This window comes from Bombina bombina, chromosome 3, assembly GCF_027579735.1.
Source record: "Bombina bombina isolate aBomBom1 chromosome 3, aBomBom1.pri, whole genome shotgun sequence".
Lineage (NCBI taxonomy): Eukaryota > Metazoa > Chordata > Amphibia > Anura > Bombinatoridae > Bombina > Bombina bombina.
In genome coordinates this window covers 941,244,953-941,389,131 of record NC_069501.1, presented here as the reverse complement: position 1 = coordinate 941,389,131, position 144,179 = coordinate 941,244,953, and the positions used below count along the sequence as shown (strand labels likewise).

At 37.5% G+C, this 144,179-nt stretch overlaps 2 protein-coding genes across 3 annotated transcripts in view; one reads left to right on the top strand and one right to left on the bottom strand.

Annotated features, from left to right (window-relative positions):
• Positions 1 to 10,946, top strand: part of SUGT1 (SGT1 homolog, MIS12 kinetochore complex assembly cochaperone) — a 696,093-nt gene extending 685,147 nt beyond the window's left edge. For both annotated transcript variants that reach the window (XM_053707955.1, XM_053707954.1), the window contains exon 14: positions 10,472 to 10,946. In XM_053707955.1, coding sequence (XP_053563930.1) covers positions 10,472 to 10,573 — 102 coding nt within the window. In that variant the 3' untranslated portion in view covers positions 10,574 to 10,946. The remainder of the gene's footprint in view (positions 1 to 10,471) is intronic.
• Positions 10,947 to 56,526: 45,580 nt separating this feature from the next.
• On the bottom strand, positions 56,527 to 122,787 carry CNMD (chondromodulin). Its single transcript, XM_053707953.1, is given in 8 exon segments — positions 56,527 to 57,097; positions 57,099 to 57,161; positions 80,221 to 80,417; positions 86,310 to 86,463; positions 97,751 to 97,864; positions 115,381 to 115,521; positions 120,490 to 120,630; positions 122,627 to 122,787. Coding segments are annotated over 8 exon segments (1,038 nt in total). The 5' UTR covers positions 122,699 to 122,787; the 3' UTR covers positions 56,527 to 56,941.
• Between the last annotated feature and the right edge of the window lie 21,392 nt (positions 122,788 to 144,179).

Below are 144,179 nucleotides of genomic sequence, written 5' to 3'. Positions count from 1 at the left end.
ACTTAGCCAGACTAACGTTACAATTGAAATAGATGATAACTAGATGGATAGCAGCAGTTCTAATATCTTATGTATTAATAATAAAAAACCTTAGTAGATAGTAGAAAAAGTTGTAACCATACAATTCCTTCATTAAAGATATATTGAAAAACTTAGTGCATCCAAAAGTGTAGATAAAGAATGTATGAAAGTTCCATGAAAAAAGTATAAAGTGTTTTTTAAAAAAAAAAAAAAACAAAAAAAAAAAAACACCAAATACAGCAATGAATCCGGACTTGGTATATAGCTAATGAATCAACAAATGAAATCAAATGTATTCATTCAGGATCATCCTGTCTTTATTTAAGTGTATACCACACCAAATCCATATTCATTACAGTAACACAAATTAAGCAAGATTGGAAATAATCTATTTCCAATAGTTAATTAAGTCGAACTCAGAGTTCAAACCTGAGGGGACTCTGGTGCCCAGTCTAAATATCCAGAACATCTCCCTCTTGCCCAGTAATTTATCTCTGTCCCCTCCCCTAGGGGGGGTAGCCACCCTTTCAATAGCCTGCCAGCGAAAAGTGGTCAAAGTCTTATTGTGCCTTTTAGCAAAGTGCTGGACAAGAGGGGTTGTTGCTGTGCCTGAACTGATCGTGGATAAATGGTTCCTAATTCTCGTGTTGGCATCATTTGAGGTTAATCCTACATACTGTACAGAACACTCTATACATGTTATTAGATAAATAACATAAGTAGTGGTACAGTTGAGGCATGTATCAATCTTAAATGTTTCTCCTGTACTAGTCGAATGGAAGCTGTCAGAAAATATTGCGTATTCACAAGGTCTGCATTTACGTTTACCACACTTATATAGCCCTTTGTGTTGTATCCAAGAGCTCTCAGACTTTCTATTAGATTTTGGTAAACAAGAAGGGGACAGAATGTTACCCAAAGTTCTACATTTCCTATATGAACATTTTAGGCCTCTGTCCACACACTCTACTAGACCATCGTCTGCTGCCAACATTTTAAAGTGTTTTTTCACTATTTTACAGATATCTCTGTATTGGGCGCTGTACTCAGTGACAAAATAAGACTCTCTCTTTTTCACTGGGTTGATGTTATCTGTTCTCTTTCTTGTATTGAGCAATTTCTTCCTATCTATCCTGGCTACCTGCCCCTGTGCTTTATCCAGGATAGTATCTGCATAGCCTCTCTCTTTGAGTCTTTTTCTCAACTCCTCACTTTGCATGCTAAAAGCTCCATCCTCCGTACAATTTCTCCTTAACCTTATAAATTGACCCTTAGCCACTGAAAAGGGTACATGTGGAGGATGGCAACTCCTAGCATGCAAAAGTGTGTTGCGTGTTATTGGCTTGCGATATGTGTCACATACTATGCGCCCAGTTCCAGTACCAGTCAAAGTTAAGTCTAAGAAGCAAATGCTCTCTTTGTGATGTTCGAAGGTAAAATTCAAACCCACATCATTATTATTGATCACGGAAATGAAATTGTTCAACTCATCTTCCGTACCCTTCCATATAAGAAGCAGGTCATCTATGTATCTCCTGTAAAACACAATCTGATCTTTAAATGCATTCTTATCCCCAAAGATGTGGGACAGCTCCCACCAACCCATATATAGGTTGGCGAAAGATGGTGCAAACTTGGCACCCATTGCTGTCCCACACCTCTGGAGATAGAATAGTCCTTCAAACTTGAAGTAATTGTGTGTCAGGAGATACATAGTGACTCTTCGTACGTAATCCTTTAATTCATCAGAATTCATCTAATTTGTCCATGAGCACTTCTAACATGGAGGGTACAGAAAATTTAAACTTTTACTCACTTATGCCAGTGACTGATAGAGAATGTATGGATTTGGACAGAATTTTTTCCACGAATATTATGGATTACAACTTGAGTTGCTTGTTTGATGAAATGGAGAAACTGCTCATTAAGGAAATGAAATTGCAATATGATATTTGGACTTTTGAAAGATACCTGAAATTAAATATGATACCAAGAGGACTTAGGCTCAATAAATTTCCAACCTTTGAAGTTCAAGATGAGGAATTTATTGAAGCCTGGAATAGCATTCTCACTGAGTGTTCTGTTCGATTAATGTTACATTTGATATCATATAAAGTTAAATTGTTAACAACAGTAAGAGAGGAAATTGGGGTACTGCAAATTGAAATGAACAGCAGGAAAAATGAAATAGATTTCCCTAAGTTTGATAATATTTTGAAAACATCTCTTACTGAGATTAAAACTTCTGTCTTGAATTTAAAGCACACAAAATATGTGAGAGATAAAACAGATTTTGACAACAAGAATGTTTATGTTTGGAACAAGACAGATAGAACAAACACAAGGAGATCGCAGAATAGGGGTAGATCCAGGAGTAGGAATAGGAGTAGCAATAGACACAATAGGTCTCCAAGTAATACACTTACACCTGTACCCCATTCTGAAAGTAAAAAGAATTCAGAAGTACTAAAACAACAAGAAGAAAGTAATCAGGGTCAGAGCACACAGATTGGTATCTTAAAGCCCAGTATACAACATAGTGTTAATTTTCAGACTCCAGACTCACAAGTAGTTATATACAATGATGATCAGGGAGCAAGACAGAAGGAGATAGTGCCACAAGCAGCAGCTAGTAGCAAAGGCTCTAAATATGTGATGAGTCAACATGTTAAACAATCTGGTCAGGCAAACCAAGATAAAGCAGAATTTGATAAGGTTTTTCACATAGCATCAGAAAAAACAGGTATAGGTCACGAACAAATAAGGTACCCAGTAAGAGGGAACAGGACCAACACGAAATACAAATAAACAATGTAATAAATCTTTCATCTAGAATACTCACGAAAGAACATCTTAATGTGCTGAGCCTGGGTCTCAACTTTGCACCTACTAATATGTTTAATGTTTTTGAGACTATGTTAGATCTAAATAAATTGATAAGGAACTTAACTTTACAGAAATTTTTTAGGGAATCACCACTGGAGGAGGAAACTAGGGTTGGAGTTGAGATACCTGAAGTATGTGAAGTTAACTGTACCTCTTTTAAGGATGCTTGTGACATTACCACCCTTAATGCTCTGTCTATTGAAGGTCATATCGATCAGGACCAGCATTCTGTAAATGAGTTCAGTGGGTTTAAACCCTCATCTGATTTTTACCCTATACATTATAGGGGTACAATACTAGAGACCTTTTACAGAAGGGTGGAAAATGATCTTTTGAGTCTAAAAGAAACGGCTGTTTCTAATGATAACCTATCACGCAATGCAAAAAGGGCATTAAATGAATTGAAAAAAATAGATGATATTACAATACGCAAGGCAGATAAGGGTGGTTCAATAGTCGTTCTCGACAGGACTGATTATGTTAAAGAGGCCTTACGCCAATTACAGAATACTGACAGTTATGTTCCATTACCAGGTGACCCTACACAGATGTACCAAGCTACTCTAAAGACCATTTTGGATGATGGTTTGGAAGATGGGCACATTAATGAATCCACGAGGGATTATCTATATGTAACATGTCCCGTTGTGCCCATCTTCCATCATCTTCCCAAGGTGCACAAGAGTATTGATGACGTTAAAGGCCGCCCGATTGTGAGCGGTATAGGTTCTGTATCAGAACATTTATCAGAGTGGTTGGATTCTATTTTGAATCCATTAGTTCTCAGACTACAAAGTTATTTGAGAGACACTAAACACGTCATTAACCTCTTAGAAAGAGAAAAATGGGTGGAGGGAGAGTACAGTTGGGTGACAATTGATGTCGCATCACTGTACTCTTCCATACCACATGAGAGAGGGCTTGAAGCTATAACATATTTTCTGCACAATTTTACCAATTTTTCTGATGAATTAAAGGATTACGTACGAAGAGTCACTATGTATCTCCTGACACACAATTACTTCAAGTTTGAAGGACTATTCTATCTCCAGAGGTGTGGGACAGCAATGGGTGCCAAGTTTGCACCATCTTTCGCCAACCTATATATGGGTTGGTGGGAGCTGTCCCACATCTTTGGGGATAAGAATGCATTTAAAGATCAGATTGTGTTTTACAGGAGATACATAGATGACCTGCTTCTTATATGGAAGGGTACGGAAGATGAGTTGAACAATTTCATTTCCGTGATCAATAATAATGATGTGGGTTTGAATTTTACCTTCGAACATCACAAAGAGAGCATTTGCTTCTTAGACTTAACTTTGACTGGTACTGGAACTGGGCGCATAGTATGTGACACATATCGCAAGCCAATAACACGCAACACACTTTTGCATGCTAGGAGTTGCCATCCTCCACATGTACCCTTTTCAGTGGCTAAGGGTCAATTTATAAGGTTAAGGAGAAATTGTACGGAGGATGGAGCTTTTAGCATGCAAAGTGAGGAGTTGAGAAAAAGACTCAAAGAGAGAGGCTATGCAGATACTATCCTGGATAAAGCACAGGGGCAGGTAGCCAGGATAGATAGGAAGAAATTGCTCAATACAAGAAAGAGAACAGATAACATCAACCCAGTGAAAAAGAAAGAGAACAGATAACATCAACCCAGTGAAAAAGAGAGAGTCTTATTTTGTCACTGAGTACAGCGCCCAATACAGAGATATCTGTAAAATAGTGAAAAAACACTTTAAAATGTTGGCAGCAGACGATGGTCTAGTAGAGTGTGTGGACAGAGGCCTAAAATGTTCATATAGGAAATGTAGAACTTTGGGTAACATTCTGTCCCCTTCTTGTTTACCAAAATCTAATAGAAAGTCTGAGAGCTCTTGGATACAACACAAAGGGCTATATAAGTGTGGTAAACGTAAATGCAGACCTTGTGAATACGCAATATTTTCTGACAGCTTCCATTCGACTAGTACAGGAGAAACATTTAAGATTGATACATGCCTCAACTGTACCACTACTTATGTTATTTATCTAATAACATGTATAGAGTGTTCTGTACAGTATGTAGGATTAACCTCAAATGATGCCAACACGAGAATTAGGAACCATTTATCCACGATCAGTTCAGGCACAGCAACAACCCCTCTTGTCCAGCACTTTGCTAAAAGGCACAATAAGACTTTGACCACTTTTCGCTGGCAGGCTATTGAAAGGGTGGCTACCCCCCCTAGGGGAGGGGACAGAGATAAATTACTGGGCAAGAGGGAGATGTTCTGGATATTTAGACTGGGCACCAGAGTCCCCTCAGGTTTGAACTCTGAGTTCGACTTAATTAACTATTGGAAATAGATTATTTCCAATCTTGCTTAATTTGTGTTACTGTAATGAATATGGATTTGGTGTGGTATACACTTAAATAAAGACAGGATGATCCTGAATGAATACATTTGATTTCATTTGTTGATTCATTAGCTATATACCAAGTCCGGATTCATTGCTGTATTTGGTGTTTTTTTTTTTTTTTTTAAAAAACACTTTATACTTTTTTCATGGAACTTTCATACATTCTTTATCTACACTTTTGGATGCACTAAGTTTTTCAATATATATTTAATGAAGGAATTGTATGGTTACAACTTTTTCTACTATCTACTAAGGTTTTTTATTATTAATACATAAGATATTAGAACTGCTGCTATCCATCTAGTTATCATCTATTTCAATTGTAACGTTAGTCTGGCTAAGTGTTTAAGTTTGAATTTATATCAAATATAATAGACGTAATTTTGTTAGAATTATGTTCCTCCAGTTAAGAGTTCGATCCTATTATATTCAATCAAGATTGTATTGTAAGTTATAAATAAATAATAGGGAGGAGTGACAATTTCAACATGATTTTATTGTAACCAATGAGAATTTAGAGAAGGGTACTAAAGGTCTAACACAGGTGTGCCCATTAGCTATGATTACGGCTGTGTGCCGAAACATGTCAGCTATTTGTTCTCATGTTTGATTTTTTGTTCTTTGTTCTATTTTTACGCTGATACCCCCATGTTTTAATGAGTGTGACTACACTTGAATAAAGTTTATGTTTTTACCGCTATTTTGCTCTTTTTGCTGAAAACTTTGGGCTTGTGGATTTGGATTTAAAGATCCTAAACAAATTCCTAAGAGTTCCATTGTTCAAAATGGAAACTATTCGGACCATCTTACCTATGATCCAAGAGGGTCAGTACATGACCACAGTGGATTTGAAGGATGCCTACCAATTCACAAGGATCATTACCGGTATCTAAGGTTTGCCTTCCTAAACAGGCATTATCAGTTTGTAGCTCTTCCCTTCGGGTTAGCTACAGCTCCAAGAATCTTTACAAAGGTTCTGGGCTCTCTTCTGGCGGTACTAAGACCGCGAGGAATAGCGGTAGCTCCGTACCTAGACGACATTCTGATACAAGCGTCAAGTTTCCAAACTGCCAAGTCTCATACAGAGTTAGTTCTGGCATTTCTAAGGTCGCATGGGTGGAAGGTGAACGTAGAAAAGAGTTCTCTATTGCCACTCACAAGAGTTCCCTTCTTAGGGACTCTTATAGATTCTGTAGAAATGAAAATTTACCTGACAGAGGACAGGTTATCAAAACTTCTAAATGCTTGCCGTGTCCTTCATTCCATTCAACACCCGTCAGTGGCTCAATGCATGGAGGTAATCGGCTTAATGGTAGCGGCAATGGACATAGTACCTTTTGCACGCCTGCATCTCAGACCGCTGCAATTGTGCATGCTAAGTCAGTGGAATGGGGATTACTCAGATTTGTCCCCTATGCTAAATCTGGATCAAGAGACCAGAGATTCTCTTCTATGGTGGCTTTCTCGGCCACATCTGTCCAGGGGGATGCCCTTCAGCAGGCCAGATTGGACGATTGTAACTACAGACGCCAGCCTGCTAGGTCGGGGCGCTGTCTGGAATTCCCTGAAGGCTCAGGGATCATGGACTCAGGAGGAGAGACTCCTTCCAATAAACATTCTGGAATTAAGAGCAGTTTTCAATGCTCTTCTGGCTTGGCCTCAGTTAGCAACTCTGAGGTTCATCAGGTTTCAGTCGGACAACATCACGACTGTGGCTTACATCAACCATCAGGGAGGGACAAGGAGTTCCCTAGCGATGATGGAAGTCTCAAAGATAATTCGCTGGGCAGAGTCTCACTCTTGCCACCTGTCAGCGATCCACATCCCAGGCGTGGAGAACTGGGAGGCGGATTTCCTAAGTCGCCAGACTTTTCATCCGGGGGAGTGGGAACTTCATCCGGAGGTGTTTGCCCAACTGCTTCATCATTGGGGCAAACCAGATCTGGATCTCATGGCGTCTCACCAGGACGCCAAGCTTCCTTGTTACGGATCCAGGTCCAGGGACCCGGGAGCGGTGCTGATAGATGCTCTGACAGCACCTTGGGTCTTCAACATGGCTTATGTGTTTCCACCCTTCCCGATGCTTCCTCGATTGATTGCCAGGATAAAACAAGAGAGAGCATCGATCATTCTAATAGCGCCTGCGTGGCCACGCAGGACCTGGTATGCAGATCTAGTGGACATGTCATCCTGTCCACCATGGTCTCTGCCTCTGAGACAGGACCTTCTGATTCAGGGTCCTTTCAAACATCCAAATCTAATTTCTCTGAGGCTGACTGCATGGAGATTGAACGCTTGATTCTATCAAAGCGGGGATTCTCGGAGTCAGTGATTGATACCTTAATACAGGCTAGGAAACCTGTTACCAGGAAAATGTACCATAAAATATGGCGTAAATACTTATATTGGTGCGAATCCAAGAGTTACTCATGGAGTAAGGTTAGGATTCCGAGGATATTGTCTTTTCTACAAGAAGGTTTAGAAAAGGGCTTATCTGCTAGTTCGTTAAAGGGACAGATCTCAGCTCTGTCTATCCTTTTACACAAACGTCTGTCAGAAGTTCCAGACATTCAGGCTTTTTGTCAGGCTTTGGCTAGGATTAAGCCTGTGTTTAAGACTGTTGCTCCGCCGTGGAGCTTAAACTTAGTTCTTAACGTTTTGCAAGGTGTTCCGTTTGAACCCCTTCATTCCATTGATATCAAGCTGTTATCTTGGAAAGTTCTGTTTTTAATGGCTATTTCCTCGGCTCGAAGAGTCTCTGAGTTATCGGCCTTACATTGTGATTCTCCTTATCTGATTTTTCATTCAGACAAGGTAGTTCTGCGTACTAAACCTGGGTTCTTACCTAAGGTAGTCACTAACAAGAATATCAATCAAGAAATTGTTGTTCCATCATTGTGCCCTAACCCTTCTTCAAAGAAGGAACGACTTCTGCACAATCTGGACGTCGTCCGTGCCCTGAAATTTTATTTGCAGGCAACCAAGGATTTTCGTCAAACTTCTTCCAGTTTGTCGTTTATTCTGGACAGAGGAGAGGTCAAAAAGCTTCGGCTACCTCTCTCTCTTTTTGGCTTCGTAGCATAATACGTTTAGCCTATGAGACTGCTGGACAGCAGCCTCCTGAAAGGATTACAGCTCATTCTACTAGAACTGTGGCTTCCACTTGGGCCTTTAAGAATGAGGCCTCTGTTGAACAGATTTGCAAGGCTGCAACTTGGTCTTCACTTCACACTTTTTCAAAATTTTACAAATTTGACACTTTTGCTTCTTCGGAGGCTGTTTTTGGGAGAAAAGTTCTACAGGCAGTGGTTCCTTCCGTGTAAAGATCCTGCCTGTCCCTCCCGTCATCCGTGTACTTTTAGCTTTATGTATTTGGTATCCCATAAGTAATGGATGACCCGTGGACTGACTACACTTAACAGGAGAAAACATAATTTATGCTTACCTGATAAATTCCTTTCTCCTGTAGTGTAGTCAGTCCACGGCCCGCCCTGTTTTTACGGCAGGTCTAAATTTTAAATTAAACTCCAGTCACCACTGCACCCTATAGTTTCTCCTTTCTCGTTTGGTTTCGGTCGAATGACTGGGTATGACGTAGAGGGGAGGAGCTATATAGCAGCTCTGCTTGGGTGATCCTCTTGCACTTCCTGTTAGGGAGGAGATATAATCCCATAAGTAATGGATGACCCGTGGACTGACTACACTACAGGAGAAAGGCACTTATCAGGTAAGCATAAATTATGTTTTTCTCAGCTTGTGTTAATTTTCAGTTTGGTCCTTCTCCTCCTGGAGTTTTTTAATATGAAAGTTTTAAGTCTGATGATTTACAGCCACAGACAGGATTCCTTTTGCTCAGTTTCTCATGAGGCCTCTTCAGCTTTGTATGCTAAATTATGTCTTTTTTTGTTCTTTGCGGATCAATCATTAGCCCATTGTTCTGGGGGCATCCTTTGTCTATTTTTTAACAGATTACTGCCTTTTCTACCAGATCAGTTGTTGCTTCATAGGCCAAGGCCTATGTTGTTGGTTTTGGTAGGCAAGTACTTCAGGCAGCTGTTCTCGGTTATTTATATTTTTGTTTATATTATTTTATATGTAAAAAAACATCATCCAATCTATTTGGAATAGTATAAGTCTGGTCCCGCCCAGATCACTCATGTACTCCATAGCTTGGGTATTAGTTTCCAGCCGTATTGGATCATGGACTCTCACCACTTTTTATGAAAGAAAATATCATTTATTCTTACCTAATAAATTAATTTCTTTCATGGTTGTGAGAGTCCACAAGCCCCAGCCCATTAATTCTATTTTTTTTTTCTGGCAGCAGTTCAAGTATGCACCTCCTTTTTTTTTTCTTTTTTTTTTCTTTTTTTTTTTTTTTTCTTTTTTTTTCCTTCTTCCTTTTTTTATTGCTCTTGTTTTCTTGTCCTACATTCTTCTTTTCTGGCTTGGCTATTCTTCAGAATAGTTTCCAGTAAGGTGGATGGGGTTTTAAGGGCTCTGAGTGTTTGGGATCTTTGCTTCCTCCTAGTAGCCAGTAGTGTAATTCCCAGGAATAATGGATTGTGGACTCTTACTACCCTGAATCTATCAGGTAAGCATAAATTATAATTTTTGCTACACTTAAAGTTTGGATAGGGATAGGAGCTTGAATTCATTGTCAGTGTGTTGTCGCTTCTTTAGAATAAAAAGAATTTGGGTTAATTTAAAATGTAATATTTTATGGTTACATATTTTATTCGTTATTTTCTGCATACATTTTAAGGTTATAATTTCAGTTATAATGCATAATATAGTTTTAGTTTTGGGAAGGTGAATTGATGCTTAATTTAGCACTATAAACTGTTTTTGAAATATTTGGGAAATAATTACTACCAAATAAATACATAGATCTTTGTGTTGGGTATGTATGCAAACTAAAGGCATTTTCTAAAAGTGCTTGGTCAGCTTAAAAAAACAAGGTATGAATAAAGCATTGAAACTGATTTTTAAATGTACAAATAGATAAAAAAAATGGCTTTAGCTCATAGTTGTGTAATGGCTAGTAGAGAAGGGGTTTAGAAACATGAAAAAGTACAGTATTTCTGTAACCATATGGAATGTGATGAATTCACTGTATATGGCAAATAGTTAATAATATTTTATTTTATAGATGGAGTCTGGAGGTACAGTTCTGAGCACCAACTGGACCGATGTGGGCAAAAGGAAAGTGGACGTTAATCCTCCAGATGACATGGAATGGAAAAAATTCTAATTTTCAATGTGGAGTGTGAACAAATTTGCATTTAACAGTATATTGCACAACTGGCGTACATGTCCATTAAGCCATTGTGTGCTTTCAGATCTTTCCTCCTCTCAAAAAAATTACATAAAATTCTGCGTTCACTGCTTCAATTAAATGTTTCAAAAGAATTTATAAGTATACCATATCCATTATTCCTGACCGGTGGGAAGGGATCAAGGAGGGAGCATGTACACTGATTCCTAATGCATATTGGGCTGAGTACTTTATTGGTTGTAGGAGCAGTAACATTATTAAATACAGACTGTGTGTTGTAAATCTTTCTTAATGACCACCTCTTTGCCCTTTTAATGAATTGCAAAATATAAACATACTTTTTCAATAACATAGTGTTTTTATTGTGTTCAGTTTATGATAATGTGAATATTTCATCTTGAAGTCTAGTGTCGGTTTACATATTAGTTGTTTGTCATTTCAACATTAGCAGTGTGGATTTATGTCATATTTGATTTGCATAATATGCTAGAAACACAGACGGTTGATTGACATTACTGGAAATAAGCAGTTGAACTATAAGCATTGCAGATTGCTTATCATTCATGTGTATTTCAGAAGCTAAATTTAGTAGATTAGACAGGTAAAGAGAATAATTCCCATAGTCAAACTCTCCAGTTTAAAAACCTAATCTTTATATATCATTACAAAAAAATCCATATAAAATACATTTTAATATCTGCTCAGTATTATAGTATTATAAAAGCAAGTAATTTGAGAGTAAATATTTGTAACTTGAAAAAGTATACTATCATGAACCATTACTAATATCAACCAGTTTAGCATTTCTTTAGCTTACAACAAAATTATCTGCAATCTTAAAGGCACTAAATAAATATAAAGCAGATGGATAAATAATACTTCCCTGATGAAGCAGTCTCCAAATTATGTTCACATCACAAGGATTACACAATGCAGTTGGGTAGCATAACCAAAAAAGGGTGTATATAATGACAACGTTGCACTAATTTACGGCTACAATTATTGGACTAAACATTTCAACATACCATTTTACGGCATGACAATGAGTATTAAAAATAAGGGATTACATCTTCTGAGATCTATAGAACTACTGTTCAGAACCATTTGACGGTATGTTTACACTATTTTGTGGTGGAAGATTCCAAATTACTACAGCTGCTTTTTTGTTCCTCCCTTGGTTTTGGTTTAACTGCCCTTAATATTTGTACTGTACATAGAAGAGATACCGTACAAATTCTTTTAACATGTTTTATAAAAGCATGTAAATGTGGGCCATTAAGAGATAAAGCAAATCAATGTACAATGTATGTATTATGTAGGTATTGGAGCATAGACACAGCCCAGATGGGTATGTCAGCAAAATGAGCATTTACACTTGAAAAAGATAGGTGAAGACATGTACACCAGGGGTTGATTAGGATCTTAACTCAATTTAAAGTTATTAGTGGGACCAAACATTATTTACAGAATATTTATTTGTGGAGCTCAAGAATCAAATGTGAAAGTCCTAATATATACACATTACAGAGAAGTAGTGCTTTCCTAATACAGACTCTACACCTAACCAACTTATTTATTAAAAACAGAATAAACAAGAGTGCAAAAGATTGATGCAAAGAAAGAAAATATTTAGTGCTAGTGAAACCCTTAGCTTCATGTACAATGAATACCTTTGTAGACAGCCAATAGTTAATCTGATATTGCTTGTAGTTGTAATAGAATATTATATATATAGTGGATTGGGTATCTTACAAATGCCAGTGCATTACAATCCAATTGGGATAGGGCCATTAAAGATTAAAATAAACATTATTGGAGGGCTGATCCGGAAAGGGCTGAGCGTGTGTACGAGCTCAGCTTCGCGCTCTAGGTTGAGTGAAGCAATACCTCCCATAACACTGTGTTCTTGGCCACAAGGAACCGCTGGCCTGAATTCCCTGGTGCTGCTGTGCCGCGTTACGGATTTGTCAAAGGCAACTATTGCTTAGTGGCTAAAGCACTCCAATCCTATGTGCAGACGCCTAATTACCAAAAATCAACTTCATTACCTATGACTGGCTACCCGCCCCCCACCCCCCCGATAAACTGGCTAGAGTACATCTGGAGCATACATTCCACAACCTATGAGGAGCTGAAGGTACCAAGCCGATACACGTGAAACACGGTAAAAAGTCCTGTTTATTTTTTATTGAGGATTGTAAGAAAAATGACAAATACAAAGAATCATGTCAAAAATGACAAAGTGACCATCAGTAAATACAACGAAGAACATTAATGGTATTTCACAATCCAGCGACACAATTGACAGAGAAAAAATATCATTACAGTAGGCCAGTTAATTAATTGGCTAGATGGAATCCTCATTATAAAATTTTATATAGTTATATATGTTGCCATAAGCAAGATCCTCTCGGATCAAATGAACTATAAGGAAAATTCGGTAGCTACTAATGGGACCCACAGTATATTAAATATAACATAAGTTCGGCTCTTACTAGAAAATCTCATACGAGGATGACAAAAATAAAGAATATACAAACAATAGTATGTAACCTCTATTCTAGGATAGTAATCTAGATATCTGAGAGCTTTGGACACTTGATGGGTCTACAGACTTTTTATATACGAAATATGTATTTGGAGAAATATTTAAGAAAAAGAAAATGAGAAGGGGGGATATTTAGCGGGTAATCACCGCTACGTTTTTAAAGGGGTATTAATATAAGGAAGAGGGGGATCTAGCAATTAACTATAATAAATTATAGGAGCTATAATAACATACATACAACCAAAGTTATATATACCTCCAGACTATTGAGAGGGGGGAATAAGGCCGCACGGCACAGGTCATCCTCAGATGGAAGCAATGCATATGTAGGGAGCAGAGCATATACTTATAGTTTAACATAGATGGCCACATACATATGGCCATAGGCATACCAGCAGAGCTATACAAGTATGAGTATTGCCGACCATAAAAACTTAATGTAAACGTGAGCGGCTGCAGATCTACAGCGGAGTATCTCTTATAATTTAACACAAAAGTATGGTCCACAACCTCCACTTATACATCTATTGGCCACAGGCACCTAAGGATAAGGTTTTAGGATTGAGAGGAATCTACGCTTTATGCAGGCATGGGATAGTTTGCAAGATTAATATATATTAATGTGCGAATTATGGTAGTTTAGGGAGGGGAAATACCCTAAATGGATCTTGGTATAGATTATTAATTACCAATAAGATATGGAATTTGAAATAGAAAACAAATGTAAATTTTAACAGTTAAGAAACTTAAAAATAAAATAAATGTCCTCTTCCCCCCAGGCAACTTCTACTCTTTTGCAGATGGCACCACTTTTATTATTCATCGGTACAGCTCCGCTTTTTTGGATTGAAGATTGGATAGGGCATAATATAACACAACAAACATCTACAGAACTAGAATAAGTATTTTGCCCAAGCGACTGTATAATTATTGGAACAGGGAGGCATACTCTTATATCTAACTGTAGAGTGAATATACAACTTACAAACACCTGACTAACTAGATGCCATTAATAAATGGAGAGCTGTTAAGGCAAAGCATATTAAGTTTCATATATATGTAATTAATAGACCAAGGTAAAAAACAATGTTGCTGTTTGTGATAGAACCCAGGTAAGAAGGTTTCTCTATGAGCAAAGTATATGTCGTCCTTTATTGCAGTCTGCCAGTGTTGTTGTAATTCAGAGAGTTACCATCTCCCTACTAAGGACTGCAAAAGTTTGGACAGAGATGGGATCAACCCGACTCGCATGCGGGTGACACCAGTCCCACCGCTAACAAAAGGAGGGCTCAGTAGGGAGGATGAGAAGAAAGAGTGCAGTTGAGAGTGTTTCCCTGAGGAAGTCTTAGCCGTCAGGAATAAGGACCAAATTTGAGTAGAAGAGTTCAGGATTGCTCCTGCCCCAGCTAACAAAAGGCTCACAAGAGGATATGGATCCCTGGATGTCACCAGAACTGTGGATAATCTATGATGCAACGGGTGTTCGGCCGCATCCACCCACGCAAGTAACTGCTTCTCTTCAGTTATACTCCCAATTACTAGGTTAGTAGTATCAACAAAGCTTCCTCCTCCCCGACACTGAATATTACCTTCTAATAACTTCACAGGCGGTGCAGCACATAGAGCAGGGGCCGATAATATAGGCTCAAGCACGTTTGGAAGTGGTTGTAGGCAGGTATGATGGCAGTCGGAGCCCATTACGGTCGCCATTTGCAAATCTATAGCCGGCTGTTTGCATGGGCATGCTTTCGCAACTAAGATCATTTGTGCAAAATTAGTGTCCATTTCTCTTGCAAGGTGTATCCAGTCCACGGATTCATCCTTTACTTGTGGGATAGTCTCCTTCCCTACAGGAAGTGGCAAAGAGAGCACACAGCAGAGCTGTCCATATAGCTCCCCCTCTAGCTCCACCCCCCAGTCATTCTCTTTGCCGGCTCTAAGCACTAGGGTCTCTCTCGGGAGGGTAAAGTGAATGTGGTGTTAGAATTGTAGTTTTTATTATCTTCAATCAAAAGTTTGTTATTTTAAATGGTACCGGTTTGTACTATTTACTCTCTAGCAGAAAAGTGATGAAGATTTCTGCTGAGAGGAAAATGATTTTAGCATGTTGTAACTAAAATCCACTGCTGTTCCCACACAGGACTGAGGAGTACCAGAAAACTTCAGTTGGGGGGAACAGTTTGCAGGGTGAACTGCAATAAGGTATGTTCAGTCATTTATTTCTAGACAAGACTGAGATAATGCTAGAAGAGACTGACAATATCCCCATGAGGGGAGGGTAAGCTATGTTCACAGACTTAGTAAGGAATTGAATGCTTACATAATAGGGCTAATTATGCTGGTTGACACTTATTCAGGGCAATCGATTGTTTAGCTAAGGAAAATATCGTTTGCAAGACACTTTGGAAGCCCTTTTGGGTTCTTTCTGGGGTTATTACCCACATGGCTTTTTTTATTCACTTAGGAGTGATTTCTTAGGCCTCACAGCTCCGGAATAGAGTGGGAGGAGCCTAATTTTGCGCCTCAGATGCGCAGTTAGAATAGCAGAGAAGTTCATGCTGCTTCACATGGAGGGTCCTGCTGCTGTTTGAAGGCCTTAAATAAGCTATATTCCCCCAAATCTGATCCCTAAGGGCAGGTAGGGCCACAGCAAGGCTGTGGCAAGGTGCTGTAGTAATTTTAACCGGGTGTTGGCTTTAGGCTGCTCCGGTTTGGGCATTAAGGGGTTAATCGTTTTGCAACTTGTAGTGCAATCTTATTAAGGCTTTAGGTACATACTGTGAAAATTTCAAAAGGATTGCTGCATTTTTCACTGTTTTGTAAAATTGTGTGCTCTTTTTATCTCTTAAAGGCACAGTAACGTTTTTTTTCAAATTGTGTTTTTTATTTGATTAAAGTGATTTCCAAGCCTGCTTGTGTATACTACTAGTCTGTTAAACATGTCTGACACTAAGGAAAATCCTTGTTCAATGTGTTTAGAAGCCATGGTGGAACCCCCTCTCAGAATATGTCTATACACTTTAAAGATCATATTGGTGCACTTAAGAATGTGGCCCAAGATGATTCTCAGACGGAAGGTAACGAGGGTAGCCCGTCTGCCTATCCCCAAGTGTCACAACCAGTTACGCCCGCGCAAGCGACGCCTAGTACCTCTAGTGCGTCTAACCCTTTTACATTACAAGACTTAGCGGCAGTCATGGATAATTCTCTTACAGCCTTCTTATCTAAACTGCCTGTGTTACCTGCAAAGCGAGATAGCTCCGTTTTAAGAACAGATTATGAGCATTCTGACGCTTTGGTAGCCGTATCCGATATACCCTCACAAAGCTCTGAAGTGGGAGCGAGGGATTTGATGTCTGAGGGAGAAGTCTCTGATTCAGGAAGGGTTCCTCCTCAGACAGATTCAGATACATTGGCTTTTAAATTTAAACTAGAACACCTCCGTGTTTTGCTTAGGGAGGTATTAGCTACTCTGGATGACTGCGACCCTTTGGTGATCCCAGAGAAATTGTGTAAAATGGACAAGTACCTAGAGGTCCCTGTTTACACGGATGCGTTTCCGGTCCCTAAGAGGATTGCGGATATCGTTACTAGGGAGTGGGATAGACCAGGTGTTCCCTTTGTTCCCCTCCTGTTTTTAAGAAAATGTTCCCCATATCTGACCCTGTGCAGGACTCGTGGCAGACGGTCCCTAAGGTGGAGGGGGCTGTTTCTTCACTTGCTAAACGCACAACCATACCAATTGAAGACAGTTGTGCTTTTAAAGACCCTATGGATAAGAAGTTAGAGGGTTTACTTAAGAAAATTTTTGTTCAGCAAGGTTTTCTTCTCCAGCCTATTGCTTGCATTATTCCTGTAACTACTGCAGCCGCTTTCTGGTTTGAGGCGCTGGAAGACTCGCTCCAGACGGAGGCCTCATATGAGGAAATTATGGATAGTATTAAGGCTCTAAAGCTAGCTAATTCTTTTATCACTGACGCCGCTTTCCAAATAGCTAAGTTAGCGGCAAAAAATTCAGGTTTCGCCATTTTGTCGCGCAGGGCGCTATGGCTAAAGTCCTGGCCGGCCGATGTATCATCTAAATCCAAGCTTTTGAACATCCCTTTCAAAGAAAAGACCCTCTTAACGGGCCTGAATTGAAAGAGATTATTTCAGAAATCACCGGGGGAAAAGGCCATGCTCTCCCTCAGGACAAGTCCTTTAAGACAAAGAACAAAGCTAATTTTCGTTCCTTTCGTAATTTCAGGAACGGCCTAGCTTCATCCTCTCCGGCTGCAAAGCAAGAGGGTAACGCTTCACAGCCCAAGGCAACCTGGAAACCTTACCAGGGCTGGAATAAGGGTAAACAGGCCAAAAAGCCTGCAGCTGCCACCAAGACAGCATGAAGGGGTAGCCCCCGATCCAGGACCGGATCTAGTAGGGGGCAGACTCTCTTCGCTCAGGCCTGGGCAAGAGATGTACACGATCCTTGGGCGTTGGATATTGTATCCCAGGGATATCTTCTAGAATTCAAGGGTTCTCCTCCAAGGGGGAGGTTCCACATTTCTCGTCTGTCTACAGGGGGGGGTGAGAAATACTGATGGTGAAAGGCTTCCGCCATACTTATCCAGTCGTCTTGTAAAACGGTTCGTTGGCTGCAATCTTCACCAGACACATATTAATCAATGCAGCTTTGCTTCACAAATCCAAACCTGCAGGAAAGGATTCTGGAAAAAGAGTGGATAGTTAGCATGCCACCTGTGTAAGGCCTAGAGCTGATGTCTTGTAGTTAAAGCTTTAATTGCCATCCAAGGCTCTGACTAAATACAAATGTTTGCAAGTTTCATCATATGGATATATCAGTCAGGACAAAACAACGTTTTTGTAGTGGAGCTTCTGCCACATTTGTAAATGACTACAATATTGCTGCTTGATTAAAGAAACTGTTGCTCTTTGAAACTTGACCTGATTACACTGTGCCCCCATAACCCTGTTAAAGGGTAGGAGCTTCCTATTGATTGTTGGATTGATACACCATTTGTATAACTGTAGGGAATTAAGGTAGCCCTGCATGGGTTAAAACATTTACTGTTTACACATTGAATATAGTTCTTAAAGGGATACCCACATTTTTTCTTTGATGATTCAGATAGAGCATTCCTATTATCAATTTTTCTTCATTCTCTTTAGTGTCCCTTTAAGAAACTGGGACAATATACCTATCAGATCCCTCTCTTCCATAACCCTGTATAGGGTAGGAGCTCTGTGAATTCTGTGGATCACAATATAACGCTGGATAGGAGTATCAGCAATTTGCCTTGCCCCTGAAAAATGTTATGTGGTATTCTTTTATACATGTAAGGGCACTCTATCGACATATCCGGCAGTTAACCAATGTTAAGCAGTACTACCATCATATCCAAAAGCACATGTGCCTAAAACTTAGTTTTATGCAGGCTAGCGTTAATTGTTTACTGGATACATTGCTTACTTGCCTAGTCTCTGAGGTGGATTAATTGCTGTCTACTATTAAAGGCAATTATACATGTCTGGCTAGAGATTGTACCCCCTTATTAAAGGGACGCTCCCAGGACCCTGTTACAGGGTTGGTGCATTTTCCTTGCTGGTTACTTAAGCGGATTTGTATGAACACTCTGTTAACGTCACACTGTTCTCAGAAACTTGCGGTGGGATATAGGAAGGCTGCTTTAAGAATATTGTCTGCCGTTTTTCTTTTGCAACAATATGGCATCAAAATTGCTTCAATACTCAAAATCCTGACATAAGGTAGACCAGCACCAAACTCCTACTGGTCACTGTGTACCCTGCCTATAAGATCTTGAGGTGGACTATTAGATTCTGTTATAGTCTGTAACCACTATCACCTATACATGCCCTACCAAAGATCCTATTTTTGCTTTTAAAAGTATGCTCTCAAGAACCTTCTATAGGGTAAAGGAATAGTGCTAAAACCTTTCTGGTTTATACTGGAATTATGAATCTACTGTGGGACACCAGAAAGCAGCTATAAGGCATTTTACCTGTCTACGGTTTTGATATATTCTATTAATCTGTTCTCCTCTCAATAAAGAGACTATGCATAAAGCTATACTACTAATCTTTCTCTGCTAGAACTTTATTCGGAAGATTACTCAATAAGCGGACAAAAAAAAAAAGAGAGAAAAGAAAAAAGGGGGAGGGGAAGGAGGAATAAAGAGAGAAAGAGAATAAAAAAAAAAAAACCTCTCAGGACTGCTTCAATCTGTTACAACTGAGTGACATTTGGTACTCTGTATATTACAGAGGGCTAACTCACTAGACAAATATCATAAGCTTGTAGGTTAAGCAGAAGGTTGTTTTTTCTTGCTGTGTTTTAGTTTTTTTCTCTACTTTTATTAGCAAAGGTATCGCTGATTTATGGCTTAATTATTGTTGCTGCTTTTTGTTTACACATTGTGGACAACTGGCCTTAAACACAGTCTTAAGGCTGTGACACACTGCAAGCGATGCGGCGCGAGGCGATGCAGCTGCTTCGCACCTCGTCGCATCGCTTCTGAAGTTCAATTATTTCATCTCTGACTGCTCATCTACGCGACCTGACGCAGCAGAGTGCTCAGTGATGAAAAGGCAGGACACACTGAGCGCGCACAGCTGCATCTACACGCTGCGCACCGCTCCGCTTGCAGTGTGTCACAGCCTTTATGGTTCACCCTGTTTTATTATCTTGACTCTTCTGAGTACTTACACGTACATTACACTCCTTTTTTGTGTTTTTTTTTTCTTTTCCCCCTTGTATCCACGACTGTATTCAGATTTTAATTTGCCCTACACTCTCCACTTCCTCACTAAATACACATAGGGATATCTCCCAATGGAGAGATTTGTATCACAAGCTAAAAGTAACTCACCAGCCATGACCCCTAAGCACAAAGATAAAAAATACTTAATTCCTCTGCTTAAGTTCCTTTTCAGAACAAACTGAGTGTCCCCCATAAATGTGGGATCTAACTGAAGTGATCTCACAAATAATTACTCCACAACTTGATAATGTCAAACAAAAAATTGAACTTGAAATGAATAACTTGATTAGTGAAGTGAAACAATTTGCCTCTAGGATCAATGAGGTGGAACAAGTTAGCTCAACCCATGATAAGAAATTATCCGCAGCTTTGTTGACACTGGAAGATCTTGAAGATCGCTCCCGGCGGAATAATCTTCGCATCATCGGATTACCGGAAAGTCCAGAATACCAAGATCTTATGCGCTTTGCAATGGAAAAACTACCACAGCTAATTGGAATGCATAATATACACGCCGCTATACAAATAGAAAGAATACACAGAGTAGGCTATATTCGTAACAATGTAAATTGCACCTCTAGATCCAGACCAATAGTCCTGAAATTTTTTAATTACCAAGATAAAATAACTTCACTTGCACATGTAGATGTAGTTTTTATTTTAACCCCTTAATGACCACAGCACTTTTCCATTTTCTGTCCTTTTGGGACCAAGGCTATTTTTACATTTTTGCTGTGTTTGTGTTTAGCTGTAATTTTCCTCTTACTCATTTACTGTACCCACACATATTATATACCGTTTTTCTCGCCACTAAATGGAATTTCTAAAGATACCATTATTTTCATCATATATTATAATTTACTATAAAAAAAATTATAAAATATGAGGAAAAATGGAAAAAAACACACTTTTTCTAACTTTGACCCCCAAAATCTGTTACATATCTACAACCACCAAAAAACACCCATGCTAAATAGTTTCTAAATTTTGTCCTGAGTTTAGAAATACCCAATGTTTACATGTTCTTTGCTTTTTTTGCAAGTTATAGGGCAATAAATACAAGTAGCACTTTGCTATTTCCAAACCAATTTTTTTCAAAATTAGCGCTAGTTACATTGGAACACTGATATCTGTCAGGAATCCCTGAATAGCCATTGACATGTATATATTTTTTTTTAGTAGACATCCCAAAGTATTGATCTAGGCCAATTTTGGTATATTTCATACCATCATTTCACCACCAAATGCGATCACATACAAAAAATTGTTCACTTTTTCACAAATTTTTTCACAAACTTTCGGTTTCTCACTGAAATTATTTACAAACAGCTTGTGCAATTATGGCATAAATTGTTGTAAATTCTTCTCTGGGATCCCCTTTGTTCAGAAATAGCAGACATATATGGCTTTGGCGTTGCTTTTTGGTAATTAGAAGGCCGCTAAATGCCACTGCGCACCACACGTGTATTATGCCCAGCAGTTAAGGGGTTAATTAGGGAGCTTTTAGGGAGCTTGTAGGGTTAATTTTAGCTTTAGTGTAGTGTAGTAGACGACCCCAAATATTGATCTAGGCCCATTTTGGTATATTTCATGCCACGATTTCACCGCCAAATGCGATCAAATTAAAAAAAAACGTTAAATTTTTCACAATTTTAGGTTTCTCACTGAAATCATTTACAAACAGCTTGTGCAATTATGGCACAAATGGTTGTAAATGCTTCTCTGGGATCCCCTTTGTTCAGAAATAGCAGACATATATGACTTCAGCGTTGCTTTCTGGTAATTAGAAGGCCGCTAAATGCTGCTGCGCCTCACACGTGTATTATGGCTAGCAGTGAAGGGGTTAATTAGGGAGTTTGTAGGGAGCTTGCAGGGTTAATTTTAGCTTTAGTGTAGAGATCAGCCTCCCACCTGACACATCCCACCCCCTGATCCCTCCCAAACAGCTCCCTTCCCTCCCCCACCCCACAATTGTCCCCGCCATCTTAAGTACTGGCAGAAAGTCTGCCAGTACTAAAATAAAAAGTTTTTTTAAAAATAATAAAAAATTTTTTTAGCATATTTACATATGCTACTGTGTAGGATCCCCCCCTTAGCCCCCAACCTCCCTGATCCCCCCCAAAACCGCTCTCTAAGCCTCCCCTCTGCCTTAATTGGGACCATCTTGGGTACTGGCAGCTGTCTGCCAGTACCCATTTTGCAAAAAAATATGGTTTTTTTTATTTTTTTTGCCCGGTTTTTCTGTAGTGTAGCTTCCCCCTCCCCACAGACCAACCCCCACCACCTAACTGGTTGTTGTTTTTCTCTGATTTGTTTATTTAATTTTACTGTTTGCTTTCATTTTCCTACAAAAAAATTTCTGTGTGTAGCGGTTCCCACCCGCTCCCTCCCCGTGCACGCACCCGCCCCCACCTTCCCGTGCACGTGCGCGCGTCAGTGTGCGCCCCCTGGCATCCCCGCCCACGATCCCGCCCCCCTCCACATCACGAGGCCCATCGATGGCCGCCACCAACGCCTCCCGATCCGGCTCCCACCCACCAACGAAGTAAGCCACCGATCTCCGGTGCAGAGAGGGCCACAGAGTGGCTCTCTCTGCACCGGATGGCTTAAAAATGTTATTGCAGGATGCCTCCGTATCGAGGCATCACTGCAATAACCGGAAAACAGCTGGAAGCGAGCAGGATCGCTTCCAGCTGCTTTCCACAACGAGGACGTGCAGGGTACGTCCTCAGGTGTTAACTGCCTTTTTTTTTAGGACGTACCCTGCACGTCCTCTGTCGTTAAGGGGTTAATTTCTGTGTTTTTCGCTTTAAATCTCGTTTTTTGTTTCTATATATTATTTGCTGTACATTAAAATAAATGTAGGTTATGATATATATATCTCCCTCCTCTTTCTATTTTTCTTTTTTTTTTGTGCCTCTCCCACTCTCTCTAGTCCCTATCTTGGTATAAATATTTTAATTAGACACAATGGAGTCTCTTAAAATTATATTGTTTAATGTTGGGGGAATCACCTCCCCCATCAAGAGGAAGTCTTTAATAAAATTATTAGGGGAACATAAGCCAGATATTGCCATGATACAAGAGACCCACTTACAAATACAAGAAACTGCCAAATAAAAAGCCAGATGGGTTGGGGAAATAATTGCGGTACCTAGTCACCAAAGGAAGAATGGGGTTGCGCTTTTGATAAATAAACATCTAGTCTATGAAATTCTAGATTGCTTTGTAGACCCAGAAGGTAGATTTCAAATTGTTAATATAAAAATAAATACAGCAGTCATTACTCTTTGTAATATACATGGCCCCAATGCTGTAGATAACAAATTTTGGGATGACTTCGCATTAAAACTAATAAAATACAACAGACAGAAATTAATAATTGGGGGTGACATGAACCTTACATTCACTTTCAGCTTAGATAGAATGGTTAAAAAAAGGTCTCACAGACATGATAGGAAGATTCGAATCCTTAATAGTTTTTATAATATAGTGAGGGTGAAAGATATCTGGCGCATCCAAAATCCAGATCTCAAACTTTTACATGTATATCTAAGACCCACCAACATTTTTCCAGGATCGATATGTTTTTAATTTCTGATGTTCTGCTTGGTATGGATATAAAAACTTAACATTAAAGAAATAGCAATATCAGATCATGCAATTATTTCTTTAGAATTTAAAATTAGAGACCTCCAACCAAGCTTTACTAATACCCTTTTCCCCCTAAAATCTTATATGAATGGAATTTGCACATTTTGGCCTCTAGTTATTAAGGTCTGGCGGACCTGATCCGTTATTAAGGTCCGCCAGACCTCGCTGAATACGGTGAGCAATACGCTCGCCGTATTCAGCATTGCACCAGCAGCTCACAAGAGCTGCTGGTGCAACGCCGCCCCCTGCAGACTTGCGGCCAATAGGCCGCCAGCAGGGGGTGTCAATCTACTCGATCGGGTTGAATTGCGGCGATGTCTGTCCGCCTGCTCAGAGCAGGCGGACAGGTTATGGAGCAGCAGTCTTACGGAGCTTTATAACTAGAGGCCTTTAACTCTACATACATAGATAAAATATAAACATTTTGGAAAGGTTGTTTTGCGGGGAGAAATTAAAGCCTACTTATGTACTCTTAAAAAGAAATGTAAACAGAAATTAAAATGTCTAACAGTGTGGAAAATAGCTACAACGCTTATGTACCTAACCCTAACAGAGAACTCTGGGATATATACATGAACCTTAAAACCCAGAGGGATTTACTATTAATACACAAAACCACCCAGGAAGATTTACGAACAAGATCTTTATATGGAGGTAAAGCTGCTAAATATCTGGCAAGGATCACAAAACATAGAGCAAGTAATTCAATCAGGAAAGGATAGACTCATAACTAACCCTGAGATACAAAAAAGCTTTTTTACTTTCTTCCAAAACTTATATAAAGCTGAGGCTCCAGATGAAACTCAAAAAAGTTTCTGGAATAATTTGAAATTACCCACATTATCACAGGAAATAATCTCTCAGATAAATCTCCCAATTACAAGGGAAGAAATCTTTGAAGGTATTACTTGTGCTAAGTTGAATAAGGCCCCAGGTCCAGATTTTCTTCCTGCTGAATTTTATAGAATATTACAAGATCAAATCACTCCCATATTACATAATCTGTACAACTCATACTATATAACAGGTTCTGTCAGTTTTAAATTCTTTACGACCTTAAACATTACTCTAGTCCTGAAAAAAGACAAGAATCCAGAAGATTCATCGTCATATAGACCCATCTTGCTATTAAATTTCTATTACAAATTACTTCCATAATCGCTAAGAGACTTGCTTCACATCTTGGAGAGACAATTCATACCGATCAAGCTGGCTTCATGTTTGGACGATATCCTGTTTAAAATCGAATCGATTTAAGGCAAAAAATATCTAACGCATCAATATTAACGGTTGACGCAGAAAAAGCCTTCGATTACATAAATTGGGATCACTTGTTTCATACATTGCATACATTTGGATTTACAGGTAATTTCAATTATTTTGTTCACCTAATTTTATAATAATCCTTCATCTGCTATTATTAATGGCTCGGTCACGGAAACCTTTTTATTACATAGAGGTATAAGGCAAGGGTGCCCACTGTCACCTCTTTTCAATATTTCTCTTGTACCTCTGGCTATATTATTATGTCAACACCTAGATGGTATATGTATAGCCAACCAGAATATTATTCTTTCATTATATGCAGACGACTTGCTCTTTTTTTGGGGTAATTTGGAAGTAGACCTTGGTAAATTAATATACGATATTAAACTGTTCGGATCATTTTCTGGGTATAAAATTAATTTAGAAAAATCTCAGTTACTTTGGTTGGGAAAAAGCCCTAATCATTATATCCTTCATCCATTCAAAGAAGTACACCAAATTAAATACTTGGGGATAAATTTATCAAGGAACCCAAATTATTGGTATACGTTAAACTTTCCCCTATTCTTTATACATTGTAGGAAGAAGTTACTTGATTGGAAGAATTTACCCATCTTATTCACTGCACGTAGTAACCTGATCACAACAATAATTTTCCCTTTATTACTATATTTGCTTCAAAATATTCCAGTATTTCTACGTAAGACCGATATAAAGCCTTTTAATCAATTATGCACAAATTTCCTATGGAAAGATAAGAAACCACGTATCGCCCTAAGTAAGTTAACACTAGCCAGGGAGGCCTCTGGATTAGCCTTCCCAAATATTACATTTTATAATCTAGCGGTGATATCCAAATTCGCAATCGACTGGCTAACCAAGAAGGATTATGTTACACTTCTACATTGCGAAGCAGATTTAGCTGCCCCATTTGACTTAAAAGCCATCCTACACTGTCCTATAGCTAAATTACCTATTATTGTTTCCTGTCTGTTAACTCTTAAGAACGTAATAGTTGCATGGCAAAAATACTGTAAGGAGGTTAATATTAATCCATACTGTACAGAATTTTTCCCAATCATAGGTAACTCAGAATTTAGTTCAGGTAACACTTATTGTGTCTTTATAAAATGGAAGGACAAAGGTCTAGTACAGGTCAAACAACTTATGGCTGACAATAACATTTGTTCCTTTCATAATATCTCTATTTGCTTTCAATTATCTCAAAAGGATTTTTTTGCTTTCTTACAAATCCGACACTATATTTCTGAACTTAAAATTAAACATAACCCTGATTGGTCCCTTGGTCTGCTTCATAATAAGATCAAGCTAATTCAGAATGGGCTATATTCGATCTCTCATTTTTATAGCTTATTGAATTCTCATTCAGATATATTCCAATGAGAATGGTTACTATTAAAATGGATAAAATATTTCCTGAAATTCAGATACTAGATATTCAGAACAGTTTCAAGCGGATCCTAAAACATTGGGTTCCAACTTCTTGGAAGGAATCTCATCTAAAGTTAATCTACCAAACATATTTTACTCCAGAAAAATTATCTAAATGGTATAAAAGCGCAGTTACCTGTGCAAAATGTAATTCTGAGCATGCAAATATCATACATTGCTTTTGGTCCTGCCCCAAAAATTTTTAATTATGGTTGCAGATGAACTATTGGCTAAACAAAGTACTTTGTGTGGATTTTACTATCTCCTCGCAACACATCTTTTTTCTAACAAGCCACTCCGAGATAGGTCACAATTTTAATTTAGTTAATACAATTATTTTGTTACTTAGGAATTTATTGTTGAAGAATTGGAAATCAATTCATGTGCCCAAACTGGTCATCTTTAAAAAAGTGTTACACAACTTATCTTGGAACAGTATGCCTTACAATATCCAGACAACAAGCTGTTAAATCGTTTCTTTAGCAAATGGCTTATAGTCATTAAATCTCTACTGTGTGACTCCCAAATCCAATTAGTACGTCCTCTCATTAATACAGACTATGTCCTACAGAATATTTATATAGGTCATTTCCTGTTATTTTGGATTCAATAATGCACTACTGGGGTCTATGTATTACAGTTGGGTACTGGGGAGAGGAGAATGGAATGGAGAGATTACATTATATATGCGTATGTATGTGTGTATATATATATATATATATATATATATATATATATATATATATTTTTTTACTTTTTACATTTATTTCTGATACAGATAACAGGAGGTAATCTTTGTTAAAGAGAGGAGGGGTAAGGGAGAAAGGAGTATATGTGAAGTTTTTGCATAACCTACGCGACTTGAATTACGTTTATTATTCCTGGGAAATAACCCTGTAATATTTATGTACTCTGTTAATATGTATTATGATACTATATGCAATAATATTATATTTTGTTTCTATCTATATAATGTTTGTAAGTTAAAGTTAAAACTATAATTAAAAGATATAAAAAAAAAACCATTATGCTTACCTGATAAATTTATTTATTTCATGGTGGCGAAAGTCAACGATCCATTACATATTGGGAGGAGGCAACGTTTCCCAAACCCCAAGAGCCCTATAAAACCCCTCCCACATCACACATACTTTTAGTCTAACGTATAGCCAAGTAGTGAGGTTAAAAAGTAATGAGGGGGGGAAAAGCATGGAAAAAAGATGTGCTTAAAACAAAACCCAAAAATTGTTTCACTAATGTTTTCACTAATAATTTTTTCACTAATTGTTTCACTATTTTTTCACTGTATATTTTTTCACATAAGAACTGAATTCCCTCAATTATTAAACTACCTTTATACAAAGAACATATATTCCAGCTCCCCTTACTTGCATTATTATCTTTTACAAACAGCTGTTTTGAAGGAAAAACTGTATCTTTAGGGTTTGAGCATTAAAATTGTTCTCCAAAATGTTTTATCTTATCATAGGTGCACTCACTCTAAACTGTTTCTTCACTTAAAACAAAACCCCCAAAAAAGGGTGATGGCTCATGGACTCTCACCACCATGAAATAAATTAATTTATCAGGTAAGCATAAATTGTGTTTTCTTTCATATAGGTGGCGAGAGTCCATGATCCTTTACATATGGGAACTAATACCCAAGCTGTGGAATAGACATAACCGTTAAACTGAGACAACTGTCTGAAGGACCTTTTCTACCAAAGGCTACTTTAGAGGAAGCAAAAACATCAAAATGGTAAAATTTTGTAAAGGTATGCAAAGAAAACCAAGTGGCTGCCTCTGGTAAGTAGAACCAGAGGAGGAAACAGATGAGCAGGCTGGAATGTCCAAGGAACTACTAGGGCATCCACTACCTCTGCCTCAGGATCCCTGGACCTCAAAAAGTACCTGGGGAGTTTGTTGTTCAAATGAGAGGCCATCATATCTGTTTCTGGTAGGCCCCAAAGATCCACAATTAGAACACATCCGGATAAGAGACCACTCCCCTGGATGTAGAGACTGACGACTGAGATTGTCTGCCTCCCAATCGTTCACTCCTGTGATGTGAATTGCAGTAATTAGGTAAGAATTGACTTCTGCCCAAGAGAGAATTTAAGAAACCTCTATCAATGCTAGAGAATTTTGAGTTCCCCCTTGATGGTTGACATAAGCTACTGCTGTAATATTGTCTGCCAGGAATTGGAGTTAAGACTCCCTTTTCAACAGAGGCCAAGCCTGAAGGACCCAGAAAAGTGCACATAATTCTAGAATATTGATTGGCAACCTCACCTCCCAAGGATCCCAAACCACCAGTACTTTCTAAGCCCGCCAAACAGCTCCCCAACCTGAAAGACTTGCATCTGTGGTGATCACAGACCAGGCCCCCTGAATTAATAGACTGACATCTGGTTTGTGCTGGAATCTAAGAATATATTTTGAGGTATCTGGGTATGATCCTTGCACCATTGACACAACATACAAAGCTGAAGAGGTCTCAAGTGAAATTAAGCAAATGGAATTGCTTCTGAAGCTGCAATCATGTGACCAAGAACTTCCATACACAGAGCCACAGAAGGGAATGAAAGAGACTGAAGGTTCAGACAGGCTGATGCCAATTTTATTTGTCTTTGCTCTGTTAAAAAAGGGTTCATGGACACTCAATCTATTTGGAAACGTAAAAAGGTAACCTTTGTTTGAGGAATCAAAGAACTCTTTGGTAAATTGATCCTCCAATCATGATTTTGAAGAAACAACAATAGTTGTTTCATGTGAAATTTTGCTAAATGAAAAGATTAAGCTAGTACCAAGATATTGTCTGGTAAGGATATACTGCTGTACACTGATAATGCTTGTCCAGAAAAGCAAACCTCAGAAACTGGTGATGTTCTAAGTGAATCGGAATATGAAGGTAAGCATCCTTTAAACCTATTGTGGACATAAATTGACCTTGTGAAATAAAAGGTAGAATAGTCCTGATAGTCTCCCTTTTGAAAGATGGAATACTTACAAGCTTGTTTAGAGTTTTCAGATCTAAAATTGATCTGAAAGTGTTTACCTTCTTTGGAATAAAATCCCATCCCCTCTTCCTGCAAATGAACTGGAACAATTACTTCCATATTTTCCGGATCTGAGACAGATTGAAGAAAAGCCTGAGCTTTTATGGAATCCTTGGATCATGAGACAAAGGCCTTGTTCTTAAACCAATATCCATGAGAAAGAACATTCTGAAACCAGAGATCTGGGACACACTGAAACCAAACCTCCTAAAAGAGGTTTAATCTGCCCTCCTACCAGAAATACCAGATTGGGGGCTGTACTTTCATGCGGTTTTGGAGACTGGAACAGATTTCTGATTTTGTTCCAATTAGCATTGGGTCTCGAAACTGAACTAGTGAAGCTTTGCTTAGCGGAGGAGTAATTTTTTTGTTCCTTATTCTGATGAAAGGAACAAAAACTATTTGGATCTTTAAATTTGCCTTTTGACTTCTCGTCTTGAGAAAGAAAAGCTCCTTTACCTCCAGAAATAATCAAATCCAAATCAGACACAAATAATTTCTTTCCTTGAAAGGAAAGATATAATAATCTAGATTTAGACACTATATCAGCATTCCAGGATTTAAGCCACATGGCCCTCCTGGTAAGAATAGCTAAAGACATGATTCAGATATTGATTTTCATAATATCAAACACAGCATCACAAATAAAAGAATTTGCACTTTGAAGTAAACTTAATAGATTAGAGCTATCAGGGTCATTAGAAAACGGCTGTACAAGAGTAGATAACCAGTAAGTACAAGCAGCAGCTAAATAAGCAATAGAAATAGCTGGTCTGAGTATATAACCAGTATGAAGGTAGGCCCTTCTTAGAGAGGGTTCTATTTTCCTGTCTAAAGGGTCTTTGAAAGAAGTACTATCTTCCAAAGGAATAGTAGTATGTTTAGATAGGGTGGAAATGGCCCCATCCACTTTGGGAACTGTTTCCCATAACTCTAGATTAGCAGTAGGCAAAGGATATAAGTTTTTAAACCTTGTAGAAGGATGAAAAGACACACCTGGTTTAGACAATTATTTAGCAATCATGTCAGAGACAGTATCAGGTACAGGGAAAATCTCAGGGAGATCAAAAACCATTTTAAATACTAAATTTAAATGATTACAAAGTTTATCATCAGAAGGTTTAGGATCTTCAACCCCAAAGTGACTAAGACCTTTTTTAAAAGAGAACAAACATGTTCGACTTTAAATAAAAAGCAGGAATTATCAGTTTCTACCCGAGATGAGTGATACTAACTCTCAGAGGAAACCTCACCTTTTGCGCTTGTTTGAAGGCAGTAGAGCAGCCAATACCTCAGAAATAGCGGTAGTAATGATTTTTTTCTTTGCTGGAAATAATTCATCAGCATCTTCCTGTAACGAACATATAGTAGGTGCATTAGTACCCTAAGAAACAGCATTAGATTGGTCAGTATGCATTAACAAATCTAAACATGAGCCACTTAAATGAGCTGAAGAAGGCACTTCGGTTGTTTTACAATAAGCACACTTAATATAGAAAGGTGACTCAGTTTCTAGGGTAAATTTAATGACAGATTTGTGCTGCTCCATTACGGCAAGAAGCAAAGCGATGCAATAAGCACTATAAAAAACCCTTAAGAAAGATTTTGAGGAAAGGAAAGCCTATACTCCCTCTAAATAGCTTTACAGAGACATGTAAGCAGTAAATGAGACATGTGCTAAACCGACGTGTGTACATTAACGCGTGGACATGCGCTAACCTGACAAGCTATATACGCACAAGGGCACGCTAACCCGACAAGCTTATTTAGGCATCGGGACCCAGCGTGCGAAAACTAAGCACACCAAATTTTTACGTGCAAAAGCCCAGGGCTATATATACATACATACATATATAGATAAACTTTTAACATTTTAAAAGTGCCCATAACAAAGCTATATGAGTGTCTATATATAGAATTAAAAACATACTTACCCATAGACACTCGTTCACTATCAAGCAAGTAGTAGACAGCCAAACCAGTATTGAAACAAATCAACAGAGGTAATGGAATAGGAGTATAATGTAGATTAGAAAAGGGAGGCAGAAGTCATGTCCCCTGAGACCGATTTACAGAGAGCCTATGAAGGATTTCCCATGAGGTGAAACAATCTTATCATAAACCATACCCCAAATACATCCCTTTGACAAGCACTGTACTCTGAGGGGAATCTGGCTTCCACGTAGACTGAAAACCCCTGTCACTTAAGAACTCATGCACATTTTCATTTTTCAACTACCTCCAACAGAAGCGAAGTAAAGACTAAGGTATATGTGAGCGGTTTTATAGGGCTCTTGGGATTTGGGAAACTTTGCCTCCTCCTAGTGGTAGTAATGTAATCCCATATGTTACAGATCGTAGACTATCACCACCTATATGTAAGAAAATGGTCATGTATAAGAAGGCAGCCTTTAGTGGCGTTCAGCTCTTTATGCAGCTGGATTTCTTCTTGGGGAAGTGCAATGCATTAAGATCTGTAGAAATCTAGATCTTAGTGTGTTGCACTTTCACAAGAAGATATCCAGCTCCGAAAAGAGCTGAACGCAACAAGCGGCCACCACCTTCCGCATTTGGATGCTAACAAAGCATCCAAATGCCCATGCCTTTAAAAAAAAAAAAAAGGAAAGCAGAGGTATATACAAGCTATCCAACAAGATAGGAAAAACTAAATATATGTTAGACATGTGCGTTTTGTTTCGGACAAATTCGGAATTTGGGCAAATTTTGGCCGATTCGGATGCATCCGAATTTCCGAATCGGCACATCCCGAAAAATTCCAAAAATTTATAAATTAGTTTCCGAATTTTTGGATCCATTATTCATATTCAGAAATTTTTATTGTTCCTAAAACGCAGTTACCAGACACTAACTCTAAGTCTAAAGCTATTAGCTCCTAAACCACCATTCCCCGACATCACTGACACTTACTAAACCTATTAACCCCTAAACCGCTGACCCGAAACATTGCCGACACAAACCCCGCCGTTCCCAAACATCACCGCCACTAAATAAAGCTATTAACCCCTAAACCTCACCCCCCCCACATCGCCAACACTATCTAAACCTATTAACCCCGAAACCACTCCCCCCACATCGCCAACATGAACTAAACCTATTAACCCCTAAACCGCACCACCCCCTACATCGCCAACACTAACTAAACCTGTTAACCCCTAAACCGCCAGCCCCCACATCGCAACAACCTAAATTAAACTATATTAACTCCTAAACCTAACATCCCCTAACTTTAACCCTAAACCTAACACCCCCTAACTTTAACATAATTAAAAATAGACCTAAATTAAAGTAACAATTATTAACTAAATAAATAAATAGTATACCTTTTTAAAACTAAATACAAAGTAACTTACCAGTGAAATAAAACTTAAGCTAGTTACAATATAACTTATAGTTATATTGTAGCTAGCTTAGGTTTTATTTTTATTTGACAGGTAAGTTTGTATTTATTTTAACTAGGTAGACTATTTAGTAAATAGTTATTAACTATTTACTAACTAAACTACCTAGTTAAAATAAATACAAACTTACCTGTGAAATAAATGTAAAACCTAAGCTGCCTTACGCTAAAACCTAACATTACAAAATTAAAAAACTACCATTACAAAAAATAAAGAACACTAAAATTACAAAAAATAAAAAATACTATTATTACAAAAAAAAACCGAAATTATCCAAAACAGTAAAAAATATTCCTATTCTAATACCCCGTTTTAAAAAAAACACAAAAAAAAACACCCCAAAATAAAAAATCCCTAATCTATAATAAACTACCACGGGCCCTTAAAAGGGCCTATTGTAGGCCCTTAAAAGGGCATTTTGTAGGGCATTGCCCTAAAGAAATCAGCTCTTTTCCTACAAAAGAAAAACAAACACCTCCTAACAGTATACAAACCCCCACTCCCCAAACCCACATATGCCCACGTATGGGCATTGCCCTTAAAAGGGCATTCAGCTCTTTTGCTGCCCATAAAAAAATAAAAAATGGCTATTCTAAAAAAAAAAACACCCTTTGTAGGGCATTGCCTAAAGAAATCAGCTATTTTTCTAAATAAAAATTCAAAGACCCACTAACATTACAAACCCCCACCCACCCCCCAAACCCACAAAAACTATCTAAGAAAACCTAATCTACCCATTGCCCTGAAAAGGGCATTTGTATGGGCATTGACCTTAAAAGGGCATTCAACTCTTTTACTGCCCTTAAAAGGGCATTCAGCTCTTTTAAGAGTGCTCATTACCCTAATCTAAAAAAAAATCCACCCCAAAACACCTTAAAAAAACCTAACACTAACCCCTCTTTAGGTACTCACAGTTGCTGAAGTCCCGCGTGAGCAATCTTCATCCCGGTAGCTCCATCTTCATATAGGCGGCTCCATCTTCATCTATAGTGGGACCAGCATCTTCTGATTCATCCCTGCGGAGGTGGAGCGGTCGATGCGCGGAGGCGGAGGTCCAGCTTCATCCAGTCGGCTCCATCTTCATCCATCGAAGGACCAGCATTTTCTTCATCCCGACGGAGTTCCATCGATCCGACGTGGAGGTCCTCTTCATGCGATCGTATGCCACACACTGAGGATTGAAATGCAAGGTACCCCTTTTATACTGGGGGTACCATTGCATTCCTATAGGCTGAACATTTTTAATCAGCCAATAGGAATAAGAGCTGCTTAAATCCTATTGGCTGTTCAAATTAGCTGATCACTGTTACCCAAATGTTCTTTGACTTCAATGTTTGATATATCTGTATTGTTTAATAGCACTAAATCCAATATACCTAGTTGGTTCCACTATTAATTGTGACATGAAGTTATTCCTGAGAACATTTAAAAATCTATCTCCCTTAGTTGTATTACTAGTTTCATTGGCCTGAGTTTATGTTGGGGTAGTTAAAATCTCCCATAATTACAGCACTGTTATTATTAGCAGCCTTTCCTATTTGAATTAGTATTTGAGTTTCCTCCATGTCACTAATGTTGGGGGGTTTAAAGCATGTTGCTTGTTATTTTTTTTAGAGTTTTTTTCCCCCACTCCTTATTTCAACCCACAGGGTTGCTACATTATCACCTGTATCATCATAAATATCTTCCCTTATTGTAGGTATAAGGTCAGGTTTAATATACATGGAAATTCATTCACCCCTTTTATTACTACTGTCCCTCCTAAATAAAGTATAACCCATGCTTGGAGGGGCAGACAGTGAGTGCGGAATCGATCTCCTCTGGAGAAGTGGATGATAAAAATTTCCGCACTCAGCTTTTTGCACAACATCTCCATTTTTCTCTCTCACTGTCTCTGAGTTCCACAGCATGCAGCAGTTCTTAGTTTCTTTGTTGCATGCTGGGGTCATCAACTGGAAAGCAGTTTATGGGAGTGCTCAGACTCTATCCCATGAGAAGGGGTCCATATATCAAGAATTTTAATCTGTGGGTGCGGCATTGGGATCTGTTTCAGATTAATCTTTTGGAGTCTTGCTGATCTGCACTCTCCTCTGATTTGGGTAGAGGTTGAGTAATCTGCAAACGGAATGATAGCGCACTTGCAGTCCCCTTTCTCTCCTTCAAGGAATTTGATTCCTTTTCTAAGTGACTTTACAGTGTTTTTTTTCCTTGGAACCAGTGCATTCATTATTCTTTCTCTGTTTTGAAAGGTTTTGTTAGTACTTTTCTTCGACCATGAGAGTAGTGAATATTTTGTTTTCCCCTATGCTGTTTGTTATGTAGACTTCATCAGCACAATGCTAGAGTGTTTTCTTTTAAAATGTTTTATTTTAGGCTACATTTCCTGTTTCTATAAGACTCGAAAGACAGTTTTCTGTTGACTTTATCTTCTTGATTGAAGAGTTTGCTTCACGTAGCTTATTTGGAGGCAAGTCTATTGTCGCCTTTAAGTATTTGTTTTGTATCTTCTTTTTTATGAGCAAGAATAGTTATCAGTAGGGCACAACTGGAAGGTTGCAGCTTGATCCTGTTTGCATACTTTCAAAATTCTTTATCGTTTTGCGGGTGTTTGCCTCAGCAGAGGCATATTTTAGAAGGAAAGTCCTTCAGGCGATGGTTCATGGTAAATGGTTGCCTGTCTTTTCTTCTTTCCCACCCATTTTCCTTTGTGGACTTCACAGCTTGGGTATTAGTTCCACAAGTAAGGACAATCACGACTATAGAAAGAAAACATAATTTATTCTTACCTGATAAATTCCTTTCTTTCTTGATGGTGAAAGTCCACAAACCTGCCCTATTTTCCTGTTGGCGGCAGTTTAGTTGGCACCTCTTTACCTTACTATCTTTCTTACTTCTTCCTCCTATATTTGGCTATATGCTATACTGGGAAGATCATGGAATTAGGATGGATATTTAAGCCTTTGGTGTGGGGTGTCTTTGCCTCCTGCTGGTGGCCAGGCAATGTAATTCCCACAAGTAATGATTTTCGTGGACTATTACCACCAAGAAAGAAAGGAATTTATCAGGTAAGAATAAATTAAGTTTTTGTGCATTGCATTTCTCAATTTAGATCTTAAGAGGGTTGGACATGAAAATTATACTTATAAAATATGTAAATATTATATTACATATAAAATATAAAAAATATATATAAATTATTAAAAATGAATAAATATACCATAAAATATTCGAAATAATCCATAGAATATATTTATATAATTTACAGTATGTTTATTAATAATTTATATTTTTCTTAATATTTTATCTGTAATATTTCAATAAAGTGCCTTAAAGGGCCAGTAAACCTAGCAAATAATGTTATACAATTCTGCACATAGAGAGCCAGGAGCAGCGTTCTGTTTTCTTTGCTAAATATCTATCTAACAATTTGCTTTAGAAACCTAGCACTTAGCTAATGTTATATAATTCTGCACTAGGTTTCCTGGCCCTTTAAGAATTCTTTTTTTTTATTTTTTATTATTTTTATTGATAGAGACATAGAAATCAATACATAGACATGTTAATTTGAGATACATTTTCAGGTCGAACAAGAAATGGTGTACACACATGTGTAGGATACTGCAATACCGATAGTCCATTCTTAACTGTCCATAGAGTGTCTTTATATAATTTCCTTGTCCAATTATGCAAAAGATCTTCCAAGTTCAGTCTTTCACTTGGTAATATAGAATGGAAAAGAAACAATGTTTACATGTCTCTTTGACAATCATGTCTCAATTATATAAAACAATCCTTTTTTTTTTTTAAAGAACCAAACCAACAATAAACCTAAATTTACCTAACTAAATGGTTAACAACCTTTTACACCTGGAGAGAGAAAAAAAAAAAGGGAGGAGGATAAATAAAGAAACTGGAGATGGGAGGAAGGGGGATGGCTAGAAATAACTTCATCTCTGTCCCAGGGCCAGTTAATACGTAGTATTGTCAGTTCAGAAGAGCATTTCCTCTAAGTTCCACCCAATATGGTGGTTCTCTATGGGTTCAGTGAGCGCCATCCATTCACCCCTCAGAATAGCTGGGAGTAGTAACTCATGCTGTCAAAATGGTTGTAATATATGTCGTTGTAGGGAGGGGTTTTGCATAGTCAATAAGGGACTCCATTTTTTTTAGGAAGGGGTTGAGTCTACATTTAGTGTCTAGCTTTGCATCATTCTATTCAATGAAAAGTTGCTTTATTAAAAGATATTTGAATTGTGCTATGGTCGGTACTTTCCTAGAGATCCTTTTACACAGAATGCAGTGTTGTGCCAAGAGAGTACAGAGTGTCAAGATGTGTATTTTTTTTATGTGAGTTATCCCATAGAAATAGATCAATTTTATCTGTGTCTATTGTAATATCTAGATGGAATGTGATTTTAATCCAGTGTTGGTATTGTCCCCAGAATTGTCTGATCAAAGTGCAGGAGTAGAAATAATGTTGGAAGTTTGGGGAGTCTCTGTGACATTTGACACATAGGGGCATATGTTTCAAGCTCCGTATGGCTCGCCAGAAACAGCAGTTATGAAGCAGCGGTCGCAAAGACTGCTGCTCCATAACCTGTCCGCCTGCTCTGAGCAGGCGGACACACATCGCCGGAAATCAACCCGATCGAGTACGATCGTGTTGATTGACACCCCCCTGAGTCTGCAGGGGGCAGCGTTGCACCAGCAGCTCTTGTGAGCTGCTGGTGCAATGCTGAATACGGCGAGCGTATTGCTTGCCATATTCAGCGAAGTCTGTCGGACATGATCCGCACTGTCAGATCAGGTCCGACAGACCATGATAACTAGAGGCCATAGACTGGGATGTTGTGGTTTCCACTTGGCCAGTCTGTTGGGGGTGATGTAGTCTTTATGGAGAATTCTGTATTGTGCTTCTCTTAAAGGTATAGCTAGTGTAGCTGTTTTTGCCTTTTCTAGACTGGATTTTATGTCTTGTATAGAGATTTGTGTTGAGGTTTCTGGCCTAATTTTTTCTAGGATCTCAAAGTGTATGCTTATTTCTTTTTGTTTCAATAGGCTTTTATAGAATTCAGAGTAAGAGAATTGGAATTGTGTGTGTGAGATAGCAAAGGAGGAGGCATTTCAAAAGTCTGGGGTTTCACTCTGAAGGATATTTCTATAGTGCTTCAGTTGTAAATATGCATAGAAATGGTTGTTAGGCAGATTAAATAATCTCTGCAAGTCTTGATAAGTTTTCACCGTGTGTAGTAATGGGTCTAGTGCGTCTCCTACTGTTCTAATGCCAAGGGTCTTCCATATATGGAAAGGTGCAGTCACTCCCCTCCGGGAATTCCTGATTACTCACTTTTGGTATAAATTTAGGCGTGGGATATTTGATGTTTAAGTATTTGAGTATCATACGCCAGGCCCTTAAGCGGTCGTTGTATAATGGATTTTTGCTGATTTGGGATGGGATGCTTTTGAGAGGTTCATAATGTAGGTAGGTAGCCATGAGTGGTGCCAATACTGCCTCCTAGAGTCTTGTATCACAAAAATGGGAAGTGTTTAGCTGCCAATCTGTATCCAGCCTGGCTAGTACTGCCCAATTATATAATTTTAGATTCGGGAGCCCCAACCCCCCCCCTTTCAGGTAGGGAAGTTGCAGCTTAGCGTTTGTGATATGGGTTTTTCCCCCTCCAAATAAAGGTGTTGAGGGCTTTAGACAATGTTGTCAAATCTTTCTTGGTCATGAGGAAGGGCAGGACAAGAAGTGGGTACAGGATCTTAGGTGATATAGACATTTTGACCAGATTAATATGACCAGTCAGGCCCAAGGGGAGGTTCATCCCGCTTAGCAGTTGAGTGGATAAACTTGCGCATTGTCTGGATATATTTAGTTCATAGATTTTGTATGGGTTTTTATGTAGTTGAATATCTAAGTATCTCATTGAGTTCTGTGCCACCACAAAGGGGTAGTCACAGGTTGAATGCTAGTGTCTGTTCAGCCATAGTGTCTCTGACGTGTTAATTTTGTAGCCAGAGAAGCTGCCAAAGTCTTAGATTGTCTGTAGGATGTGAGGGATATGTAAAGCTGGCTTGTCAATAAACAGCAACATGTTGTCTACATATAGGGCTAGGTGAAGGGGAACCCCTTGAATAGTGATGTCTGGGAAGATTTGTCTGAGTTTGGAAGCCAGGGGCTCCAAGGCAATGTCAAAAAGTAAAGGCGATAGTGGGCATCCATGTCGGGTGCGTCTCTGCGAAAGAAAGTCGGGTCAGAATATCTCATTAACTAATAAGCGTGCCATAGGACTAGTATAAATTTTGCAAATTATCTCTAGGAATGGGCCCTGGAAGTTTAAGCAACGCATGGTGTGAAGTAGGTGTGACCATTTCACATGGTCAAAGGCCTTCTCTGCATCTAGAGACAGCAGGAAGACCTCTGATGCCCCATTTGCCCCGCCACTTCTCTCCAATGTCCAGTAATGATTGATGACATGCAAAACCCTACGCAAATTAACGACTGATGTGCGTTTGAAGATGATATTTGGTCAGGGTGCAGGAAGCATGGAAGTATGGTTTTCAGATGCCAAAATTTTCATAAGGATTTTATAGTCGGTATTTAGCAGCGAAATGGAAGTATGACTCTGGTAAGGTATGATCTTTGCCTGATAAGATAGGGATAAGAGTTATATGGGCTGAGGAGAAACTCTGGGAGGGTATGGTGTCATCTTGGAAATGAGTATTATACAGTTTAGCTAGGATGGGAGAGATTTGTGTCTGGAGGATTCAATAAAATTCAGTTGGCAGCCCATTTGGGCCTGCCGCTTTACCTAGTTGTATAGATTTTAAAGTGAAAATTACTTCATTGGTAGAAATAGAATCATTCAGACGAGTCAAATGGTCCTGTGTAAGCTGGGGCAATGCGAGGGAGTGACAGAAAGCAGCTTGTGTTTCTGATGGGCCTAGTAGTTGTGTGTATGATTGTGTGTAATATTGAGCGAAACAGTGTGCCACCCCTGCGGGTGTTGTAAATGTTTTGCCCTGTAGTCTGAGCGCAGACATGTATTTTCGCTGTGCGTAACTTTGTCAGTGATGCTAAGAGTTTGCCCAACCTATTACCAAAACTGTAGTATGTACTTGATGTTTTCAGTAGGCCTGATGTGGCTTGTTGTCTGAGGAAGGCATTAAGTTCCTCCTTAACTGCGATATAAAGTTCAAAGTTTGTGCCTGTTTTTTCTGAGCCTTTTCTGCAATTCAATGTATCTTTGTTGAGTTTTATGTTTGATGTTAGCAACATAAGATATTAAGTCTATTCTAGGAAGGGTTGATTTAGCTTTGGAAAGGCAGGTAAAGTCCTTATCCTCCGGGTGGCGCAATCTCCATATGTTACTCAGGTCTAGGTCTGTATAGAGCCTATTGAATGTTTTCGTTTTGAATCTGGCTTTTTAATTAATTTGTGGGTCTTTGCCAATTTTGTCTTGTAACAAAAGTCTGTTAAGCATGTTTGACGGTGTTAGATTAAAGTCGCTCCCCACTATTAATCCTTTGCCCACATAAGGTATTAGGGCTTTTATCAGTGTGTACCAATAGGTGGGAGACCTATGGTTGGGGGCATAGATGTTACAAAAAGTATAATTAGCTGAGTTTACTACCTTCAACGTCTGTGTGGGTATGTTTAACGGTTATGGTTAATCATTTCCAAAATAAAATAGCTAATCCCCTGCTTGCACTAGTGTGGGAGAGGAATGAGGTCGTTCCCACCTAGTCTCTTTGGGTTTAAGGTGTTCCTCATCCATAAGGTGGGTTTCCTGGAGGAACGCAATATCAGCTCCCACACGCCAAAGGTGTGTGAGAATCGATTTCCGTTTTATGGGGGAGTTGATACCCCCAACATTCCATGTTATTAGTCTAAGAGAGATATCAGGTCAGGGAGGAGCCCTAATCTGGGCAAAGATGGCATAGGGGAGAGAGGAGGAGGAGAAGAGGAGGGGAGAGCCAAAGGAAGGGAAAGAGAGAAAAAAAAAACTGGTTGTGACGAAGAGTCAGATAGTGTGAGGAGATTGCATGCTGCTTTACTGCAGACACAAGAGGTTGATATAAAAATGTCTTCCCCTGATGTGGAATGTACAGCACAGGATTATTGCATACAGGAAATTGTGGCCCTTAAAACAGATCGATTGGATTATATAAAGAACATGAGCAGGGATATTTTAGAGTCTGATAGCTGTCCGGGAACTGGCCCACCCAGGGATCCTCACTCTGCGTCTTTCTGCCACACTGACATGGGATTAAAGAAGAAAGCACCGAATGAGACACATATGGACTTGATCAATCTTTTGGATTTGTATGGGAAAATTTTAATGCAGCTTTTACTTCCTTCTACTGAAGTGTTAATGAGATCTAAAGCCCATGTTATCGCCACGTCTTCTAACTCAGTGATAAGCCTTCTCATCCAAGATGGAGATTTAACATCACGGTCTGTACCATTTATTTTGTTTATAAGATCGTTTTGCTTAGATATGAGAAACGGACTTAACCCTTCAGATACACCCAGAGAAGGTGTGGGTTAGAAGAGGACTTCTTCCTAGCTTTATGTCTCTGAATAACCTCAGAACTTAGGGTGTTTATGGACCTAGACTTTTATTCTACTTTCTGGCAACAGTGTGAAGCTGTCTCCCATTATTTAAGTTTAGTTAGATTATATGCCTACCATACTTTATCCCTAAATTAAGGGCAAAATCACACCATATAGAGGCGAAAGGCTCTTTTCATTTTTATATCATATTACTTTGGCCATTAGGTTTATTTTCAATATATGTTTTTACTTATTTCTGAGTACTTAGGTAGTTGACAAGTAGAATGTACCTATTAGGACAATTATAGGCTATTTTTAGAATTGTCTATGTCATATACTGAGTCTGTTTATTCATGCAGTACGATGACACTTTATTCTACAGGCAGTAGAAGTGTTAGCTCACAGTTTAAACCCTCCTCATGTGCACCCATGTACACTTGTTCAAAGCCATATATTATTTTTATTCTTACTGAAACCAGGGTTCAAGAGTGACCCATGTTGTGTCCTGTCCCTAGATAATACCCCCTTGCTTTAGGTGGTCCAAGAGAAGCCATTTCTCTTCATTTGGAGTAATCCTTATTTTCTCATTTTTTATTTATGTATCCTTTTCTAGGGGCTGCTTCTTTAATCGTTTACAAAAATGAGGTTACCTGATTATATTAATATGTACAATTGCATAACTCTGTAATTTCTGAATGTGATGTCTACAGCATGCTCAACACAAATCCATTTCGTTGTATCTTGTGTTTTTTACCTCAATAAAAATATGTATAAAAACAATAAGAAAAAAAAGAAACATATAAAAACAAAAACACATTCAACATGTAGTTTAACTACAAAGTTTAGTAGGCTCACGTGTGCTTGAACATTCTGGAATCTAGTCCGCAGATCCCCTGGACAGAGATCAACTTCCAGATGGGTGGGGTGAGTCTCCCCAAATCTTTGTGACCGTTTAAAGAGCAAGCACCAAAGGGCAACTTGCAAAGTGGTGAAGAGTAGGCCCAATAGTAATTTATAAGGCCCTAAAGGGGTTTAAGTAATGCAGCTTCTGTGGTAGAGTGGAATCAGCTTGGTGCAGTGCTACTTGTCAGCTTTGTTCATGCAGGCGTGAACACAGCGGGGCAAATTCTTTTCTCTGCTTTGTGACTTCAGCTGAGAAGTCTTGGAAGAGCAGTAGTCAGGTTCCTTCATAGGTTACTTCTTTCCAGGATCTATATGCACGCAGTATTTTGATTTTCTCCTGAAGATAACCTGCCTAGGTCTCATTTTTGCATGTTCCAAGGTTCTTTCTGGGCCCACCCAATGGGCTCTCTCTACATCAATTGGGAGGATGTCTGGAGATATACCCAGTAGTTTAGGGAATGTGAGAGCAGTGAATTCTAGCAGGTCCTTCCCCTGGACTGACTCTGGCACCCCAACAATGCAGAGGTTATTGCGTCTACTCCTATTCTCCAGGTCATCTACATGATCTTGTAGGAGTTGGTTTTGTTTAAGAAGCTGTCTAAGAGAGGATTTTGAGTGTGATTGTCTGTCTTCCACTTCAGATATGCGTGTTTCAGCTGAGTTAAGTCGGGAAGAAAACTGACAAACTTCACTTGTTAAGGTGTCTACTCCAGCCTGTGATGACTCCATCTTGGGGAGGAAAAAGGATTTTAATTCCTGCAATAGTGAATACTGTTCTCCCACATGGTTCAAATCTTTAAAGGAACACGAAAGAGCAATAATAACATAATCTAATGTTCTAGAACATTTATTATTGTACTATTGCTCTAGAGCCGTATAGAGCAGTAATGCAATACTGGTCCTCAGCAGATCACAGCCACTATGCCAATATTCACAGAGTCATTTGTCCATGTAAATTACACCGTTTTACACTACACTATATATACATTATCATACATTTTTAAGCACTCCCTATATATTGTATCATTGGTTACTTAATAGTTCTAGTTATAACACTTCTAAACCACATATATATATATATATATATATATATATATATATATATATATATATATATATGATCCCTGACATATCTACTCTATATATGATCTCACAACACATTTGTGTATAATGATTAGTCTTGCAAGTGGACTAACTTTCACACTCTTAATGGTATTGGTTACAATATGGTTTAGCATTCATACATACATTAATTTATTTTATTTTTTATTGAGGTTTTGCGTAACAAAGATAAAATATAAAATGCCTTTTGATAACAGAAAAAGATACAAACAGAATTGAGCAAAATATTACGATAATTATAAAATACATAGTAGATAGGCTAATGTAACCTCGATTTTGCAATAAAAATAGCATAAATGACTGACCAGTTGAGAGCACACTTTTAGGCCATATGATCTATGAGTATAAAGGATAACTGATGGTCAGATGGGTAGCTCTTCATGAGCTTCAAAATAGAAAAGGAATGAGTATATAATATGGGGGAGGGGAATTTCAGCGGGTAAGCACCGCTATTTAAATGAGGGGAAGGGTGGAGGGGGCGGAGCCATAACCTACATTAATTTTTCGGAACATCCTATTAAATATGGTTTATCTTGTAATACAGTGGTGTTTCACATTAATAATAGTATTTTCTATGTGCTATACATCGATATTAACACTTCAATCTACAATCACTAATAGAGCTTTTCTTTGTGCTTACACTCAGGTATGACTATCTGGTGATAGACATAATGTCATTATTTAGTAACATATATGTGCATCTGGTGACAGATATAGGAGTCATTGAATCTCTTAGCCCCGCAGTGATATTTTGAAACTTTTGTTTGTTAGTGTAGCGTGAGTGTCTCCTGGATACCGATTGTTTACATGCAGAGATGACATATTTGTATATCACACCCCTTCAAAAGTAACCATATTGGTCAATTGGTCTATGACATAGAGGGAGTAGGAGTGTAAGAACGCCAAGGTATTATGCGGCATAAACTGGAAGAGAGATGTTGACACACTGGTTTTTTTTAACTGCTCGAAGTTTGATGCTACAGCTGGATAATTGGATGTTGGCATGATATTGTGATCATGAGTAGTACCGTCAAACACATATGAGTGCGGCAACCACATATATACACTTATTACAAGTCTGACACAGGTGAGATTATTATGTCGACTAAGAGGAAAGGTCAGCAGTGATTGGCCTGTGCACCGAGAGAATGGGGAGGGCTTCAATTTGATAGGTAGCGTTGCCTTATTTAAAGGCAATAGTAATGCTTACGGAACATGCCTGATAAAACAGAGTTTATGCTGAGAAACGCGTTGCATTGTTTTAATCTTTTATATGCTCATATGATATGGTTCTTTATGAGTGATTTTAATTGGTGTATTATGTCATTTTAAATAAATGTACTTCACTTTTTACTATCCTCTGAACCGTTGCTTTTTATGAGCTTATGCTACCAGCTGGAGTCTGAGACCATTGGGGGATCCAGGTTTCCTGCAATACTGGAGTACAGCTAGCTGTGTTACTATAAAACATCCAACCTGTGCCACTTGGCACACTTGGGTGCCTTTCACAAATGTGAGTACTCTGTGGTACTGTTTTGTTCTTATCCTGTGTTTATTGACACACACATGCAGCATCTCTCTTGTTGTATCATTGTTCTCTAGAGTCTTCTCTTCACACGTTCGTGCTAGAAGAGAGTGCAACCATTATCGCTAATAAGAAAATTGTCGTAATATTGGCCTCAAGGATCGGAGTGTTTGTATACAATATTGGACTTTATACTGATATATTTTTTTATATTATATATATATTTTTATTTCTATATATAGTGTATTATTCCCTTTTTTATCCTAGATTGGATTGGATTCTACATTAGCATCTTTTGAGCTGAGTTTGGGCACCCCCTATTGAAATGGTATTACCCATCTTTATTTTGCTTGTGCTGAACTATATGTGTAACGTCTGTAAAGGGGCTAAACATAGTTAAAGTCAGCTCTAGAGCAACATAGAGCAGTAATGCACTACTGGTCCTCAGCAGATCACAGCCACTATGCCAATCAAGGGTGGAATACATGCATAACCACCTTTTTTGGGTTAAAGATACAGGGATAGATTACAAGTGGCACACTTTTTATCATGCCTGCTCAAGTGTAAACGTCACTAGTAGTAAGCTCTTTGCACGTATTAGGTAGCGCACGTATCACAAGTTGAAAGTAAAAGTTTGCGTGTGAGCAACGCATTCTAACTTCAGGACTTCGGATAGGGCAACCGCAATAATACAGTTGCCCCATAGACTTCAATGTAGAGCATAGAAGAAGAAAAAATAACACTTATTGCTTGCGTGCTAACCTGTCAGGCGTTATTAATATTTCACATTCCAATGTTCTTCACATACAGGAATATATTATTTTTATTGTAAATTCATATTTTTTTTATATATATATATATATATATATATATATATATATATATATATATATATATATATATATATATATATATATATGTACCTATACCTGTATATCTATTCCTTTAACTATATAGGTATAGATATCTATTTTATATTAACATTATCAGATATATATAGAAATATGTATTAAATAATAAAAATTAAAAGAATTCTATGTGAAGAAAATAGGCATTTAAAATATGAGAAAGACGCCTCGGGTTTCGCATTTTAGGTCTAACACGGTGTAGTGTTAGAGCACATGAAAACTTAGTTGTCTTGAAAAATTACATATAAAATATTAAAAAAGGCTAAATAATCCATATGATATATTATACAGTATGTATAATCATTTTTATTAATATTTTTTAATATTTATTTGTAATATTTCAATAATGTGCATTGAGGTTAGCAATTCTTTATGTGATCTAATCCAACACTGCGTTACACCTTAATAATGATGATAATGAATAATTAGTAATCTTACATTGCGTTAAATAATAAAAATAAAATATATAAAAAAATAATTATTAAAAATTATTATAGATACTGTAAAAAATAAATTATATATATATATATATATATATATATATATATATATATATATATATATATATATATATATATATATATATATATAACACACAGAGAAAACCCAGCACTCACTTTAAAAGCAAAAATGGAAAGGTTAGTCACCGCATCTGGCCAAATGGGACAAGCTCAGGTAATTTTCCCTATGGTTCTTGCACCCAGACCTGTCTGGGGTTAACTGCTTGTGGCTCTGGGGACAGCACAGCTTCCTGTGAGTGCCAGTGGCACCCAGGGCTGAGCATGTTGCAGGGTCATGGGATGTGTACCCGGTTAGGTATGAGAGTGCAGTTCCCTTCCGTGTTTTGTATATGTCTAGGGTGGTTACATATTCCTGTGCACCCTTCCCTTGTTTTCAGTTTGTTTGGATTTGAAAGCTTGCATTGTGTGGCTGTTTTAGGGTCTCAGGTATTGGAAAGGACCTTGACGTGGTACCTGAGCTTGTCCCATTTGGCCAGATGCGGTGACTAACCTTTCCATTTTTGCTTTTAAATCTTAGCTGAGAGCTTGTAAGTGAGTGCTGGGTTTTCTCTGTGTGTTGTATTAATTTGTTTTGTAATTTTCCCTATGGTTCTTGCACCCAGACCTGTCTGGGGTTAACTGCTTGTGGCTCTGGGGACAGCACAGCTTCCTGTGAGTGCCAGTGGCACCCAGGGCTGAGCATGTTGCAGGGTCATGGGATGTGTACCCGGTCAGGTATGAGAGTGCAGTTCTCTTCCGTGTTTTGTATATGTCTAGGGTGGTTACATATTCCTGTGGACCCTTCCCTTGTTTTCAGTTTGTTTGGATTTGAAAGCTTGCATTGTGTGGCTGTTTTAGGGTCTCAGGTATTGGAAAGGACCTTGACGTGGTACCTGAGCTTGTCCCATTTGGCCAGATGCGGTGACTAACCTTTCCATTTTTGCTTTTAAATCTTAGCTGAGAGCTTGTAAGTGAGTGCTGGGTTTTCTCTGTGTGTTGTATTAATTTGTTTTGTAATTTTCCCTATGGTTCTTGCACCCAGACCTGTCTGGGGTTAACTGCTTGTGGCTCTGGGGACAGCACAGCTTCCTGTGAGTGCCAGTGGCACCCAGGGCTGAGCATGTTGCAGGGTCATGGGATGTGTACCCGGTCAGGTATGAGAGTGCAGTTCCCTTCCGTGTTTTGTATATGTCTAGGGTGTTACATATTCCTGTGCACCCTTCCCTTGTTTTCAGTTTGTTTGGATTTGAAAGCTTGCATTGTGTGGCTGTTTTAGGGTCTCAGGTATTGGAAAGGACCTTGACGTGGTACCTGAGCTTGTCCCATTTGGCCAGATGCGGTGACTAACCTTTCCATTTTTGCTTTTAAATCTTAGCTGAGAGCTTGTAAGTGAGTGCTGGGTTTTCTCTGTGTGTTGTATTAATTTGTTTTGTAATTTTCCCTATGGTTCTTGCACCCAGACCTGTCTGGGGTTAACTGCTTGTGGCTCTGGGGACAGCACAGCTTCCTGTGAGTGCCAGTGGCACCCAGGGCTGAGCATGTTGCAGGGTCATGGGATGTGTACCCGGTCAGGTATGAGAGTGCAGTTCCCTTCCGTGTTTTGTATATATATATATATATATATATATATATATATATATATATTCTGTGGATTGTTTATAATTTTTATAAATGTATTAGTTATAATTAATTTTTACAAATAATGTAAGATTTGTAATTCTTCATTTGCACTAACCTGGTATCAAGTTAGACCTAAAGCGTGAACTCTGATGTGCGTTACCCATATTTTACATTCCTAGGTTGTTCACATAGCAAAAAAATGTATTTGTATAATTAAATATATTTCTTTATATGTGATAATGTTAATATAAAATATATATATCTATACCTATAAATCTATAGGAATAGATATAGGGGGGTAGTTATCAAGCCGTCAACCTCAAATACGCTGGAATTCCACGCGTATTTGTGGCGAGGCTGATTCGCCTTAGTTATCAAAGGCTCGAGACCGGCAAAAGTAGAATTTTGTGACGTAAGCTTCGATCCGCCGGACTCAGTCCGACACAGATCGATTCTTACGTCACTCCAGATGTTCCGCACACAAGTGTGGCACATCTCACTACTTTTGCTAGTTATCAAAAAACTAGCAGGTACGCTCGGCACTTTTACGGCCCAGCGTACCTGGTTTTCAAACCGCCACCCTGGAGGCGGCGGATCCCATAGGAATCAATGGGAGTCTGACCATAGCGAAAGTACAAGTTCGCTGCTGACAGACATCCCATTGATTCCTATGGGAGATGTCTACACCTAACACCCTAACATGTACCCCGAGTCTAAACACCACTAATCTGTCCCCCCTACACCGCCGCAACTAAATAAAGTTATTACCCCCTAAACCGCCGCTCCCGGAGCCCACCGCAAGCTACTCTATACATATTAACCCCTAAACCGCCGCTCCCGGAGCCCACCGCAACTATAATAAATGTATTAACCCCTAAACCCCGCTCCCTGAACCCGCCGCAACCTATATTAAATTATTAACCCCTAATCTGCCCCCCTACACCGTCGCCACCTATAATAAATTTATTAACCCCTATCCTGCCCCCCACTACGCCGCCGCCACTGTAATAAAATTATTAACCCCTAAACCTAAGTCTAACACTAACCCTAACGCCCCCCTAACTTAAATATTAATTAAATAAATCTAAATAATATTTCTATTATTAACTAAATAATCCTATTTAAAACTAAATACTTACCTTTAAAATAAACCCTAATATAGCTACAATATAAATAATAATTATATTGTAGCTATCTTAGGATTTATTTTTATTTTACAGGTACCTTTCAATTTATTTTAACTAGGTACAATAGCTATTAAATAGTTATTAACTATTTAATAGCTTACCTAGCTAAAATAGAAATTTACCTGTAAAATAAATCCTAACCTAAGTTACAATTACACCTAACACTACACTATACTTTAATAAATTATTCCTATTTAAAACTAAATACTTACCTGTAAAATAAACCCTAAGATAGCTACAATGTAAATTATTAATTACATTGTAGCTATCTTAGGGTTTATATTTATTTTACAGGTAACTTTGTATTTATTTTAGCTAGTTAGAATAGTTATTAAATAGTTATTAACTATTTAATAACTACCTAGCTAAAAGAAATACAAAATTACCTGTAAAATAAATCCTAACCTAAGTTACAATTAAACCTAATACTACACTATCATTAAATTAATTAAATAAACTACTACAAATAACTACAATTAAATACAATTACATAAACTAACTAAAGTACAAAAAATAAAAAAAGCTAAGTTACAAAAAATAAAAAAATAAGTTACAAACATTTAAAAATATTACAACAATTTTAAGCTACTTACACCTAATCTAAGCCCCCTAATAAAATAACAAACCCCCCCAAAATAAAAAAATGCCCTACCCTATTCTAAATTAAATAAAGTTCAAAGCTCTTTTACCTTACCAGCCCTTAAAAGGGCCATTTGTGGGGGCATGCCCCAAAAAGTTCAGCTCTTTTGCCTGTAAAAGAAAAATACAACCCCCCCAACATTAAAACCCACCACCCACATACCCCTAATCTAACCCAAACCCCCCTTACAAAAACCTAACACTAATCCCCTGAAGATCATCCTACCTTGAGTCGTCTTCACTCAGCCGAGCAGCGATGGAACAAGGGACATCCGGAGCGGAAGAAGTTAATCCTCCAAGCGGCGCTGAAGAAATCTTCCATCCGATGAAGTCATCATCCAGGCGGCGCTGAAGAAGTCTTCGATCCGGCGATGTCATCTTCCAAGAGGCGCTGAAGAGGTCTTCTATCCGGGCGATGTCATCTTCCAAGCCGGGTCTTGAATCTTCCTCCGCCGACGCGGAACATCCTTCTTCACCGACGGACTACGACGAATGAAGGCTCCTTTAAGGGACGTCATCCAAGATGGCGTCCCCTCAATTCCGATTGGCTGATAGGATTCTATCAGCCAATCGGAATTAAGGTAGGAAAAATCTGATTGGCTGATGGAATCAGCCAATCAGATTCAAGTTCAATCCGATTGGCTGATCCAATCAGCCAATCAGATTGAGCTGCATTCTATTGGCTGATCGAACAGCCAATAGAATGCGAGCTCAATCTGATTGGCTGATTGATCAGCCAATCGGATTTTTTTATTTTGGGGTTGTTATTATTAGGTGTAAGTAGCTTAAAATTGTTGTAATATTTTTAAATGTTTGTAACTTATTTTTTTATTTTTTGTAACTTAGCTTTTTTTATTTTTTGTACTTTAGTTAGTTTATGTAATTGTATTTAATTGTAGTTATTTGTAGGTAGTTTATTTAATTAATTTAATGATAGTGTAGTATTAGGTTTAATTGTAACTTAGGTTAGGATTTATTTTACAGGTAATTTTGTATTTCTTTTAGCTAGGTAGTTATTAAATAGTTAATAACTATTTAATAACTATTCTAACTAGCTAAAATAAATACAAAGTTACCTGTAAAATAAATATAAATCCTAAGATAGCTACAATATAATTAATAATTATATTGTAGCTATCTTAGGGTTTATTTTACAGGTAAGTATTTATTTAGTTTTAAATAGGAATAATTTATTAAAGTATAGTGTAGTAGTTAGGTGTAATTGTAACTTAGGTTAGGATTTATTTTACAGGTAATTTCTCTTTATTTTAGCTAGGTAAGCTATTAAATAGTTAATAACTATTTAATAGCTATTGTACCTAGTTAAAATAAATTGAAAGTGCCTGTAAAATAAAAATAAATCCTAAGATAGCTAATATAATTATTATTTTAGTTTTAAATAGGATTAATTTAGTTAATAATAGAAATATTATTCAGATTTATTTAATTAATATTTAAGTTAGGGGGGCGTTAGTGTTAGACTTTTAGGGGTTAATAATTTTATTACAGTGGCGGCGGCATAGTGGGGGGCAGGATAGGGGTTAATAAATTTATTATAGGTGACGACGGTGTAGGGGGGGCAGGATAGGGGTTAATAGGTTTAATATAGGTTGCGGCGGGTTCAGGGAGCGGCGGTTTAGGGGTTAAACTATTTATTTAGTTGCGGCGAGGTGCGGGATCAGCAGGATAGGGGTTAATAATTTTATTATAGAGGGCGACGGTAAGGGGGGCAGGATAGGGGTTACTAGGTATACTGTAGGTGGCAGCGGTGTCCCGGAGCGGCGGTTTAGGGGTTAATACATTTATCAGAGTTGCGGCAGGGTCTAGGAGCGGCGGTTTAGGGGTTAATACATTTATCAGAGTTGTGGCAGGGTCTAGGAGCGGCGGTTTAGGGGTTAGTAACTTTATTGAGTTGCGGGAGGCTCCGGGGGCGCCGGTATAGGGATAGAACAGTGTAAAGCTGGGAAAAAGCCGAAGAGCAGCGAGATCAGATGAGTGATAACTCTCACAGTTCGCTGCTCATCGCCCCGCTGCTTTTTGACAGCTTTATTTGATAACTTAGGCGTATTTTTTCAGGTCCGCGGCGGCGAAGGTAGGCGAGCTTAGGTGGGCGTATTGGGCCGGCGAAGGCAGGAAAGTAGACGGCTTGATAACTACCCCCCATAGGGTATATGTATATACAGATATATATATATATATATATATATATATATATATATATATATATATATATATATATAAAAATATGTATTTACAATAAAAATTACATTATCCTGTAAGTAATGAATATTGGAATGTGAAATATGTACAGTAAATATATAGTAAAACAAATAAATACAAAATTTGTACACACTCTATATATATATATCTATATATATATCTATATATATATTATATATATATAAAAAACTGTACATTAAATGTAAAATCTTACATACATCAGTGGGACTCTACATAGTTTGGTCTTTAGATTTACCTGATTAGCCCTTATCCTTAATCAAAGTACTAGGGCATATGTAAGTATACAAACAAATAAATGTATGCCCGGCAGTTTATGGCCCCTATATATTTAAGTTATATGTGATACTGTTATTTATTCCAGCATGACTATAGAGGGCGTGTGAATAAAATCTGATGAAAATCAGACATTAGAACAATTGATCAAAGGATGTATAGCCATAGATAGGCTAGCTAACGAAGAGTATATAACACTTAAATATCCACATTACTATGTATATAATACTACATTGTATTTCTCTTTCCCCAATACGGTATCCTAAAATGTAATATGTATTATGTAAATACTTTGTTTTTAATTTATCACACAGTGATTGCCTCCTGACAGGCTGGAGCTTTGAGGCGTCCTGGTTACTACTGACAACAGTGCACGCAGGCGGATTACAGATCGCCGGAAAGATGTGACGTCACTTCCGGGATGCCACCGGCCACGGCGAGGAAGCAATACTGGTATGGTGGAAGGTTTAAAAGTAAGTAACACATTGTTTATTGTTATTAAGCTGTCTGAGGACGGGGGTAACCCCGAAACGTTATGGTAATAAAGGATTTGAATTCTGAAAGACCCAGTGAGTGCTACCTCATTGCAGAGTGTATATATATATTATGTATATATATATATATATACATACATATACACACACACACACACACACATATATTCAGTGCCCTCCACTAAAATTGGCACCCGTGGTAAATATGAGCAAAGAAAGCTGTGAAAAATTGTCTTTATTGTTTAACCTTTTGATCTTTTGTTCAAAGGATACACAACAATAATCTGCTCTCATGGATATCAAACAATTGGAAATACAAAACAGGTTTATCCACAAAAAAACTTTGTTAAATATATGTGTGGCACAATTATTGGCACTATGAATTCATATGAGAAAAATATATTTGAAATATATCCCCAATTATATTTTACATTTTTTAGTAAACTTGGGTGAAGAGGAACAGGAAATTGTTCAAACATGACTTCCTTTTTCACAGGGGTATAAATATGAGGTAACACATAGGCCAAATTCACTCAGTCATTCATCACAATGGCTAAGACCAAGGAATATAGCTGTTATGTGCAGCAAAAGATTGTTAAGCTTCAAAAATTGGAAGTGGCTATAAGAAAATACCAAAAGCATTGAAAATGCCCATTTCCACCAACAGAGCAATAATTAAGACCTTCAGTCAACTTGAAATGTTATGAATCTATATTGTCTCAACGCACTGTGAAGAGGATGGTTCATGTGGCCAAAATATTTCCAAGGATCACAGCTGGAGAATTGCTGAAGTTAGTTGCATCTTGGAGTCAGAAAGTCTCAAAAACTACAATCCGGTGTCACCAACATCACCACAACTTGTTTGCAATGTTTCAAGAAAAAAGCCTCTACTCTCATCCAAAAACAAACTCAAGTGTCTTCAGTTTGCCAGAAACTACTGGAACTTTAAATGGGATCAGGTTCTATGGTCAGATAAAACTAAAATATATATTTTTTTTACATTAAACACCAGAAGTGGGTTTTGTGCAGAGAGGTAGTCATATGGAAAAGTACCTCACGCCCATGGTTAAATATGATAGAGTCTCTAATGTTTTTGGTGCTGTTTTTCTGCCAGAGGACCTAGACATTTTGTTAGGATACATGGCATCATGGATTCTATCAAATATCAACAGAAGCTTACAATGGACCCTGGTTGGATCTTCCAGCAGGACAATGATCCAAAACATACATAAAAATAAATTTACTGACCCCAAAATCAAGTCCTGTAAAGGCCATCCCAGTCCCCTGACTTAAACCCCATAGATAATCTGTGGGATAAACTGAAGAGGAAAGTCCCCCAGAGTCTACCTTGAAATTTGAAGGATCTGGAGAGATTCTGTATGGAGGAATGGTCTCAGATCCCTTTTCTATGTATTCTCCAACCTCATCATTATAGGAGAAGACTCCTGTTATCTTGGCAAAGGGAGGTAGCACAAAGTGTTGGCTAAAAGGGTGCCAACAATTGTGCCACACATATAGTGTGTTGTGTTTGCAATTGTTTGATATCCATGAGAGCAGAGTATTTTGCGTATTGTTTGAACAAAAGATCTAAAGGTTAAACAATAAAAATAATTTTTCACAGCCTTCTTTGCTCATATTTACCAAGGGTGCCAATATTAGTGGAGGGCACTGTATACAATATAGCCCTTTGCAGTCAAACACCTTGTTACATACCATATAGCTTTTAAACCGTATAACTTTTTTATGTTTATATGAATAATTTTTTATCAGATACTGTATATATGAGTAAAACTGTCATTTTCAATGTATTTATTTTGTGTTTAGCGCAACTTTTTTTAACGCACTACCCTTTACGTGAGAGTTTCGCGTAAAGGGTACGCTCGTGTGCAACAGTTAGCACACCACTTGTAATCTTGATCTTTATATGTAATATTTTAATAACGCACCTTAAGATAACTAAGTTTTCATATGCGCTAAACCCAACAACATGTTCGACCTAAATTGCGTGCTAACATTAGCGCACAACTTGCAATCTAGCCCATAGGCAATAACAAAAAGCTCCCTCACTGAAAAATGAAATGCTTTAACTAAACTGAGCATTTTTTTTTTACGTCTCTAATTTATATGCAAATTTTGTAGTTAAGAAGCAATATTTGATATCTTATAAAAAATTTTATATATTTTTTAACTTTTAAATTTAAAAAAACAAAACAAAAAAGATTGCTTTTATTAACATATGAACTAAGCATGTGCATGAACATTAATATTGACAAGCAATGCAAACAGCCAAAAAATGCTGCTTGGAAAGGTAAAAAAAAATGGGTATTTAATATGAATAAGGTATAGAATTTGAAACGTGCTAATCAAATCCTGGTAAAAGCAACAGTTAAAGTGTTTTCTTATTGATTTGAAAATTGGTAGAAAACTGTCTCCATGCAAAGTATAGCAGGTATAAATGTGGTGCAAATACATTTGAAACTTTATCATAAATGTGGTATTATGGGGTTTTAATCAAATGGATTGGGATGTGTTCAAATTTGAAATTCCCACACAAAGTCATTCAATGCACTTTGCAAGAGAATTCTGTGGGCAAGATTACAATTTGCGCGGCAAATCAGTTGCGAAAACACAGTGCGCGTTATGGCTTTTTCGCATTTAGGGTTGCGCAGCTATTACACGTTGCTAAATAAATTATTTTGATCACGCGTTAAGCCGCGTAATGCAAACAGCCAAATTGCGTGCGCATTCACGTATTCACCATAGAAGTCTCAATGGAGAAGACATAAAAAAAAAAATCGTATATGTTGCGCAAACGCCATGAATATTCTCCTCGAAAAGTGTACATGAAGATGCGAATATTTCATATTGCGAAAATGTTTTCACAACTGAAAATGTTCTATTTATTTTTGATATAATAATAATTATTTATCTATATACCTGTATGCTGATGATTTTTTTGACTGATATATCTATTTTTGAAATATGCATTTGAATATATATATATATATGTCTAGATATCTCGAGATCTGTAGGCAAATATCTCTTTTGGACATCCCTATGAGATATTGTTTAATGTGCATAACATTGTAATGTAAAATATTTTCATTATCTCCAAAGTTAAACATATCTCTATAGGTATAAATCCACGTTTCTCTATGTATGTGAATGTATGTCAATGTAAAAATCCCCTTAGTTGGCCTTTTTTTTTCCCCTAACACCTGAGATCTCGTATCTTTGAGCCCTTATAACTTTTGTGTGCAATATTTTATTTTAATCATTTTTATTAGACAGTGTTAATATGAGTGTAACTGTACTTTGTAATTGATTTTGGAAGTGTTTAGGGAAACTTTAATGTTGCACAAAAACTGTTAACTATAGCTCTTAAAACGTGGCAAGTATTGTTGCGTAAAAAGGTGAATCTGCGTACACAATCGCGATTTTTTAAGACTTGTAATACCTGTGCAATGGAAATTGATTGCGAAAAGACATATAGTGCACAGAAAAAATCATAACAGATGTTTCATATATAGGCACATGTCTACATCTAAATGCTACAAGAACTAGTGCTCTTCTTTTGTGTAATAACCCATAAATGCCCAGATATACTGTCATATCCTTAGGAGCTTAATTGTTATCTTTATAGTTAAGTATATCAAGTAGTTAAAAATAATAAATGTTATTTTACATGGTCATCGAAAAAATTGAAATAGGTTCTGTAAAATATTTAACCATACTGTTATTACTCAGGAATATTCTAAACAATAGTATAAAAACAAAAGGTTACCTAATCTTATAACAGTATTTATTCCAATAACAGGGAGCAGCTTCACTTGAGATTTATTTATGTCAAACTATAAAAATGTGGAAAAACTACGGAGATGCTTTCAAATGAAATATTTCTCTAAATAATGTGAGGAACCTATGTCTCACTGTAGGTGAGGTTAATTTTCTATACACTAGTCCAAGAGTTCTCAAATATCAGAGTATTTATATAAAGAATATTGCACATTCAGTACATGTATTGTACACATTGCACTCCACTAATCTGGTATCAATTATTAACTTAGATCTTAATTTACAATAGATGACTTATGAATCACATTTGCATACATTTATTATTTCCCATTCAAAACTGAAAATCCTCCAAGGTTAGCCTTTAATCATTGGCTTATATGTTCATATTGTGTACTCAGCTTTACACAACTCCCAAGATACGAGCAACCCACCAGCTACATGGCATGACGATGCGACATGCTGAGCGACATCCTTGGTAGTTATATGGGCCAAGGGATAGTAGCCGAGGAGGAGGCTCACAGATTCTCTGGCAATGTGTGTAACTTCTTCGGAATTCCAATACAACAAATTCCTTGATGGTCATGCATTGGGTCAAATGTCATACCACCCTTCTCCTTCAGCTGTTAAGATGAAAGAAATAATTCAATAAATATTTTTGCGGCATCTATAACATTACTTTATAGGTTCCCCCATAAGATTTGAACACACTGCACAGTCAAATAACTTTATTACACAGCAAACCAAAATAATATTCTAACAAGCACAGAACAAGTGAAAAAAAATGTCACTAGAAAACTGTGACCACTAATTCCTTGACATTCATACAGAGATTGGATGTCAATTGTATAATATTACTGTGCAGAATGTACTTATTATGTAAGGTATTTTCCTTAGAGAGCTCAGGAGAAATTAGTGTATTATCGTTATGTCAAAATCATAACACCTTACATATTGTTCTCTGTATGGTACAAGTGCTCTCCAATTAAATTGTCAAATAAGCATAAACTCTTAACAATCTGTCCACTTCACAGTCCTACTGACATTCTAAAGACGTTTTCTTTAGGGCATAACATGAAATATTTTGCAGCAATTTTTTAATTCAGTGTATTAGAATTAAAAGTCTACCAGTGATAAAAATGTAATATTGAGTACTGAAATAGGATAACAAATGATGGAAAATAAAAAAGTAACACACGTCAAGACAAGTAGGAAAGAACAGAAAGTACAGTGTTACCCATTTTGTGCTTGGTAAGAACTATTGAAATTAATGTGACATCCCTGATGTATATTATACACCTGTGAAACCCCAATGACTTTTTGTTTGTTTGCTTTTTGGTTTGGTAAAGCCACATAGTTATATGGAGATAGAAAGTTGAACACCAACTTAATTGATATGATCACCAGCTGCCTGATTATTACCTCATTTACTCTCTCTCTCTACTTTTTTTTTTTTTTTTTTTTTTTAAGAAAAAGGAAATTTACTTGTAACCCTTAGCTATAATTATTATAATGTAATCTTCCCCAAGGCCAGAACATGCTATGATCTGAGATGTCATCACATAAAATGCAGCATGTCTGCAGATAGAATGTGACACATTCAGGAACTGTTTTTATTTTATAGCACTGCTCCACATTGGACTGTTCTCTTCAAACAGAGCTGTTGCTCTGGCTGCACTGTGTAAGTTTTCCTTAACACAGTGGATCCAAAGCAAAGTACTGTTTGAAGAGAACAGTCAAATATGGCAGCAGCGCTGAAAGGAGCAGTGCGTGTATTTTTTGACTAGTTCTCAGTGATTTTTCAACCCCGCTTCCTAGCCTTTCCCGGTCTGCAAAACTGTGAGTTCTGAATGTAAGATGGTTTTGTGCTCAATGCACCTTTTCATTACTATATTTCTACCTTTATGACGTTTAGACCAAGAGAAAAGGAAACAAATTTATTCAAAAGACATTTTAAAAAACTTAGCAAAATGTCTTTTTTTGTTCTGCAGCCCAGAGGCAGAACTTTTTTCACTTTCTGCGATGACATTTTTTGTCATTTTTTCTACAGGTCATTTTTAAATGAAATACAATTTTAAATTAGGCAATTATTCTAAAGCACCAGCTCAATTGCAATATACTAACTGGAGAATAAAGCAAATTTAAAAGTTTTATATATTATATTGGTGCAGTTAGAAAAAGGAGCTTTGCAGCCACAGCAAAGAACAGCCTTTTATGGAGCAACGCTGCAAAGCGAAAAGTGTTAAACTGTTCCCTCATTTGTTGTGCCGATTCTTTTCTGCAGACATGCTGCATTTTCTGTGACGACATCTCAGATCACAGCATGTTTTGCCTTGGGGGTCTGCAGCTTATTAGCAATGCATTTTTTTACTTCTGCACCATATTATAATAAACTAAAAATTGCTTTAATATTCAGTTAACGAACATATTGCAGTATTTCAAAATGACCTGCAGAACCAATTTTTCACTAAATAAATCTCATCAGTGGAGAAAAGTTTCTGCCTCTGGAGTAATTCTCCATAACAAATGCAACTATTGTGGTGTTTTAGATTACACTCATTTTGTATTCCATGCATTAAACATGTTTGTCTTCTTTGGTTTCGATATTTTTAAATATATTGTTATCATTATGTTATGGGAAAGTGGAGTGTTTTAGTGAGAGTTCACAAGCCCCTACCTCCCAGGAGTTAACTCGTGGACACTAGGAATGCGACCGAATTTTCCCAAATGTAATTAATTGTTAATAAAAAAATAGATTGTTATTATTACATATGAACTGAGCATGTGCATGAATGTTATATATTCCCGCCGACCTTCGCAGGGCTTCCCCTGTCGAATTATCTAAAAAAATGGGTTAGTACCCTGCTAGAGGTAAGATGTCTCGTATTGAAATGTATGGAGTTTGCTGGAAAGTGGTATCTTTATAGGGCCAAAATAAATCCTACAGCCAATATGATCACATTGTGCTGCTTTCTGCATATAGCATCTTACAATCACCTATATTTTTGTATGCATATATTTTTTCTATAAGGGTATTTTGTCACAAACTTTTCATTTTTTAATTTGCGGCAAAATTATAGTGAGAACTGTTTAGAGTATATGTGCTGGGATTTGAGAGAACATTTCATACACACCCATGGAATGCCCCAGGTTCAGCTCCATTTTATAAAAAACTCTCTCTACATTCAGGTAAGTTAGGGACAATTGTTGACTTCCCAGTGTCTTGCAATAAGAGACCTGGCACTATTAAGACCCAATTAGGAGGAGAGTTAGTCTAAGCTTAAAAAGTGCATTTAGGTATATCATTGAACAATGCAATTAGGGATGTTAATGAAAAGTGACATTTTTACTGCACATGCATCTGACAAACATACCTGGCCTTTTTTATATAAGTATATATATATATATATATATATTTATATATATATATATATATATTAATATATATATATATGTCTTTATGAAACATATCTGATTAGTATTACCCATCTTTGCTAATAGCGTCAGTGTACATTTGTTGAAGTTTAACAGCATTTGTTGAAAGTTAACGTAACAACATCATTCTTTCATTTGTTCACTTGCTATATATGCTGCTAATACTAATATCTAATAAACTACGGTTCCAATCCTAAACTCACCAGATATGTTTTGTAAAAAGATTTACAAATCTTGTAGTCTCACTCTCTCAGACTTCTCCCTTGTGTTTTTTTTCTAAAATCGATCGACCAGCACTGCAGTGGTAGACTATTGCGCCGACACCACGCCACGCCACGCCACTATCCCTTTACCCTTTTGTGCACTAAGAGAGGTGTGAAGTATCTAGCTCTTTCCCGCTCGCACTGACTGGACTCTGTGAGCAGCGTCCTCACGCTGGGCATGGCCCCAACCCTGCTAAACATGGCGCTGCTGGCTTGCGTCAAGGAGGAGTCTGTCCTAACTTCTACTCCTGAGTCCTCCCGAGTTACTCCCCCAGCGTTCCCACTGCAAAATGTGCTGCGGACATTGCAAGGGCCGGTCACGGGACCACTTGCCGACCCTCTCTTTTTGTACATATTATAGTGAGCAATTTATGGTTGTGTGACAAATTAAAAAAAAAATAAAAAGCTATATATATTTTAAGGAGGAATCATCTAATTATGAATAATTTAGATAAATGTAAATTTAGCCTGAGAAACCTCTAATCAGTGACATAAAATACTATTGAAGTTATTTTAAATCTAGTAGTGATTTAAGGAAGGCTAAGTTGCTCATTGCCTTTGGGACTTATAAAAGTGGTAGCAGAAAACTGTAGAGGTAATGACATTTTTTTAAACACTTCTTAATGTGCAGATCTTTGAAATTGTGCTACAATGCATAGGAAGATAGAATGTGTAGTGTACTTACCTTTAAATATTTCAGTAAGTCAGTAAAAAAATATAAATCGCTGAAAGCAAGGTTTTAAGAACTCTTAAAAGGACATTAATCTGTTGGCTACAACTACAATAGCACAGTTTACAACTCACCATGCTATTGTTTTTTCTTCCTGTGCCCTGCAGCTGTCTTTAAAACCTCTCACATATTTTAAAGCTGCACATGTGTCATTTAGTGAGGCTTCAGCATCTTCACACTGGGTGCTGCCATTTGGAGCTTATAGGGACACGAAACCCATATTTTAGATTACAAATATAAAAAAGTTGCCAATTTACTTATATTATTAAATTTGCTTTGTGCTATTGTTATTCTTTGTTGAAGAGATATCTAGATAGGTAGCGAGCACATGTCTGGGGCACTACATAACAGGAAATATTGCTGCCATCTAGTGATCATGCAAATGTATAGCATTGTTGCAAAACTACTGCAATATAGAGCGCTGCAGACACGTGCACACACCTGAATTTACCTTCCTGCCTTTCAAAAAGTATAACAAGAAAACTAAGAAAGTGTTTATACTAGAAGTACATTGGAAGAATTGGTTACCAATCTTATGTTCTATCTGAATCGTGAGTGTAATGTCCCTTTCTTGAATTCTGTGACAGAAGTGGTGCACACTCAGATCAGTGACATTGCTGTCTAGTCTAGTAGGATTATTCCCTGAGTTTTTTTTTTAATATTTGTTATGTACTTTTTAAACTGTGCGGAAAAAACCCCCCTCCTGCAAATATGTAAAGCTTCTACTTTAGCTGGTAACAACACTGATTTGTGAAAACACCACTGCTTTCTATCACAGGATTTAACAATATGTGCATTCCAAGATGGTGGAAACCACTATAAAGATGCAGAGCTTTACCAACTGGCTTCTGTAATGAGCTACCCTAAGAAGAATAGCTTTATATATATATTCTATATATATATATTATATATATATATATATATATATATATAGTATATATATACTCATATATATATATATATATTATACAATATATATATTATATATATATATATAATTATATATATATACTGTATATATTTATATATATATATATATATATATATATACTATATAATATTTATATATATATATTTAAGTATAGCAATGGTGCTCTCTAGTTCAGATATTCTCAAAATTTGGCCTGAGGATAGGTTTGAAAACCAGTGCTATATATTATACAGGGGTATATATATATATATATAATATATATAATATATATATATATATATATATAAAAAATATATTGTATTATGTGTGTTTCTCTACGTCTATATTTAAGTATTCACAATAATGCATGCTGATTATAAAACCTGTGGGAGAGACAACCATTTTAGTTTTAATTTTGAGGGGTTAACAAAAAAAATTATTCAAATACTAATTTGATGCAAATTATTGTTTCAATACTGAGATACGCATTAATTTCAAATGATTGAGATGACCAATTATTTTATAGTCCTTTTCTCATTAACTGTAGCTAGTTTATATGTATATATGTGCTTAGATTAGATATTTTATGAGAAAGGAAATGAAAAAATAGTGTGTGCACATCAAAGAATTCATGATTTAAATTACTGTTTTGAGAACATTTTACACCCTGAAAAGCTTAGGACACATAGCAATCTTTAGAAAAGAGCGGTTATGAAAATTGGTTCCTACGTGGGTTCCATATAAAGTGTGATGATAAGCGCAGAAAAGAATTTCTAGCTATTTTTAACCATAAAAGTAATATAATGGTGCAGCACATAAAATACTGAGATATTTATTACATATAACTCTGCCACACACGCTGTGTTGTTGCCTTCAAACCCCTTAGCAGACAATATCAGATAACTATCACAATACATCAACAAAGAAATCAAAAATACAGCACCAGCTCAACCAACTATTGTTTTGGGTGATGTGATATAAGAACATAAAAATAAGAGACCAAAATACATCTAATATTATCATGGCTTAGCAATATAACTTATAAAAGAATATGGTAAAGTGCTGTTTCAATTAATATTTAAATCATATAAATCATGTAAATCATATTATATATATATATATTTATATATTCATATCTACCAGAAAGAGGTAAATTCTAATAAAAGTTCAACATCCAGATGAAATAAACAGAAGACTGTGGGTTCCATTTAAGAAGTTGTGACTACAGCTTTTGTGCGTCTTCGGCTGTAGGCCCTTGTCTTCCCGATCTTTAGTAAATCTACCCCACAATATAATAATAAAGCTAAAACATTAAGGGCTAGATTACAAGTGAGTCTTTTTTGGAAGCCTTTTTAATTTTACTGATATTACAAGTTGAGCGAAATCACGTTTGCGCTAGTGCAATCGCCATTAACACTTCAATCCTTTCTGCTATCTCAGAGCTATGGTTCAACTGTTTTCCTAAACTAAAATGTTGCAAAAATCACTTAAAAAATACATTACAAAGTACAGTTACACTCATAATAACACCATCTAATAAAAATTATTTTAAAAAATATTGCACAAAAAAGTTATAAGGGCTCAAAGGTATGAGATACATACAGATACATTGCTAAACGGATGTATTTGTGTGTGTGTATATATATATATATATTATATATATATATATATTATATATATATATGGTGTGTGTGTGTGTGTGTGTGTACATATATATTAATGTATTTATATATATATATACTGTATGTATTGACAGACATACAGTAATACTGTATATACACATATAAACCCCCCCCATAAATATATATGTACACATTTTTAGACATGTTTATATAAGTGCATTAGAGCCCTTTGTCATTAAAGGGACAGTCAACACCAAAATTGTTATTGTTTAAAAGGATAAAATAATGCCTTTACTACCCATTCCCTAGCTTTCAACAAACAAAATTGTTATATTAATATACTTTATAACATTTACACCTCTACATCTCTGCCTGTTTCTAAGCCACTACAGACAGCCTTTTATCACATGCTTTTTTTTATTAGCTTTTCACAACGGGAGAGTGTTAGTTCATGTGAGCCATATAGATAACATTGTGCTCATACCCATGGAGTTGTGCACAACACAGCACTTATTGGCTAAAATGCAAGTCAATAAATAAATAGTAATGTGATCAGGGGGCTGTTAGAAGAGGCTTAGATACAAGGTATCACAGAGGTAAAAAAGTGTATTCATATAATTATATTGGTTTTGCAAAACTGGGTAATGGGTAATAATGGGATTATCTATCTTTTAAACAATAACATTTTTAGAGTTGACTGAAAAGATGTAAAAACATATATATGCAATATTCATATTTAATAAAGATTTACACTATGTATTTACTGTAAATATTTCACATTCACTAATGCAAATATGCTGTTGTTTGCACGTTGTTTTTTTTCATCAATTTTTTTCTCTCCATTGACTTCTATGGGCAATGTGAAAATGCGATCGTGTTTGCGCGATCTCAGGTGTTAGTTTTTGTTTCTCCATTGATTTCTATGGGTGGACATACATGCATGTGCACGCGAAAACGCTTTATTCGGGTTACTGCTTGCGCAACATATTAACTTGTAATATGAACACAACCAGGACTAGCATAAGCAGCTTAACTGTAGCCGAGTTTTCCGCTGTATAATATATATCGCACCACTTGTAATCTAGCCCTAAATTAGTATTTGGTATGTCACAAATATCAAAATTTATGCTTACCTGATAAATTTCTTTCTTTCCGGATATAGAGAGTCCACAACATCATTCAATTACTAGTGCGAATATCACTCCTGGCCAGCAGAGGAGGCAAAGAGCACCACAGCAAAGCTGTTAAGTGTCACTCCCCTACCCATAATCCCCAGTCATTCGACTGAAGGGAAATGGAAAAGGAATAACACAAAGGTGTAGAGGTGCCTGAGGTTTAGTAAAAAAATAACAGTCTTAATAAAGGGTGGGGGTCATGGACTCTCCATATCTGGAAATAAATAAATGTATCGGGTAAGCATAAAATATGTTTTCTTTCCTAAGATATGGAGAGTCCACAACGTCATTCAATTACTAGTGGGAACCCAATACCCAAGCTAGAGGACACAAAAATGAACAGGGAGGGAGAACAAGACAGGCAGACCTAAACAGAAGGCACCACCGCTTGAAGAAACCTTTCTCCAAAAGAGGCCTCAGCCGAGGCAAAAGTATCACATTTGGAAAAAGTATGCAGAGAGGACCAAGTTGCAGTCTTGCAAATCTGTTCCACAGAAGCTTCATTTTTGAAAGTCCAAGAAGAGGAGACAGACCTAGTGGAATGAGCTGTAATTCTCTCATAAGCAAAATGAAAACCAGAGGGAAAGAGAAGTCGCAGTAGCCTTTTGACCCTTATGTTTTCCTGAGAAACAAACAGGGCAGAAGACTGGCAAAAATCCTTAGTCGCCTGTAGGTAGAATTTTAGAGCATGTACAACATCCAATTTGTGCAACAGACGTTCTATATGAGAAGAAGGATTGGGACAGAGAGAAGGAACAACAATTTCCTGTTTAATATTTCTATCTGAAATCACTTTAGGAAGAAATCCCAATTTAGTACGAAGAACCGCCCTATCCGCATGAAAGATAAGGTAAGGCGAATCACATTGCAAAGCCAAGAAACAAAACCTTCCAAGATAGCAGCTTAATATCTATGGAATGCATTGGCTCAAACGAAGCCTGCTGCAAAACTTTAAGAACAAGATTAAGGCTCTAAGGAGGAGCAACAGGTTTAAACACAGGCCTGATTCTGACCAGGGCCTCTCAAAAGGATTGAACATCTGGCACATCCGCCAGATGCTTGTGTAACAAAATAGATAATGCAGAAATCTGACCATTCAGAGAACTGACACCTAATTATCATAGACTGATATATTCCATGAAAATGAGCTGCGATATACATTATATAAAATGCCACCAGCCACTTATCTTCCTTAGTTAGTCTCTATCAGATAAAGTCCTTAAAGGTGCAGGGACTCAAGAAGAAAAGGATCTTTAAAAGGAATTAGTCGTGTTTCAAAAGTACTTCCCACTTTTCCTATTTGGTTTTATTCGTCAAGACAGCACCTGTCAATCAGCTGTTCATGAGTGTCCGTGAGATCCGTTGATACTGCGGTTATCTCCTACCTTAGTTTCGTGACCGTGTCACTGAGCTGCTGTGTAGGTCCTTCTATCTCACAATCCCTTACCTCCCAGGAAGAATACGCTGTGTAGCAAGTACTGTTAGTTTGGTTCCGTGTTTCCTGGGTGAATCACATGACTGTGGGTAGCCAATCTCTCCAGGGTTCACTCTACGTCACGTCTAGATTTTCCAGACTGCTTCTCAGTTCTCTGTTTATCCTCGGTTCATATGGTAAAAGTTACTGAAGTGAGCGCTTACTCTGTAACTTAGATCTCCAACACTTCCTTGTAGTCGGAATCCTCTCGTAAGAGGATAATACAGTTTCGTTGTAGAATTGGATCAAACTTATGCAGTGGCGTATTTATGTTTTGTGCTGCCCTTGGCACTCAAAATTCTGCTGCCCCCCCCCCCAAAGTTTTTAGGCCTTTTTTCCACTTAATATTTTTTTGGGTCAGTGTGTAAAATGTTCTTGTTTTGTTTGTTTTTTCATAACAATTCAAAAGAAAATGGGCTAGCAAAACGCATACAGGTGGGTTGAATTGCACGCATCTCATACCATTTTCTCCCTAAGAGAAGGGAGAGTAAAGAAGGGGAAGGGAAAAAGGGGAGGGAAAGGAAAGCAGGAAGGGAGGGAGATAAGACAAAAGTGGTGAGGGAAAGAAAGGAGTGAAAGAAGGGAGCAAGGGAGGGAGTTGAGAGAAAGAAGGGAGGGAGGGAAAGAAGGGAGTGAGTTGAGGGAGGAAGGAACGGGAGAAAGGGAAAGAAGGGAGAGACAAATGGAGGGAAAGAAGAATACACTTTGAATCAATCACTGCCCTTTACATGCAACAACATACACTAATTACCATTATTCAGTAATAAAAACTTTTTAAGTGTCCGTTTACTATTTACTCCATGGGTTCATGAATGCAGAGAAAGCTAGCTATTAGTAGCTAACATACATTAGCACTGAGAGTTTATGATTATACATCACAAGCTGATCTAAACAGTGCAAAGACGCATCCAGTCTGTTAGCTGCTAAGATCTGCAATAAGCACTGTGCTCGCAGACCCACCACAGCTGATAAGGGGAGGCAGCATATCGGCACAAGGTCTTCTCCTCCAGCCTCACCTTGTAAGTATATCCCCGGTTTCTCACCAAGAACTCTTCCACTGCAAAAATGCCGGCAGCTCTAAATGAAGCAACGGTTTTAAAGGAGCACTGCCTGTAAAGAGTGACCTTAATCAGCGCATGTGCCTTTTCTTCTCTGTAAAAGCCTGCACTTTATCACTCACTGTACTGTGTGCTGGCTTTTAGAGAGAGGATAGGACAGATGTGCTGCCCTCCCAAATCTGCTGCCCTAGGCACTGGCCTTGTTGGCCTAGGCCATAATACGCCCCTGAACTTATGGCTTTCTCAAAATGTTTCAGCTCGACAGCCTTTATCAAGATGCCATATTGGATCCAGGTAACTCCTTTTGTAGTGTCTGTTGTCTCTGCCTTTCTATTACAGCATCATCATTTTTAGATGTTAACCCTTAGAGTCTCTGTTCGTTGTTTTCATTCTTTATCTCTTTCATTGGTGGAATACATCAAGAGATTTTACTCCCTCTGTGGTGTATAATATATACCATCTGGTAATATATTTCCTATATTTATAATAGGATATTTATTGTATAATAATAAGGAAAAAATATCTTTTGAAAAAAGAACTTAATACATTGCAAAAACAATTTAACCAGATAAATATACCTGAATCTATTGCAATATCAATCCATATTATGTTAACCCTTGTTATATAACACACTCTATTAGTACACTATTGCTAATTAAATCCTAATATATCGAAAAAAGACATAATAATAGTAGTATAATTGTTAAGAAATTCTCGAACTAAACATATATTTAAGCAGTAAATTAATGCGTCCTTATTTCGCTTCTTGCAAAGATATACAATTATTTTCTCTCTCTGATCACAGATTCAATCTATATAAGCATTGTTACAAACATTAATAAAAGTGTATTATGTGACACTCAGAGTTCATGTGTACGTTCAAAAAACTGTGTCACTGGATAATGTGATTTAGGTCTAATTCACTATTTAGTCCTTTGGGGTGCAGGGTCCAAAGTTTATAAATTAGTTCTGCCTCTTGCCTTAGTAGTCTATTCTCCATATTCCCCCCCCCCCCCCCTGTTATTTTTCACTAATTTTTTTTATACCGCAATAGGTTAAGTCTTTCGGATTTTTATGATGTTTTTCATTAAAATGTCTGTATAATCTGGTGTCTGTTTTGCCTAATTCTATGCATCTGATATGCTCTCTAATTCTGTCGTGGAACATTCAGCTCATTTGCCCTAAATATTGAAGACTACATGAGCATTGTAGTAAGTAAATTACATTTATGTCAGTACATCTTATTGTCTCTTTTATAACATGCTCTTCTTTGTTGCTTTGTGACTTTGCCAACCTTGTTTTCTTACTATGAGTACATGACTTGCAAGTATGACATGGAAAGAAACCTGCTATTTTTTCTCCTAGCAGGCTCCTATCTGTATCTATAATCCCTGGTTTATTTTCACTTGGAGACAAGATATTCTTCTCTATCCATATTTCTCACTTCTTTGATAGTTCTTAGATTGTTTGTCATGATCACCAATATTTCAACAATTATGTCTGATCCTCAACATCTGCCCTTGTGGAATATTTTGTTTCCACCTTCTATGGTGGTTGCTCTAATAGTCTATCTAATTATTGGCGTCAACTTTCTTGAAATAAGTAGCCGTGGTTATTTCATTATTAAGTGAATGTCAATTTTGATGCTAAAGTGCCCGGTTTGTAAAAATTAGATTAAAAACACTTTAATTCATCCAAATTTACATTTCACTCCTGTTGAGAAAACAAACTTATCTTTTAAACATCACAGCAGCTCCAGCTTCCTCCGCCCGTCGCAAAGCCTCTTCCTGGGTCTAAAATGAGCAATCCGGCTTCCTCCAATCTCGGCGTTGAATCAGAAACTGATTCCCCCGGGGGGAAGCAGTGATTGGAGGATGACCTATCCATCATTTCTGACGTAGGAAATGGCTTGCAATGACCGGAGGAAGCTGGAGCTGCTGTGAAGTTTAAAAGGTACGTTTTTTTTCTCAACAGGAGTGAAATGTAAATTTTGATTAATTAAAGTGCCCATGTTTTTAATCGAATTTTTAAAAACCGGGCACTTTAGCATCAAAATTGACATTCACTTTAGTAATGTTGATCTCTATATCCAAAAATGTAATTCTTGTACTACTAAATTCATGAGTAAATTTTAAACCCAAATCATTCGTATTTAGGTCCTCTATAAACAGGCAGAGTAATTCTACAACTCCCCTCCAAATAAAAAACATATCCTATAATATAAAAGGCCAAGTGTGTTTGTCCGAAGCTGTCATACGCAGTAGAGACAGCACAAGGACAAACACACCTGGCCTTACCTAACATGCTGTTTGCGGTGAAAGTGTGCGTGCCCGGGCGGGGGGGGGGGGGGGTCGGATGGGAGAGTGGGCGTGACTGGGCTTGACTGGGCATGACAGGGGTGTGGTCGTGCATGGTGGGGGCGTGGCCGGGCGCGGTCAGCACAAGAGAGAGAGGGGAGAGAAATAGAAAGAGAGGGGGAGAGACAAAAAGAGATAGGAAAGCGCTTAAGAGAGGGGGAAGAGCAGAAGAGAGGGGGGAGAGACAGCAAAAGAGAGGGTAAATAGCAAAAGAGAGGGGAAAGAGCAAAATAGAGGGAAGAGAGAGAAAAAGAGGGGGAGAGAGAGCAATAGAGAGGGGAGAGAGAGAAAAAGAGAGGGGGGGAGAGAGAGCAAAAGAGAGGGGGGGGGAGAGAGCAATAGAGAGGGGGAGAGAGAGCAAAAGAGAGGGATGGAGAGAGAGAGCAAACGAGAGGGGAGAGAGACAGAGCAAAAGAGAGGGGGGGGAGAGAGAGAGCAAAAGAGAGGGGGGAGAGAGAGAGAGCAAAAGAGAGGGATGGAGAGAGAGAGACAGAGCAAAAGAGAGGGGGGAGAGAGCAAAAGAGAGGGGGAGAGAGAGTGTGCAAAAGAGAGGGGGAGAGAGAGCACAAAAGAGAGGGGGAGAGAGAGTGTGCAAAAGAGAGGGGGAGAGAGTGCAAAAGAGAGGGGAAGAGAGAGAGCGCAAAAGAGAGTTGGAGAGAGAGGGCACAAAAGAGAGGGGGAGAGAGAGCGCAAAAGAGAGGGGGAGAAAGAGTGTGCAAAAGAGAGGAGGAGAGAGCGCAAAAGAGAGAGGAAGAGAGAGAGCGCAAAAGAGAGGTGGAGAGAGAGCACGCAAAAGAGAGGGGGAGAGAGAGCGCACAAAAGATGGGGGAGAAAGAGTGCAAAAGAGAGAATGCAAAAGAGAGGGGGGAGAGAGAGTGCAAAAGAGAGGGGGAGAGAGAGCGCAAAAGAGAGAGGGAGAGAGAGCAAAAGAGAGGGGGGAGAGAAAGCAAAAGAGAGGGGGAGAGAGGGAGCAAAAGAGAGGGGGGGAGAGAGCAAAAGAGAGGGGGAGAGAGGGAGCAAAAGAGAGGGGGGAGAGAGCAAAAGAGAGGTGGAGCGAGAGAGAGAGAGGAAGAGAGAGAGCGCAAAAGAGAGGTGGAGAGAGAGCATGCAAAAGAGAGGGGGAGAGAGAGTGCACAAAAGATGGGGAGAGAGAGTGCAAAAGAGAGAACGCAAAAGAGAGGGGGGAGAGAGAGCGTAAAAGAGAGGGGGAGAGAGACCAAAAGAGAGGGGGAGAGAGCACAAAAGAGAGGGGGAGAGAGAGCAAAAGAGAGGGGGGAGAGAGACAGCAAAAGAGAGGGGGGAGAGAGAGAGCAAAAGAGAGGGGGAGAGAGAGAGCAAAAGAGAGGTGGAGCGAGAGAGTGCAAAAGAGAGAGGGAGAGAGCGCAAAAGAGAGGGGGAGAGAGCGCAAAATAGAGGTGGAGAGAGAGCACGCAAAAGAGAGGGGGAGAGAGAGCACACAAAAGATGGGGGGAGAGAGAGTGCAAAAGAGAAAACGCAAAAGAGAGGGGGGAGAGAGAGCGTAAAAGAGAGGGGGAGAGAGACCAAAAGAGAGGGGGAGAGAGCACAAAAGAGAGGGGGAGAGAGAGCAAAAGAGAGGGGGGAGAGAGACAGCAAAAGAGAGGGGGGGAGAGAGAGAGCAAAAGAGAGGGGGAGAGAGAGAGCAAAAGAGAGGTGGAGCGAGAGAGTGCAAAAGAGAGAGGGAGAGAGTGCAAAAGACAGGGGAGAGAGCACAAAAGAGAGGGGGAGAGAGAGCACACAAAAGATGGGGGGAGAGAGAGTGCAAAAGAGAAAACGCAAAAGAGAGGGGGGAGAGAGAGCGCAAAAGAGAGGGGGAGAGAGACCAAAAGAGAGGGGGAGAGAGCACAAAAGAGAGGGGGAGAGAGAGCAAAAGAGAGGGGGGGAGAGAGACAGCAAAAGAGAGGGGGGAGAGAGAGAGCAAAAGAGAGGGGGAGAGAGAGAGCAAAAGAGAGGTGGAGCGAGAGAGTGCAAAAGAGAGAGGGAGAGAGTGCAAAAGACAGGGGGAGAGAGCACAAAAGAGAGGGGGAGAGAGAAAGCAAGGGGTGGGACCGCTGTACTGCAAAAAATGGCCCATGTAAACGGGCTTTAGGACTAGTCATCTATAAAACGCTTATAAAGCATGAGATTCGCACTCCATGAAGATTTCTCAAAAAAAAGTCTTCAAAATAGCCCATTAATAAACGGAGAACTGAGAAGTAGCCTGGAGAATCTAGACGTGGCGTAGGGTGAACCCTGGAGAGATTGGCTACCCACGGTCACAGGATTCACCCAGGAAACACGGAACCAAACTAACAGTACTCGCTATACAGCATATTCTTACCGGGAGGTAAGGGCTTGGGAGATAGAAGGACCTACACAGCAGCTCAGTGACATGATCATGAATCTAAGGTAGGAGATAACCGTAGTATCAAAAGATCTCATGGACACTCATGAACAGCTGAATGACAGGTACTGTCTTTATGAATAAAGCCAAATAGTAAAAGTGGGAAGTACTTTTGAAACACGACTAATTCCTTTTAAAGATCCTTTTGTTCTTGAGACCCTTTTGGTCTTAGTCCCTGCACCTTTAAGGATTTTATCTGATAGAGAATAACTAAGGAAGATAAGTGGCTGGTGGCATTTTATATAACGTATATCACAGCTCATTTTCATGGAATATATCAGTCTATGATAATTAGTTGTTAGTTCTTTTTTATCAGCTGCATAGAGTTTTTATTGTGATACTAGCAGTGTGGATATTAATATTGACTTTGTTATTGCGTGTATTTTACTTTGTTAAGATGAGAGTGTGAATGTGTACACGGGTGTATGAACACATTATTATTAATCATTTGAAATCAGCATATATTACACCCATATTTTTAGTGTTTTCCATATGCATTAACCTTTTAAAATACTTTTTTTCTGTATACACTAATACTGGAACATTATTTGTATATATATCCTATTAGAACAGATTCTGTTTAATAGATGGTGTTTAATTAAAAATAATTTAATATTATTTTCATTATAGTTTGTTTCTTATTATCTCCATAGCCCCTTTCTTTCTTTTCAGCCCTCATTATTAGAGTTATCTATATACTCTTACAAGCAAGGAATGCGCCATCTTTTGCAATAATTTTGACTATTTTTTTACAGATTAATTTTGGTATAATTTTTATTTTTATGTGGCAGAGTTTGGGTTCATTTGATTTTTAGAATAGTAATACCCCAACACACTTTACCTACAACTGACTGACAACCCTTTCTTCAGACCTTTCCTGGAGTAAAGACAAAATTCTAGGAATCCTGACCCTACTCCAAGAGTAGCCCTTAAATTCACACCAATAAAGGTATTTATGCCATACCTTATGATAAATTTTTCAAGTAACAGGCTTGCGAGCTTGGATCATGGTCTCAATGACCAACTCAGAAAAGTAGACAGCTTCAGATAAACAAGATTTGGATTGAGGAATGGACCCTGAGTTAGAAGGTCCTTCCTCAGAGGCAACCTCCAAGGTGGTCGAGATGACATCCATCTTCACTAGGTCTGCATACCAGATCCTGCGAGGCCATGCAGGAGCTTTTAGAATTACAGATGCTCTCTACTGTTTGATATGAGCAATAACTCATGGAAGGAGCGCAAACAGAGGAAACAGGTATGCTAGACCAAAATCCCGAAGAACCGCCAGAGCATCTATCAGAGCTGCCTGAGGATCTCTTGACCTTGAACTGTACCTTGGAAGCTTAGCATTCTGCCAAGACACCATCAGATCCAACTCCGGCACCCCCCCCCCCATTTGAGGGTTAACCTGGAGAACACCTCTGGATGGAGAGCCCACCCACTGTCTGCTCAGGAGATCTGCTTCCCAGTTGTCCACTCCAGAAATGTGGATGGCAGATAGACAACAATTGCGAGCTTCCGCCCACTGAATAATCTGTGACACCTCCTTCATGGCTAAGGAACTCTGAGTTCCTCCCTGGTGGTTGATGTAATCCACTGAGATAATGTTGTCTGACTGAAACCTGATAAACCGAGCTAAGGACAATTGAGGCCAAGTCATCAGAGCTTTGTAAATCGCTCTCAATTCCAATATGTTTATGGGGAGAGCAGACTCCTCCCGAGTCCATAGTCCCCATGCCTTTAACGAGTCACAGACTGCTCCCCAGCCTAGCAGGCTGGTGTCTGTGGTCTTAATCACCCAGGAAGGTCTCCAGAAGCATGTGCCCTGAGACAGATGGTCCCAAAAAAGCCACCACGGGAGAGAGACTCTTGTCGACTAGTCTAGATCTATCCTATGCGACAGATCTGAATGGTCTCAGTTCCATTGTCTGAGCTTGCAAAGTTGCAGAGTGTCAGGGTGCCAGGAATCAGACTGAGACGAGAAGTGCAAAATAATCACACCTTTATTAATAGCAAAAAATAATAAAACGTCCACAAGTCAAATAACAAGCCAGGAATCAAAACCAGAGCTGGTAGTCAGACAAGCCGAGTCAGGAGCCAAAGCGAATAGTCAGACAAGCCGAGTCAGGAGCCAAAGCGAGTAGTCAGACAAGCCAGAATCAGGAACAAAGAGAACAGCAGAGTCAGGAACAAGCCAGAGATCAGGAACCAGGAGGGACGTCAGACAGCCAGGTAATACACAGGAGCTCTCACAAACAGGTCTGAGACAACGCAAGGGCAAAGCATACTGAACAGAGGCCCTTTAAATAATAAGTGATGACATCACAATTCTGAGACTGCATCCTGTCTCACACGGATGATGTACAGCAGTCTGGCCATAAAAGGAAGTGCAGGAAATGAGCAGAATCACACAGTATGCACCAGATTCAGAAAGAGAGGTGAGTAAAATGGTTGCCAGCAGCACATGGCAAACAAGGCAGGGAAAAAACCCTGACACAGAGCTCTCAAATGGAATCGAGTAAAGGGAATGATGTCCATAGAAGCGACCATCAGACCAATTACCTCCATACATTGAGCCACTAATGGCCAAACAGTAGACTGAAGAGAGAGGCAAGATGAGAGAATTTTGGATTTTCTGACCTCCGTTCCGATAGGGAATCTATTATGGTCCCTAAGAAAACCACCCTTGTAGCTGGAACAAGGGAACTCTTTTCCAGATTCACTTCCCAACCGTGGTAATCTAGAAAAGACAACAAGATCTCTGTATGAGAGTTTGCTGGTTGAAAAGATGGCGCCTGAACCAACATGTGTCCCAGGTAGGGTGCCACTGCAATTCCCTGAGACCTGATCACTGCCAAGAGAGCCCCCAGAACCTTTGAGAAAATTCTGGGAGCTGTGGCAAGGCCAAATGGAAGAGCCACAAACTGAAAGTGTTTGTCAAGAAAGGCGAATCTCAGAAATTTGTGATGATCCCTGTGGATGGGAACATGAAGATATGTGTCCTCCAGGTCTATGGTCATCAAGAACTGACCCTCTTGGACCAAAGGAAGAATGGAATGAATGGCTTCCATTTTCAAGGATGGTACCCTGAGAAACTTGTTGAGGCACTTTAGGTCTAAAATGGGGCAAAAAGTTCCCTCTTTTTTGGGCACCATGAACAGATTTGAATAGAATCCTAGACTCTGTTCCCTTCCTGGAACTAGAACAATCACTCCCAGGGAGGAAAGGTCCTAAACGCAGTTCAAGAATGCCTCTCTTTTTACCTGGTCTGCAGATAATCTTGAGAGGTGGAATATGCCCCTGGGAGGGAAAGTTTTGAATTATATTTTGTAACCCTAAGATACTATGTCCACAGCCCAAGGATCTGGGACATCTCGTCTCCACGCTTGACAAAACAGGGGGCCGACCCTTCATGCTGACTTAGACTCAGCTGAGGGTTTCTTTGATTGCTTCCCCTTATTCCAAGGCTGATTGGGCTTCCAAGGAGACTTGGGCTGCACTTGCTTGGAAGAGGGAGAGGAAGACTTTTGACCTTTGAAGTTACGAAAGGAATGAAAATTACTTTGACGTCCTTTGAGTATGTTCTTCTTGTCTTGCGGTAGAAAAGACCTTTTTCCACCCTTAATATCAGAAATTATTTCTGCCAGACTAGATCTGAACAAGGTCTTACCCTTGTAAGGAAGCCCCAGAAGCTTGAACGTAGAGGTAACATCAGCTGACCAAGATTTTAGGCACAATGCCCTGCGAGCTAGGACAGTGAAGCCAGACATCAGTCTAATAACTTGAATGTTAGCATCAGAAATAAAAGAATTGGCTAGTTTGAGAGCCTTAATCCTATCTTTTATCTCCTCCAACCGAGTCTCTACTAAAATTGATTCAGACAAGGCGTCGCACCAATAAGATGCAAACTGCAGGTTGCCATTGAAGACCTTGATGAACATATATCTTCTTCAGATAAGCTTCCAGCTTTTTGTCCATGGGATCCTTAAAGGAGCAGCTATCATCTATATGTATCGTAGTTCTCTTCGCCAGAGTCGAAATTGCCCCTTCTACTTTAGGCACCGTGCGCCAAGAATCTTTAATGGAGTCAGCAACAGGAAACATCTTTTTAAATAGACGGGGAGAAAGGAATCCCTGGCTTCTCCCATTCCTGTGAAATAATCTCTGTCACACTTCCACAGAGGAAGGGAGAAGATAGTATTTATTAAGTTTATTAGACTTCTTAGGGTTGACAACGACAGAAGTATCGGAGTCGTCCAAAGTAGCCAATACCTCCTTTAACAGTACACAAAGGTGTTCAAGCTTAAATCTGAAGTTTACTTCTTCAGTATCAGATGAAGGAATAATACTGTCCGAATCTGAGATTTCACCCTCAGAGGCTACTGACGTATCCTCCTCATCAGACTTATAAGGGAGGGCAACCTGTGTAGCAGTAAGTGGTACAGAAACCTTACTATCTGAATGTCTAAATTTCCCATTGTATTTTTCCCAGCATAGGAAAAGTAGATAATGACGCAGATATCTCAGAAGATACATGTGCAGCAAAATCTGCAGACAAATAAACTCCTCCAGTTGGCTGAGAGGAACTGCAGGGCACTGTATGTGACGCCATAGAGGCTTGGAACGTTTGAGGAGAAAGCAGTGGCATAGCCTGAACAGCATCATCCTGAGAGACATTAGGCTCAGAAACAAAAAGTTTATCTTTACATTTCAAAGTCCTTTTTAAACATGGGGAACAAAATTGCATAGGTAACACAATTTGGGCCTCAAGACACAATAATCACTTATCTATAGGAACAGAATCCTGCTCCATGACTAAGCCTGGGGGATTCCCAGAAATAAAGGAATGACAAGACAATAACATTTTTAAATTTAACACTGTCACCGTACATTTTTAATTTAGCACTGTCACTTTAAATGATACAAGTTAAACACTATCGCTTTAAATTTATACAGAGCAGATTAGCATTAAAACATATAATCCTCAATTAGCACCTCTGCATCTCAGCAGACTGAGGTGCCCTACCTGCCCCACTGAGGAAAAAAATAACAGCCATTTACAAGTCTTTGTCTTCCACACAGAAAAAGACGTCATACAGCCATCACCGCTCCGATGCAGTCACAGAGCTGAAAGGAGGCTGGTCATATGACCGGAGCAAACAGAAACTGCGCGGAGAATGAAAAGTGCACGTTTCTGAAGGCAATACAGACCACATAAGCAAACTGCTCAATAACTGCAGTTTTTAAAAAGAAAAACCGGTCTGTCTAAACGTTTTAAAAACAAACAGTAAAAAAAAAAAAAACAGCCACATTGTTTATAAACCCCATTATTAAATAAAACAAGAGCCATAAAAGTAATATAGGTTAACTTCTTCCATACCATGAAATAAATTAACCGTCAAGTCTCCAAATCACATAAATTAGTGCCTGACCACTGCCATAATAAAATCTTACATTAAGGATTTAAAGTCCCAGATAATAATGCAAAGAACAATTTTCTAAGTGCAAGTCCCCAGTACCTAGAAGACAAAAATACTTACCTGCAACGTAGCTGCCCGGCAGGGAGACAGCTTACAAGTTGTGAAAGGACACATACTCCTTACAGAGACCTGTAGAAAAAAGATAGAACAGAATAACCTACTCTGGCTTTCTATAACAAGGGCAGCAATATGTTAGGAAACAAAGTAAGGACCACCTCACAACTTCCTAACTGCTTAAAAGCAACCACTACTTGACTGAAGAGATTAACGTGGACTCAGCTAGACCCAAATCCTTGCTTGCAGAGAAAAGTACCCGAAAAAGGATTCAATCTTCAGACACCAAAACTTTACCTCCTCCATTGACAGAGGCAAAGAGAATGACTGGGGATTATGGGTACGGGAGTGACACTTAACAGCTTCGCTGTGGTGCTCTTTGCCTCTTCCTGCTGGCCAGGAGTGATGTTCCCATTAGTAATTGAATAACAGTGTGGACTCTCCATATCTTAGGAAAGAAATAATATATAAACAGGAGTTGTTATTAATGAGCCTCTATGACTCCCATTTTTTTATATTGGGTCCTCTTATTATTGGTGCTTTGTTGCATCAAGTCATTAGATGTGCCGTTACTTCAAGCAGCATGCAAAAGGGAGCTGTAGATAGACGCTAGTATCATTGGCGGCAATAATGACATACACAGAATTGCATAGTAAAATAATACAAAAAATAATAGAATAAGAAACGTAATGTAAAAACCTAGATATCATGCTTAAAAGTAATCAAGCCTATAGTACACTGAATACTATACATAATCACCAAAGTTGAAATGTTTAAAAAAAAATAATATATATATATATATATATATATACTGTATATATATATATATATATATATATATATATATATAATTTTATTATACATGAATTATTAATTTTAAATATTTTATATATATTATATACATTATGGCCCAGATTACAAGTGGAGCTCTAAATATTGCTTTCATAAAAGAGATATTTGCGCTCTGTAATGCCAGCGCACACTAACACTCACGAGAGAGCGCTTCCATAGGCTCATGGAGAGACGGCATCAGAACTTCAGCTCAGCAAAGTGGGTAAGTAGTGCATTGATGGCAGCAATTTAAATATATATATATGTATATGAGTACACATATATATTTACTGAGAACATACAGTTCCCATAGACCGCAATCTAATGCACTTTTCAGTGCTGTTTTTTTCTAAAACCGCACTCCCACCAACTTTAACCCCCAAATACTGCCTAGTGCAATACTTTTATTAAAAAAATAAAGATGCTGCCATCTTTATTTTTTAATAAAATACACTAGACAGTAGTTTGGGGGCATTTGTAGCAGATTTATAAAATTAACCAGAGATCTGAATGCCTCCTGTGGAAGCCTTATCATAGTCTGTTGGGTGACTGCATTGATCCCTTCCTGCCTGAATAGCATCATTGGAGATGCTTTACCGAATGTGAGTATATTTCTTACTATATACACCACTGCTCTCTGGGTCCAAACTGTACTAGGCCATATAGGCACCTCTGTGTCTCCTTGTATCTTTATCACAGAATATCCATCTCAATTCCAAGAGGTCGATCTGCTGGGTGACTGTGATAGATCCCAGACTGCTTCCACTGCACTAATTGGAGTGCTTCTAAGATTGTGAGTTTGAATTAGCACAACTTGATTGTATATATTGTGTGGAACAAACAATATTGGGCCATGTGGCGCATCTGTCTTTTTTCTTGTTTATAAAACTTTTACATGAATAAGGTAAAAATTCCAGATAATGAGAATTGCAATAGTATACTTTTTGATTAAGACAATTATCATGACTGGGACATGTACATAATGTTTATATAAAAAATAGGAATACAGTCCAGCACACAGGTATGTTATGCAAGTCACAGTGACCAACTTCCAATAGTCACAGCAGAAATCCAAAAATGACAGAGAGTGACAGCATAACAAATTTATTGTTTAAAACAACAGGGTAACAACAGCCAACAGCAACGTTTCGGGACTTCTGTCCCTTTCTCAAGCTGAAATACTCACTGAATATCACCTTACATTCATTATTCAGATAGAAGTATCAAATCTAATATATTCATAAATTGATATTTATACATAACATCAAAGAGAGGCATTTTGGATTCATGAATTGGGCACTATGCAGCCTAAAGGCATGAATATAGACCGGGACTTATCAGTTTTTCTTTAAAAATCAGGTTTTTAAAAATCAGTTCTCCAAAAATCAGGTCCTTAAAAACTAGGCCTTTAATAATCAGGCGTTTAACAAAGGTATAGGATGAAATTGGAGGAGAGAGAAAGATTCCTTTATTAAAGTTTAGATGGGTGCAACTCATTTATTAAAACTCTGTTGGTTGTAATTTTTTTCTCCATTTTTCCTCTATTTAAATCATGTAAATAAATTAAATTAGGTATTTTTAATGTATATAAGCCATCAGTATGATGAAATTTTGATGTTATGTATAAATATCAATTTATGAATATATATTAGATTTGATGCTTCTATCTGAATAATGAATGTTTTGTAATTGTTTTTAGCGCCACCTAGTGGTTTGTAACTATATAAGGTGATATCATTCAGTGAGTATATCAGCTTGAGAAAGGGACAGAAGTCCCGAAACGTTGCTGTTGGCTGTTGTTACCCTGTTGTTTTAAACAATACATTTGTTATGCTGTCACTCTCTGTCATTTTTGCATAATGTTTATATAACATCAATGAAATGTCACTTACATGATATGGGTTTTCTGGGTTGAATGGGGCTTCGCGCTCAGGCTCTGCTGGAGTTTGAGTTTGATTGGCTGGTTTAGTGCGACGGTTTCCTTGACGTCTAGTGTTCACTTCTTCTGCAGCAGCTTCAAACTGGTCAAGATTAAGGTTTTGTGCTTGTCTAGCCTTCCTTCCAATTTCCCTTTTTCCTCTTTGATTTTCTGTTAAGTAATTAGATGATAGAAGAATACTGAAAGTTTTTTTTTACTTGCTCTATGTGAATCATGAAAGTGTAATCTTAACTTCTACCAACACAGACACACAACATGAATACTGAGAAGTTTAGCAACAGGAATACAGAGAAGTTTAGCAACAGGAATACAGAGAAGTTTAGCAACAGGAATACAGAGAAGTTTAGCAACAGGAATACAGAGAAGTTTAGCAACAGGAATACAGAGAAGTTTAGCAACAGGAATACAGAGAAGTTTAGCAACAGGAATACAGAGAAGTTTAGCAACAGGAATACAGAGAAGTTTAGCAACAGGAATACAGAGAAGTTTAGCAACAGGAATACAGAGAAGTTTAGCAACAGGAATACAGAGAAGTTTAGCAACAGGAATACAGAGAAGTTTAGCAACATGAATACAGAGAAGTTTAGCAACAGGAATACAGAGAAGTTTAGCAACAGGAATACAGAGAAGTTTAGCAACATGAATACAGAGAAGTTTAGCAACAGGAATACAGAGAAGTTTAGCAACAGGAATACAGAGAAGTTTAGCAACAGGAATACAGAGAGGTTTAGCAACAGGAATACAGAGAAGTTTAGCAACAGGAATACAGAGAGGTTTAGCAACAGGAATACAGAGAAGTTTAGCAACAGGAATACAGAGAAGTTTAGCAACAGGAATACAGAGAAGTTTAGCAACAGGAATACAGAGAAGTTTAGCAACAGGAATACAGAGAAGTTTAGCAGTGATCAGTATAATCTGCTGTAGACATATTTCTAACACATGCCTCCTTTTTAGTGCCCATTTTAAAGGTATTTGAATACATTATTATAATTAAAGACATATCACTGCATGCTTCTCCTTTTGACTTTTTTTCCTCTTTACAAGTAGAGTCATATGGGAGATATCCAGCGTACACTGTGATACTGACTCACACGCGTTATGAGAGAATCTGTCTTTGAGAGATGGTATTTATAGCTCACATAAGATGACAGCTTAGGAGAAACTAATAGATTTATATTCATTTTAATATTGTATGTTCATTCACACACACTAACAATAGTTATATTATCATTTAGTATATTGACAAAGAATATCAATAAGATTCATTTAGATATAGACTAGTTATTATATAAAAGTTTATTTTTTGTCATGAACACTTTTTTTGTTTAATAGAATTTGTTATTTATTGCCCAGATTTTCAGTAATAGTATCTTTGCATACCTTGTTACCTCCAGGGCATTTCCATTCTAATCTACGTAGAGCATGACATTTTAAACAACTTTCCAATAAACTTATATTAGCAAATTTGCTTTGTTCTCTTGGTATCTTTTATTAAAGAGTAAAGCTAGGTAGGCTCATAAGAGCTCTATGGCAGCAATGTTCATAACAAAGCTACAAAAAATGTGGCAAAACACTGCTGCCAGAGAGTACTAAAGACACGTGAACATGAGCTCTTATGAGCCTACCAAGTTTTACTCTTAATAAAAGATACCAAGAGAACAAAGCAAATTTGATAACAGAAATAAATTGGAAAGTTGTTTAAAATTCCATGCTCTATCTGAATCACTAAAGTTTAATTTTGACTTTACTGTCCCTTTAACAGACTGTACATAATATAGGCTGGGGAGAGATTGGATATTCTTTAAAGGGATATGAAACCCCCATTTTTTCTTTCATGATTTAGAAAGAGAATGCAATTTTAAACATCTTTCTAATTTACTTCTATTATCTAATTTGTTTTTTTCTCTTCATATTCTTTGCTGAAAAGCATATCTAGATATGCTCATAACTGCTGATTGGTTGCTGCACATAGAAGCCTTGTGTGATTGGCTCACCGATGTGCATTGCTTTTTCTTCAACTAAGGATATCTAAAAAATGAAGCAAAATAAATAGAAGTAAATTGTAATGTTGTTTAAACTTGTATTCTCTACCTGAATCATGAAAGAAAGATTTTGGGTTTAGTTGCCCTTTAAGTATCACCATTCCTTTCTTGAGCAATTTAAAATGTAAAAGACTCTTGTTTTAATAATATGCAAAAATATTTTTCCCATTAAGATGTACAGGTCATTTTAACATATCTGAATGTACTCAATTCTCACAATATTATGAGTATTATACTGTGAAAAAGCACTTCCCTCCCAAGTCGAGTATTCCAAGTCTGTTTGTATTTGGCGGCACTGTATCTTCCAGGTACTGGAAGCTGGATACTAACTGCTCTTGGAGAGCAGTTGGAAGGTAGTTAGGTTGTAGTACATGGAAGATACAGCGTCGCCAAATACAAACAGGGTTTTGGTACTGTCATTTTGTTCCAAGAATATTAAGGAATTATTTTAGAATAAGTATTTATTTAGATATAGACTAGTTATTATATAATAGTTTATTTTTTGTCATGAAAACTTTTTTTTAATAGGTTTTGTTATTTATTGCTCAGATTTTCAATAATAGTATCTGTGTATACCTTGTATCAGCAGGGGATTTCTATTCTAATCTGCATAGCTCTCGCTTGTAGTTATTTTTCTTTAGTTTATTAAAGGACCGTAGATCAAATAGGCTGGGAGTGATTGGATGTTCTGTATGTATCATTCTTTCCTGGGTAATAGTGTATTATTTTAATTGTATGCAAAAATTATTCCTGGTTTTAAATTTTTCCATCAAGGTGTATAGGTACTTTTTAACATTTCTTATTTAAAGGGGCATAATACTCATATGCTAAATCACTTGAAACTGATGCAGTATAACTGTAAAGAGCTGACAGGAAAATATCACCTGAGCATCTCTATGTAAAAAAGGAAGATATTTTACCTCACAATTTCCTCAGCTCAGTAAAGTAAGTTCTGTGTAAAAAGTTATACTCAGCTGCAGGTAAAAAAAAATAAAAAAAATGAAGAAATGAACAGCAGCCAATCAGCATCAACAGTGCTGAGGTCATTAACTCTTTTACTGTGATCTCATGAGATTTCACTTAAAGGGATATGAAACCCAATTTTTTTCTTTCGTGATATAGAAAGGGCATACCATTTTAAACAACTTTCTAATTAACTTCTATTATCTAATTTGCTTCATTCTCTTGATATACTTTGCTGGAAAGCATATCTAGATAGGCTCAGTAGCTGCTAATTGGTTGCTGCACATAGATGTCTCGTATGATTGGCTCATCCATGTGCATTGCTATTTCTCCTACAAAGGATAGCTAAATAATGAAGAAAATTAGATAATATAAGTAAATTGGAATGTTTTTTAAAATTGTATTCTCTACTTGAATCATGAAAGAAAATTTTTGGTTTAGTGTCCGTTTAACTCTCATGATTTCATTGTAAACTTACTTACACGGAATAGGGAAATAAGATGAGTGCACAAAAGCTCACTCCTTCCGCTGTCCCGGGACAGACATACTGATATGCTGCTTAGAAGTCCTTTACAATGGGATGTGGCTACTGAGAAACTTTTGAGGTAAAATATCTTATCTTTCTCTGCTACTCCTGAGCTTACCTAGATAAACCTTTCATCAAAGGATAACAAGAGAAGGAAGCAAATTAAATAATAGAAGTAATTTAGAAAGTTGTTTAAAACTGTAGTCTGTATCTGAATCATGAAAGAAACATTTTGGGTTTCATGTCCCTTTAATGTTAGGTTTTTGGTAATGCACAACATATGATTAGTAATGCACAATAGGTTATTAGTAAGTAAAGCACAATATATTATTAGTACTGCACAATATATTATTAGTACTGCACAGAATATTATTAGTAGTGCACAATAGATTATTAGTACTGCACAATATATTATTAGTGCTGCACGATATATTATTAGTACTGCACAATAGATTATTAGTAATGCACAAAAGATTATTCGTAATGCACAAAAGATGATTAGTACTGTACAATATATTATTAGTAATGCACAGTAGATTATTAGTACTGTACAATATATTATTAGTAATGCACAGTAGTTTATTAGTACTTCACAATAGATTACTAGTACTGCACAGTAGATTATTAGTACGGCACAATAAATTATTAGTAATGCACAATAGATTACTAGTACTGCACAGTAGATTATTTGTACTGCACAACAGATTACTAGTACTGCACAGTAGATTATTAGTACTGCACAATAGATTATTAGTACTGCACTATAGATTATCAATACTGCACTATAGATTATCAGTACTGCACAGTAGATTATTAGTACTGCACTATAGATTATTAGTACTGCACAATAGATTATTAGTACTGCACAGTAGATTATTAGTACTGCACAATAGATTATTAGTAATGCACAATAGATTATTAGTACTGCGAAGTAGATTATTAGTACTGCACAACAGATTATTAGTACTGCACAACAGATTACTAGTACTGCACAGTAGATTATTAGTACTGCACAATAAAATAAGCAAATTAAATAATAGAAGTAATTTAGAAAGTTGTTTAAAATTGTATTCTCTATCTGAATCATGAAAGAAACATTTTGGGTTTCATGTCCCTTTAATGTTAGGTTTTTGGTAATGCACAATATATGATTAGTAATGCACGATAGGTTATTAGTAAGTAAAGCACAATATATTACAGTAGATTATTAGTACTGCACAGTAAATTATTAGTGCTGCACAACAGATTACTAGTACTGCACAATAGATTATTAGTACTGAACAGTAGATTATTAGTACTGCACAATAGATTACTAGTACTGCACAATAGATTACTAGTACTGCACAACAGATTATTAGTACTGCATAATAGATTACTAATACTCCACAGTTGATTATTAGTAATGCACAGTAGATTATTAGTACTGCACAATAGATTATTAGTACTATACAGTAGATTATTAGTACTGCACAATAGATTACTAGTACTGCACAATAGATTACTAGTCCTGCACAACAGATTATTAGTACTGCACAATAGATTACTAGTACTCCACAGTTGATTATTAATAATGCACACTAGATTATTAGTACTGCAAAATAGATTAGAGTATAATACTGTGAAAACAGATAGCAGTCAGCCATGGTTTTCCCACGCCAAGTATTCCAAGTCTGTTTGTATTTGGCAGCGCTATATCTTTCAGGTACTACAAGATGGATAGCTTCCGACCCCCCTTTGAGAAAAGATACAGCGTCGCCAGATACAAACAGGTTTTTGGTACTGTCATTTTGTTCCAAGAATCAAGACTCTTCTACATAGACTTGATGTGGTTTGTGCCCTAAATTGATGACTTACTTTTCTAGAGCTATGGCAAAGGCCTGATATGAAACTTGAACAATTGTAAAACCTAATCATCCTTGAACACTTTCACAAGGTTTTATTAACAAAGTTTTATCAACTTAATGGGTTTAATTATTCCCATCTAGCATTTGGAAAAAACGTCTTGAATACTGACTATCCTCCAAAATGAATATTTATTTTAAATCCCACCTGTGCCTTTATATGGTTGCTTTGGTACTTATTCAAATATAATTATTATATTATGATATAAATGAGAGAAAACAAAATGTGTATTAATGTTACATTATTTTCTTCATGCCCAAAGTGGTGACTCATGCAGACCCTCCTTGACAACTTGTTTTATGTTTGTCTAATACTACCCTATTCTTGAGTCATTGCTGAGGAGCCAATTTCTTTCACTCTTTAACCAGATCCTAGCTAGCAGGAATGAAAGGGTATTTATAAGAAAGACTTCTGGTCTATCTGCCTATTCTAAGAGGAGCTTGTGATGAGTAATCCAGTACTATTAATACAAATTCATGTGCTGCACATGTAAATATTGTCTTACCAATGGTTAAACATGTTTTCCAGTGTTCATTTGTTCCCTTTATAGCTCAGATTCAGAACAGCTGGCAAACATAACATTCCAATTTTTCAATATGGTAAATTTACCTTTTGGGTATGTTGGTCTGAGCCAGAAGATGGGTAGATCTATGCAAAGTTCAAGGATTTTTGAGCTGAGGAAGCTATTATCTTTCACAGGTTGGTCTGCGGCCACCCATATAAGAGAATTCTCATCAAACTTTGCTGGCATGATTTCATCTTCCTGGCAACAAACAAATTTCATGTCAACAAGAAAATAAAGTAATTCTTACATTATTATGCCTGATGTTATTGATGTTAAAGTAACAGTCTACACTCAAATTTGTATTGCTTAAAAAGATAGATTATCCCTTTATTACCAATTCCCCAATTCTGCATAACTAACACTGTTATATTAATATACTTTTTACCCTGGTGATTACCTTGTATCTAAGCCTCTGCCCCCTTATTTCAGATCTTTTGACAGATTTGCATTTAAGCCATACAGTGCTAACTCCTAGGTAACTCCACGGGCGTTATCTATATGGCACACATGAACTAACGCCCCCTCTAGTTGTGAAAATATGTCAAAATGCATTCAAGGGCTAAAAAATTAGCATATAAGCCTATCTAGGTTTAGTTTTCAACTAAGAATACCAAGAGAACAAAGCAAAATTGATGATAAAAGTAAATTGGAAAGTTGTTTAAAATGACATGCCCTATCTGAATCATGAAAGTTTATTTTTGACTAGACTGTCCCTTTAAACATTTGGCTACTTTTTAGAATTTGGAGTTTTTAGAATACATTTTTATAATCACATTTTTATTTAGATATGAGTATATTTCATATTTTTTCCTACATCTGCAGTAGAACTCAGATTTTAAATACAAATATGTGTTCTTCTAAATGATAGTCATTTTAAACCATAAGGCTTTTATTCTACCTATTCCTTAGCTTATTTTATATATGACTGAAAACAAGATTTTACTGTGTAATGTGTTAGGAGAAACACATTACAATTTATGTGCAGTGCAGATATTCTCAAAGATAACGCTAAATAACAGCAATCAAGGATTTTCCATTTAAAGAGATTCAGATGCTGGGAAATGACTATACTTAACTTTGAAACAGAAAGTATTTGAAAATCTTCTCTTTGGGTAGAAACAGAGCATAATGCGGTTTAAATAGAAGCTTATATGTTAGGAGAATATTTCAATGCATGACAAATTGTGACCATGCTGGAAATTCACAGACTAAAGCCCAGGAAGGTAAGCTTATAAATACATAATAATTGTTCTACTGATACAGAAAAGTACATTTATTTTAAAGTCCCTTTAGGGGGACAATAAACACCTCGTAATTAGAACACTTTTCTGTCCAATAGATCAGTGATGACTAACTTTGGCACCCCAAATGTCTTGGAACTACATTTGCATATGCATCATGGGTAATGTAGTTCCAAAACATCTGGGGTGACAAGGTTAGCTACCACTGCAATAGATGAACATATCATATCTGATATCATGGCTGAACAGATTACCACCTTTTATTTTTGCAATTGTTTTTCAAATGTCAAACTCCACCCTCCCCTTTCCTTATTTGAAGCATCCAATCTGAATTAAGTCTGGAAAATGACTATGTGTCCATTGTTTGGTTTCAGCAGACATGATAACAAACTGCAAAATATGGACCGATATGGCATGGTTAAAGCCTGCCATGTGCTTTCTAAGTTTACCAGGAACGAAAAACAAAAAAACAAAATGGGCATATGGGCAACCTTATGTATGCTTTTAAAAAATATATTTTTGTTTTAATGTAAAAAAGGTTATTTGAAGATATTGTAAAGTATTTCAGTGTTTCAAAGGGGCGTCTCAATGCCAAACAAACCTTTTGTTTCAGACTTTTGCAATTGTCCCTCTCCACCAATACATTTGTGGCATTTATCTCTATAAATCAATATAAATTGTGCTCACACATATTCCTTTTCACATTAAATTTAAACATATTTTACTTAAACTTTTTGCAAAATCTTCTTGGAAAAAATAAGTTTGTGTTCCATGCTTCTCCAAGCTCAGTGTAAGCAAATAAAAACCCTTAAAGGGACACTGTACCCAAATTTTTTCTTTTGTGATTCAGATAGAGCATGCAATTTTAAGCAACTTTCTAATTTACTCCTATTATCAAATTTTCTTCATTCTCTCGGTATGTTTATTTGAAAAGCAAGAATTTAAGTTGAGATGCCAGCCCATTTTTGGTGAACAACCTGGGTTGTCCTTGCTGATTGGACAGCACCAATAAACAAATGCTGTCCATGGTTCTGAACCACAAATTTGCTGGCTCCTTAGCTTAGATGCCTTCTTTTTCAAATAAAGGTATCAAGAGAACGAAGAAAAATTGATAACAGAAGTGAATTAGAAAGTTGCTTAAAATTGCATGCTCTATCCGAATCATGAAATAAAAAAATTGGGTTCAGTATCCCTTTAAGGGAAAATAAGCAGTAAATATATACTAGACATAATGATGTATTCAAAGCAAAGATTAGCCTTAAAATAATATGTAGCTGTATATTTACTATTATATTAGTTGGTTAAATATTGATGGTATAAGTATAAAGTTTAGTTTCTATAAAGTACTCTAGATTCTATGAATAGGCACCATCATGTGTGAACTAGTTTCCTATTTATCTCTGTCTACTGCTGATAACAATTAGGGGCAGATATATAAACCAGGTAATAAATTAGAATTTATTATTATGCTACTTTTTTCAGAAACAATGTTGATTCTTTTTTAGTTTATGGTCTATAAGATTGAAGTTTCATGCACTTCTGCACAAAATGTTTGAACTTTTCCTGTTTGAAAGTGCAGTAGGATCATTTGAATTTATTGAAAATGCATGTACAGAAGAGTTAGAATATCCCTAAGCAAACACAAAATGTGCTGTCTTTACAGAATATTTTGTTTAAATTCTAATAGAAATAAAATGATTTGCGAGAGCATTGTGCTGTAAGTAGTTTATAATTTTGATGCGTGTGCGCTGTGTGAATAGTATGAAGATTGATTGATTTAAACTGATTTTAATTAAAATGGAAGCATAATGTTTTAAAAGATTATGTTGTAAAATGTGTATGCATTGAAGCATGCCCTTTAGGTGTTGTGTTTTGAATTGATATGAGAATATAATGATTTGACAGATCATTCTGTTGTAAATAATGCACAGTTCATGTTTTGTATAACAATGGTTTCTTTTAAACTGTACAACGAATAACATGATTTGAGAAATTGATATTTTGATTTATCATTGGAAATTCAATGTCAAAAATGTATGTCAATGCCAGAGTTTAGGTTTTCATTTAAAATGCAAATGCTGGTAAAATCCTGATTAAAGTAATCCTTTAGTGGTAATTCAAAGAAGTAGTATCTTTCCACTTGTCCTTGTAAGAAGGGTCTGGGAGGAGTTTTAGAATTTGTTGGGGTTTTATGTCATTGAAAATACACTAACGAGCATTTATATATGGAAATTTCCTCCAGTCCCAGATGTATGAATTAAGATTGCAAGATTCTCCTCTCTTTGTTTTACTTTGTTTGGGCAAGACTGTTCTATGCTAATGTATTTTCTTAATGAATCATACCCTAGTTTAAAAGGATGATCTTCCTGGAGTCATTCTGAAGTAATTGATGACTCCAGACTAGTCATTAGAAGCCATACTGAAGTATGCCCACAGGCCAAAATATTTAAATGAGATGATTCTAGAGTCATTCACTGGCTAAGTAAGGTAATCTGTTAATCCTTCTGAAGTCATGACCCAGAATGATTTACCTTAGCTGAAGACTTTACAAGCCTGATAATGCCTGATCATGTAAAAATGACACTCAAGTCAAAATGAAACTTTCATTATTCAGATAGAGCATGCAATTTTAAACAACTTTCCAATTTACTTTCATTACTATCCTTATATTTAAGCTTTTTCCTACTGAGCATGTGTAAGAATTCACAGAATTCACAGAATAAACGTATATGCATTTGTCATTCGATGATGGCTGTCACATGGTACTTATATGCATTTGTGATTGGCTGATGGTTGTCACGTGGTACAGGGGGAGTGGAAATAGACATAACTTTTAAAATTGTCAGAAAAAAATCTACTACTCATTTGAAGTTAAGACTAAGAGCTATTGCATTGTCTTGTTATCATGCATTTGTTGATTATGCTAATCTACTGTATTTACTGGTCCTTTAAGAAGTTCAAAGTTTAAGGGTAAAAATGTGTATATGTATGTACAGCTCTGGAAAAAATAAGAGACCACTGCAAAATTATCAGTTTCTCTACTATTTATAGGTATGTGTTTGAGTAAAATTAACATATTAGTTATGACAACTGGTTAAAATAACAAAAAAAACTGTGTTTTTAGATCTCGAATAATGTAAAGAAAACACGTTCTTATTCATTTTTAAACACAATACTTATGTTTTAACTTAGCAAGAGTTCAGAAATCAACATTTTATGGAATAATCCTGATTTCAAGCACAGCTTTCATGCATCTTGGCATGCTCTCCAACAGTCTTTCACATTGCTGTTGGGTGAATTTTTGCCACTCCCAGCGCAAACATTTAAGCAGCTTGGCTTTATTTGAAGGCTTGTGACCATCCATCTTCCTCTTGATCACATTCCAGAGATTTTCAAAGGGGTTCAAGGTCTGGAGATTGGTCTTGATCTGGTGGTCCTCCATCTACACCTTGATTGACCTTGCTGTGTGGCATGGAGCATTATCCTACTGGAAAACCCAAACCTCAGAGTTGGGGAACATTGTCAGAGCAGAAGGAAGCAAGGCTGTTTCTAGGTTAACCTTGTACGTGGCTTGATTCATGTGTCATTCACAAAGATAAATCTGCCTGATTCCAGCCTTGCTGAAGCAACCCCAAATCATTACCTATACTCCACCAAATTTCAGAGTCTGTGCGAGACACTGTGACTTGAAAGCCTCTCCAGGTCTCTGTCTAATCATTAGATGAACAGGTGTTGGGCAAAGCTGAAGATTTGACTCATTAGAGAAGATGACCTGTAATTGGGCAGATTTATCTTTGTGAATGGCGCTTAAATCAAGCCACATACAAGGTTATCCTGGAAAAAACTTGCTTTCTTCTGCTCTGACAATGTTCCCCAACTCTGAGGATTGTTTTTTTTCCTTCAGTAAAATGCTCAATGCCACACAACCAGGACATTCAAAGTGTGGATGGAGGACCACCAGATCAAGACCCTGTTATGGTCAGCCCAATCTAGAGACCTGAACCCCACTGAAAATCCTCTGGAATGTGTACAAGAGAAAGATGGATGGTCACAAACCATCAAACGAGCTGCTTGAATTTTTGTGCAAGGAGTGCATAAAGTTACCCAACAGCAATGTAAAATACTGGTGGAGAGCATGCCAAGACAGACGCATGAAAGCTGTAATTGAAAATCATGGTTGTTGCACCAAATATTGATTTCTAAACTTTTGCTAGGTTAAAACATTAGTATTTTGTTGTTTAAAATGAATATGAACTTGTTTTCTTTGTTTTTTTGATCAGTTGTCATTTTCTGCAAATAAATGTACTAAATGACAATATTTTTATTTGGAATTTCAGAGAAATTCTGTCAGTAGTTTATAATAAAACAAAAATGTAAATCTTATTTAAACTCCCTTTTCTGTCTCATCTTTCACTGCCATAATCAAACATCTAATTAAAGAGATGTAATAGTCAGTAAAGAGTGTACAAAGAAGAAAAAAGGGGTAACTCCTCTTGATAAGAATCCAAATTTATTGAACAGGATCAGACAACAGAAACACAACGTTTAGGGGTTAGTACCCCTTAGTCATGTGATCACATGACTAAGGGGTACTGACCCCGAAACGTTGTGTTTCTGTTGTCTGATCCTGTTCAATAAATTTGGATTCTTATCAAGAGGAGTTACCCCTTTTTTCTTCTTTGTACACTATTATTGGGGAGTGTGGCAGTCACTCTGAGGAGTACCCTCTGCTTTGGGATTACAGTCGGTGCTGGACTATATTCTTTTTACATAGTCAGTAAAGAGTGAGCATGTAAGCACATTTTACTTAGTACTTTGTATGCCTTTACTCATTATTGGCCAAATTACAAGTGGAATGGTATTTAACGCTCCTGCACTAACTCAGCTAGAAGATTTTTGCATGTGTCAGGTAGCGAGCGCATTATAAGTTAAAAGTAAAAGAGTTTTCTCTTGCGTGCTAACCTGGTGTAAGAAAAAAGCTGAACTTAGAATATCGCGATTGCATTATCGTATTCCTCCATATAAGTCAATGGAGCAAAAAAGTGGAAAAATAAAACTAACACCTTACTTAAGCGCAAACCCGATCGCATATTCTCAATATATATATATTCTCAATATATATATATAATATTTTACATATATCTGTTGTTTTATTTGGTACTATATATATATATATATATATATATATATATATATATATATATATATATATATGTATATTGAGCAAAAGAAGCACACTCCAATGGGGATTATTTTGCAAATAGTCACTTTAATGTGAACGTTCACATTAAAGTGACTATTTGCAAAATAATTTCCATTGGAGTGCGCTTCTTTTTCTCAATATTAAGACTTTTTGCAGCACCCTGGGTTATCGTCATTTACAGTAAATACACAGTATTATCAAATATGAATATTGCATAAATATACTTTTACATGTTTTCATCTACTTAACTGCAAAGGGTTCAATTAACTTATATATATGTCTATCTATATGTGTGTACATATGTATTTATTGGTTTATATGTGAATATACAGTATGTCTGTAAATACATATATACACATATAAATACATAAATAAACAAGTATACAGGGAGTGCAGAATTATTAGGCAAGTTGTATTTTTGAGGATTAATTTTATTATTGAACAACAACCATGTTCTCAATGAACCCAAAAAACTCATTAATATCAAAGCTGAATAGTTTTGGAAGTAGTTTTTAGTTTGTTTTTAGTTATAGCTATTTTAGGGGGATATCTGTTTGTGCAGGTGACTATTACTGTGCATAATTATTAGGCAACTTAACAAAAAACAAATATATACCCATTTCAATTATTTATTTTTACCAGTGAAACCAATATAACATCTCAACATTCACAAATATACATTTCTGACATTCAAAAACAAAACAAAAACAAATCAGTGACCAATATAGCCACCTTTCTTTGCAAGGACACTCAAAAGCCTGCCATCCATGGATTCTGTCAGTGTTTTGATCTGTTCACCATCAACATTGCGTGCAGCAGCAACCACAGCCTCCCAGACACTGTTCAGAGAGGTGTACTGTTTTCCCTCCTTGTAAATCTCACATTTGATGATGGACCACAGGTTCTCAATGGGGTTCAGATCAGGTGAACAAGGAGGCCATGTCATTAGATTTTCTTCTTTTATACCCTTTTTTGCCAGCCACGCTGTGGAGTACTTGGACGCGTGTGATGGAGCATTGTCCTGCATGAAAATCATGTTTTTCTTGAAGGATGCAGACTTCTTCCTGTACCACTGCTTGAAGAAGGTGTCTTCCAGAAACTGGCAGTAGGACTGGGAGTTGAGCTTGACTCCATCCTCAACCCGAAAAGGCCCCACAAGCTCATCTTTGATGATACCAGCCCAAACCAGTACTCCACCTCCACCTTGCTGGCGTCTGAGTCGGACTGGAGCTCTCTGCCCTTTACCAATCCAGCCACTGGCCCATCCATCTGGCCCATCAAGACTCACTCTCATTTCATCAGTCCATAAAACCTTAGAAAAATCAGTCTTGAGATATTTCTTGGCCCAGTCTTGACGTTTCAGCTTGTGTGTCTTGTTCAGTAGTGGTCGTCTTTCAGCCTTTCTTACCTTGGCCATGTCTCTGAGTATTGCACACCTTGTGCTTTTGGGCACTCCAGTGATGTTGCAGCTCTGAAATATGGCCAAACTGGTGGCAAGTGGCATCTTGGCAGCTGCACGCGTGACTTTTCTCAGTGCATGGGCAGTTATTTTGCGCCTTGGTTTTTCCACACGCTTCTTGCGACCCTGTTGACTATTTTGAATAAAACGCTTGATTGTTCGATGATCACGCTTCAGAAGCTTTGCAATTTTAAGAGTGCTGCATCCCTCTGCAAGATATCTCACTATTTTTGACTTTTCTGAGCCTGTCAAGTCCTTCTTTTGACCCATTTTGCCAAAGGAAAGGAAGTTGCCTAATAATTATGCACACCTGATATAGGGTGTTGATGTCAATAGACCACACCCCTTCTCATTACAGAGATGCACATCACCTAATATGCTTAATTGGTAGTAGGCTTTCAAGCCTATACAGCTTGGAGTAAGACAACATGCATAAAGAGGATGATGTGGTCAAAATACTAATTTTCCTAATAATTCTGCACTCCCTGTACACACACACACACACACACACACATATATATATAAATATATATATATATAATACATCTTTAGACGTGTACTGTATATATATGTATCTCTATATTGAAGCACTTTGTCTGCCTTTTTAACACCTGAGACCTCATTTGAACCCTTAAAACTCTTTTGAGCAATTTTCTTTTACAGGTTTTTTTAGATAGTATTATTATGAGTGTAACTGTATTTTAGTAATGTATTTTTGATGTGTTTTGCAACACTTTTTTGTTTCACTCTGAGGCCGCGGTAGTCATTCTAGTGTAAATCGTGATTACGTTCACACATTCGCGTTTACTTTCAACTTGTAATATGAGCGCTGCACCCGATGCGTGCAAACAGCCTCAATAAACCCCTTTTCGCTTGGGCGTAACTGTTAGCGCACCACTTGTAATCTGTCTCTTTTATAGCAGTTAATCTTTTATCATAAATTATTACTTTACGTGTTAAATCTTATATGGCTGTTTTATAATAAAATAAAGCAGCCTATGAAAGCCTAATTATATTATTATTTTAGTGCAGTTTAAAAATAAATGTAGTCACATTATTTATATCAGACAAACTACTTTTACAACAGACTTCTGATTACAAGCATTCTGATCAGTATAACATAATAACCTCAGATTAAAATGAGAGCAGTAAAACATCTTATACTGACATACAGCGTAGACAGGGTCTCTGCAAAAGTAACAGGTGATGAGTGAGCTAATGCATTTTGGATCCATAATCATGTTGTTGCAGAACTGCATATGAATATAAACATATGCTTTGTATGCTGTTGTAAGATAAGACACCCTTGTGATAGAATTCTCTTATGTTATTAAGCATGAATGTGACATTACTGGGGTAATTGCCCTACTGCTATACAAATGACATTGGTAAGCATAACAAAAACAATGTTTGTTGCCATATCTAATTTAACTTGAGAATTTCAGGAGTTTAGACTGCACTGACTTTCTGCTGTAGAAGTTAATGGTCCAAGGGGATTCCTTTATTGTACACATTGATTTGCATTCAGTCTTCAGATGAATAAACTCATAATCCAGTACAGCTTGTGAAGCAGTGCATAATTCATATCCCCTTTGGTTTATGACACCATTTGAAATTAGCTGATGTTGATTTTCTGAAATATAAATTGACTGTAAAACATTTATTACACTGATAAAATTCCTTGGAGGGGTTGGCTGACACTGCACACGGTATAGTTTGAATCATATTTCATTTTTAAATATTTTTGTTTTTGTAATTAATTTTAAAATAAACATATTTTGATAGGCAACTAAAACAAGACAATAATATTTTACTTTTGTTAATTGTATTGTGTATACACAATCCCTTGTTAAATACTTGTTTGTTGAAGGAACTATGATTGTTAAATGCATCATCCTTTGTTTTATTAGAGGATAACATTTTCCAGTTTGTAAACTGTTATATTAAATTTGATATATGTTTTCAAACCAAATGATTACCATATAACATTTTATCATTTATGTGATTTTAAACCTTGTTTCCAGAATATCAGAATTGTACGTTAAGGCTGATTAGCATTTTATAGCAATATATTTTTGTAGCAAGCTAAAGACATACAATTTAAAGGGATATTCTAGTATAAAATAAAATGTGTTTTTTTAAACAGCAGTTTATATTTATAAAAAAATGATATTTTTTTAGTAGGATTGTAGGCCCTGCAGAGGGAAAAACACATAGTCGCACATTATGGTCTAGATTATGAGTGGAGCGCTATTGTTTGCAATCAAGTAGATAAAAACATGAAAGATCATATTTATGCAATAATCATGTTAAATAAAGTGTTATACTATGAATTTACTGTAAATATAATACATTCCTATGTTTTACACATAGCAGAATATGTTCTATGTGTTTTAAATAGATATTCCTATATACAGGTGGCCCTCGGTTTACGCCAGTCCAATTTGCGCCATTTCAAAATAACAACCTTTTTTTAGTCATGTGACTGCTATTGAAAAGCATTGAGAAAGCAGTGCATTGATTACAATAGCCAGTAGGTAGAGCTGTCCGCTTGTGTTGCAGCAAAGATACACACAAGAAGGCTGAAATTAATCAGTGTAGCTAGCTAGACATGAGCTATCGAACAGCTTTCTAAGGAACAAGATCTTCCTGTCTATAAATCAGTCCAGATTGGAATGCATAGAAGGCCCTGGTTGCAGAAAAATGCAAGTAAAGTCTGTGTTGTGTGATTTTTTTATTAGGTTTATAATGCAGTTTAGCAAATGTGTTTGTTCATTTAACTTAGTTTAATTTTATATTCTGTGTTGTGTAATTTTTTAATTAGGTTTATAATGCTGTTTAGTATTTAAAGTCTTCATTTCAAAGCTTTAAAATAAAATATTAGGTGTTACTTATGACAATTTGGAGAGGGGCCTGGAACCTAATTCCCTCACTTCACATTGACACATTATAAACTGGGTTTCAATTTACAACGGTTTTAATTTACAACCATTCCTTCTGGAACCTAACCCCGGCATAAACTGAGGGCTACCTGTATATATATATCTGTATATAGCTATACATATATATAATTGTGTGTGTGTGCAAAAATCCATCAGATATATATTTAAATATCTCTTTAAGAATAAATAAAACATATTCTGCTATGTGTAAAATATTGGATTATGGTATATGCAATACTATCTTCTTATGTTGTGCTTTTAAATAACCAAGATTGTGTTTTTGGGACTTGTGGGTTTTTTCAACTTTTTCAGCTCCATTGAAATCTATGGGGGAATTAAATTTTATGTTCACGAGAGCTCGAATGAGAGCGCAAACTACAGCTCCACTCGTACTCTAGCCCTTTGTGAATTAAAGCCTTCATTAGTAGGACGTGTAAATGTGTATGTATGTATGTATAAAAATATATATATATATAATTTATTTATTTTATTTTGGAGTTTTTTTGGAATTGTGCAATATACATCTCACAATCCATTAGTGCTTTCTAATATGACTGCAGTTTAGTAGATTTCCATTTAACCTTTTAGACACAATTACTTCATACAGTGACATTTTGATATTCTTTTGTCCTATTCTTACCATCTCAAACGAGAGGCTTTCCTTTGTTGTGCTGTCAACATCTGGGATATGAGCTTTCGCTTGTGCTTTAATGTAGCATTTTTCTCCTCCAGCAAATCGAATGCCGGTAATACCCTAGAAAAAAGGAACAAATAGCTTTATTATTGAATCTATAATTTATATTTAGTTATATATATTGCCAAACTTGTTTGTAGAAATCAGCAGAACCACAAAAATTAAAGCTACTATTAAAAAGAAACAAAACTTGCAACTGCCATTTTTTTAATATTGGTTCCAGACCACCAATATTTTCATCTATTTGTTTTGTGCTGTGGGTCATGTAGGGGGCTATCTTGCTTGTTAGGGGTTTTGCACTGGTGGCTTGTTCCTATGAGTGTAGGATGCCATATAAGGTTTTCCAGGTTTGACTAATGGTGTTGGGACCCAAGCTGATATATAGATAGATAGGTTATAATCTCTCTCTCTCTCTCTCTCTCTCTCTCTCTCTCTCTCTCTCTCTCTAGCTATCTCTATCTATCTATCTGCTATGTGTTTACCTTTAGTTAGTAGAAGATTCTTTTATTACAGTGTTCTTTTAAAAATCAGAAATTAACAATTGCTGGTACCAACAAAAAACAAACTACAAAGAGGTGAATATATTGTATTCTATTCTACAGAACCTGTTCATTAAATGCAAGAGAGTTCTAGGCAATTTACTAAGTAGGAATAAGAAAGCTATCTGGAGAGGACTCTCCATTCTTAAAGGACCAGTCAACAGAGTAGATTTGCATAATCAACAAATGCAAGATAACAAGACAATACAATAGCACTTAGTCTGAACTTAAAATGAGTAGTAGATTTTTTTTCTGACAATTTTAAAAGTTATGTCTATTTCCACTCCCCCTGTACCATGTGACAGCCATCAGCCAATTACAAATGCATACACGTACCATGTGACAGCCATCAGCCATTCACAAATGCATACACGCTTATTCTTGCACATGCTCAGTAGGAGTTGATGACTCAAAAAGTTTAAATATAAAAAGACTGTGCACATTTTGTTAATGGAAGTAAATTGGAAAGTTGTTTAAAATTGCGTGCACTATCTGAGTAATGAAAGCTTAATTTTGATTGAGTGTTCCTTTAATGAAAACAGGCCAGTAATTTACAGATTGTTTAAACAGGATAATAAAATTACCACCTGTACTGAATCTATTGTGATGTTGTGAATTATTTAACGGTGCCGAAACAATTCAGCTTCAAGCACAAAGAGCTTTGTATATGAGTAAAACATTACCTAGTACAATAGATTTCAGAAACATGCCTGTCAGTTAGATGTATTCCTTTTATTCCAAATGATTGTTTGGTAGGGAACAAAACAAGAATAATCAGAAAGCTAACCTATTTAAGATGCTGCACATTACAATACTAGGCTGGTGCGTAATCCCATATTTGTGATGCAGAATTTCTACTGCTTGCTATACCCATAAGGGCATATATCCTGTAGCCCAAACAACACAAGTATAAACTGGATTTTATATTCACACTTGATAAACAGCAACAGAAGCAAAAATGGGATGCTGAGTGCTTCTGGTTGTCATCAGAAAAATATAATTCCATTTTAGCTGACATCTCACAAATATAGCTCCAAGTGCATCTTGTTTGTGATGTGTAATTGAAGTGGAAGTCTAATCCCAGGGCTCATAAATCACACAGAGGCTTGAGGCCCTCCCTTCTGGCTGATACAAGTGAATTATCAGTTTGTTAGCTTGTACTTTACTAAGTTCTTTCAGGGTGTCCCTGGTTGTTAACACATTCAGAGCCATATACTACTGTATATGAGATTTTGTATACTTATTTCTGATAATGACTTTGTAGTTATTTATTATATACTGATTTCAATGTTAGTTATTAGGCATGTGCATTCCGCAGTTTTGTTAGCCGCTAAATGTGGAAGACGGAATCCAGGTCTTATAAAAGAGCTGCATACTGCAAGTGTCCGTATTTTACCTCATTCGGCAGCTAATGACAAATGCACATGCCTATTAGTTATTACAGCCATAGTCCCTGTGCCAAGCACATCTGATGGGGGTTATACTGTTTACATTCTGTTCTGTAATGGCTAAAATGATTTAAATAAACAACAAGTTAATTTCTCTTATATGTCGATTTGATTTATAGTTATTAAAGCCAGGCCTTGTTGTACTTTCATACCCAAGAAAGTAATACATGTAGTGTCTACCAGTTAAGGGACATGATACTAAATTTTTTCTCTGTTCTACCAACAAGTGAGCATTACAATGCTTTTTTTTTTTTTTTAACATGGATATTCTTGTGCCGAATAATACAACTTTTTGCGGAGGTTGCTCTTGGCAACAAGTAAGCAAAAATAAAGTCCCATGCTCCATAAAAGAGACCAAAAAGCAAAATTTGTAACCTTGATTTTAAAAATACTTTAAAAATGCCAGAACCAGCTATTAGCATTTTTAGATTTGCTTTCTTAGGGAATGTGAATCAAGCACTATTTTTATACAAAAGCAAGAGTTGTTTAATGTACTCAAGATTTTTAATGCAAAAATATTTTTAACATGTTTAAAGGGACATTCCGGTAAAAATTTAAAATCACATAGATTTATTACATATTTGAATAGAAACACATTTGCGATATACATGTTTTGGCAAAAATGCTTCTAGTAAAAGTTATCACTGCTTTAGTGTTAAGATTTTTCCCTGCATGTGCATGTGAAGCATAGCAAGATATTGTCACTGAACCAGCATTTTAAATACTGCAGCTGCTCAGAGTGCCAGTGGGGCTTGTATCATGTCAGAAATTAACAAATTGAGTAATTTCCAGATGGTACAAACACCTTAAGCTTTCTGAGCAGCAGCAATATTAAAAATGCTGGTGCACGGTGCATACTTAAATACACATTTGAAACAGCTATAGCTTTTATTAGATGCGTTTTTGCTAATACATGTATATTACAAAAATGCTTCTATTCAAAACTAGAATTGATCCATGTGGATTCCAATTTTGGCTGGAATATCTCTTTAACTGTTAATGTTTTGTATGATAAAAGGATCATCAGACCCATGAGAAATGGCTTTTTTGTATCACCAGTCTCACAATCTGTGTGTCCGGCGATATTTTATGAAAACGTAGGCTGACCTTTTCTGTCCTGAAGAGTGCCGATGAACCTTCCATAGGAAATAATAGGGTTCGCTGTGTGAGCAAACAATGTCAGTGAACTCAGATCCCGGCAGTGGGGAGGGGGAGTATAATAAAATCATGTTTACATTACATTGAAAGTGTATTCACTTAATGTAACAATAGTCTCTGTGTAGTAACAGTGTAAATTATACACAAGTAAACTAAGTTTCACTCTACATTCAATAGATTTCTTACAATCTAAAATCTCACCACTGAAAGGCTGGCAATGGGTAAAAAGGTGCACATAAGATGGGGATGGTCCTTTAAAAATAAGAAAATTTGTCGGTTACCCCATTAAAATAAAGGTTTCTCCCATGGAATGACCATGAAACGCCCATTGAATGCCTATATATTCACTGTGTATGTGATCAACATTGTTAATATAGACCAACCCCCCCTCCCAGTTTTTTATTATATGTATTTACACTGTTAAATACTACAATATGTATTTAAAGTCTTTTCTTAAATAAACTTGTTTTTTAACTTTTGGTGTTTTTCTTTCCTTAGGAAGAAGCTTTTGTGTATAGGAGCTTAATATTCCATAGAAGACAGTGGCTGCAGCTTTTTAGCTTCTATACTTCACACTGTACTGAATGTGTATTCTAATATTGTGGCTACACTGTAACAAACCTATTATTATTATAGAACAAGTTTAGTAAAGTGCAGTCATTAAAAACAGGCGTCTTCTGTCTTCTATGTAATATTAATATTCTATACACAATATTTTCTTCCTAAAAAGAAAAGAACATACCAATACGTTTATTTAAATAACAAAAAGACTTATTATAGTATTTAACAGTATAATGCATATACATAATACAGAGTATACACATGTACTATAGACCCACAATCTCCCAGCTCCTATACGTTTATTACTCAGGTCCTAGTGTCACTAGTGGTTGAGTTTCTGTTGACACATGTAAGTTGTATTGCCATTCAATACTGTGTACATTTAAATTGCACCTTCATTGCAGGAGAAGATACTTTGAATATATTTAAATGGAAATAGATCTTATAAAACATATTACATTTTTGCAGAAGGCCCTGGTAATATAACTGTGTATCTCATGATCCTCCCCATCCTTGTCAGAAGGCAGTTCTATGCATCTACTCCTCTTTCTGTTAGCAGCAACTCCCTATATTTGTACAGAGTTTACCTTTCTCCAGCTTTAATATGTTCCTCTAGTTATTCTGTTTCCCTTATGCTTTGTTTCTGGGATATAATATAGACCTTGAAATATCCAACTTAAGAAAAAGCCACACCGCAATGCTTTTACTTACAAGTCTCAAACACGCACATTTATCTTTAAGCATGATATTGCATATAAACCATGTGTTCAGTGATGAGCCAGTAATAGTAGAACATTTGCATGCTACAAATAATGAAAGGTAAAGGGGAGGTGGCTAAAAGAAATAGAGGTAAGGAGGGCTGCATATTAGCCTTGAGGTTCCCATTTATTGTTAAGGTTTAGGTCAATGCAGATAATAAAAAAAAAAAATACATAGAAACAAAGTCATATTATGGTCAAATTTCTTCTAAGTGTGTGGAATACTAAATTTAACTTTTTGGGCCTTTAGGTTCTTACCTAGAGTCAAATGTTATGTTTCTATTTTTCTAAATGATCATTTAATACCTTTACTAACAATTTAAGTCCATGTATAATTACATATGGAATTCCTTGCTAATTTATATGACCAGTATTTTTTTCTCCAAAAAAAGGTAGCAACACTTATTGCCCCCCTGGACCTCAGGTTGCACTGCTCCGATGCATATACTCAGCATTGAAAACCAAGATAAAAACTATAATTAAGAAGGGAGTAGTTAATTTGTGCATTTAGTTTTCTTTATGCCCTTGCTAAAAGTATGCAACAGTTTTGTTATGAACCATTATTATGCTGTTTTATATTATCCAGTTGTCGCAGTTATGTAGTACAAAGACTTGACAAACTAAAAGTCTTTTATACATCATTTGAAAAACATCTTCACTATGAATAGTGACAGAAAAAACCTCTCAAGTAAGAATCTTTAGGTAGAGTATAAGGCTTAAGTTAAAATTTTAAGAGATATAATTAGTGAACATTCTTTCTTTAGCCAATTAGTTAATATTTTATTTTTATAGGGCCTTAGGAGTAGGTATGTTTACAGTTGCATTTATCAATATTTCTGTCATATTCTCATGGTGACATAATATTCAGATACTAGAGTATTTGGGTTGTGTTCCTCTCTCACATATACCCTCCATGGCTTCTGTTCTGTTTCTTTTTTATATGGGACAGTGCTGGATACACCTTTGTAATAGCTGAAGAGTTAGTCATTTTGTCCAGATGTAAGAGAAACTTCCTCAGTACAGCAATGGCCCGCCAGTCTCCTTAACGTCATAAGAGTTTCCTGCTGCTTGGTGGGGGTTTTCTGTGTAGGTCCAGAACTTACATTTCCTTATTAAAAGTTTCAAGAGTTTTCAGCATTGCAAGGCTCTGGACGTTCCTCTAGCAACAATCAGGGTTCAATACTTTTATGTGACTTCTTAGCTAGATAACATCAAAGCTTATGTCTGTATAGGAAGAAGCTCAGCATCCATATTTGTTGATTAATTTACTTCAGACTGTAGAGTTATATATTGTGCCAAAGTTAGTTACCTAGCCAGGATTCTAAACATTAACATGTCTCAAATTTTCCTTCAATAAAAGAGAATTTTCAAGACTGTGAAAGCAATTGGTGCTCAAGGTAATGTAGCTAACAATTGTAAAGTACTATATCTTCTGAGTATGTTCCTTTATGCAACGTTTGTCAAGGAGTTCTGTGGTTGTGTTTTTACATACATTTAAATGGAAATTCTGATGATCCATCGCAAGAAGTCATGTCTCACTTTGATGGCTTATGGAGAGCAGATACTGCAGGATAAAGAGTTTTCTGAATCAATATAGGTGTCAGTTTCAAGACTTCAAGTGTTTCTAGACCACCCACATTCTAAAAATTAAAAATATATTTTTTTGTAACTTGTACCATCACTTGAGCAGAATTAATTCTCAGTGATATTTCTAACATTTACATTTAGGGCCTTTCAAAATGGAGACAGGTTTTTATATTACCCAAATATTCTTCCAGGGAATGGTCTTTTGAATCATTATCTAGAAACCTCTGAAAAATAGGAGGAGCTAAAAGCCCCATCTGCCAATTTCTTGCTAAATCAGGTGAGTGGACCGAGCGCTGAAGGGAGGGGGCCTTAAGCTTACTATCAATATAGCCTCCTAGTAGGCTAGTGAAATAAGAATACGAAAAAGGGTGATGGTAAGCTCTAAAAAGCTTAAAAGGCTAAGATGAGGTTGACACAATTTAATACAATGTTATACAATTCAAATAATTTCTACACATATAGTATAAAAGTTAAAACAAGATGCATGGATCCATGTCTAACAGAATGCTTTAAAACCATATAAATACAAATCAGCCTAATTAAAACATGCCAATTGGTAAAAATGGAAAAAAGTCTCCTAGTGATGCTGTAACACACAATTAGTGACCTCCGTGATGGAGACGGAACACTGCGATACTAATTTGTGTAAAAAGATAAGTGATGAAATCAACAATATGATAATAAATTAAATAAATCAAATTGCAATACTGTAGTCCCAATAATAAATATGTGCACATATAAAACTTAAGAAAAGTACATTGATATGCCGATACAGTCACAATAAAATCCCATGTAAGTCCGTCGAAGTGTCCTCCAATATGACGTGAAGAAAAAGTGTGGTAAAAAATGAATAAAAATGTATAAAAAATCCAAACTCCAATTTCAAAATTATTGTGAGACTGACAGGGGTGTAAACCAACTGAAAAAGTGATTGTATACGTTCAAATAGTCAAAGCCAATTGTGAAAAAACAAAAATAAGGTGAAAAAATGTGAAAAATATCAGGAACAGATGGCAAATTCACATAGGCAAGAGTAAAAGCTGAGTGTCTGATGTCACATACTCATATTAAAACAGTAACACCATAAAAAACCTAAAAGGAAACAAAAGAAAAACAAATAGTGCAATACTGTATACAATAAACAATAATGATAATTAAAACCAAGCTCACCAGTATGCCAATGCGTTTCGGCCTAGACTAGGCCTTTCTCAAGACTAGGGGCCTTGAGAAAGGCCTAGTCTTTCAATTTTGAAATTGGAGTTTGGATTTTTTTATACATTTTTATTCATTTTTTACCACACTTTTTCTTCACGTCATATTGGAGGACACTTCGACGGACTTACATGGGATTTTATTGTGACTCTATCGGCATATCAATGTACTTTTCTTAAGTTTTATATGTGCACATATTTATTATTGGGACTTCAGTATTGCAATTTGATTTATTTCATTTATTATCATATTGTTGATTTCATCACTTATCTTTTTACACAACTTAGTACGGCAGAGTTCCGTCTCAATCACGGAGGTCACTAATTGTGTGTTGCAGCATCACTAGGAGACTTTTTTCCATTTTTACCAATTGACATGTTTTAATTAGGCTGATTTGTATTGATATGGTTTTAAAGCATTCTGTTAGACATGGATCCATGCATCTTGTTTTAACTTTTATTCTATATGTGTAGAAATTATTTGAATTGTATAACATTGTATTAAATTGTGTCTACCTCATCTTAGCCTTTTAAGCTTTTTAGCAATTTCTTGCTAAATACCTTGTAGCTTAATTAATCCCTGACAAAGTCACTCACATAATGAAACAAGTCATTGGGCGGGGCTTTGTGCAACAGCAAGGTTGAAATGAACATGAATGTCTCATCGTCAGTAATTGCTAAAACGTTGTAAGATTCTGTAAATTCAATTGATTGTAACGTGGATTGGGAAAAACAGTGTATGAACCATTTTTTAATTAGTGTATCAGCTGGATTAATTGATTAAGCTTCGGGGTCATTAGCAAGAAATTGGCAGATGGGGCTTGTCCCTAGACGCTTCCAGGTAGGTGGCTGCCTTTGAGCACCCAGGAGTACCTGTTGTGGAAACAGAGAAAATCCTAATTCCCTGTACTCTTAGTGGATGCATGAATGATTGTAGAGGATTTGCAATTCTGAGGAGATATGCAAGAGCATGGCAGAGCCTCTTTGTGCTTTTATTTTTTGTTAGTACTCTGGCCACTGATACTGGGTGAGGAAGGGATGATGTTAACCTCTTTACTACCCAATACTAACATAATGTTTTTTTTCTATTTATTTGTTTTTAATGTTGTTTCCCATAAATAATTTGATAGACATTAAGGGAAAAAATCACCCTTTTCCTTGGTAGAGGGAATTACAATTTGTACCACTATTACAATTTTGGAATAATTATAATGATTGTGATTTCCTCCAGTTCTGCTTCCTAGAAGAAGCCCACTGTTGGCTGAGAAACGCGTAGCTGCTTTTAATAAATGTAAGCTTTTTCTACACTTGTGCTATTCTAGACATATCCTTTAACTTTGTGGATTCCACTGCGGTGACCAATGGAGTGCAGTCAGCTGGGCAGCTGTGAAGTCCCAGGCTGCATATTTAGCACATATTTGTGCATCAGAGATGTAAGTGGTTTTAAGCACACTTACTGCCTTTTAGTCAGACTGTGCTGGGCTATGTGGTTTTGTGTGTTTCCCCTCTATAGGAATCCTCTCAACTTTGGAAATGTTCCTGTTGCCTTGTTGGATGTGGATGTCTTCCATACAGTTAGCTGGACTAGTGTGAAGTGCCAGCCTGCCTTTTTAGTGCCTTTCTGGTGCTATATTCTTGTGAGTAATATATCTTGTCTTTATCTATCTCCATTGCAAACTGTACTAGGCCATTTGGCGCCTTTGTGTTTTATTTTATTTTGTAGATTATTCATTTAGTGGGAGACTGACCATCTCTTGACAAAGAGCTGCCAGGATAACCTACAGTATTGGAGGACTAGACACACTTTCAACGTTTGCCTTTTGTAGGAGACTTTTCTTGGTGACTTGTCTACAACTAGAAAGTTGTCAGAACTGAGTGCTTTATTCTCCTACATAACGGATTACACTCAAGATTAGGAAATTTTTCCTTTTCCGTTCAACTTATTCACAGGACATCAAGTTTTACATTCCGTCCTAATCATTAAAATGACATTTTGTTTCACAGAGTTGGTGTCATTAAGCTCTAAAGTACCATCTAAGAGTTCAGAGGATATTAGAAAGTCTGATTATCTTTTTGGTTTCCATCCTGGTTCCAGAATATATCAGGAACATTGTAAAGCTTTTTGTCCACATAGACTGACTCAGCAATCTCTTGCCATATAAGGAAAACATATATTTTATAAATTGAATGTTACAGCTTTCTTCTGGTCTCTGTATCATAAAATCTCACAGCTGTTTTACTAGTGAGCCACGTGGTTTTCCTTGCATCATATACAGCTTTTAGAAGGGATGACGGCCTGTTCTTCATATGGTTAGCTCTGGTATAGATTCCTCTAGTCACTGAATACTGTGTCACCACAGGAGTGTGACAGAAATAAAGATTAATAGTTACCAATAAATCAGTTTCTTTTTCCACTTAAAGTGGTGGCCTATAACGGTAAACTTGTACACTTCCTCTTTCTCCTTTCAGTCCTTTTAAGGTCCTAGTTATAAGCAAGCTGTAGCCAGTAGAGAGAGAAAATGTATATGCCGGAGAGAAAGGTGCCCTGAAGACTTCTAGGTTGTTGCTAAATATGCCAAGAAGGGACATTCCAACCCAATGCACCATTTCTGAATTATACCAGGAGTGATCTAGGGGTACACAGAGTAATGTAGATGCCTGGAAAATAGATATGCTTACCAACAAACTTTGCTAATTATACCCAGTTAGTACCTGAATAGTATGTCACTACTTTGAGATTTATTTATTATTTACGCAACATAATGTATTTGTAAAACAATATAATTTGCTCAAATTGCCTCTTTGGATTAAAATAAGCATTTTATCTACTTGAAAAATGAGCCATTGTTACACCGTCACAACTGTTTTTGTGTTGTAGAGATTGGCTTAATGAAACCAAATATGGCGACATAATAATTACAAACAGTAAGTGAATATGACATTCATTGCTGTCAACCTGCATGTGAGTATTTTTTATACTGGTGTTCATGCTCCTTATGTTTACTGTACATCTGATAATACATCATTGCAGTGAAGATATTCTATTATTTAACAGTAGCATTAACAACCTATCACTCTTTATTATCTACCAATGCTGGCAAGTGTGTACAGAAAGATGTTTTAAATTATGCTAGTCAGTGACTGATATATTTACAGGGCCTTATGATATATAATTTATCCTTTGTGTCAAATAGAATTAGGATGTTAAATGTAATGTTATGTGATGAAGTGCCCTTTCTCAGAGATTTCTTTACAGTGCAATGAATCTCTTCTATGTATACAGAAAGATAAATAAATAAATATATCAGTGATATGCTATATTTCTAGTATTTGAACTGCAGGAGATAAATAAATTTCATAATGGCATCAGATTTATTTATTTATAAAATATTTTACAAGGAAAGATACATTGAGATTTCTCTTGTTTTCAAGTATGTCCTGGGTACACAAAACATTGCATTGATACAATGGGTACAATACAATACAAAAACAATAATAATACACAATATATGCACAAAAATGTAACATAGAACAGGTAGGAAATATATAATCAACCATGACAGGTGCATTCTGTTTTGAGATATGTAGAGAGGGATCTCTTAAAGGATATTAGGCATGGGGAGGGTTTGAAAATGTGCGGGAGGTCGTTCCATAATTGTGGTGCTCTGTAGGAAAAGGAGGATCGAGCTGCTTTCTTTTTGTATTGAGGCAAGCTAAATAATGTGCTAGTACTGGATCGGAGGTTTTAGGAGGTGGGAATAACCGGTGAGAGCATTGTGCTCAAGTAGGGTGGGAGCTTCCCAGAAAAGCTTTTAAACACAAGGCAGGAAAGATGGAGGGTGCGTCTGGATTCCAGCGACAGACAGTTTAGTTCTTTTAGCATGTCACAATGGTGAGTCCAGTAGTTACATTGTAGCAGAAAGCGGCAGAATGAGTTATACAATGTATTAAGTTTATTAAGGTGAGTTTGCGGTGCAGGTGCATATACTACATCCCCATAATCCACGATTGGCATCAGCATTTGCTGTACAATCTTTTCCTTTACAGTAGAGCTGAGGCAGGATTTGTTTCTGTACAGGGCACCTATTTTTGGATAAAGTTTAGATGCCAGTTTTTCTATATGGAGGCCAAAAGATAGATTGGGGTCTAACAACATACCCAAGTATTTAAAAGAGTGGACTGCGGTCAATGTGTAATTTGATTTTGTTTTGATGCATAGATGGGAATTTTGTAGTTTGTGTAGTTTAGGTACCGTTCCAAATATCATTGTGACAGTTTTGTCAGTGTTTTTTGAGATCGAATTTTCTACCTCTGTGAACTGGTCTTGAAGCACTGATTCAAGCTGTGGCAGATCCAAATTGTTTGCATAGATTACGGTGTCATCTGCATACATGTGTACAGTTGAGGATTTGCAGACATTAGGCAGATCATTTATAAATAATGTAAATAGTAGGGGGCCGAGAATGGAACCTTGGGGAACACCACACGTGACTAGGAGAGGGAGTGAGTCGCTGTCTGAAATGGAGACATATTGTGATCAATCCAATACATATGATCGAAACCAGGTTAGCGGATGATCACCAATACCTGAGTTTTTTAGTTTGAGCAGTAGAATGTCGTGGTCTACTGTGTCAAAGGCCTTTGCAAAATCAAGGAAAATAGCTCCAGTTAGGTCTCCTTGTTCCATTCCCGTTTGGATGTCATTGCAAACTTTTAGGAAGGCAGTTGTAGTGGAGTGATTTGTAGGAAAACCTGATTGATCAGGGGTCAGATAGGTAGATTGATGGTAATATTCACATAATTGCGTATGGACACATTTTTCTAAGATTTTTGACAATACTGGGAGCAATGATATTGGGCGATAGTTAGAAACCAAAGTTATCTCGCCACTTTTATGGATAGGCACTACTTTTGCAGTCTTCCAAAGTTTGGGTATGTATCCAGACACCAAGGATTCGTTAATTAGGGTTGTGACAGGTTTAGCAATTGCTGGCGCACTAAGCTTCAACAGCATTGCTGGGATTTGATCAGGCCCAGACTAGTTTTTCATTTTTAGGTTAATAAGGTGTTTCTTAATGACACTGATGGGTACAGGTCTAAAATTGAACTTCTTTATATTGGGTCTTTGCTGATTTAGTGGGGCCTGATCCACATTTGTAGCTTCAGGATGCGTGTCATTTATTAGTTTGTCAATCAGGGTGGTGGAGCATCCAACAAAATAATTGTTAAAGGCATTTGTTACTTCTAAGGGGAGTTGCAGGGTTTGGTTGTCCACATTGACAGTGGAGGGTTGGGAGTGGATTGGTGGAGTTTGTAAGTTATTTATGAGTTTCCAAAACTTTCTAGGGTTTGATATGTTATTGTTCAGATTTTTACAGAAATATTGTGCCTTGGCCAATTTTGTTTGTTTAGTGCATATATTTCACCATTGTCTACATACACAGTGATCGTTCATAGAGCCAGTATGCTTGAACTTTGACCACAATGAATCCCGAAACTGGTACATTTGAATGAGGTTAGCTGTGATCCAATTCAAGTGTGCTCCTTTTACTCTCACCTTACGCAGCGGGGCATGTAAATTCCAAACTTATAGGAGTTCGGACTGAAAGAATTCAACTGCAGAGTCAAGATCTGGGATTAGATTTAATCTGTGCCAGGGGAGGTTCTTGGTGTCATTTAGAAATGATTGACTATTACATTTTTTGAAGGACCTGGTGATTTTAACCTTGGGAGAGGTTTTAGTTGCCTTTATTTTGCGCACACAGTACACTAATCAGTAGTCACTGAAATTGTTAGGGAGAACACCTGCCTCCTGGATTCGGTCGGGAAAGGTGGAGAGAATCCAGTCAAGCAGGTTGTGATTATGGCTCATGATGTTTATGCAAGTTGGGGAGGAAATTAATTGCGTTAGCTGCAAAGACTTAAACACAGAGCAACAACTATTATTTTTTGGATTCAGCCAATCAATATTAAAATCCCCAAAAAACAAAATTTCACTTTTTGAGCTATGGTTTCACTAAGGAGATGTGCTATGTCAGAAAGGGAATGCACAGTGGAGCTAGGTGGGCGGTAGATTCCTGCAACAATGATTGATTTACTGCATGGGATTGTGCCAGAAAGGAAATCAAAGGTGGTAGGAGAGCTAGATTTTTGTAAGGGGGTGAACTTTGTGGAATTGTCAACATAAATTACAATGCCGCCTCCTCTCTTTGCTCTGTCATTTCTATGGCATGATTACCCATGTATTGCAATGGCAGAGTCAGTTATTTTTGCGGTTAGCCACGATTCAGAGATCACAATGATTTTGGGCTTGTGTTGTAAACATCAACGCCTAGATTTAGAGTTTTGCGTTAGAAGGGGTGCGTTAGCTACGCATGTTTTTTTCCCGCTTCACCTTTTAAACAACGCTGGTATTTAGAGTTCTCAGAAGGGCTGCGTTAGGCTCCAAAAAGGGAGCGTAGAACATAATTTACCGCCACTGCAACTCTAAATACCAGCGTTGCTTACGGACGCGGCCAGCTTCAAAAATGTGCTCGTGCACGATTCCCCCATAGGAAACAATGGGGCAGTTTGAGCTGAAAAAAAACCTAACACCTGCAAAAAAGCTCAGCTCCTAACGCAGCCCCATTGTTTCCTATGGGGAAACACTTCCTAAGTCTGCACCTAACACCCTAACATGTACCCCGAGTCTAAACACCCCTAACCTTACACTTATTAACCCCTAATCTGCCGCTCCCGCTATTGCTGACCTCTGCATATTATTTTTAACCCTAACACTAACACCCCCCTATTAATCCTATTTAAAGCTAAATACTTACCTGCAAAATAAACCCTAATATAGCTACAATATAAATAATAATTATATTGTAGCTATTTTAGGATTAATATTTATTTTACAGGCAACTTTGTATTTATTTTAACTAGGTACAATAGCTATTAAATAGTTAACTATTTAATAGCTACCTAGTTAAAATAATTACAAAATTACCTGTAAAATAAATCCTAACTTAAGTTACAATTAAACCTAACACTACACTATCAATAAATTAATTAAATAAACTACCTACAATTATCTACAATTAAATCAACTAAACTAAATTACAAAAACAAACAAACACTAAATTACAAAAACAAACAAACACTAAATTACAAAAAATAAAAAAAGATTACAAGAATTTTAAACTAATTACACCAACTCTAAGCCCCCCAAAATAAAAAAATGCCCTACCCTTTTCTAAAATAAAAGTTAAACAGCTCTTTTACCTTAACAGCCCTTAAAAGGGCCTTTTGCGGGGCATGCCCCAAAGAAAACCGCTCTTTTGCCTCTAAAAGAACATACAATACCCCCCCTACATTACAACCCACCACCCACATACCCCTAATCTAACCCAAACCCCCCTTAAAAAACCTAACACTAAGCCCCTGAAGATCTTCCTACCTTATCTTCACCACGCCGGGTATCACCGATCCGTCCAGAAGAGGGTCCGAAGCCTTCATCCTATCCAGCAAGAAGAGGTCCAGAAGAGGGTCCGAAGTCATCATCCTATCCGGCAAGAAGAGGAGATCCAGACCGGCAAACATCTTCATCCAAGCGGCATCTTCTATCTTCATCCGACGAGGAGCGGCTCCATCTTCAAGACCTCCGGCGCGGAACATCCTCTTCTCCCGATGACTAGATGACGAATGAAGGTTCCTTTAAGGGACGTCATCCAAGATGGCATCCCTCGAATTCCGATTGGCTGATAGGATTCTATCAGCCAATTGGAATTAAGGTAGGAAAAATCTGATTGGCTGATTGAATCAGCCAATCAGATTCAAGTTCAATCGGATTGGCTGATCCAATCAGCCAATCAGATTGAGCTTGCATTCTATTGGCTGTTCCGTCGGATGTATGAAGATAGAAGATGCCGCTTGGATGAAGATGTTTGCCTGTCCGGATCTCCTGTTCTTGCCGGATAGGATGAAGACTTGGAGCCTCTTCTGGACCTCTTCTTGCCGGATAGGATGAAGACTTCGGACCCTCTTCTGGACGGATCGGTGATATCCGGCGTGGTGAAGATAAGGTAGGAAGATCTTCAGGGGCTTAGTGTTAGGTTTTTTAAGGGGGGTTTGGGTTAGATTAGGGGTATGTGGGTGGTGGGTTGTAATGTGGGGGGGGTATTGTATGTTTTTTTACAGGCAAAAGAGCTGTTTTCTTTGGGCCATGCCCCGCAAAAGGCCGTTTTAAGGGCTGGTAAGGTAAAAGAGCTGTTTCATTTTTATTTTAGAATAGGGTAGGGCATTTTTTTTTGGGGGGGGGGCTTTGTTATTTTTTTAGGGGGCTTAGAGTAGGTGTAATTAGTTTAAAATTCTTGTAATCTTTTTTTATTTTTTGTAATTTAGTGTTTTTTTTTGTATATTAGTGTTTTTTTTTTGTAATTTAGTTTAGTTGATTTAATTGTAGATCATTGTAGGTAGTTTATTTAATTAATGTATTGATAGTGTAGTGTTTAATTGTAACTTAGGTTAGGATTTATTTTACAGGTAATTTGTAATTATTTTAACTAGGTAGCTATTAAATAGTTATTAACTATTTAATAGCTATTGTACCTAGTTAAAATAAACACAAAGTTGCCTGTAAAATAAATATTAATCCTAAAATAGCTACAATGTAATTATTATTAATATTGTAGCTATATTAGGGTTTATTTTACAGGTAAGTATTTAGCTTTAAATAGGATTAATTTATTTAATAAGATATATTTTATTTAGTTAGATTTAAATTATATTTAACTTAGGGGGTGTTAGGGTTAGACTTAGCTTTAGGGGTTAATACATTTATTAGAGTAGCGGCGAGGTTGGGGGGGGGCAGATTAGGGGGTAATAAATATAATATAGGGGTCGGCGATGTTAGGGGCAGCCGATTAGGGGTACATAGGTATAAGGTAGGTTGCGGCGGTGTGCGGTCGGCAGATTAGGGGTTAAATTTTTTTATTAGAGTGGCGGCGATGTGGGGGGGGCCTCGGTTTAGGGGTACATAGGTAGTTTATGGGTGTTAGTGTACTTTAGAGCACAGTAGTTAAGAGCTTTATGAACCGGCGTTAGCCCATAAAGCTCTTAACTCCTGACTTTTTCCTGCGGCTGGAGTCTTGTCGTTAGAGTTCTAACGCTCACTTCAGCCAAGACTCTAAATACCAGCGTTAGAAAGATCCCATTGAAAAGATAGGATACGCAATTGACGTAAGGGGATCTGCGGTATGGAAAAGTTGCGGCTGGAAAGTGAGCGTTAGACCCTTACCTACAAGACTATAAATACCAGCGGTAGGCCAAAACCAGCGTTAGGACCCCCTAACGCTGGTTTTGACGGCTAACGCAGAACTCTAAATCTAGGCGCAAGCTTGTAGTGCATCAATTTTTGGTAGTAAGCTGCGGATATTACAGTGCACAAAGGAGATTCCTTTTTTAGCTGGAAGGCTATGATTGGAATTTGTTGATACCGACGTTCAGCAGATTCTCTATCCCCTGTACAGTCAGGTCCCTTACAGAAGTGGCTATTGGTCCACCATGCAGGTGATATGTGTTAACAAATGCAAAGCATATTCAGTAGATATTATACCATGTGCACAAATACATTCTCAGATTAAATTAGTGCAGAGGACATGTCATGGGCTCTCTTTAGTGTAAATAAATCTTAAATATACTAACATCTAAATGGCTATAGAAAAACACATCTACACATGTTCACAAAAGTATAAGCAATATCAAAATAGTGTCACTTTGAAGCAAACCTCATCTCTTTTAGATCTACCTCCATGTAAAATTTCATGAAGCAAAATATCATACTTTTTACTGTGATTTTTCACAAAATTGTTGTATTAAAAATGATTAACATTCTCACATCTTCATAACTTCAAAAAGTACTAAACTGAGTTCCATTGTGGGCTTTAATGCTCTATCACACTCAGATGTAAGCTAAATCTGTTTAGCCTTTCCGAAGGTTTAAGCTTTTAGAGAAAAGCAATTACTGTGTGCATATAGTTATTCAACATATATGTTAAATATTATATACACTATACAAAGTAACTTTCTATTCTTTAAATATCAGTGGGTTATAAGCAATAAAATAGCACCAGCTGCACATACAAATGCATCTTCTGGTATCTATGACGTGTGACATCCATTACCTGCAATACCCTTATTATGTATCATTAATAGTGTGATATCATTGATTAAATATATTTTCTTACAAAAAACGGAACATAATAATAACTTTATACCAGAGAACCATGAATAATTATACACATGAACAACTGCTGGTGATACAAGGATACTTACAATCTGAAAATCATGCACTTCCACCGCCTCTTCGTTGCCAGCGCCCGTCTTGAAAGTTTCCAAGTTGTTCACAGAATCAATTTCCATAGACCCTTCCTGTACTTTACCATTAATGCTCATTGTATAATGAACATTATAAACCTACAAAAATAACAATAACTAATGAATGAAAAAAATATATATATTTAAAAAAAAATAAAAATTGAACAGTTTGGTATATTTACTTATTTTGCTCATCCTGGCTTTGAAGCCTTCTGCGGCCTTATTTATTCTCCTGATGCTCTGAGCAACATATATATTAATCCCAATAAATTATGCAAATAAACTAGTAAGTAGATGTCAGTTGTTAAATAATGTAACAGAGGTGCATTTACACTTCTGCTGCAATTTTGTGTAAAGAAAACATTAATGTCTTCATGTGACTGCTAAATAAAAACAACGTGCAATACAAATATCCCCTATGAATAATGATCTTATTATAGGGACTTTCTATTGAATGTTCTAATACTTTAATGCATTTTACTGTTAAACAAATGCTTGCTTTGGGTTATAGGTTAAACTTCTAAAACTGGGTTAAAGGATCATCAATCTTAGAATTTAATTTCTTTTAATGCTTCTTTATTGGTTTAATTATGCTTACATTTCACATTTTGCTTACTTTTCCTGTAATGTAAATCTTAAAAATTGTATTTTTCCCCTTTTGTCAGAAAAAAACTGACATGTACTGACAGGTACAGATTAGGTAAATATCACTCAAGGGGCTTTTAAAGGGGCATGTCCCTGGACTGCAAAATAATACAAATTTGGTTAACAACATGACAGTTTTTATTTTAATTTATGAAGCCTATATAAATAAATAAATACTTTAATGTCCCTTTTAATGTCATGCACAAAGTGTGCGCTTGAGACGTTTCTGAGCAGGACATAAAATGCTAGTGGCAGATACACAAGTATGTACTCCTGACCAGCTGAGCAGAAATGCACTGTGCCTAGTAGCTTAAACTCAATAAAATGTATTATTAATTTATTTAAGAATAACATTTTCTTAACAAATTAAATAGCGTTACTGTTACACTACAAATATCTACATGCACAATAAACATAGAAGATTAAATATATAGAAAAGCACAAAATATAATATTACTCATTTAATAATATGGTGTTATATCATAAATTAAAGTAAACATTCACTCTGCCACTTGGATGTTGTCTCCTATGTTGAAATGTGTCGCTGTCTATAAGAGCATTAATGAGACAGAAGTCAATGAAAATATAAAATGCGCCATTAGAACGTAATACAATCTGTTGTCAGTTTCTCTTTAAATGTCTGTTCTTGGTGGTCTGTAAGAAATGAGTGAGCTTTGTCTTTGTAAATAGCTGGAACATTTACACTGATGCATTCCAGCTTCAGTAAATATTTACACTGGAACAGATGTCAGTAAACTGCCTCATCTGGCTGAAGAGACTTCATATTGTCAATAAATGATATCTTCTGATATTGATCTGTTGGGCATGTGTCACACGAGTGGTGAGCGTGGTATGTCCATACATAATAAAGCTTATGTTTGCAGACATTAACAAGCTTTAGAGTATTAGTGTGAAGAATATGCCCCAATGAAGAAAGGTCATGAGTCTATGAATAAGAATGCGTCTGAAATAAACCACAGCAAACCAAAAAGTCAAATCCTAATTATCTAGACCAGGGATTGCCAACTGGTGGCCCAAGGGCCACATGTGGCCTCTGCTCTATTTTTTATGTCCCTGTAAACATGCACAACTAAGGAAATGTCCCATAGAATTTGAGGCCCCAGGAAAAAACTAACATTTGTTTTTTGGGTTGGCCCCAACTAAAAAGCGCCCTCAAGAGGGGAGAACAGCAGACAGAGGCTAACCCTGCAACCTTACATAAATCTGGCCCTGTGCCACCATTCATTTTTATAAAATATATTATTTGTGAGTTTAATGGTTCTCCTAAAAGGGACAGTAAAGTCACAATTGAACTACCATGTTTCAGATTTCCACAATTTAAAAAAAAAATAAAAAAAAAAATATATATATATATATATATATATAAAAATATATACATATACAGTATATATATATATATATATATATATATATATATATATTTATATCATATCCATAAATATAATTGTTAAGTAACATGCAGTTTTAAAACAACTTTACAATTTACTTCTATTATCTAAGTTGCTTTCTTCTTTTGTTATCCTTTGTTGAAAAGCATACCTAGGTAGGCTCAAGAGCAGCAATGCACTACTGGGAGCTAGCTGTTCTTCAGCTCTTTTTTATTCAAAAATAAAAATGCTACAATTTGCATTTTTACACAATACACTACACTGTATTTTTATACAATACACTACACTGTATTTTTATACAATACACTACACTGTATTTTTATACAATACACTACACTGTATTTTTATACAATACACTACACTGTATTTTTATACAATACACTACACTGTATTTTTATACAATACACTACACTGTATTTTCTACAATACACTACACTGTATTTTTCTACAATACATTACACTGTATTTTTCTACAAAACACTACACTGTATTTTTCTACAATACACTACACTGTATTTTTCTACAATACACTACACTATATTTTTATACAATACACTACACTGTATCTTTACACAATACGCTACACTTTATTTTTATACAATACACTACACTGTATTTTTATACAATACACTACACTGTATTTTTATACAATACATTACACTGTATTTTTATACAATACACTACACTGTATCTTTACACAATACGCTACACTTTATTTTTATACAATACACTACACTGTATTTTTATACAATACACTACACTGTATTTTTATACAATACACTACACTGTATTTTTATACAATACACTACACTGTATTTTTATACAATACACTACACTGTATCTTTGCACAATACACTACACTGTATTTTTATACAATACACTACACTGTATTTTTATACAATACACTACACTGTATTTTTATACAATACACTACACTGTATTTTTATACAATACATTACACTGTATTTTTATACAATACACTACACTGTATCTTTACACAATACGCTACACTTTATTTTTATACAATACACTACACTGTATTTTTATACAATACACTAGACTGTATTTTTATACAATAAATTACACTGTATTTTTATACAATACACTACACTGTATTTTTATACAATACACTACACTGTATTTTTATACAATACACTACACTGTATTTTGGGGGCATTTGGGGCACATTTATAAAATGTTGCCCATATGCTGGCGCGTAATAAATTAGCGCTCCACTTGTAATCTAGCCCATCAGCAATAGGTGGAATATAAAGTGCTGAGTTGACTGGATTTTTTTTTTCTACATTATATAAAAGTCGTCCTAACTCAGCAACTTTGCAGTACATTATTAGTTAGACAGGTGAACCTAAGATAAGTATTTTCTCTATCCTCAGCTCTTGATTGTTCATGATGTATCCAAACCACTCCTGTATTATATTTTACCAAATTAAATTATTAAATGCATTAAATAAACACCAGACCTAAAGTGTTATTTCCGTCTGTTGGTGCATGCCTGGTAATAAATTACACTGTGTTTACATGAAATGATGTTCCTTGTTCACCGTTAGATACAAACAAGTAAACAAACAGGATGAGGTTATGTAAACGATGATAAAGTAAAATGCTAAAGAAACAAAGAAATCATAAAAATCAAATCTCCATAAATTACCTGATATTTAGACCTGGTGTTAGGGCCATATTATTTAGATGTTTGTGTTTAATAAAGTTATTGTTTTATTAATCAGCTAAAAATAGTTTCATGCTTAACAATTATATTTATGGATACAATTTATATATATGACATAAATATAAAGAATAGCATGCTTGCTACACATGGATCACAGAAGTACAGGAAGGTTGGTTTAAATATCCTGTAGGCTGCTTCTCAGTGCTTGCTGCAGTTGGAGGTAGCGCTTGGGGAAGTGGCTGGTTTGATATACAAGGGCTGATTGAGTCCGACATAAAGGGGCTTTTGTCTGCGAGCAGTCACCACTGACCCCAGCTCAGCCTACGAGACCATAAGCAGCAGAGCTACAGAGGACTGCACCGTTCATGTACCCTGAAGGCACATCAAGGGCTCTCACACTTTATACAGAACAACACAATCACTAAGTGAAAAAAAATCATTTTAAATACTGCTTTTATTTTACAGACACTAAGATACTGTAGCTCATCTCTCCTGGCTAATTATTCCACTAAGCCCAATTATTATGACAAGTTTCAAGCCTTTCACAACTACAGAGATAATGATCCATTTTAATAACAAATATATGTATATCGATGCCAATTAGGGTTGCCAACTGGACCCAGGTTACATAGACATGGTAAATGATTTCTGTTTTTTACATCTTTTAACAAAGAATTCTGAAAATGCCATTGTATTATTAGTTTAAAACTTATAATGTTAATCACATTATAACTTACTAGTTTGGGTTAGCTAATATGTGGTTAACAAATCTACATTGCTGAAAAGTATAGGAAATAATTTGGGTATCTGAGGCTGGCTATGACTTTTAATATGTGTCAATTTGCAAGTCTAAAATTGCTATCATACCCATGATATTAACCCCTGGTCTACCAGACATAGATTAATTGCATTTAACTGCATTGCAAAGCAGTGCTTTGCAGACATCACTGGCAGCTATGGGGTTAAACTTGCTGTTTATGTTGTTTTTCAGTCTTGTAAAAGCAGGTCCCTCTACACCAATAGAATTACGGGTGTTGTTCTTCTTAGCCAGTGAGCACTAATAAAAGAGTACTAGAAACACTCACTTCCTGCGGCTCTCCAATTACATTTAAAAAGAGGTTTTACTGTAAAATACTTTTGTGCATGAAAAAAGTGATTCTCTATTTCATTGATCATGTTTATGGAAATAGGTTTAAGATCAGAAATCACCTTAGTGCGACCTTATCCATGGGCAGACTTCACAGATAGCGGTGCCTGCTTACTGTGTCCGCCATGTTCTAATTGTGTCATAGTCAGAGATATGTACAGATACATACAAGCACTTACATGTTTGTCATTCGCTTTCCAGAAGTAGAAGGCCCCAATTGCACCAAAAAGCAGAAGAAGAGCTCCTGAGATTAGCACCACAGCACCAATCCTGAGCAGTCGGCCGCTACTCGAAGGTTTTACCGTCACTGCAGTGTAAGCCTGAACAGGGCAAAGCACACAAATGTGTCACTGGCAAGAAAAAACTAAATCTACTAGCATCACATGCCTAAGCTATGCCAGTATTACTGTGCTAAACAATAAAGTACAAACAACAACTTTTTTTAAGAGACAGAAGAGAAGAGAGACATGAGATAGAGAGGGAGAGAGAGAGAGAAAGAGAGAGAGAAGGAGAGAGAGAGAGAGAGAGAGAGAAATGAGACAGAGAGAAAGAGAGAGAGAGAAAGAGATAAAGAGAAAGAGAGAGAAAAATAGAGAGAGATAGAGGGAGAGAGATAAAGAGAGAGAGAGAGAGAGAAATGAGACAGAGAGAGAGAGAGAGAGAGAGAGAGAGAGAAATAGAGAGAGATAGAGGGAGAGAGATAAAGAGAGAGAGAGAAAAAAAGAGAAGAGAGAGAGCGAAGAGGGAGAGAGGGGAGAAGAGATAGAGAGGGGGGAGAGGGGAGAAGATGGAGAAAGGAGAGAGAGAGGGAGAGAAGAGAGACGAGAGCAAGAGATGTAGAATGAACCAAAAATCTACGGAAGTAAAATTCTACTGGCGCTTGGGATTTGTCAAGTTCTGCTGCATAAAATAGAATATAGTTTTGCACATTTAGGTTAATGCTGCATCTTATAGGAATAATAAAGTGTGCATTCTGCACTTCATATCTCAGGATTGTGTGATAATGAGCACCTTTTGAAGACATTATACAATTTGGGGGGATTAACCTGGTGCTATTTAACTCCTTGGAAGCTAAGGGGTAATACTCTGTAGTATGTGTCTATGTAGTACCTACTGTGTTCATTCAATTTAATAATAATCAGGAGAAACTGTATATTATATTGTTGATGAATATTTAGGAAATTTAAGAACTGGAAGGAAAACATTTTTACTGAGTGAGCTCCATAGAATTACAGCACATCTCCTAAATAAGACCCCTTTATAAGCTCTGCCAAAGATCATGTTTCATGCTTCTCATTATAACTGATTTCCAATATCAGGCAGCTGCAGATGTGTCAGGTACACAGATGTTTGCCATGTTATGTACTAAACTGTATGACACAGCAAAGTGATGACAAAAGCTAAAGTAACATGAAGATTTATGCTAATTTCAGTATGTGCCATCTCCCCTTGGCAGTCAGCCAAGTTAAATGGGCATTCATTTCTGCAAGAATAAAGGCTCATATAAAAAACACATCAGAAGGTTATAGAAGAGAACAAGTAAAGTTAAAAACCCTCACATTATATATATAAGAGGATCTATCATGGTATTGATATTACTTTAAAAAAAAAAAGACTTAATTTTAAAATTCAAGATGCATATGGAAAAACCCAGGTTAAAGATTAATGGGACAGTAAAGTTTGCCATAGGTATCTAAAGTCGTGCTCGTGCCCTGAATCCTTTTTATCTATTCTAACCATTCTGACATTATTTCCCATCTCTTAATAATCCATATCGCTTAAACTAAGCCACTCATTTATTATGTTGCTAGTAATTTGTGAGCAGTTAATTTGTGCACATGCATTATGTTTAACTGATTCAGTGCTGGGAGCTTTTACAGCTGTTTATATATTTGCGACCTCAAGCAATGGAAACATTTGTTTGCAAACTGTTTGGGTTTGCAATCAATTATTTAAAGCAAAATATATTTACAAGTAGAGTGGTTCCTGTTCCTTAAATCTATAGAAGAGAAAATGATAAACCCAGGGGATTGCATTACATGTTAATATAGATTTATATATATACACACATGTATCAATATACTAGTATACACAAACATCCCTTTAAAAAGGTAAACGCTAATCTCCACAACTACTAGAAACACCCAAATGAATTACACATGTGAGAGTCTACACTGGATATTCTGAGTAGGCTACACAATTCCCATTTAACCCCTGTTTTACTGACTATGGTGCACTCAAATCCTTTCTCATGCTTAGCAGGAATATTGCAGAAAGTTTCCTGAGCTGTCTCAGTGCTGTTAATGCTTTACTCACGGGCGGCAAGCAATGCTCCACATCATCAGGCCCTGCCAGGGCAATGGGAACTTTCTCTGAGATCTCTGCCATTGTCTGCTGCTGGTCCCAGTCTGAGCCCCAAGCTCAGGATTTGCCGTGTGTGCAGGAGGACAGGGGGGGTCATGTGACCTGTTAGTCCATCACCACCTCCTGGCTCCTTGTTTCTACCTCCCTACCCAGAACCCCCTCCAAGCTACCCACCTCTACCTTCCTGCCTAGCATCTCCTCCTAGCATCCAGCCCCTTCCCCAGCCACCTCACCGCCCCCCTGGTTTGGGCTGTCTCAAGTATGCTGGTCATTTTGCTGTCAGTCAGTAGTTTCCTTAAAATACCTAAACTTCACATGTTGATATGTCAGTGCTACAGTTTGCCAAATTCTGTTTGTAGACAGTAACCTTATTCATTCATTACCATCTGCCACTATTCACATACATTCCATTCTGCAGTGGTTTTCCATAAAATGACTGCTATTTATTTTTAACAGATAACTACAGTATTCTGTTCAAGAACTGGAATGGGGGTTCCAATCATCGCTGTCTTCAATACTGCATTGTTTGTGTTCTCAGGGGTGAAGAGGGGAGGAATAATTGGGGGTGTAAAAGCCCTATTCTCCCTAGACAGCAGGTGCCCTTGGTCTCTGCAGATTATTACTAGTGTTTGTTGCAAACATTAATCTTTAATATATTTATACATCTGTAACACTGATTTTTACACAAAAGTCAAAAGGGAACCTGCCCTTGTCAAGTTTTACAGGGAAATAATGTAGTACGAGCCAAGAAAATAAGGCACACAGCCTTCACACTCAGGCTTAAATGGACAGTAAACTAAAACATAGTATCACGTGTAATCTCACCACATTTACATAGACATTTAAAGGGACGGTTAGCTTTTAAACTTTGGTCCCACATAAGGCGGATGTTATATTCAGGTATACTTGAAGCAGCAGTTCAGTTAACTGTAAAAAATACTATCATGCATGTGAAATAAAACTATAAAGATTTCTATTAAGCATAGTAAGGGCTCACATTATTTACAATGAACCTTAAAGGAACAGTCAGTTCTTTACGTTTCTGTCTGTGAAGAAGACTATTTAAACATGTTAAAAATATAAATGTTATAATATTTTACAGGGATAAAAATGAGAGCTTTTGAATATAGGTTGAAACTATCAAGGAGTGTTATTTTTGTGCAGAACTGATAATCAGGTATATATTGCTTATTTTCTGATAGTGACAACTCCCACAAAAAATAATGATTTGTTAAGCACAGAAACATGCATTATTAATAAAGCACTGTAAAATATTATGAAATATTCTTTTTTTTTTTTTTTTTAATATCGACCAACGTTTTAGTATAATATTCTCTTTAAAATGATGATGAACTCTCCCCTTTATAAAAACAGATCCTGAATGTTAGTGATATTTTTGATGGATTTTAATTAATCAGTTGTAATGCTGTTGCGCTGTAACTTACACCTAGATTACAAGTTTATGGTATTTTCAGCGTTAAAACAGCACTGCAGCTATTACAAGTCTTGTCGGTATAGGTGACCCCAAGCCTTTTAGCCTGTAACACAACGTCAGTACCGCACTCCTAAAAGTGAAGTTTTCAATGGGATTCACATAGCGCTGGTATTACGAATTTTGTGGTGAGGCTAAAAAGCAAGCGTTGCCCACTACAATGACAATATCCGTACCGCCATCTAAAGTCAGTAGTTATGAGTTTTACGCTACAAAGCTGTAACATAAAACTCATAACTAAAGTTAACACCCATAAACTACCTATTAACCCAGAGGCCCTCCTGCATCGCAAACACTATTTTAAAGTTTTTAACCCCTAATCTGCCACTCCCGACATCGCCGCCACAAAAAAATGTATTAACCACTATTCCGCCACTTCCCGACATCATAACAACTATCATCACAACTATAATAAACTTATTAACCCCTAAACCGCTGTCCTCCCGAATAAAAAACACTTTTTAAATATTATTAACCCCTAATCTGCCGTCCGCCCACATCGCCCCCACTATACTAAAGTTATTAAGCCCTATACTGCCGCCATTATAATAAACCTATTAACCCCTAAACTGAAAGTCCCCCACAACAAAATATACTAATTTAACTAGTAACCCCTAAACCGAAAGACCCCCACATCGCAATAAACTAATTTAAACTAGTAACCCCTAAACCTAATGGCCCCCTAACTTTATATTAAAATTACAATTTCCCTATGTTAAACTAAATTAAAACTTATAAGTCAAATTAAAAAAACTAAGTTTAAACTAACAATTAAACTAATATAACTATTAAACTAAAATTAAATTTACCAAGTAAATAAAACTAAACTACACATTAAAAAAATCCAAACACTAAATTACAAAAAAAAAAAAAATGAAATTATCCAAAATAAAAAAGAATTACACCTAATCTAATAGCCCTATCAAAATAAAAAAGGCCATCCAAAATAAAAAAAAATTCCTAGCCTACAATAAACTACCAATGGCCCTTAAAAGGGCCTTTTGTAGGGCATTGCCCCAAAGATATTAGCTCTTTTACCTGTAAAAAAAAACCACAAAGACCCCCCCAGCAGTAAAACCCACCACCCAACCAACCCCCCAAAATATAAAACCTAATTCTAAAAAAACCTAAGCTACCTATTGCCCTGAAAAGGGCATTTGTGTGGGCATTGCCCTTGAAAGGGCATTTAGCTCTTTTAATTCCCATACTCTAAAAATAAAACCCACCCAATAAACCCTTAATTCGAATTAGCGAATAGTTTGAGAGCTGCTTAAATCCTATTGGCTGATTTGAATAGCCAATAGGATTTTAGCAGCCCTAAGTCCTATTGGCTTATTCAAGGGAATGCAAGGGACGCCATCTTGAATCGCGCACCTTGCATTGAAGATTCAGTGTACGGAGGCGACCGTATTAAGAGGATGCTCCTTGCAGGATGTCTTCAGGATGGACCTGCTCCACGCTTCAGGATCAAGATAGAAGATGCTGCCTGGATGAAGATTGAAGAGGCTGCCTGAATGAAGACTTCTCTCCACTTGGATCAGAACTTCGCTGCTGGGATGAAGATTGAAGAGGATGCCTGGATGAGGACTTCAATGCCGAGATGAAGTATCGTTCAAGCGGGACTTCAAAAACTGTAAGTGGATCGTCAGGGGGTTAGTGTTAGGATTTTTTAAGAGTTTATTGGGTGGGTTTTATTTTTAGTTTAGGGTCTGGGCAGTAAAAGAGCTAAATGCCCTTTTAAGCGCAATGCCCATACAAATGCCCTTTTCAGGGCAATGGGTAGCTTAGGTTTTTTTAGACAGTTTTTTTTTTATTTTGTGGATTTGGGGTGGGGGTTTGTAATGTTAGTGGGTCTTTGTAATTTTTTTTCCACTAAAAGAGCTGCTATCTTTAGGGCAATGCCCTACAAAAGACCCTTTTAAGGGCTACTGGTAGTTTATTCTAGGTTAGGTTTTTTATTTTGGGGTGTTTTTTTATATGGGTATTAGAATAGGATTTTATTTTATTTTTGATAATTTGTTTGTTATTTTGTGTAATTTATATTTTTAGGGGGTGTTTTTTTGTAGCAAAAGGTAGTTTATTCTAGGTTAGATTTTTTTATTTTGGGGTGTTTTTTTATATGGGTATTAGAATAGGAATTTTTTTTTTTTTGATAATTTGTTTGTTATTTTGTGTAATTTATATTTTTAGGGGGTGTTTTTTTGTAGCAAAAGAGCTGTTTAACTTAGGGCAATGCCCTACAAAAGGCCCTTTTAAGGGCCCCCAAAAGGTCATTTTAAGGGCCCTTGGTAGTTTATTCTAGATTAGGCTTTTTATTTTGGGTGGTTTTTTTTGAAGGGTATTAGAATAGGAATAATCTTTATTTTTTTGGATAATTTTTTTTTTTGTAATGGTAGTTTTTATTTATTTTTTGTAATGGTAGTTTTTTTTAATTTTTTTGTAATGTTAGGTTTTAGTGTAAGGCAGGTTAGCTTTTATTTCCCAGGTAAGTTTGTATTTATTTTAACTAGGTAACGCTTAGTTTCAGTTCACCGCTCACCTAAAGTAACGCTGGTATTACAGGTTTTTTTAAACCTGGCGTTAGCCGCAAAAAGGTGAGCGTAGAGCAGAATTTAGCTCCACATCTCACCTCAATACCAGCGTTGCTTACGGTAGCGGTAAGCTGGCAAAATGTGCTTGTGCACGATTTCCCCATAGGAAACAATAGGGCAGATTCAGCTGAAAAAAAACCTTACACCTGCAATAAAGCAGTGTTCAGCTCCTAACGCAGCCCCATTGTTTCCTATGGGGAAATTAATTTTATGTCCGCACCTAACACCCTAACATGAACCCCGAGTCTAAACACCCCTAATCTTACACTTATTAACCCCTAATCTTCTGCCCCTGCTATTGCTGACACCTACATTATATTATTAACCCCTAATATGCCGCTCCGGACACTGCCGCCACCTACATTATACTTATTTACCCCTAATCTACTGCCCCCAACATCGGCGACACCTACATTATAGTTATTAACCCCTAATCTGCCCCCCCTCAACTATATTACATTTATTAACCCCTAATCTGCCGCCGCCGCCCTAAACCTAAGTCTAAAACATCTAAATAAATTTACTAAAATTAAATAAATTAATCCTATTTAAAACTAAATACATTGTAGCCATCTTAGGGTTTATTTTTATTTTACAGGCAACTTTGTATTTATTTTAACTAGGTAGAATAGTTATTAAATAGTTATTAACTATTTAATAACTACCTAGCTAAAATAAGTACAAAGTACCTGTAAAATAAACCCTAACCTAAGTTACAATTACACCCAACACTACACTATAATTAAAATAATTACCTAAACTACCTACAATTAATTATAATTAAATTAAATAAACTAAATAACGAAAAAAAACCCACTAAATTACAGAAAAGAAAAAAAGAATTACAAGAATTTTAAACTAATTACACTTAATCTAATCCCCCTAATAAATTAAAAAAGCCCATGGAAATAATAAAATTCCCTACCCTATACTAAATTACAATTAGCCCTTAAAAGGGCCTTTTGCGGGGCATTGCCCCAAAGTAATCAGCTCTTTCACCTGTAAAAAAAAAATACAATACCACCCTCAACATTAAAACCCACCACCCACACACCCAACCCTACACTAAAACCCACCCAATACCCCCTTAAAAAAACCTAACACTACCCCCTTGAAGATCACCCTACCTTGAGACGTCTTCACCCAGCCGGGCACAAGTGGTCCTCCAGAGGGTTCGAAGTCTTCATCCTATCAGGCCAGAAGAGGACATCCAGACCGGCAGAAGGCTTCATCCAGGCGGCATCTTCTATCTTCATCTTTCCGGAGCGGAGCAGGTCCATCTTCAAGACATCCGACGCGGAGCATCCTCTTCATCCGACGGCCGATGACTGAATGACTGGTCCTTTAAGTGACGTCATCCAAGACGTCTTCACCCAGCCGGGCACAAGTGGTCCTCCAGAGGGTCCGAAGTCTTCATCCTATCCGGCCAGAAGAGGACATCCAGACCGGCAGAAGGCTTCATCCAGGCGGCATCTTCTATCTTCATCTTTCCGGAGCGGAGCAGGTCCATCTTCAAGACATCCGACGCGGAGCATCCTCTTCATCCGACGGCCGATGACTGAATGACTGGTCCTTTAAGTGACGTCATCCAAGATGGCGTCCTTTGAATTCCTATTGGCTGATAGAATCCTATCAGCCAATCGGAATTAAGGTAGGAAAAATCCTATTGGCTGATGCAATCAGCCAATAGGATTGACCTCACATTCTATTGGCTGATTGGAACAGCCAATAGAATGCGAGTTCAATCCTATTGGCTGATTGGATCAGCCAATTGGATTGAACTTCAATCCTATTGGCTGATTGCATCAGCCAATAGGATTTTTCCTACCTGCTTGTAATTCTTTTTTTATTTTCTGTAATTTAGTGGGGTTTTTGTTTTTATTTTATTTAATTGTAATTAATTGCAGGTAGTTTAGGTAATTAGTTTAATTATAGCGTAGTGTTAGGTATAATTGTAACTTAGGTTAGGGTTTATTTTACAGGTACTTTTGTACTTTTTTAGCTAGGTAGTTATTAAATAGTTAATAACTATTTAATAACTATTCTACCTAGTTAAAATAAATACAAAGTTGCCTGTAAAATAAAAATAAACCCTAAAATGGCTACAATGTAATTATTATTTATATTGTAGCTATCTTAGGGATTATTTTATAGGTAAGTATTTAGTTTTAAATAAGATTAATTTATTTAATTGTAGTAATTTAATTTCGTTTTATTTAAATTATATTTAAGTTAGGTGGGGGTTAGGGTTAGATTTAGATTTAGGGGTTAATAAATTTAATATAGTAGCCGCGACGTTGGGGGCGGCAGATTAGGGGTTAATAAATGTAGGTAGGTGTCGGCGATGTTAGGGACGGCAGATTAGGGGTTAATAAAATGTAACTAGAGTTTGCGAGGCGGGAGTGTGGCGGTTAGGGGTTAATACATTAATTAAAGTGGCGGCGATGTCCGGTCGGCAGATTAGGGGTTAAATAATTTTATTATAGTGTTTGCAATGTGGGGGGGGCTCGGTTTAGGGGTTAATAGGTAGTTTATGGGTGTTAGTGTACTTTGTAGCACTTTAGTTAAGAGCTTTATGTTACGGCGTTAGCCCATAAAACTCTTAACTACTGACTTTTATATGTAGGAGTCTGGACAGGAGAGGGTCTACCGCTCACTTTTTCAGGCGATCGTAATACCGGCGTTATAGAAAATCCCATTAAAAAGATAGGATGCACAATTGACGTAAGGGGATTTGCTGTAAGATAAAATCGCTGAAAAAAAGTGAGCGGTAGACCCTCTCATGCCTGACTCGTAATACCAGCAGGCGTTAAAAAGCAGAGTTAGGACCCCTTAACGCTGCTTTTTAAGGCTAACGCAAGACTCGTAATCTAGCCGTTAGGTTTTATTTCACAGGTAAGTATTTAGTTTTAAATAGGTATTATTTAGTTAATAATTGTAAATTTAATTTAGATCTAATTTCATTAAGTTAAAGTTAGGGGGTGTTAGGGTTAGGGTTAGGTTTATGGTTAGGATTAGGGTTACGTTGGGGTTAGGGTTAGGGGTTAATATAGTTTAATTTAGGTTGTTGCAATGTGGGAGCTGGCAGTTTAGGGGTTAATAGGTTTATTTAGTGGTAGTGATGTGGGAGGCCAGAGGTTTAGGGGTTAATAACTTTAATATAGTTGCAGCGATGTTGGGGTATGGCGGAATAGGGATTAATAACTTTAGTATAGTGGCTGCGATATTGGGAGTGGCAGATTAGGGGTTAATAATTTTATTTAGGTGGCGGCGATATCGGGAGCGGCAGATTAGGGGTTAATAACTGTAGGCAGGCGTCGGCGATGTCTGGGGCAGCAGATTAGGGGTGTTTAGACTCGGGGTTATGTTAGGGTGTTAGGTTTAAACTGTATTTTCTTTTTGTCCATATACATCAATGGGGCTGCGTTACATAGCTTTTGTTTCCGCGATCGCAGGTGTTAGACTTTTTTTTTTGCTGGCTCTCCCCGTTGATATCTATGGGGAAAGTGTGCACGAGCACTTCAAAACACTGCTTGTTTTGGATGCGGTATGGAGCTTAAAATCTCCTTATCGCACGCGCAAGCCGGGTTTTTAAAAACTTGTAATGGCAGCGCTATAGGGAATTAAATAACGCAACTTTTCGTTTGTTAATTTCCCTATAGCATTCAAAACTCGTAATCTAGCTGTTACTTTTTAATATAGATGAAATTCAAATACCCTGCGCTCCGCTGCCCACGTCAAAAGTCAATCTTTCTGTGAGCTAACGGTTTGAAATGTTGTCCAATCAGCGCTATAGCTACAACAAAAGGCACCCCTAAGGGGAGAACACTGATTGGAGAACAATTCAAACGATTAGCTCACAGAAAAATTGACTTTTAAAGTGGGTGAACAGTTTCTCAGAGAAAGAACATCTGTTTTATTTAAAAAAAATGTTTTATATGTAATAAAGAAAATGCCTTTAATACCTTTTTAAATGGAACCTGGCCATATCAACTTTCACATGAAAATAATTATGCGCTGAAAAAAAGCTGAAATGAGGGACATTAAACACTGAGATGGTAATATCAAATAATAAATCATATATATAAGAAAATGTCTGCTGTCCTGTAATTCCATGCAGAAATTGTGAGCTTTCAGTTCCTGTTAGAAATAGAAGTGCAGAACATTGTTATATTCCACAGCACACAGACATTGGCTGCACACTCCAGTGACCTATTTATAACTGTCCCTAATTGGCAACAGCAGAGAAAGTAACCTACGTTACAACTTGGCAGCTCCCTTTGTTTTATAGACACTAAGAGCCAGATTACTAATAGCACTTCCGCAATAAGCAGTATCCATTGACCGCATTATTATTAGCGCGCAACTTGATATTACAACGGGTTAGTGTGCCCAACCTACACTTTTAATGGATAGCACACGCTATAAATATCATGCCAGCGAACGCCCAAATAGCATTAAAAAAATAAGAGCGCCCTGAGACCTAAAGTAAAGTGTAAGCCTAGAAATAAACATGGCACAAAACACAGCATAAACACATTTAAATAAATGGGTAAAATCTTAGTTTAGCGTTCTAAATGATTTTCTCAGCCATATCTCTTTTCCAAATTATGGCTCCCCTCTTTGTTCCTGGAGACACAAACACTGCAACATTGTTGGTAGCCCTCATCTGAACCCCCACGCCAATTTTTGTAGGAACATAATGAGATATGGCTGAGACAATAATTTAGAACGCTAAACTAAGATTTTACCAATAAATGATTACACTCATATATACACTATGCAGTAAAATACATTAATTTAAATATTAAAATGAAAAAGTTATAAGGGTTCAAAGTATATGGTATATAACAAGATGATGGACTGGGAAGGCCTCAAAACTTGATATATATGTGTATGTGGGCATTCATACATACATACATATACATAGCCACACATACATACACACACACACACACATATATATATATATATATATATATATATATATATATAGCCTTTGATACTGCTGACCACCCTCTTTTGCTCCAAACCCTCCAATTCTTCGGCATTTGTGACACAGCCTTCTCGTTGTTCTCTTCCTACCTGTCAAACTGTACCTTTAGTGTAGCCTTCTCTGGGGCCTCCTCTGCCCCGTCACCACTTTCTGATGGGGTACCGCAAGTCTCTGTCCTCGGTCCCCTTCTCTTCTCAATCTACACGTCATTATTAGGTTCCCTAATAAAGACCCACGGGTTCCAAAATCATTTGTATGCCGATGACACCCAAATCTACTTCTCTACACTAGACCTATCTCCTTCCTTGCTACCCTGTGTCACTAACTGTCTTTCTCACATCTCTTCCTGGATGTCCTCTCACTACCTCAAGCTAAATCTCTCCAAAACTGAGCTCCTTATTTTACCCCTTCTTCCAAAATCCCCACTCCCAATCTCTCTATAACTGTCAACAAATCCATAATTACCCCTACCCCGCATGCCCAATGTCTTGACTCAGAGCTTTCTTTCAATCCTCACATTCAGTCCTTGGCTAAATCCTGCCACTTACACCTTAAAAAAATCTCTAAAATTAGACATTTTCTTACACAAGACACAACTAAGATTTTTATACACTCTCTCATCCTTTCCGCCTCGATTGCTGCAACTCTGTCCTCTCTGGTCCCCTCCGCGGCCGCCTAGCTCCTTTGCAATCGATAATTAAAACCTCTGACAGGTTCATCTTCCTTACTCGTCGCTCTTCATCTGCTGCACCTCTCTGCCAATCCCTTCACTGTCTTCCTCTTGCCTCCAGGATTAAACACAAAATGCTCACTCTGACATACAAAGCCCTCAACTGCACTGCTTCCCCCTATATCTCAGACCTTGTTTCCAGATACTCTCCCTCCTGTCCCCTTTGCTCTTCTCATGAACTCCTACTCTCCTCCTCTTTTGTTACCTTCTCACACTCCATTTACAGGACTTCTCCAGGCTGACTCCCATCTTGTGGAACTCTCTGCCTTGCTTCACAAGACTCTTCCCTAGTTTTGAAAGCTTCAAGCACTCCCTAAAGACTGTACTGGTCAGGGAAACAATGCAAGCTCTCAATCCAATAAACTAGTTCCCAGTTTGTTGGATTGAGAGCTTGCATTGTTTGGCTGGTTTAGGGATCCAGGTTTTGGAATGGACCATGACGTGGTGCCTAGGCTTGTCCCATTTGGTCAGATGCAATAATTTACCCTTCCATTTTTGCTTTTACTCTTAGCTGAGAGCTTGTAAGTGAGTGCTGGACTTTCTCTGTGTATTGTATTAATTTGTTTTGTAATTTTCCCTATGGGCCTTGCACCCAGACCTGTCTGGGGTTAACTGCCTGTGATTCTGGGGACAGCACAGCTTCCGTGAGTGCCATTGAGCACCCAGGGCTGAGCATGTTGCAGGGTCATGCAATGTGTACACAGTCCATTCTGAGAGTGCAGTCCCCTCCTGTGTTTTGTGTATGTCTAGGGTGATTACATAAGCCTTTGTACCCTTTACTAGTTGCCAGTTTGTTGAAGTGAGAGCTTGCATTGTTTGGCTGGTTTAGCGACCCAGGTTTTGGAAGGGACCTTGACGTGGTACCTGGGCTTGTCCCATTTGGCCAGATGCAGTAACTAACCCTTCCATTTTTGCTTTTAATCTTAGCTGAGAGCTTGTAAGTGAGTGCTGGACTTTCTCTATGTGTTGTATTAATTTGTTTTGTAATTTTCACTATGGGCCTTGCACCCAGACCTGTTTGGGGTTAACTGTCTGTGACTCTGGGGACAGCACAGCTTTCTGTGAGTGCCATTGAGCAGCCAGGGCTGAGCATGTTGCAAGGTCATGAGATAACATTGTTATACATATTAAAATCTTCTTAAAACAAAAAAAGCACCTTAAAACTTATGTTGGCTATAGCACACATGAAGAACATAGGAATTTGCATGTGCACTATCCTGACAGTAGTTATATTAGGGTATGTTACAAATTCTTAGTTTAGAGGTTCTTAAAATGTATAATAAATCATTACAATCAACCTTGACATATTTTAAAAGTTGTATTAATTATTATCAATTAATAATACATATTTTTAATATTTTATAGCAAATAAATGCTTAAAGGGACAGTGAACCAAAACATTTTCTTTCGTGATTCAGATAGAGCATGCACTTTTAAGCAACTTTTTAATTTACTCCTATTATCAATTTTTCTTCGTTCTCTTGCTATCTTTATTTGAAAAAGAAGGCATCTAAGCTTTTTTTGTTTTGTTTAGACCTCTGGACAGCACTTTTTTATTGGTAGATTAATTTATCCACCAATCAGCAAGGACAACCCAGGTTGTTCATCAAAAATAGGCCGGCATCTAAACTTACATTCTTGCATTTCAAATAAAGATACCAAGAGAATAAAGAAAATTTGATAATAGGAGTAAATTAGAAAGTTGCTTAAAATTTCATGCTCTATCTGAATCACTAAAGAAAACATTTGGGTTGTGTCCCTTTACTGCACCCCAATATAACTTATGTTGGCTATAGTGCACATGAAAAACATAGGAATTTGCATGTGCGCTATACCCAAGAGGAGGTATATTAGGGTGAGTTAAGTATTTATTTGCTATCCTATATAATAAAAGGCCAAGTGTGTTTGTCCAAGGCTGTCATGTGCAGTAGAGACAGCACGAGGACAAACACACCTGGCCTTTGAGTCCCTAGCCTAGCTGATGATCTGCGGCAGAAGTTGGTGTGGCCGGGTGTGAGTGGGGGCGTGGCCGGACGTGAAGGGGCGTGGTTGGGCGCGGTCCCGCGATAGCTGGAAGATGGGAGAGAGATAAAGAGATAGAGAGGGGTGAGAGACAGCAAAATAGAGGAGGGAGAGAGATAGCAAAAGACAGGGGGAGAGAGACAGCAAAAGAGAGGGGGGAGAGAGACAGCAAAAGAGAGAAGGGGAGAGAGACAGCAAAAGAGAGGGGGGAGAGAGACAGCAAAAGAGAGGGGGATAGAGACAGCAAAAGAGAGAGGGGGAGAGAGACAGCAAAAGAGAGGGGGGATAGAGACAGCAAAAGAGAGGGGGAGAGAGCGCAAAAGAGAGGGGGGGATCGCAAAAGAGAGGGGGGAGGAGAGAGCGCAAAAGAGGGGGGAGAGAGAGAGCGCAAAAGAGAGGGGGGAAGAGCGCAAAAGCGAGGGGGAGAGAGAGCGCAAAAGAGAGGGGGCAGAGAGAGCGCAAAAGAGAGGGGGGAGAGAGAGCACAAAAGAGAGGGGGTGAGAGAGCGCAAAAGAGAGGGGGGAGAGAGAGCACAAAAGAGAGGGGGAGAGAGTGCAAAAGAGAGGGGGAGAGAGAGAGCGCAAAAGAGAGGGGGGAGAGAGAGCGCAAAAGAGAGGGGGAGAGAGACAGCAAAAGAGAGAGGGGGAGAGAGACAGCAAAAGAGAGGGGGGAAAGAGACAGCAAAAGAGAGGGGGGAGAGAGACAGCAAAGAGGGGGGAGAGAGACAGCAAAAGAGAAGGGTGGAGAGAGTGCAAAAGAGAGGGGGGAGAGAGCGCAAAAGAGAAGGGGGAAGAGAGAGCGCAAAAGTGGGGGGAGACAGAAAGCGCAAAAGAGTGGGGGGAAGAGCGCAAAAGAGAGGGGGAGAGAGCGCTAAAGAAAGGGTGGGAGAGAGAGCGCAAAAGAGAGGGGAGAGAGAGAGCACAAAAGAGAGGGGAGAGAGCACAAAAGAGAGGGGAGAGGGAGATGGGGGAGAGAGAGCGCAAAAGAGATGGGGGAGAGAGAGAGCGCAAAAGAGAGGGGGAGAGAGAGAGCGCAAAAGAGAGGGGGAGAGAGAGAGCACAAAAGAGAGGTGGGAGAGAGAGCGCAAAAGAGAGGGGGGAGAGAGAGTGCAAAAGAGAGGGGGAGAGAGAGCGCAAAAGAGAGGGCGGAGAGAGAGAGCACAAAAGAAAGGGGGAGAGAGAGAGCGCAAAAGAGAGGGGGGAGAGAGAGAGCTCAAAAGAGAGGGGGGGAGAGAGAGCTCAAAAGAGATGGGGAGAGAGAGAGCTCAAAAGAGAGGGGGGAGAGAGAGCACAAAAGAGAGGGGGAAGAGAGAGAGCACAAAAGAGAGGGGGAGAGAGAGAGCGCAAAAGAGAGGGGGGAGAGAGAGAGCTCAAAAGAGAGGGGGGAGAGAGAAAGCTCAAAAGAGAGGGGGAGAGAGAGAGCAAAAGAGAGGGGGGAGAGAGAGAGAGCAAAAGAGAGGGGGAGGGAGAGAGCGCAAGGGGTGGGATCGCTGTACTGCAAAAAATGGCTTTAGGACTAGTAAAATATAAAAAAATATATATTAATAATCATTAATAATTAATACAACTATTAAAATATGTCAATGTTGATTTTAATGAATTATTGTACATGTTAAGAACTTCAAAATTAATTATTTGTAATTATCCTATTATATAAAAGGCCAAGTGTGTTTGTCCGAAGCTGTCTTGCGCAGTAGAGACAGCACAAGGACAAACACACCTGGCCTTACCTGACATGCTGTTGCAGCAAAAGTGGGCGTGGCCGGACGGGACCGTGGGCGTGGCCGGGCGCGATTGGCGCAAGAGAGAGGGGAGAGAAATAGAAAGAGAGGGGGAGAGACAAAAATAGATAGGAAAGAGCTAAAGAGAGGGGGAAGAGCAGAATAGGAGGGAAAGTGCAGAAGATAGGGGGAGAGAGAGCAAAATAGAGGGAAGAGAGAGAAAAAGAGAGGGGGCAAGAGAGCAATAGAGAGGGGGAGAGAGAGAAAAAGAGAGGGGGAGAGAGAGAAAAATAGAGGGGGATAGAGAGCAAAAGAGAGGGGGAGAGAGCAATAGAGAGGGGGAGAGAGAGAGAGCAAAAGAGAGGGATGGAAAGAGAGCAAAAGAGAGGGGAGAGAGACAGAGCAAAAGAGAGGGGGAGAGGGGGGAGGGGGGAGAGAGAGAGCAAAAGAGAAGGGGGAGAAACAGAGCAAAAGAGAGGGATGGAGAGAGGGAGCAAAAAAAAGGAGAGACGGACAGAGCAAAAGAGAGGGGGAGAGAGAGAGCGCAAAAGAGAGAGGGGAGAGAGAGAGCACAAAAGAGAGGGGGGGGAGAGAGCGCAAAAGAGAGGGGGGAGAGAGAGAGCGCAAAAGAGAGAGGGAGAGAGATAGCACAAAAGAGAGGGGGAGAGAGAGCACAAAAGAGAGGGGGAGAGAGAGCACAAAAGAGAGGGGGAGAGAGAGCACAAAAGAGAGGGGGGAGAGAGAGCACAAAAGAGAGGGGGAGTGAGAGCGTGCAAAAGAGGGGGAGAGAGAGAGCGTAAAAGAGAGGGGGAGAGAGAGAGCAAAAGAGAGGGGGAGAGAGAGCAAAAGAGAGGGGGAGAGAGGGATCAAAAGAGAGGGGGGGGGAGAGAGCACAAAAGAGATAGAATGCAAAAGAGAGGGGGGAGAGAGAGAACATAAAAGAGAGGGGGAGAGAGAGAGCAAAAGAGAGGGGGAGAGAGAGCAAAATAGAGGGGGAGAGAGGGAGCAAAAGAGAGGGGGGAGAGAGAGCACAAAAGAGAGGGGGAGAGAGTGCAAAAGAGAGGGGGGAGAGATAGAGCGCACAAGAGAGGGGGAGAGAGATAGCGCAAAAGAGAGGGGGAGTGAGAGCGTGCAAAAGAGGGGGGTGAGAGAGGGCAAAAGAGAAAACGCAAAAGAGAGGGAGGAGAGAGAGAGAGTAAAAGAGACGGGGAGAGAGAGTGCAAAAGAGAGGGGAAGAGAGAGCAAAAGAGAGGGAAAGAGAGAGCAAAAGAGAATGGGGAGAGAAAGCAAAAGAGAGGGGGAGAGAGAGCAAAAGAGAGTGGGGAGAGAAAGCAAAAGAGAATGGGAGAGATGGAGCAAAAGAGAGGGGGGAGAGAGAGAGAGCAAAAGAGAAGTGGAGCGAGAGAGAGCACAAAAGAGAGAAGGAGAGAGCGCAAAAGAGAGGGGGATAGAGCGCAAAAGAGAGGGGGAGAGAGAGCAAAAGAAATCGGGGAGAGAGAGAGCAAAAGAGAGGGGGGGAGAGAGAGCAAAAGAGAGGTAGAGCGAGAGAGCGCGTAAAAGAAAGGGAGAGAGAGTACAAAAGAGAGGGGGAGAGAGCACAAAAGAGAGGGGGATAGAGCACAAAAGAGAGGGGGAGAGAGAGAGCAAGGGGTGGGACTGCTGTACTGCAAAAAATGGCCTGTGTGAACGGGCTTTAGGACTAGTTAATAATATTTATTAATTATTTTTCTAGCAAATAAGTACATAATGCACCCTAATATAACTCCTGTTGGGATAGCGTACATGCAAATTCCTACGTTCTTTATAACTAACAGGAGTAAAAGCTTTTTTTTTATGTGCGCTATGCCGTCAGGAGTTGTTTTTGTATTGATACAATGTATATACATATAAATGGTGGGAATATGTCGGATGGAGCACGCTAAAATACTTCTCCCCTACAGTGTAGGGGGAGGAATTTCTGGATGCGCTAACTGCTAAGCCCCTTTCCCTTTGAGCGGTATTAAAGCTTTGGTATTTCAAAATCTTTTCACCTGTGATCAGCTAAGTGCTCTAGGCATAGGCGTCGCTACAGGGGGCAGTTGGGGCAATTGCCCCCTTAACATATTCTTTGCCCCCCTGTTTGCCCCCCGGCCGCAAGGGTGCCTAATTTGCCGTTCCCTAGCTGTTAACATAGAAAACGGTTTGTGTATAAGGGGACAGTTCAGAGGAATTCCAGCAGGTGGCGTTTCTAAATTTTGCAAAAGCAATCAGGCGATGAGGCACCTCTGGTGTGCAGGAACAAGCTTTTACCATACATCCCTGTACTAACCTGTGGAAAACAGCAGAAGGAGGAGCCCTCTCTACTAGGTAGGAGGCACTATGCCCTATACTAATAAATTTCAACTACTGACAGTGATCCGTTTTTATCCTTTGGTGTCCAATTTCTTTTAATTTATCAGCATGGTTGCAGCAGCTCCTCCTCCGTTACCTCTAAACTCAGCTCAGCTACGTATAATAATCCCCCTCATTCCTACTCATTGCTACTAGTTGTTGTTTATGTATACGGTGGGCATATCTAGTTCTGCAGTCCACCACAAGTGGAGTTTAGCCAGCAGCAACAGGACGCTGCAGCTGCATTTCTGCCTGTGTAATAATGTTTATCTGATAGTGAAGTGCAGGGGGGCTGGGGAATCCAATACTGTATTCAGCTACAAGTAAGACATTAACTTTTTTCTGCTTCCAGTGTTTAAGCCCTGCACCTCCATTTGCTTTGTGTACTACTTACTGAACTTGTTCAAAGCACATGTGACAGTGTATCACAATGACTTTTGCTCTCAAGTTGTTTATTTTATTTAACTATATTATTAATTTTATTTTATATGAACTTCTCACAGCAGCTATTCTTATACATTAAGTCAGTACAAGAAATTATTTATATATATATATATACACTGTATATTGCAGAGATGTGGTTTTTAAAGGCATGAATGGTAGGTTGCATGCTGTACTTTTACAAGAAACCGCTAGAGTTGCACTGCTATGTGTGTTGAATTAGAGTGTGTGTGCTAAGATATGTATGTAGTATGAGGGTGGTGTTGTGTGGTGACTGGTGAGTGTTGTATGAGGGTGAGTGTGGTGTGTGTGTTGTATGAGGGTGAGTGTGGTATGTGTTTGTGTGTTTTGTATGAGGGTGAGTGTGGTGTGTGTGTGTTGTATGAGGGGAAGTGTGGTGTGGTGTGTGTAGGAGGGTGAGTGTGTGTTGTATGAGGGTGAGTGTGGTGTGTGTGTGTTGTATCAGGGGAAGTGTGGTGTGGTGTGTGTATGAGGGTGAGTGTGTGTTGTGTGTGGGTGTGTGTGTGTTGTATCAGGGTGGGGGTGTTGTATGAGGGTGTGTGTGTGTGTGTTGTATGAGGGTGTGTGTGTTGTATGATGGTGGAGGTGTGTGTGTTGTATGAGGGTGGAGGTGTGTGTGTTGTAAGAGGGTGAGTGTGTGGTGTGTGTGCTGTAAGAGGGTGGGTGTGTGTGTGTTGTAAGAAGGTGAGTGAGTGTGTGGTGTGTGTGTTGTAAGAGGTGAGTGTGTGGTGTGTGTGCAGTATGAAGCTGAGTGTGTGGTATGTGTAGTATGAGTGTGTGTGCTGTATTAAAGTGTGTGTGTGTGTGGTTACTGGGTTTCATAAGGGTGTGTATAGTATGAGGGTGAGTGTGTGGTGTGTGTAGTATGAGGGTGTGTGTGTAGTAAGAGGGTGAGTGTGTGGTGTTTGTGTGTGTAGTAAGAGGGTGAGTGTGTGGTGTGTGTGTGTAGTAAGAGGGTGAGTGTGTGTTGTGTGTAGTAAGATGGTGAGTGTGTGCAGTATGAGGGTGAGAATTTGGTGTGTGTAGTAAGAGGGTGACCGTGAGTGTGTGGTGTGTGAAGTATGAGTGTGTGTGCTGTATTAAAGTATGTATGGTGTGTGTATGTTGTATGAGGGTGTATGTAGTATGAGGGTGAGTGTCCAGTGTGTGTAGTATGAGGGTGTGTGGTGTGTGTGTCTGTGTGTAGTATGAGGGTGAGTGTGTGGTGTGTGTATTATGAGGGTGAGTGTATTATGAGAATGATTGTGTGTGTGCAGTATGAGGGTGAGTGTGGGGTGTGTGTAGTATGAGTGTGTGTGTGCTTTATTACAGTGTGTGTTGTATGAGGGTGTATAGTGTGAGGGTTTGGTGTATGTAGTATGAGGGTGAGTGTGTGGTGTGTGTGTAGTACGAGAGTGAGTATGTGGTGTGTGTGCAGTATGAGGGTGAGGTGTGATGTGTGTTGCATGAGAGTGAGTGTGTGTGTTTTTAGACCAAAGACAAAAATAGGTTCACGAAGGTATGTGGTATCATGGCACTGGGTCTTGGGGATAAAAAGTTTGAAGAACCCTGATTTACAGAGCCCTGGTGTTTGCTGAAATTGCTTTAAACTATAAAGAAAAGCTTTTTCTCAGGTCTGAAGCAATACCTTAGTGAAGAAAGGAAAACTCTTGAAAGCTTGTTTTTTAAGTATTAGGTTAGTACAATAAAAAGGAATCATTGCATACTGCATTACTCTGATATTTTGGAATCTTATTTATATATGTTTTTCAGTGGTATAATTTATTAGAATACAAGCAGAACATACAGGGTATTTGTATGCAGTATTAAAAAACAGAAAAAAAATGCTTCTATAGGCTAAACTGGCAAGTGTTTAGTGTGACCTCCCCTTACACTTGAGCAATAGCAGGAACCTGGTTCTTGTAACCCTAAATGGAATCACACCCTTATTAATGTCATTGTGAACATATGCACTTGTCCTACTATTTCATGTCAAAATGACTGCTGTGTAAAAGGTCTATTACACCAGGTTTGTGCAAGACCATGCTTGAGCATTATATACACGTGGTATGAGTTTAATTCACTGGAAGCTTGCTAATAAGACCAACTTTAAATCACATCATTCTATTCAAAATGCCAAACAAACTGGATACTCAAGATGTGGTATTCAAGTTGTTATAAAAAGATTTGAAGAATCAGGATAGGTCAAGGACAAACAAAAAGACTGGAAGGTCAAGAAAACTTTCACAATCTTATGAGAGGTTTATCAGAGTTTCTTCTTTGAGAGACCGGAAGAAATCCAGCAAGGACCTAACTCAGCATCTGGCAGCTTCATCGGGATGCCAAGTTAACCCTTCTACAGGCCAAAGAAGCTTAATCAGGAATGGTCTTTGTGGAAGGGTAGCAGCCAAGAAACCACTTTTTTTGGAAGGGGAAAAGGGTGAAAAGGCTAATATATGCTAAAGTTCACAAAAATTGGAATAAAGATCAGTGGAAAAAAAGTATTATTGAGTGATGAATCCAAGTTTGAATTTTTTGAATTTTTTGGGTCCAACCGTCGACAATATGGAAGAAGAAGAGTTGGAGAGAGATGGAAGAATGCTTGCAGCCTTCAGTTTGGGGCTGCATTTCTACCATTGGTGTTGGTGATATTGTCCAAATTGATGGGATCATGAATGCTGAAAAGTACAGACAGGTTGTATTTTATCATGCCATTCCTTCTGGAAAGCACCTGATTGGGAATTTTTTAATTTTTTTTATTTTTCAACATGATAATGATCCCAAGCACACAGCTAATGCAGTGAAATCACATTTGGATAGAAAAATAGCTGATAAAAAACACTGACAGTCATGGACTGGCCTCTACAGAGTCCAGACCTGAATATTAAAGAGGCAGTATGGGATCACTTGGACAGAGACATAAATAAAAGACACCCTAAATCTAAAGAAGAACTCTGGGTAGTGCTGAAAGAAGCGTGGTATAATATACCAGAAGATTATTTCGGACAGTCTCGCTAAAAGTTTAAGATGTGCCAAGGGTGGTCACGCTAAATATTGACTTTTTCCTAAATAAGCTATTTTGTTCTGTAAATTGTGCTATTTTATATTTTGCGTACATATTTCTTGTATTTTCTATTTGTATCTTAATAAAGAGACAGAACAATAAATATGGATGGTCATTAAAACTTTGCTAAAACAACAAATCTAATGATGACTTAAAACCTTTGCACAGTACTGTATATAGAGAGATGTGTGTGTGTGATGTGTGTGTATATATATATATATATATATAAAATCAATACAAATATTTGCATAGGAAATTAGCACATCTAGGCAAGATTCCCCGCTAACTTTCCCCCAAAAATACTCCATATACAATGTTACCAATGCACAAAAGAATTCTGGGTAAGATATGCAAATTAGATATGCAAATTCTTAGTTTTTTGCTTCAAATACTGTTTTAACACAGCCACCCTTTTAACAGGATTATTGCAGCAATCCAGAAATCACTCACTAGACAGCCTGTTTAGTTCTTTATATATATATATATATATAGAAACCAAACTCCCTGTGCTCTTCTGGACCTCCAGACTGAACCCCAATCCAAGAGAATGGCATCTGCAGATATTATTTTCTAAGTTGAGTAAATAAAGGAAGCCCCCAGAAATATAGTTTGGAAAACTATCCACCGGGACAGAGATTGCCTCATTGAAGAATCCCATAGAATTTTATGAGATAGGTGAGTGAAATGTTTGCAACATTGTAGAAGCATGCAAAGATGAATAAATCTCATATGGAACTGGGCAAAAGGAAGAACATCTGATGCTGTATTCATCAGACCTAACACTTCCATACATTGAGCTACAGATGGGTTGGCAATTTAGTCTAGTTGTAAGCAAACTGACTGTAGCTTTGATCCCTTATCCATTTGTTAATGCTGCATAGTCACTATAACGTCTATAACGTCTATAACGACTCCTAGAAAAGAGACTCTTGATTAATGAGAAAATGAATTCTTTAAAATGAATTCTCCAACCATGTATGTGAAAAAACAGTGGGCTGTTGGTATGAAATACAGCTGAAGGAAAAAATGGAGTCTGAACCAATATGTCATACAGGTATAGAGCCACAGAACTACTTGAGCTCTTAGAACTGTCATAAAAATTATCGGAGCTGTAAATAAATCAAATGAATGAGTCACAAACTGAAAAAAGTTTGTCCTAAAGGGCAAATGTTAGAAACAGAGGATAGCCTAGGAATAAGAAGGTAGATATCCTTCAAATTAAAAGCTGACATAATTTACCCTATTGAATAAGGGGTAGAATTGTCCAGATTCTTACTATTTTGAAAACAGGAACTCTGGGAAATTTGTTTAAATTAAAGGGATAGGAAACTCAAGATTAAACTTGCAGGATTCAGATATAAAAAGATAGTAATGACCACTAGGTCACCAGAGGGCGCTCGTGCAAAACTATTTGTAAATTAAAGTATACATTTTATATACACAACTTGTATTATAACAAAATGTTTCTAATATATCAATGCTGGGTCATATAAAACAATCTTGCAATATTAAAAGAAATGAAAAGTGGAACCTCATTAAATGATGTTCGATTGGAAGTCCGTGATGGAAATGTCCCAGTGTCAAATGATATATATGAAGTCCTGTGGATCCGATTCAACCCCAGGATAGAATCACTTGGACACTTTTTTCCTTTCTTTTTTTCCTTTTCGGCTGCACTCTCCAAACCGATCCCAAGTGGAACACGTATTTTCTGAAAAACGAAGACAAAAAGAGAGGCGCACAAATGTGTGTATCGATAGAGATAAGGGAAGCACACACTTCAGAGGATTTGTACACAGGGTACTCACACTTTATCACAGCACACCAGTGTGCTTGTGGAAACGTGCTGGCAATCAGAGCTGGCCAGCTTGCTCTCTCCGGCTAATCTTCAGTTGCTGCGGCTCTCCGATAAATGAACTGTCTGGTAGTGGTATGCTCACAATCAATCTCCAGGCTCAAGTTGGTTAAAATAAACTTAAAACTTTTATTGCACAGAGTTGACAGGCATATATAAACAAGTTTAAAATTGCTACGCGTTTCTCGGCCCTCCTGGCCGTTTCATCAGGCATATCAAATCAG